The sequence below is a fragment of the Labrus mixtus genome, chromosome 5 (assembly GCF_963584025.1).
Source record: "Labrus mixtus chromosome 5, fLabMix1.1, whole genome shotgun sequence".
NCBI lineage: Eukaryota > Metazoa > Chordata > Actinopteri > Labriformes > Labridae > Labrus > Labrus mixtus.
The window spans coordinates 5,118,509-5,262,687 of NC_083616.1; the positions used below are offsets into that span (position 1 = coordinate 5,118,509).

The following is a 144,179-nucleotide window of genomic DNA, read 5'->3' on the forward strand; positions in this document are numbered from 1 at the left end:
TATACAAATCAATGATGCATTTCTTCATTTTCAGCACTTAGCATCCTAAGCGCACAAACTCCCTCGACATGAGCTATTTTACTTTTGGCACACCACTATGCTCGTGGAAGTCCTAACTGACCAATCAAAATCAAGAAGGGGCGGGACTTCCAATATAAAATTTAGTCAACAACAATAGGCGAGGAGAAACTTATCATACTCGACTTTTTGAGGTTTCAATCTCCAGGTCTGAAGCTGCTGCTAATATCAGGATACACTGTTTTTATTTTGTATGTTTTATCTTGTTGAAATTTCTTTGAATAAACGCAAACATTAAGCGTCCAGAGGAATCTAAAACAGACCTTACGGTCACTACAGAGGGAAGCGGAGGGTTACTTAAGAAAACTTTTGAAACCAACAGTAAGCATCGGTGAGAAGTGCTCTGAAATTCAGGTCTTGGGCACTTCCTGTGCAAAAAAAAAAAAAAAAGCTGTTAATTGACACTGGCCTGAATTCAGCAAAACCATGTCAATCATGATGTGCCTTATAGGTTAGTAGTAACACTGTGAGCTAACATGCTAATAATAAACTGCCCTTTTGGGAAAATCTTAAAGGAAGAATGTGCAAATTGTTTTGATCCAGTAGATGTCACCCTTAAGCACCAGCATGAAACCAAAACAAACTGCTGTTTGGTGACACCTCCGCTATTTTGAAGCTTCCACTCTCCTCCAGCTACACACCGCCAACCCCTCTCCACTCGCGTTCAAACGAAGGAGTTATCAAGTAGAACGCACCATAATTAAGCAGCATTTAGCGCAAGCAGCAGACAAAAATTGTGATTGGCTCGATCTGCAATCACCTGTGGGCTGCATTGTTGTGTTAGCATGCTAATAAGTTGATGCTATACAAATAAAAACTGATTGATTGATTGCTTGTAGCTTCAAATTGCAAATTAATTAACATAGAATGACCGTGATCTAAACACACTTACGTGACATCCAAATAAGCAGTGTTCTTCTGTTCTCTCGTCCTATATGTGAATACAAAACATGATTCATCTACAGGGTTACAAGTTGTTTAGCATTGATGGGAAAAAAAACACAGATTTTCTGATTTTGGGGATGAATACAAAGACTTGCAGATCAAATGTCTCAGCAGTAGTTTAAAGATCAGATTTCATTTTCCCACAATCACAGCTGTGACTCCAAAAGTTTCCCAGGACGAATACACACACACACACACACACACACACACACACACACACACACTGCTGCTGTGTTCAACTGTTTATCTGTTGTGAGCCGTCACCTCTGAGACAGGGGAGGTGTAGATACCAGGTGTGTGATCGAGAGGACCCTCCTCGGGGAACGTAAGGTGCCTGCTGTCATGGCCACCAGCACAGGTGTGTGTGTGAGTGTGTGAGTGTGTGGCCACCACCCCAGGGAGCTGGTCAGCTGTTGTTTCATGCAGGAGATTACACAGCTTAATCAGGCAGTTGGATCAGGTGCAGCTGATGCTGGAGAGTCTCAACCTGCACACACACAAACACACACACACACACACACACACACACACACACACACACACACACACACATACACACACACACACTCAAGCCAAAGCCTCTTATACACAGCCCTCCCATTACACCCAATTAGCCCTGTTACCGTGCCCTCCATGCCAAGGGACCGCAGACACACCCGCCATATACAGGTAAGCACAGCCCCACTCATGTGCAGGCCCATACATGTCGGATAATAGTCCCTACACTCACACACACAAACACACACAATGAAACACACACTGCAGAGTGTATAATAAATATCGACATGAAAATAAGATAAATATGTATTCAAAACAGATGAAAGTGATCAGTTTAATAGAAATATTATAGAGTAGAACATATACTTTATTAATCCAGCATGGTGAAATTCAGTTTTACACTCTGTTCTTGAACATGCTACACACACATTAATGGAGAGATGTCAGAGTGAGTGAGGGGGCTGCCCACAGCGAGCGCTCCTGAGCTGGTGGGGAGGTTTGGTGCCTTGCTCAAGGGCACCTCGGCCGTGCTCAGGAAGTGAACTGGCACCTCTTCTGATACCAGACCAGGGACCGGGACTTGGGCCGGCGACCCTCCGTTTCCCAACCCAAGTCACTGCAGACTGATATCACTGATTGTGTCCCTCTGTTCTCATCATATAAAACATGTGCGTAGCCTTAGTGACATCATCCATTGGTTTCTGACGAGGCTTTATGAAGCCTAAAGTGGTGTTAAAATGCTGTATCAAATAGTTATTATCTGTGTCTGTATGGGGATGGGAGACCGGAAGTGGGTGTGGTTTATACAGGAAGTGTATAAACCCCTTCTGTGTCAGTGTGTTAGAAGCCCAGGAGGTCTTGTCCCAGCAGCAGAGGCCGGGCTCTCGAGTAGACAGAGCTCTCCCAACCTTCAGCGTGGTGATCAGGCACTACTACCACCTGACGCCCAGCCACCACCATCGGACTTCGTTGTCCCCACAACCACCGTTATTCATGCACAGCCTGCTCTGACTTCCACCTCAGTGGCAAGGAAGTGTGGACAACAGGATCTTCCTCAGGGTCCTGCATCTTATCCCATTTTTCTTATAGAGTACGGTCTTTCACCTGAGCCTCGAGCCCCTTGCTTGATTTGTTCAAACTGCTGCAACTTTGCAGGTTATGGTAAAATGTTGCCCAAAGGAATTCATTACGTTTTTTTATCAAAAACATTGCAAATAATTAATGCAGCCTATTAATCCATAATTTTCACCTCAACTGACAAACATAGCAAAAATAATGATCCAGTATTGCTGAAAAAAGAAAATACCCTCATATTTTGGAAACCTTCAAAATGGCTCTTGAATGTTTTTGAAGTATTTTAAATTGTATCCTCATTCAAGCAAACATGAGCTACGGACATCAGTTGTCAGAGGAAATATACAACTCTCCAATTTTTTTGTGTGGAGAAGTGGCTTGGAGACACCAGAGTGTAATCTGTCCTCACATGCAGCTCGGCTTATTTTAGTCACAGTGTGAAGCCATCTGTGGTTTCTCACTTGGCAGGAAGCTCCACAAGACTTGCCCTTGGTGTGTAAGGTTGTGAGTTTGAGGGGTTGCAGGATAAATATGCTAATGCCCACTCACACATTGTGCTTAAATATATTTCAATATAAGAAAAGAACCTCATTGAACCTGTTGTATATGTTTGCCAATCAAAGTGCCATCCCTTACCTTTACCCTCTGCTCATTTAGCCTAATAATTAGCCTTAATGCACCTAAGTCTGGCCACACATTTTTAGTGCCATGCTTTGAGGCTTGTCACAACCGATTATCAGACCAAATAATCTTCAGGTGTGTGGTGCCAATACGATTTTACTGATCCTGATCGAACACCCGCAATAACCAATGAGAGCGAGCAGACATGGAAACATCATCAACCAGATGTTGCGTACTTTCACAGCTCACAGACACGGCAACATAAACACAACTGTACCCCGAGCCAGTTTTTGGCTGCTAAACAAAACGCATTCCAGGACCGTCAGCTGAAGACGTCGATTGTCCTCCATATTTGTTCTTCTGAAGTCACGTTTCATCCCGCAGTGTGAAATCGTTATTACAAACGACAGGTGTGTGGTCGAGCAGTCAGGCCAAATCGTCTAGTTTGTGCATTCAGAGGCTTTTAATGTTAAAAATCTGTGAAATTGTCCTCATGTCTGTGGTCTCCCACATTTTTAAATTGGCTAAGATATGAAAATAAACTAGTGTGTAACCAGCCTAATCATAATAATTATGCAGCCCCTCAAGGAACTCCCTGACTTCACAGTCAATTTTTCAATGAAAGTTGTGATGTTTTGAGGCTTTTTTTAATTTATTTGTGAAACACATTACACATCCGCATTTACAAAAATTACTCTGTGTTGTCCATAGTCAAGATGAACGGGCGAAACCGACCTGAGAAAGAGAATATGTTTACCGACGATGTATCCAAGTATAATTTACATGATGTTTTGATCACAGCAGCACATACAGCAACAGTACGGCAGCTTTCAGTAGCAGCTCCCTTGTGCAGCAGTCTTTGATGTAACATCCGATGTTTCCTCGGCAACGATAAACATTTCATGTCTGTCATGGCGGCTGCCGTGAAGAAACGGGCCGATACAACTATAAAATTATGGATTTCTCTGGCTATGATAGCTGTTGGAAATATTTGAGTTAATGTAAGTACTCATATAAAATAGACTTAGTCAATTTTTTTGACATTTGAATGTAAACTTTGTCATACAATTCTACATATTATACCTTTAATTGATCCTCAACTGCCTAAATCACTTAAGAGCTCTCTCTCTCTTAAAGTGACAGTAACCTACCTCACGGCTCTAACAGAAAGCTACATTAATGCTATAACTTACAGAACATCCTTCTTAAATCCACTTGAATTAAATCAAATTACTTTTAACATATTTTATGACTGAACTTATACAAAGAAATCCCCAAATTAAAGATACACTTTCAAACATAATTACAGACTGCGCTTACTTATTTACTTTAACATGTATAAATGTAACTTAGTTCCTACAGTATATCACTCCGAGAAAATGTCAAGAAACAAGTTAAACGTCAGAGAGGTTTCTGGGTGCAGATGCAGAAAACTGAGTTGGAAAAGAGGAAAAGCTGTCCTGTCAGTCTTATAGCTCTGATCAACACAATAAACACAATCAAGGAAAAAAAAATAGTGTAAATGTAAAATACTGTGGAAATCTGTGATGTTAATTCAACTATGGACCATCCAGCTCGCTGCACAAGCCATCCAGCTGCTCCTCAAACTTCAACCTATTCCTCCATATTCAATAAACCGACACCTGGGACAGTTCCACTGAGCCTGAGATGAGCCTGAGATTCGGCGTGTCGCTGGTTGTGGAGACTCCTGCAGTGAGTCTTCTGATGTGTCCTGGGGCCTGACAGAAAGACAGACACTGCCTTTGTGTGGCTGTCGCTGCTTCTGTCTCCATCTTTATTTTCCTTACTCTCCTTCTCTTTTTCTCTCTCTCTCTCTCTCTCTGATGCTGCTGTCTGTCTGGAGATTAATTAAACGGCTACCCAGCCAGCCTCCGCCACATCAGCCATCATCAGCCTCTCCTTGCCATCAGCTCGCTGCTACAGTGGCGCTAGAGAGAGTGCAAGTGTGGCCATGTGTGTGTAGCTATGAACACCATTAAAATGTATCACTTTAACTCTCTTTTGTGTGTGTGTGTGTGTGTGTGTTTTTGAGGTAGTTTTTTTCTTCTGTAAGTTGTGCAAAGCTGCACACAGTGACATTATTTCAGTGTGTTCATCGTTGCATGTTCTGTCTGTGTAATTGTGTGTACGTTTGTGCACATAGGACTGTGTATGTGAGCAGGAAATTAATTTAATTCTCCATCGTTGTGTGTCTGTGTGCAGAGCTGTACAGTGTGTGTGTTCAGCTGTGACTGCACAGAATGTGTGAGCCCAATTATATTTGGACTAATGCACTTGCTGTGTTTGGTGCTAATGTGTGTGTCCACAGTTTGCCTATATATTCTGTCTGTGTGTGTGTGTGTGTGTGTGTGTGTGTGTGTGTGTGTGTGTATGTTCCAGGTACTCTGGTGTGGGTTGTTTTTTCTTCCACATTTGTGTGCGTGTTTTCTGCAAAAAAAAAGACCTCGCTCCAGCAGAGAGTTGTGCCAGAGCAGCCGTCAGCCGTGCAGGGAGGCTGCGGTGGGATGTCGGATCTGAGTGTTTATTGTTTGCCATTATTGTTGTCATTACGGTTTGCACTGACATCAGTGCTCCAGCCGGTCTTTTCATTACGCCGCGGTTCTCCGGTTGTCAATTTACCAAACAGACTCCTCTCAAGAATTTCCCCCGCTGTCACGCCGCTGAAGGCTTCCTCTTTCCCCTTCCCTTCAGTTTCCTTCTTTCTTCTTTGTTCTTTTCAGTTCTTTGCTTTGCTTTAAGGAAGTGTGTGGACAAAATGTGTGTATGTGTGTATGTGTGTGTGTGTGTGGGGGGGGGGGGGGGGGGGGGGGGGGGTCAGTGAAGCTGGCAGCTCAGACCGGCTCTGCTCGGCTTTTCGGGCCTTAATTGAGACATACTGTCAGAGTGACAAACGTATTTGCATGCGGTGTGTTTTTCAGGGTGTGCTTTTTTTTTTTTTTTTTACAGCTGCTCACCACTCTGTTAATCAGCTCTCCGTCACTCACACATAGAAATGTGCAAACACACACACACACACAGTATATGTTCTTTATACTGTAAGCACACACATCCTGTACATAGAGATGTATAAGGAGCTGCTGAGATGTTTAGTTGCTCCTCACGCTGACAGTAAGTAGAAGAGGAAGGAGTTAAAGATAGAGAGCCTACAGACTTAAACATTAGGCTCACATGTTAAACTGAAATTTTCCTTTCTTCAACAAGACCAAAGACTTGTTTATAACACAGAGAAGCACATTGTTATGCTGCTTCATTACTGACAAACTGAGAGCAAATATGTGCGTGGACCAAAGTTAGATAGATGGACGAAACCTGAGTGACATCACCGATCTGTTAATGCAGTGGTTCTTGGGAAGCCTGTCGGTGGCGCTTGCCATGCCCAAAATGCTGACTCATCGTAACTTTCAGTCAGCTTAATGACAGGCTAAGAGCTGGAGGTTAGGCAGGTTTCAAGCCTCTCAAAGCTTATTTTGTATTTTCTTTATTAATCTGTACAAACCTTTAAAGTCAGCTGAGGAAGTACAGCATGTATAAGTATACCGTCTTCACCAGTAAAGAATATAAGAAGGCTTACAATTCCTTATTTGGTCGAAACACAAAGTTGAGACGTTGGATTTGATATTAGAAGTTTTTTGAAAGATACCAAATTTGAGCAAAGGATGGTATAAGGTTTTTATCAGGGCAATTTTCAGTAAAGCTTTATGTGCATGTGAAGGTTAAATACAAGACAGTGGCTTTTCAGCACACTCAGTGCTTTCACACAAATCTCCTGAAAAACTCATTACATTTTTAGGGTGAGCTGCATGTGTGAGTGCAAACAGCCTCATTTGTCATGCAGAGTTTCTCCTGCCAAAGCTTTAGAATCTTCCACAGAAAGTCTGAGTGAGAACTATAGACTGTAAATATTAATGGACGAAGTCTGAGTGACGTCACCGGTCTGTTGCGGGCAGGGGGCTCTGGAGGCTCATCGGCAGCAGCCGCCCTGCTGGAAATGCTTTCTCCCCCCCTAACTTTCAGTCAACCTAACGACAGGCTCAGAGCTGGAGCTGAGGCGGGATTTAAGCCTCCTGATGAACTGTCACTGTTTCCTACACATAGACGATACCAAAAAAGGTTTTAATGATCACAATGTTTCATCCAGAGGTCTTCTTCAGGTTATCATTTTTAACAGTTGAGTTGCATATCTGTACATCCAGATCCGGAGGATTTCAGGGGCAGTCCTCTTGAATGTTATATGAAGAAGTCACAGAGATTGTGCCTCAATCATTGTGCCTTTATCTTTTCTGAAGAATATTATTCAGCAGTAAATACAAATGTTCTCTTTCTTGAATAGTTTTTTGTAGTGAGGTGAGAGGTGTAAATGGACATTTTGAGTGCCATTTAAAAAAAGAAATAGAGTATTTATACAATATATAATCCTGCAAATGCTGAACATGATGGCTGTATGAGTCACTTCAAAGCAGCAGAGTCAGAGAACTGAACTGTGGAGCCTCTATTCACAACCTCCTCCTATGTGTGACCTTATCACTCTGCCCATTGACTAAAGCCTCTATGGTAACAAATGCATTTTGCCTCGAATGTAAAAGCACATTATCTATGGGTCAAACAGCTTTATTCCTTCCAAGGATAGTCTACATTCAGTCAGGTCCGAACTAACAGTGGGAGAATGTATCGTAATGAATTCCAAAGCTGAGCACTGAAAGGTATTTTGTTCTTGGTGCTCTTAAGGAATATGGATTATGAATGAGGGCAGGATCAGGCCTGCTGTGGTTTCAATATGTATGAATCTTTTCATATGCAGCGAGCCCACTCCTTTATCTGCCACAGCAAGTGAGGTTCAGGCAGCACCACCAGTGTCAGCAGACACTGGTCAATCAATCAATCAATCAACTTTTATTTGTATAGCGTCAACTCATAACAAGTGTTATCTCGAGACACTTTACAAGAAGCAGGTAAAATACCTTACTCTTTGTCTGTTAACATTACAAAAGAGCAGGTAAAAAGACCTTACTCATTGTTATGTTACAAAAAGCAGGTAAAAGATCTTACTCATTGTTATGTTACAAAAAGCAGGTAAAAGACCTTACTCATTACTATGTTACAAAGATCCGGCCTATCCATCATGAGCACTTTAGCAAAGCAGCAAAAGTTACAGTGGTAAGAAAAAAAAAAAGGTGAAAAGCCTTCCTCGTGTGCAAGGATTAGGGTCTGTGATCATCTTAAAATATGACATATCCTTATACTTTACTACGAATACTTTTACATGTTTAAGATATCCATTTTTATTATAGTTGTGATGCACTAATTAATCAAACATTATATCCATTTTCTATCACAAAGCTGGCAATGTTGATCAGTTTGCATCCATCTAGAAACCCCTTATCTAGAATAGGCATCTTATCCAGGTTCTTATTTCTATAATAGTTTGGATCTAAAAAGTATTTCAAAGAGTTTACAATCCAAATTTGACATATTGTCATTTACATTCCTCTTATCGTCTTATCTTTTCCTAATAGGGTTTTGTAAAAACAGTGTGTGTTTAACCTACTTTTGTTGGTTAAAGGAAGAATATGCAACTTTTTGATCCAGCAGATGTCGCCCTTGAGCACCTTGAGCAGATGTCGCGCATGAAACCAAAACAACACGTGTTGTATTGTTGTGTTAGCATGCTAATGCTAGCGCTCTTTATTTTGCTCGCGTCTTCACACTGCATGTTACGACGGAGGATTAGGGCCACATTAAACATTTTTTTAAATTTTATTTCGAGATTATAGTCGTAAATTTACGAGATTAAACTCGTAAATTTATCAGAATAATCTAGTAAATGAACAACTTTATTCTTGTAAATGTACAAATTTAATCTTGAAATAAAAAATAAAAAAACATTTTAACGTGGCCCTAATCCTCTGTCATGTTAATTTACACGAAATGACTGTGATCTAAAATCGCTTACGTGCCATTTAAATAAGCAGTGAGTACAGTATGTTATTCTTCTTCTCTCTAGTCCCTCAGTTAAACAACTTTTACACGCAAGGTGATGAGCCGGCCGGCCGCCCTGTCCATGTAAACACGGTGTAGATACGGCTCAGAAAACATCACAGACAGTGGGACTCGGGTGTCACACTCATTGTAGACAGTCATGACTCAGAGTTATTTTCAGAGGATATACTTGATTTCTACAACATTTAAGTGTGAAAAATTGCATATTCTTTCTTCCTTTAAGTGGTTCACAATCTGGGCACTAAGTGGGGTGCAGGGGTGGCTTGATGGTAGATACTGTAGGTATGTTTCAGGAGTAACATGAATCAAACCAATCAGAGTGTCAGCTCTCCATTCTTTTAAAGCAACAATATCAAACTTTTCCATCTTTAAAGAGCCCATATTATACCCTTTTTGGGGTTCTTATATTTAATCTATGTATCTACTAAAGTATGTTCACAATAGCTAAAGTTATAAAAAAGTGTCTGTTTTCATGTACTGCCGCTCCATGCACCGGCTCTCTTCTGACTCTCTCTAAGGTTCTGAAGTGCCCACGTTCAGAGTCCCCACGTGTACCAAGTCTGATCTGATTGGTCGGCCTGTCGGCTCTGCCGTAATTGGTCAGTCACTCAGCACGGTTCTTGGAAATGTCCCGCCTCTTTTACCATATTGGGAATGCAGCCACTCTGGCTCCGTCCGAGGGGAGTATAAACATTAGCACCTTAGCACTACTGTGCTACAGCAGGCTACGGCATATCGTGGGCGTGCTACAGAAGTTAATGGGCGTGCAACACGAGCTGCAGGGCTTGCCACAACGAGCCAATGGACTTAGATCAGTGATCTCACACTGACAAGACGTCACACTGGCAACATTTTTTCGAGGGGGGCTAGAACCGAGCGTTACATGCAGCTAATGCTACAGCTAACAGGAGGACGTAGGAGAAGCTGCGTTTCCGTAGATTTTGAATTTTTGCACATAGATGTGCCTGAACATGTACAGGACACTTGGAAAACACACTAAAGAGCATATAAAACCAGAAAAAGCATAATATGGGCCCTTGAAACAATAGTTTCAAAGGTCATTTAACAGCACAATAACTTTCAACAGGTGGGACAGGGTCTCTATCATGTCCACAGCACGACCCCACTGCCCGTTAACGGCTGTATGTAACTTTGGCAGCAGGAGGTCATCTCATGATAAGATGCATACAGCTTTATGGCACTAGTTCATGCACCAGCCCGTCTCTGTAGAATGGCTGAGGCTAAGAGGATGATGACGGAAGAAGACAGGAACAGAAAAAAAAGACAGAGTGACCGAGCAAGAAGCAGAGTGTGCATCTCTGCAGATATTATTAATACCAGATTTTGACATACAGTTGGGCTGTTTCCTAATCTGTGTCATGTTTAGCAGCTTCACGGTGTGCAGAATGTCATCTAACCCAAGTTATTTGTCAGGTTTAGATACAAATAAATAAAATTAATCTTACGCTAAGAAGTTGTCTCTTTCCTTGTTGATCTTTAGGTTTGCTTTATAACTTTGGACCCTTACAGAAATGTTAACTAGCATGTATTAAATGACCCAGCCCATAGATGTCATGGTAACAGTTTAATACAAATACACATACTCCAAACGCAAACAGTTGCAAACAACGGGCTAAATACACTTGCAGAGTCATAATTGGGCAAAATCCAGGAATTTAACCACCTTGTCAGTCAACTTGTTTGTTTAGCTTCTTGTAGCTGCTCGTAAACAACAGTGGAGTTGGACTCCAAGACCTTTGGTGGATGCCAAAGTACACCAAACTGAATTCCTACATATTGTTTTTTTAATGGATACATAAAATATACAGCTGATGACTCCTAGTGTCCCTCGCAAGGAAGTGCATCTCTTTACGGATGGATAGAAACCTGATAGAAGCTACCTGAAATCTTGGGGGAGAGGCACATTTTTTCATCAGACTCATAAAGATGATTGACAGTCCTTAATATCAAACCAAACAAATACGACTACATCTCATATCAAACTGATAAAGACTGTGTATAAAGTACAACCATAGTTTAGCAGATTAAAATTACTCTGATACACAATGAATTCAAACTAGGTAGAAAAGTTATTTTTAGTCATACAAAGTCAATTTATAATCAACATCAGCAACATAAGGAAGGAAGGAAAGGAGGAAACACCCTGTTAGCTAGTTAGCAGCTAAGCTAGCACGCTGTTTACATTTTTAAATATACTTGACGTTACAGACAGACATAGTATTGAGGGGAGGAGTTTTGCAGGCGTATTGGATATCACAGAGATCACCAAAGGAATGAATGGACTTCTGGTTGACTTGCTTCCATTCACATATTTAAATGGAAACCGGGCATGTGCCTGCAGGTTGTTATTATTTACACAATGGATTTAAATCTTTTTTTTTTTTTTTTATTTGTCACCCTCTGACTGATTTAACTTCTACCTCTGATTAAAGTTTTAGCTGCAACATCAGAATAGGTGAGTGCCTTTCAAATTAAGAGAGACTCTTTATTTATGCATGTGGCTCATGCAGTTTAACTTCAGGATTCAAATGTGACTAGCTGCCCGTGTGCTTAACATCATAGAAGTACGCTTTCAATATTGATTTACTTATTTTTGCTGCTGGATCAAATGTTGTTTATTTCTGTACTGTGTGCTTAATGAGCATGCACACGGGATAAAACCTGCATTTGAGTTTTTAGCAAGAAACTCCTTAAAGGGAAAAAGGCATCCAAGAGGTAGTGAAGGCGTTTTCTCATATTCTAACATCACTAGATTGGCCAGAGCACATGCTTTAAAGAGACAGACAAACAGTTTGTAACAGCTGGAGAACAATGATTCAATTGGAGCCTTTTAACAGAAAACTGATTGTGCAGCTGGCTGATGTGTTGGTTTATAATTTAATCCCTTATGATATTAAGTTTATTATTATGAGCAGAAACTTTCACATTGAATATAAAACATAGGGCCTGATTCTCATTCCACTCCCACATCAAATCCGTCACTAAATCTGCCTTCCTCCATGTGAAAAAACATCTCTCGACTCCGGCCGTCACTCTCTGACCACGTGGCAGAAACCCTCATCCACGCCTCCATAACCTCCCGTCAGGACCTCTGTAATGGACTCCTGTCTGGGGTATCCAGCAAAGCACTAGACAGGCTCCAACATGTCTAAAACTCCGCTGCCAGAGTCCTCACTCAGCACATCACCCCAACCCTCGTCCACCTCCACTGGCTCCCAATTAAATCAGGAATCAAATCAAATACTCCTCCTCACTTATAAACCCCTCCACGCCCCTCAGTACCTCTCCGACCTCCTACACCCACACACCACGTCCCCAAACCTCCGGTCCTCAGACACTGGCATGCGGTCCATACCACACACCAGACTCCGCACCTTTGGAGACAGGGCCTTCAGTGTCACGGCCTCTGGTACACCCTCCCCTCAGACATCCGCAATTCCCCGTCTTTGGACTCATTCAAATTAACTTCTCAAACACCATCTTGTTCTCCACAGCCTAAAAGCTCCGTTAACTCTTCCTCTCCATCCGTCTCCTAACCTTTTGCTACCTGTCAAAGTTTCCTTTTTGTTTTGTTCTTTTGGTCCCTTAAAAGGCGCTATATGAATCCAACCCATTGTCATTATTCACTATTGTGGCTGCTAACAGCTCCACAAATTGCACATCATTTGCTCTCTCTATCTGCTCGGACAAAAGGTCTAATTCACAAAGCATAGCGCTTATAATATCTAAGCACGGACACACCCAAAAAGTTATTTTGCTCTGTGTAGTTTGTGCCTGATTTCAGTTGAATGTGGAGAGAAACTACCTGCACCTCTATTCTCCGTGCAGAGCAGCACTCTCATCTCTGAGCACACAGCTGCAGCGTTTTCACATACGCACTCCGGAAAATTTCTAGAGAACGTTAGGAGGACTGCCACTGAAATCCTCCACATGCACCTCACTGCAGGAGACTAGTCCCTGTCAGACGAGAGGGGGGGTCTCTGAGGCAAGACATGACATAAGAAGAACGACGCAGAAGAGTCGGACAAAGCTCCAGGGTCCGCTATACAGTACAACGCTATAATGAGAATATTTGCCTTTATATGAAAGCGCTATGTAGTTCAACAGAATCACAATAATGTATCAAAAAAAGAGCGGAGAAGAACAAACTGGCGACCAGAAGTGCATCAGTTTTATTTTTCATCTTGCACAGAGGTCACACCGTGCAGACAGTCTATGCTTGTGCACCTAACACAGGGAATAATCACCCCACCCCACCTCCCACTCCCCTGTGGTGAATTCTTCTGATTATATCCTGCTGCGTTATCAAATCAGCTCACTCCGACTTTCTGCGGACGCTCAGACACAAGCAGATATTTGGCAAAGACATATAATTTACAGGACTGCTTAAAGATACATTCATGAATCATTTTAAGAAAAAATGATGGGTCTACTTCACAAAAGGGCTGTGTGGCTGCATGTGGAAATGAGTCAGATACAGACTTTCAGACTTCCACAAAACTGCTGAAAACTTCCTAAAGTTTAGAGGCTGAGCTCTATGTGTGAACACAAACTGCCAAATTAACACTCCACCTTTACCTGGATTTGTTTTCCTGCCAGCCCCCTTGTTCAGCATTCTGTCGGTGTGAACTGGTGTGAGAACACATCAGGAAATGGTGGTGGTGACATTCATATCCTGTGAACTGGGCCCGAAAACATAGACTTGTCGTATAGCAGACTCTGTTGCTTCTTCCGGGACACTTTCGCATGTTTCGCTCATTCAGTTTACCCTCCAAATTGGTTTGCATTTGATGGATCAGTTACTAAACATGTGATATTAAATAAAAGAGTGGAGCACCTGCTAACCAATAAAGGAGTGTAGCCGTGATGTGCCCCCTCTCTACCCCCCCACCCCCCGGCCTGGCTCGGAGCCACTTGGCTGGGCTCTGTCAGCTCCTCTTGACTAATTAGCTCTGTTGTTCTCCTTCTCCCATGATTCCCTCTGTTTCCAGTACAGACTCATGTTTACCTCCCCCTCATCTCTTTAATACAGCTGTGATCAAAGTCGGACTGAACGGGGGCCCCCACCTGAAACCGACGACCCCTCTGCTGGCTCTGAACTGTCCAGAGGACTTAACAGTGATTGTTCTTTAAATCTGAAATGACTGAACACATTTTGGTTCTGTTGAGACAGGCTGCCTTAAGTCGATACTGAGGGCAGCAACTTTTATAAACTGTGTGCTAACATTTTTACTTAAATTTAAATAATGTTAAAAGAAATTCACTCAGAACTGTCGACTGGCTTATTGATCCTTGAATAGAATAAATTATTAAACAGGACAGTATTGCCTGTGTGCATTTTATTCTAATGCAAGTGTGGCAGTTTTCTAGATGTGTACTTTCCAGGGACCGGCAGCACCATGTGCCCCCCTTCTGTACATTATAACAGCAAATATAAAAAATATTCAACTTCTGAATACATGTCCTAATTTATACCGACAATGAATAATCATATTTATTCCATTAAATATATTTTTTTCATACAGTCGTTTGTAATTTCTGACTTCATCAACAGAGCAGAATATGATAACATCATTTTAAATGTGATTTTTCACAAATTAGGTTGTAATTTTGCTCTTATTTTTGTTCCACTTCCCTCCAAGACCCCCAAGGGTGTCAGGAGCCCCACTTTAAAAAATACCAGTCTACAAAATAACATAAATGCAAATTACAATAAATAACAAAGATACAACAGGCAGGTCTCAAAGGGCAGTTAAAGATATAAAGCAATACAATTAAATAACATTAAATACAAGAGAAAAGTCAACACACTGATGACAACAAAATAAAAATAACAAAGAAATATTTGTTTTCTTTTTATCAATCAAATGTTACATCAAGTCTGTTCACTAGATTTAGAATGTGTAGCTGTTTCCAAAATGTGTAGGTCGTGACTTTTTTGTGTTCTGTCGGGAAATAATAATTATAAAAATATAATAATTTTAAATAGTAACACTACTTTTAAATAGTGGCAAATAAGACTGATAGGCACTGGAATTGTCTTTGTGTGTTTGCACTGATTAAGAACCGTTATTTATAATTATTGTTTTTTGACATTACTAAATAATGTTTATCTTTTTATGTGAATGATGTTGATCGTTGTATTTTTTTATGGCATGCAGCACAGATGAAGAGCCCAAGACACATTTCTCACTTTGTGAGACAATAAAGTTAATCTTGAATCTTGATCTTTTGTTTTTAACTTTCTTTCTGTTTTATTTTTGTATTTGTTCTTGTCTCTGAAAGCTGACCTTATGATGTGCACTCTAACAAACTCAGCACACAGGCAATACTGTCCTTGGTCAAAGAACTTGTGTAATCACAACCTCATAAGAGACAAAAAGTTGTGATAAAATAAAATAACCCAGAATCAAATCTTTACTTTTCATACAATGTACTGAATGTTTGATTTCCCTTCAAAATAAAACAAACATGGAGATTTTATTTTCAGGCATCTCAACAGTTCCATGTTTGAGAGTCTGATGCAAAGCTGCATTTTTAAAATTAGATCTGGATTAGGTTGTGTGTGTGTGTGTGCATGGTGTGTGTGTGTGTGTGTGTGTGTGTGTGTGTGTGTGTGTGTGTGTGTGTGTGTGTATGTGTGTGTGTGTGTGTGTGTGTGTGTGTGTATCTATTCCTGGGCCGGGGGATCCTCTCCTGCAGGTCTAATTACTTTAATGAGGAATGTCTCCCTCTCTATCAGCCCTACCCAAGGGTGCACATTAACATTCCCCCCACATACTCATACACACCAACACTCACAATTAACCACAAATTCATCAGCAAAGTAAACACTCTCCGCTGCCTCCGTGTGAAACTTACTCCGCTCTTAAACTCTTCCTTCCGTGAGAAAGCGACCCCTCCTCACTCCCCCCCTCGAGTCAGCCCAGACTAGACTTGATTCCTGGGGTACTTTTAGTCCGTCTGCCTTCACTTCCAGGAGACACTTAAAGGTGAGAAGACACCAGGGCTTTTTTTTTTTTTTTTTTTTTTTAATAGATCAGACGATATGCTATGGAGTCATTATTCAGCTGTGCCGTATCACTCTCGCTCTATCGTCCAATTTAGAATCCAAGGAAGTGGCTGACAGCTGGATTTCTAATGATGTTTCTGTTGTGACCCGCAACTATTACCCGAGCCTTTGCGCGTGTTTGTGGGTTTTCATGTGTGTGTGTGTGTGTGAGTGACTGTGTATTAAGCTTCAGAGAGCAGTCTAGCGTTGCCGAGAGACAGTGCAGGCAGCACTAAGGGCCACAGCTTTATTCATGAGAGAGCTGTGGAAGCGGGGAGGGTTAGTTATTTAAACTGATCTGATGAGCAAAGCCCAAGGATGTGAGATAAACACACTGGAAACTCACATCTTCTCCCTCCACTCGCCAGCTTGCTCCTAACCACAGCTTTTGTCTGCCCTCTAGTGGTCACAACAATGAACTGCAACACAAGGGCCCACTTCAAGCCTTTCTGTTTTCTCAAATCCTGCCCACTGTTTTAGGGAGAAGACCAGCCCTGGTTGATTATGTAAAATAGACATTTCTAGAGATCCACACATGAAAAAAAAAAAGTCAAAACTAGTTTATTTCTCACATATTTGGCACAAAACTTGGTATTATTTTCACCTTCCTCGTTAGTATAGTGGACAGTATCTCCGCCTGTCACGCGACGAAGACCGGGGTTCGATTCCCCGACGGGGAGTGGTTTTAGGGCGGCAGTAGCTCAGTCCAAGGGACTTGGGTTGGGAATCGGAGGGTCGCCGGTTCAAGTCCCGGCACGGACCAAGTCCAGAAATTGGTCTGGTAGCTGGAGAGGTGCCAGGCCACTTCCTGAGCACTGCCGAGGTGCCCTTGAGCAAGGCACCTAGCCCCTCCCCCCCCCCCCCCACAAACTTAGGAGCCCCCTCACTCTGACATCTCTCCATTAGTGCATGTCCATAGGATCCTGTTTGTGCATGTGTGTGTATTTCAGCCTATGTTTGTGTAGCATGTTAACTAGACAGAGTGTAAAAAACAAATTTCCCCTCGCGGGATCAATAAAGTATAAATTCTTCTTCTATAATAACTGACTGATTGGAAACTCCCTTCAAAAACTAAAAAACTGGAATTAAGATTATTGTGTAAAGTTAGAAGTATGCAGGAAGAATCTAAAGAAGAGATGTTGCATCATGGGAAATGTAGGAACCCATTGTTTAGACATTTGATTCATACTAGAAGTTTTAAGTTAGGATATTTATCCCCAAGCTGCTCATATTTTGTTCATTTTTCATCCTTGTTTTTATGCCTTGTACAATCAACATCTGTATTGAAGCAAAACATCATCGACTAGAGGGAGTGCATCCAGTGTATTTTCTATATCAGGGTCTCTGGGGTTTCTACATTGTCCCAACACTTGAAGAGACTATAGCAGCAGACCCTGAGTCTGTTCACTGAACCCAGGCCAGGTTTTATTTTATATTTTATTTTATTTATTGCCTTTATTCGTGATATAACTCAACAAGAGAAAAGAGTGACATAAAAGATAAAAAGACAAATATATTACAATCATACAAATAGTTAAAAGTTAAAGTAATGGGTTGGCTTAAGGATTTGTGAGATCTGTAAAGAGAAGGCTAACACAATGAAAGCGAAAGAAAAATAACTTAAAAAAAAAAAAACATTAAACATTTCAAAAGTAAAGCCTTTACACATACAGTACAGTAAACATGCCAACACCCACATCTTTGCACACACACACACACACACACAAACATATATCTATATTGTATAGGGATTATATTTTAGGGTACATAATTAGAAGTTAAAGAGACAAAGATGTTATAATCATTAGGTAACTCAGGCACATATACGGCTCACAACTTTTGTCTTTTAGCCTTTCTTATTCTTTTACTATTCTGATTCATGTCGATTTATTGCTTTTATCTCTTTTCATTGAATGTAGTTCCTTTTACTGCTTGCTTTAGCAGTTTTTATCATTTACTTAATTTTAGCTTATACCCCCTCTTATCGTTTTGGTCTCTTATTTTCTATTATTGTTATTATTTTATTATTTTTAACTTGTTAGCTCTTCTTAATATTTCTCTTATCTTCATTTCTAGCTTCTAGTGTTTTATTGTTTTTATCTCTTCTTGATGCTCGTACTTCTTTTAATCGCTCATTTATTTTCTTACATCCTCTGTCCTTTTGGTCTCAAGTTGCTTGTTTCCTGTGTTGCCTGATTTATGATGAGTTATTGTTGCTTGAACTATGATGTCGGGGTTCTGTTGTTGGTCTTATTGTTATTTGTTTTGTTTTTTTACTGTCGGGTTTTGTTGTTGTTGGTTGAGGTGTCTGTTCCGTGGGTTGAGTTGTCATCGTGATTTTCTGTTGTGATTTGGGTTCTTATGTCAAAGCACTTGTTTTTGTTTTTAAAAGTGCTATACAAATAAAATACAGAACAATGTTTGAAAAGCCTCAAATCTTTTGTACTGTCACATGCTGAAGAGACATTTTCAGCTGGTCAAATGAGGAGGAGATTAACTTCAGTGGAGTCCGTCTAGTGATGATTTAAAATGACCCGAGCCTTTTTAATTTAAACTTAAAGAAAACTTGTCTTCCCCTCCAAAAAAAGTATTTCATTTTAATTAATATCTAATTGTTTCTGGAGTGGGAGAGAGAGACCCCGCCCACTGAGGAGACAGGAAGTGATGAGAATCCTTGACTGAATATCTCACGTTGCTGTGGGTTGAATGTTTTTCTTTATTTTGGATGTGCGTGTTGTCAATGAACTTTTACAAATCGTGTGTCATTTTAAAAAACTCTAAGCCACCTACATCTTTTTTGTATTTATTAATGAAGACATCAAGAGTTTCTTTCTTTTATTTAAAGATACATCCTGATGGTAAGAACTCTGTGCCCTTGTGAACTTTGTTTAGTATTTCAATCCAGATCTTGTGATGTAAGCTTCTAAAAGAGTCCCTTCAGAGGAGACTCACAATTCAGAAATTAATATTTGATTTTTGATATTTGATTTCCCTCAACAAAACTTTCAAAATAATACATCTGATTCACATTCAACGGTGAAAACTCACAACGGGCCGTCTGGGTGCAGGTTTTTGTTTTTCACCTGATGCTTTTTGTTTCCTTACAGCGTCTTCACTCAGGATTCATGATGTCAGGAATATATATATAATACTTAATTTATGTTTTTATTCTGGTCCATGGACCAACCAGATGACCAACATTAGTCACAATTCCCGTTAAAAATGTGCAGATCCTCCCGTTTCAGGATCCAGATTTCCTGGAACGAGGAGGTTCCTCCGGCTTGTTGTTTTCTGCGCTTCCCCAAAAATGCTGGAAGTACCTCAAAAAACAGTCATGCTCAGAGTTGCAGGTCCCATTCAAGGTTCAAGTTCTTTTTTCATTACTAAACCCCAAGACAATGATTGGGTCGTGAATAATGTCTGGAACTTATTCTTGAAAACACAATGACTTCCCTTAAAAAATAAAAAATAGTCTCAGGAGGAAATTCCAGCAATTCCAGCAGGATCTTTACAAGTGGACTAATGTTGCAATCACAGGATGAATCTTTATGCCAATCTCACAAAGGGTAGCCCCCTGTTCATATTAAGATAAAAAGACGTCAAGTGACTTGAAGCGGGTGGAGGTGTGACCTCCCTGTCTTGATGATCGGTTTACCTTTTTTAAACCTTTCTCATTGAATTTATTTATAGAGTAATGCTTTATTATTTCTTCCGACTTTATGTGAATGAATATTCTCACTTTTGTATAGGCATAATTGACACAGATGTACCTTTGTTATAAACCTCGACAGAATGTATCATTCTTATTGTCAAGCTTATATTTGAATGTGAAAGATGATTTCAATAAAGTTTACTTAAAAAAATAACTGTCATGGAGGGGGAAATACTCAAGAGAGGAAATGTGCAACTGTCGTTCAAATCGTTTTTTTTCTTCCATTACAATAGCCTGTATAATAATCACAATACCTGTAACTACAAGAAAAAGCATTTTTTTTTAAATCTTGATTTTGAAAATGGTACTCTTTAGACCTCCAAATTCACAGCAAGAGACGATTTAAATGAAGCTGTTCAGTCAGGAAGACTTTGTTTATTTGCCTTCATGGTCGGGTCTGTCACTCATTCATCCCTCTCACGCACGCTCACTCACATTTCCGCTGTCATTGTCTCGAGCTGTCATTCTCTGTGGCTGTCATTGGCTAATCAGCTGTCTCATGAGCTGTCCTCGTCTAACCAATTGCATGGCGTTCTTCCCTCATTGTCAGCCTATCATCCATCTATCTGCCTTTAGTTGCTTCATGCTGATGTTTCCTGCGCCCTTCCATCTCCCCATCACCGCACGTCGCAGAATCATCATCCATCAATTCTTCACCCATCCGGTCTCAACAAGTCATCAGCTTCACCCCCACCAGGGTCTGGACTCCATGGGGGGGATTTATTCTGTCGACGCTCAGAGTTGACATTCTCCAAACACATCACCCACCCCACAGAGTCCAAGCAACCTTCTGTCGAGACACATTTCCATGTTTTCTATTGTAATAAATCATCTTTGTTCACCCTGCTGATTGAAGTTTTACATACAAATGTCTGAAAAAAGAACTTTGTACATTTTGTGAACTGTAATCCTTTATTTAAATTTATTTTAGTATTTTTGGAACTTGGAAAAACTGCATCCTGGATCTGGTTGTAATACCTTGTGATGTTGTTCAGGCTTAAAAGCTGCAGCCTGGGGCGCCAGTTGTGGTTGGTGCGAATTTGACCTTTTGCTTCTTGTCCTGCATGTCATTCCCTACTCTCTCTGTCCCTGATTTGCAACTGTATCCACTGTCCTTTCTCTAAATAAAGGCAGAAAAAAACATCTTAATAAAAAAGATGCAGTCTCCAATTCTTTAGAAACAGAAACCTGGTCAGTGTCTGTGACCCCATGACTCCAAATATGACGCTGTACAGTAGGTTCATTTCTGGATTCTCTTCTTGAGTTAGTTGTTTTGATGTTTGAAAGTCAGGCTTAAAATGAAGAGCACAAACGTCCTCTTGGAGTGGAGGTAAGGGTCAATGGATGGGTCAAGAAACATGAGGGTTTCATCCAGAGGAGCCAGGTTCAATTCTCCTCTGAAACTAACAGTCAAGGTTGACTTCTTTTTTAGTTGCACATACATTAGTAATGTTCATAAAATATGTAGGCCTACTGAATCCTGGACCATGATTTATTTCTAGCCTGCCTAGGTTTGGGGCCTAAATCTGACCAAACTGTGACTAAACAAAGTTCATGAAGTGCTAACAATTATGTTATGTCAAGAAATGTTTAATTTGCTAACTTGAGCCCAGATCTCTGCTGATACCGAAGGCTCATTTATGCTTCTTTAATGTATGAAAATTGATACGTAGGTTTTAAAGGATACAACCATCCACACTCCTACACATCCTTAAAATGGGATGTTGGAAATGGATCCACTAGAGGGAGCAGTCTCGCATGGACCTTCACTTCTCCTTCGCTGCCGTCTGACTGACATTCAGTTCCCACCAGATCTCCGCCCAGCTCTTCTGTTGTAGCTGCTTGTCCCTGTGCTCAGGTGAGGTAACTTCATCTTTATGTTTATAGTTCCTAACCAACTCACATGATCTTTCTACGGAAAGTTCCACCATTTTTCAAAGTATTATGTCTGGCTTGAACTGTTGGCGTCACCGCTCGACGATGCCCCAAAGATTTCAGGTGGTGTTGCAACGTAAACTTCCAGAAAAACTTGCAGATGAATTAAACACAGAGAACAGGCAGAAGTTTTCTGTCCGTATCCATATTTTTATAAGAAGTAGATGAATGAGCCTTTAGGGTTCAGTGGTGGCCCTCTCTAGGGGGGGTCACAGTTTCTCACAAATGGACCCTGATATATACTTTAGTTTTTAGCTTAATGCTAACACATATTGGACAATGTCATTAATTCGCTAACTGAATTAGTATTGTGATCATTTTAACTTAAAAAAATCTGTTTTTCTTAACATTCTCAACAAACAACTCCATATGCATACATACTTAGAGGCATATGTTTCATAAACTCGGTGAAGATGAAAAACTGCTGACTTATGCTAATCTGGTCTGCTTCTCTGTTCGATCTCCATAAACAGTCATGGCTCTGATCCAGTGACACTGCATGACTCGCTCGTTATGCCTCAGTTCATTTGGGTGCTGGTGTGTAATGTGTTCATGGACGCAATTTCCTGTGACCATCCTAGCTCCTGTCTCTTGTATTGAAGAGGAGCAAATGTGCAACTTATAACGAGAGTCTAAGGAGGCCTGGAGCGCTGGATTCTAGGGCACAAGACCGTAAGACGTCACCAATCACTAACTTTGGACACCTAGGATGTATGGCCTATGTTATATTTTAATAATTTATAAACAAATTGAATCACTAGCGCCCTCTATGGACCAGCAGCCACTGCTTTAGGGTTACCTCGGTTATCACATTTTAAAGTAGGACCACTGACCAAGCTGCCATATTTGATGAGTCGACAAAATATGATGTGATAAGAAATGACTGAGAGTTAGAGAAATAAAAACCTGCTTGGCTTAATGCATGACCCACAACAAAACCGTGTCACCATTGTAATGGTGCATCTTCTTAAAGAAAGGCTTTCACAGTACCCTAAATAAATGCACAAGCAGACATTAAGAGCAAAAAAAAAAAAAACGGTAGAATATCAAGTGCTCCCTGATCCAGCCTTTGTCAGGCAGAGCTGAAATCGGGGACTTTACGGAGAAGCCCACCTGGCTAAATGAATAGGCAGCGTTGTCAGGGTTTAGAGGAGTCAGTCGGCTGTGAGGCTGCGGTATAATACAGCGGCTGTCAGCGCTGACAAGTCTCAGAAACACACACACCTCTAATCTCAACCCCCCTCTTCCTTCTCCACCTCAACCATAACACGCAGAAAAAATGACACCCTGCGCAAATATTAAACATCTTCCAAGGCCTATTCCATTATCTTCTTTTCTCGAACACTGTTTTACCCCTCCCTCCCCCTCCCTGCACTCTCTCTCCCTCTCCATATCTCTCTCCCATCTTGTCTTGTCCTTGTCTCCTCAGAAGCCCTGGCAGCCGGATCATCTCTGTCTCTTAGTGTCAATTAAAAGTGAAATATCTGCATTTGTCAACATATCATTTGTGCCGGGCCCGTGATGCACTGCTGATTTGTCGGCCCATTCCTGACACCGGGGAGGGAATGCCGAGGCGGCAGTCTCCCTCATTAGACCTGGAGCTGGCACCATGATGGCTGACACCGCCGGGAGGCTTCGCTCCCCGCCGACATGATACTAACCCAGGAACAGGCCTCGTCTGTCAGTCCTGTCACTTGCCAGCCAGCCATCCAGTCAGGGAGAGCGAGGGGCAGATGGGTGGAGGAGGAGGTGCATGGTGGGGGGTGGGGGCTGCCCCCTTACTCTGAGGACTGGGGAGGGACTGACAATAATGAAGTTTATTTGTTAGCAAAATGTCAATATGTCACACTGCCTGTGGGATATGTGAGAGAGAGACCTGTTTGACATATTAGTATGCTGACAGAAACTCAGTTAATCTAAAAATTACTCATTTTTTTAAACTATATTTTAACGTGTGACTTTTCAATTCCAAACAAACCTCAAATACTTTATATAATAGCCAGTCTGTCAGCTATGGTTTACAATCAAACTAAAACGAAAGACTAGCTTAAAGAGTAACAGTAAAGAGAAATCTAGAAAATAACTTCAACTTCTTCTGTTTCCAACCGTTTCCCCACCCTGCCTCCATCTCTGTCTTTAATATTAATAAACATTAAAGCATGAATTAAATTAAAATAAATTAAATCCCTTCTTTCTATGTCAAAATTGTGATTAATCCTGAATATATTGTCTCGTACTTGGTTCGTTTATCTACTTTTTTTAGCCAACAGCCTCTTAGCTCGTTAGAGACACTGTAGTCATAAGGCTCAAACATACTTGCTTTTGAACAACGCATACGCGTAGATAACCTGCTACGTCGTGAAAGTCATTGATCACATACGAGGCGTGTTACTGGAGGCTTCCTCTAGAGGGAGCACCACATAAATCAGACAGCGTAAAACACAGAAGTAGAGATGATCTGTCGCCAGCTATTTTGGCAGGCATGTTTGTTGCTATGCAACGGCAATAACACATCATAGTGCGGGTATTTGCAGACTTGATTTATTAACTTTTCCTGAAAACCTCCAGCCATTGTTGTAGCGGCTCTCTGGCTCTCTGATGTTGTCATTTCCGGTCTCTTCAGCATACAACTCTACACTGCTCCTTTAGCGGTTATATGCACACTGTATCTCACGTGTAACGTTAACCAACGCTTTAAACCACCGCAGGATACGCAAGGCTGATGTCATGCGTTTTTCTTTGGTTTATTTGGCAGGGACAGATACAGTATACATCTAGAAATGAACAACAATTGTACAATGCACGGCACCACAGCATTTATAGCTAATGCTAATTTCCAATGCCTGTCCCTGAAAAGGCCTTCAATATAAATTACATAATGTATTAAGCTGATCTACCCACTCACATATAGCCTACAGTATACATCTATACACAAACCTTCCACCCCCCACCCCCCTCCCCTCCCACTAACACAATACACATGACATGATTGGTTGTTTTTAAGGAATTCTTTCAATTTTCATTTTAAAATATTGGCAACTGGTTTATCTTAAGTTCGGTAGGAAGTGTATTCCATAAGTTGGCTCCATTTTTAGCAAAGGCTGTCTGGCCAAAGGAGGTACTTCGGTATGGTACTTTACAGTTTCCTGCTGTCGTATTTCTGGTTGAGAATCCAAGGGCCTTTAAGGGTCGCACCATGTCACAGAGAACCAGAGGGTCCTGACCATGTAAACACTTGCGAATGAGGTTGGCGTTTGCAAATATGATGTAGTTGTTTTAACGTAGCATGTTTAGGTTTTTCAAGACATAACAATGGTGAGACCTAATGGGCTGTTGGACTTGCCTGTGACCATGGGGTGTCACAGTAGCTGAGGTGTGAGAGAATCATGGCGTGCATAAATGTTTTAGCTGCATCTACGTTTGCATACGTGAAGTTAAAAGCAAGTTTACTCAGCGCTTTTTAGTGCACGATAAGTCTTGTGATAATTAATATAATAATAATAATAATTTCCTGGTTCAATACCCAGAATGCACAACAACAGATCTTCTGGTTTGTGATGAAGAACCTCGTCCTACAAAGAGTACAATAACAAAGGATGAACTTTTAAACTGTTTTTCTTAGTAATAATAGAGAATTGTTTTAAATGTTAACTATAAAAACCTGTAAAATAAACTACCTGAAAAAGAGTCTTTAAAAATAATAACGTTTCGACAGTAGGTTAAAATAAAATCCATTGGCTCAAAAAATAACTTTTCTAACATCCAAAAAGGTAAAAAAAAATGGCCCTGAAAAGACCAGTATGTTTGTCATTCTTTTTTACAGGGTCTGTGGCACTCAGCTTCCATTTATTCCTGTGGAGGACATCAATCTTTAAAAGCTTGGTTTAAAAGAAATCTCAGCAGGAGCCTAAAACAGGAAACAGTGCATTTGTTGGGGATTACTTTCAGCAGTGGATTAATCCATGTCTGGGGCTCTGCTGAGTATTTGGGCTAGCAGGATGATGTTTGTTGTCTTTAGTAAAAAATCAAAAAATTACTAGAGTTTTGGCCATGCACAGAGAAAAGGGTTTATCACATTTTTGGTTACACAGACCAAACATTTGTTTCTGCATTCGGTAGTTGTTGTCAAAAAAGGTAAATGTGATATCTAAAAAGTCATGCAATAACACAGATATCGTTGGTATGAAGTGTGCATATAGTAAATCTGTTGCTTGATGCATAATGCAACTTGCCGTTAATTGGCTAACAGAATTAGCATTATGATCATGGTAGTTTCCACTTAAGAATCGATTTATTTAACTTTATGTTTAGTAAAACAGATTGGTTCTTCAGTTGAGAGGTACTAAGTTAGTTTCTTAGAATCTTTTCAGACTATAACACCAGTTGTGTCATTGGTGAAAAGGTCGATGGCCTGGGGGCTGAAGGAATATAGCCCAAATGATCAGCATTTCACCTAGTGGTGTGGAGGGGTCGTCACAGGAAGTAGATCGAATGATGTAATGAGCTATGTTTTGTTTTCTTTATGCAAAAACTTCAAACCACCAGTGAAAAAAGCCGTTCACATATGAAATAATGTAATTGTGAAAATATGAATTTACTATCGGAACATAAACATTCATGTGAAATAGCCGATCACTTGTGAAAATCTCTAGTTCACACGGGACAATGTTTTCTTTTGAAAAATGTCCCTTTTTATTCCCACATTGTCGTGATTGGTTAATCAAAATTAAAAGTGCTGATTTGAACCAACAGGAAGTAGAAGACGGTGAGAGTGGACATTAGATCAGAGAGGGGATGAGAAGGTTGGAGTGACAGATTGTTTTTTAGCCATGAAGATGAAGATTTTTTTTATGAGCACATGTACTAGATCCTGCCTTCACGTCAACACAATGGATGTGAATTGCAAAAAGTTTAATGTCTAAAAACAAATAAGTCATGAGTCTTTGAGTCTTTGCAACAAAGGATACTGTGACAATGCCATTTGTGGTCAGTTTGCAGCATCGTCTTTAAGTTTCCAACATTTCAGACATGTCAATGAAACAAAACTGACTGAGGTAGCATGATGAGTTCACATGCCAGTGTTCTCCTCTGCCCCCTCACTGTGAGATCAGGGAGGAGGAGGAGGAGGAGGATGCTTGTCCTGCTTCACTTGCCATCATTAGGGAGGAGATGCACTGACCGAGCCAGCGGCCAGGGGCTGGGTGGGAGTCAGTCAGAGTCACAAAGGAATGTACCATTAAGGCTTCAAAGAAAGGGGGGGGGGGGGGGGTGGTTGCACTGCACTGCGAGCGATTAGGAGGGGGGGCGTTAGTTTCAGCCTTTACTTCTGCTGGAAGTATGTTTCATCTTGTTGAGTGAAATCCTTAGTTTAGTGCTCTCATACTGGTCTTTTTCTGTCCAACAAACCTTTTTTATCTCTCTTACAGTTTATTCATTCATTTTTAATGACTTCAACCTCACTTTTTATGTATTTATCTTTTATTTATTGTTTTTGTCATACCGTAAAACCTCTGTTGATAGCCCAGGCTTTTATTTACTTCAGTCTATGAACTGACCCTGTCTTTTGGACAGGCGTCTATATAAGACATGACTTTTAATTATTTTCAAACAACACTCAAAATAGTAACTTAACACAAAATTAGGGATTGACAGATTTTAATAAGAAATCACCAATTTGATCTTGCTTTGTGAAGACAGCCTATCTCTGCCACCCTGCTGCACTGTGGGGGAGGTAGAGAGAGAGACCTCTGTTAATACAATCACTAACAAGTGCTGTGCTGGACTATGTGGAGCTGCATGAACATACCAGAATGTCTTCAGTTATAGATTTACAATTTCACATGAAAGATGTTCTTATCGTTTCAACATTTACCTTAAAACTTCAGATAAAAGCTCATCCCAATTTAAGGCCCAGTCCCTTTTCGTAGCCTGGTGTAGATGCATGTTTTGACAAATAAAGTCTTAGAGGCCCTGATAAATTTAGTGTTGATTAGTTTGCAGATTAAAAATATGGAGAAAAGCAAGAGACAAACACAAGATAAACTTCAACATCTGTCCAAAAAAGACATAATGATGCTTGTAACCAGCCGTGCAGCAGGCCAACTCTTGATTCCTAACTAAATGTGTTTATTGATATCCTAATTGTGTGCAAAGTTAAATATTATTTCAGGGGTAAATTCAAAATTATAATCTTTACTAGCTGTGGTTCAGTGGTAGAGTCTGTCGTTTTCTAATCGGAAGGTTAGGGGGGTTCGATCTCCAGCTCCTGCAGCCACATGTCCGATGTGTCCTTGGGCAAGACACTTAACCCCAAGTTGCTCCCGCTGCTTCATCAGCGGTGAATGAATGTGTATAAATGGGATTAGTTACTTCTGATGGTCACTTTAAATAGCAGCCTCTACCATCAGTGTGTGAATGTGTAGGTGTGACCTGCAGTGTAAAAGTGCTTTGGTTAGTTAGAAGACTAGAAAAGCATTATACAAGCTCAAGTCCATCTACCATCTTTGCCGTGCACAAGTTTTGTTAAAGAATAATTAAAAGGCTTGTCTCGTATTGATACCTGTCCCAAATAAAAGTAGGCTCATTTTATAGATAATAAAAGCCGAGCTATTATGAGAAGATTTATGGTATTTTCATCTCTTAAGACTGCACAAGTTCATCTTCATTTTGTGTGTCTTGTTGCTTTTTCTCCTTATTTTTGATCAACAGAACTAAACGCACTGAATGCATTTGTCCTTCTAAATGAGATCAGATTTTTTTGTTTTTGTCAAAACGTGCAGCAACACCAGGCTATTTAAAAGGGACCACACCCTTACATTGGGATGGGCCTTTATTTGAAGTTTTATGATATTTTGACTGTTGGTTGTAAGGAGAAGAAAATAATAAAGTGAGTTCAAACAAAATGAAAACCTTACTTCCTGGTTATCATGTCCTTTAACTTTATTTATCCTCCCACACACACACACACACACACACACACACACACAGTTGAGGACATGTTTGATAACAGCCACCTTTTATTTCCAGTTGAAGCACCACTTTTCCCTCTATATTTACATAACAGTGTCACTATCCACTTGGATTAAAAGTATGCACATCTCACTTTACAGACAGCTCATCAAATGCAGTCATCATAAAAGACATTGTTGGGAGAACACAGGTGACAACTGAGATCTCACTGAGAGTCCAGAAACAGCCAAAAGCCACTCTGGTGTGTCACATTAGTGCTTTATAGTGGAGTCCAGTATTGGCTACGAACCACAAACAGTGAATGAACAAATCCTCCTCTTCATGTACTGGGCTACAGAGTGCTGTACATGGTACAACTCCAGTGTCAAATCATTACATTCCTGTACATAGCTGGGCTACGTATGTATGCTGTAGATGTTTTTTTAATGAAGTCTAAGCGCTGTGTAACAATCTGACTGTACAATACTATAATGTTGCACATACAGACTTCTCACAGCGAGGTTTCTGTCACTGACCTCTCATCATGAAGGCTTTAATCTGTACTAACATGTGAAAAAAAAAAAACAGACAATAGGAGTCTTGTGTTTTATGGATGCAGGAGAACATGAAGGCGCATGAGATAATCTCATCATGTTCATACCTGTACAACCCTTGAAGTCATTTTAAAGGAGCATGTGGTCATTTCTGACCTCTATGAGGGGTAAGTAGGAGGGGTGACAACAGTTCTTTATCCTATAATTAGTAGTGGTATGCTGGGAGGTCGGGTTTATATTTTCTGGATATCTATTTGTTCCACGTTCTCACATGAAAGTGGTAAAATATGGCAAAGGCCCAACACGAGACAGAAGCGTCCATCTTGCATCAGTTGTGTGGTGCTGAGCTGTGGGTCAAGTTAGCTTTGCCACATCCACTTATAGCTTTATGTCAACGATACTACAGCAGCAACGCCTGGCTAGACTTTCAGAAATAAGCATTGCTGAGGAAAGAATTACATTTTCGATGCAAGTCCTTCGTTGGTTGGACTCACATCGCATCAGTCCCGATTCTAGGAGGACTTTCGCTCCCATCACAAGCAGTCATGTGATCCCGACAGCACATCCAACCAATAAGCTTGAAGACAAGAATACATAAATGACAATAGGTGGAAACCTGAAGTATCACACTTTGAAACCTTGGCTTTTCAACGCTTTGGGAGTGAGGGTGAGTTGACATTGTAGGCTTTAAAATGTGAAATAATATCCCAGACCAAGTGTCCACGTTGTGTTGTTTATAAGGTTTATCCGGGAGTCCTTGATGTGAGGAATATTTGGCCAATTGAGCTGGTAGCATGTACAGAAACAAAGCCAAACTAAACTTTACAATCTGTAAAGTGTCATCACTCAGTAGTACATCCAGACCTAAAACTGCACAGATTAATATCAGAATCCTACTCATAACCTCTTTCAAAAGATATTTAGTACAATACTCAGTAATACCAGTGTCTCTCTACGTCCCTTTCACAAACTGTTTGGATTGACATGAAACTTGAACACTATATTTGTCGAAGTTTATATCACATCAGCACCTATAGTTTTCCTGTAATAGCATCCTGTTCATGAGGTTTATGAAGTATCTCGACCTGGCGAGAACGAAGTGAAAGGCGCATGAGTGGTGTAACTTCCTGAAGTTCTAATGTGAGTTCAGTGGAGATGATTTCATTACATTTGATTCACGAGCTAGTGGTGTGGTCAATAGTTATGAAACGTTATGCCTCGGCTGGAACGATGGTTTTGTGGAGCAGCATCTGGGAAAATACACTTTTTTTTGCTTTCTTTATGAGAAAAAACTGCCTGCAGTGCTGCATGTACAAGTGAAAAACATGTGGGGGTTTCTGGGGAACATCCTCAAATTGACAGGGGATAATCCGTCAAACATTTCCTATACGTTTCAGATTGTTGACAACAGTCTGACAAGCAGCCATTTAAGAATGAAGCTGGAGTTGACTCACCAGAATATTATTATCTATCTCATATTCCAACATTTGTTATAGAGATGAATAAAAGGCCAAATTGTTAACTCCCGTTGTCCAATGGGTTTAGAGATTCCCTATTTTCTTGCGCACATGGACTGTTTTTCTCTTTATAACTAAAGCCTACATTTGAATGGTTAGTAATACTTTGACAACCTGGGAAAGGGAAACCAGAACACTTTGAAACTTGTTGCACTTTCGTTTGTATTTATTTGATTAATCAGAAGATATCTGTTAATTGGGATAAAAGAAGCCTCTATAAGAGCACAAAGGCACTTCTTCCAGCCCCAAAAACATTTCCAACATGCAGCATGAAGGAGATGTATACTCAGAAACTGCAAGCTTTTGCACTTCTGAATAGGCTTCATTTTCAAAAACCAGAGGTTGCTGCTTGGGGGAGTCCTAAGCAGCATGATGGAACAGTACGAGGTATCATTGACATTGGTCGCAACATTTAGCCATCTTGGGTTTATACAACCCGAGAAAGAGCTCTGTCTAAACCTTCACTTTTTCACAAGCTTATGTATTCTTTGTGATAACCATGGCTGTGTTTTTAGGGGGAAGCCAGTCCTTCACAGCTCTTTGCAGATGATGTTGTAATGTTTGCATCACAAGACCTACTACAGTGATTGGTAGTTTAATATAAACTGGTCAGAACTAGAGACGGCACAATCAAATTCTGGGCCAATGTTTTCTCTCTCCACAGGTTGGGAGTTGCCAACCGGACTTAAAGAGTTTGAATATCTTGGGGTCTTGTTCACTATTGAAGGACAAAGTGAGACTCGCCATTGCATTGGTTTGGCATCAACAATGACTTAGACTCACAGTTGATCTGCGCGCCAACCCAATAGTCATGAGCCTTGGGTAGTTACCAAGCTGTTTCCCCTTGCTTCCAGTCCTTATGCTAAGCTACGTCTCATATTTATTTACCTTCTCATCTCATTGTTGTAAAGAAAGCAAATGAATGTATTGTCCAGTATGTTGCATTATTGCTTGAAATCAGTCCGAATACGAGCAGACATTCTTTGCTAAATGTAATTGTTTGTTTTTCCTTCTGTCTTTGTTTCCAAATCTCAAATATTGTTTTTTTTTTTTCATAAATACTGATTTGACCACCTTAGTTCACAACATTCTTACAATTAAATACTGTTCTCATTGAAAATAAAGAAAATACAACAAAAAAAATACAGTGACTTGACTTAGCAAACTATACACAACACAAAAAAAGAAAACACTTAGAGCAAAATAAACAATAACAAAAAAAACAGAAACAGTGGTTAGCCTCTTGAGCCATACAGTGCACATGGACAATATTATACAGCAGTTATATACACAACAGTTTTTAGAAGCTTGCCACTCTGAGGTCAAAGGTGATTACCATCAAGGACAAAAAAAAACAGGATTGGACATCATGATTAGTATCTGTTTTTAAGAAATGACCAACTAGCACCCCTTGTGCGTGTAATATAATACGACTACAGCGGGTTCGTTGATGAAGAAATAATTCTTCGTTGCAATTTATACTCATGCTGAATTAAACTCAATTCAACAGAATCCCTCACCTTCTACACATTCCTCCATTTTTCTTTGATTAATCATAAATGATCAGATCCTTTGTTTTACATGACCGCATAGAGGGCGATAATTTCAGGAATTGTCAGTCTGTGTGAAACATTTCTTTGTAACTTCACTCTGTCTTTAGTCATGTTTTAGTCGAGTAGGATATCTTGACATTTAAGCTTGAAAAAGTCCTCAAGACTCCACATTTCCAGGGCACATCCAGGGTCAGAGCATCCTTAACCACAGCAGGACAGCATGAGCAATCAGGACTGTCTCTCTCAGCCTTTGCTCTTTACTCGTCCATCTCTGAGGCCTCTGTGTCAGTAGTTTTCCCATGTGGATAATTTGTCATTGATTTATCCTCCATCACTTCCTTGTAAGGAAGGAAAGGGCCAGCAATATGACCCTGCAGAGCATACGTTCTCCCCACCCTTTGCAGAGCATGTGTTATCTCCCCCCCTTACATGTTTGGAGGGCTGCAGACCTCAGATCAGCCTCTCCTCTGGTGGCACTTTGAGGACGCTGCCCATCTCCAGCCTGGCACCGGCCACCTCCTGCGAGCTGGGGCTGTACGTGCCCTCTGACTGACGCTTCTTCCGTGCCGTCATGATGAGGAAAAACACCACCAGGATAGCCAGCAGCACACACAGTGTGATCAGTGGGATGGTCACCACCAGCCAGGGGACTCGCTCCCTCTGCTGGTCTTTCTGCAAGCGGACAGGACAGAACATGGTTCGGTTCAAATTCCAAAATTTGAATGTTGTTGTTGTTTCTCGTAGCTCCTGTAATTCTGATCACGTGGATATGCTGCTTCTATCAATAATTTGCATCCTGAAAGCAGGAAGGGTGTTTCTAACGGCACACAGATTTTGATCTGTGACCTTTTTTCAACGTTAGCATGCACGTTTTAATGATTTTTGGAAGAATTTCAAGACATCATGAAACTACAGATTGTTAGTTTTCAAACAAGATCTCACTTGTGCTGGTAGTCTAAAATGTTCAAGAAACCATGTTCAATTTCCTCGAGGTATACGTGGACAGGCGTTTTAGGCTATTTTATCAGGATCCGTATAGTAATTGCATATTTATCCCATGTTTTATAGATCATTTATAAGCAATAATGTGGTAACTTAGTTTTGTTTTCTCCTTCAGCTAAAGCTTAATTCTCAGTTAAATTTGGGTACAAGTGTATAGTTTGTCACCAAAAACTAGCTCTTCATTGATGCATCTAAAACCTCATATCTTCTCTTTTGTCTTTAAAATGTCATCTGTAAGACACTACATACTGAAATACTGCTTCGATATGATAGATATATAGATACAGTATGCATTTCTATAGTGGATCACTGCATCCACGGCAGGTACAGGAAACCAGAATCTGGCCATTCAAAGCTATAATCCAGATATGAGTTCAAATTAAGAACATGTGCTGTGAAAGTGAACAAACTCACATCCAGAGCCAATAAAAAACATCTCTGTCACTTACGTTTCTCTCACACAGTTTGCCGCTGAAGCCCGGCATGCACACACACTGGAAGTGGTTGAGCCTGTCCAGACAGGTGGCACCGTTCAGACAAGGGCTGGACTCACACTCGTCTATTTCTGTCTCACACCTGAAACACATCAATAGGGTTTTAACACAACGCTGCCTGACAGAGCTGCACACACACTCTCCTGACCTTTCCTCTTGGAAGTGGTTCAGACATACTTTTTTCCTGAGCAGCAGGTTGGTGTGTGTGTGTGTGTGCGTGTGTGTGTGTGTGTGTGTGTGTGTGTGTGTGTGTGTGTGTGTGTGTGTGTGTGTGTGTGTGTGTGTGTGTGAGAGGAATGTGCAGTGTGCAGCTCTCACCTGTCGCCGCTGTATCCTGGCTTGCAAGTGCAGTTTCCTCCAGTGTCTCCTCCTATACAAACCCCTCCGTTAAGACACTCTCTGTATGCATCACAGGCTGCTGGAGGGTATCGCCACCTGTTAAACACATACAAAATAATCACAACCGTATGTATAAGAATTGTTTGTAGTAATAGCTATATTGCTTCCCAAATAACCCAAAACCTTTGGTTCCAGAAACTTACTATTGTTGTCTGCATTTCCAACAGTCTAACAATATTCATCACAAATTCAAAAACTGATTCACACATTTTGCATTTGACTATACAACAAAATGTCTGAAATATAATCCTGCCAGTTTGTTGTTCATTTTTAAGCAATGATAAACACAGTAAGCCTAAGAGTTCCTGAGTTGGATTGATGATGACATTTAACAGAGTTAAATCAGAGAAATCTGTTTGTCCAAATATAGAAAAACAGCTTCCATGCATGATGCTTCTAGTTACTCTGTCACTGTCTCGTCTTTGAACGTTTCTACGAAGAGCTTCAGGGTCGAGATTGTCGATAAAAAAAATAAGAAAATATAAATGCATAAAGCTCTCAAAACTAAGAAGGTTGTATCTTTCTTTGTATGTGGAAGTGATGCCACCGGAAAGTTTTTTTACCCCGTTATTTTCAGGGTCTTCTTGTTTAAGGATAAAGGTTTCTGATGATAGAGGGTGAAGCTTGAGCGCATACTGTCATACCATATGAGAAATCTAATTAATCTAAACCAATTGAGGGTTAGTGCTTTTGGATATTACTAGCCGCCGAGCAGGGACTTTTTAGGGGTAAAATCATATATTATGTGAAACCAAGTATTGCAAAATGAACCCAACAATCCTTAAATAAAGATTTTGTAAACTTGAACACTTGTGATTTCATGCTTTATTCAAACAGTGGTTTGTAATACGGTACTTAAAATAAAGAACTCCACTTTCAAGTCTTAACTGTCTGACCAATTATTCAAAAATTACTTGAACTGGCAATTTCAATTGTTCAAATAAATGGTAACTTTTGTGTTTAGTGTTTGCAAAAAGACTAAGCTCAAATCCACCAAGAGTGAAAGGTTCAAAAGGATCAGATGATTGAAAAGTGGTTAATTGTTAGAAGACTAAAAAAAATAACATCAGGAAGTTATGTCAGTAAAGAAGCAGTGACTTCATAATTATGTCTGATACCCTACTATTCAATGATTTGCGAAACTGGAGCAGGAAAGGCTTTTTGAGTATACAAATATGGCATCTTCAGGCTACTTATGATGATTTCTATATGTTTAAGCTAGAACTTTAAAGTCTTAAATGTGCTGTAGAGAAAGAGAGAAGTCTGTACTTACTGGCAGCGCTTGCCCATGTAGCCTGGAGGACATGAACATGTGTTCGCTCCCATTGTTTCCAAGCAGGTTCCTCCATTCACACAGTTGAACTCCAGACAGTCATCCACCTCGTCCTGACAGTTTGTGCCCGTGTATCCAGGCTCACAGTCACAACGGTAGTCTGCCAGAAGGTCTTTACATGAACCATAGACACAGGGACTTGGGGAGCACTCGTTTATCTCCGCCTCACACAGTTTCCCCTCCCATCCTGCGCTGCAGCTGCAGTTAAACTCATTGAACTGGTCCTGACATACACCTTGGTTTAGGCATGGCTGGGAATCGCAAATTGGTGCACCTTTGCATCCAATGATTGGCTCATGCCCACCCAGTCTGGAGAACCAGCTCATCTGAGGAGGATTTTGTACTTTAACGAGTGGCAGGTAGACTCCGCCCACTCTCACCTCCCCTAAACATCCAGTGTATTTCTCAGCCAGCCAAATCTTGGTGTCATTGAGGAAGTTAAGGTTGCCACCCTCATGATAGGTGCTGCCAACTCTCTGCCCGTCCACGGTGAGGTGCCACCGGGATGCTGACTGCGTGGGGTCCACCATGGAAAGCTGGATTTGGTGCCATGCTCCGTCTGCGATGGCGCTGTCACTTGTGAAGGCCAGCAGATCTGAATCCTCCCCGCTGTCCAGTTTAACCAGCAGAGAGGAGTTGAGCAGACCCAAGCAGAAGACTTCAGCTCTGCTCTCTGCCCGCAGTAGGATCCCATCTGTGTCACGTGTCCGCATCTCAAGGGTGATGCTGGTTACAGGGCTCAACAAGGAGCTGTTGGCGATAAACTGGAGAGCGTTGTCCTGAAAAACGGCCTCAGTTAAACCTGTGTGAGGAGAAAATAGTGCAAGTCAGAAAACATACTGAGACAAAGACATGTGTAGAGCCATGCTAGCGTTGTGAGACGATTTTTAATTTGTCAAAAATCTATTTCAAAATCTTCCTTGTGACAGGGTCAGATATGTTTTTTTATTGTAGACTGACTTTTTTAAGTGAGTTGTACAACAGTTAGAAAAAGCTCACATTTAAAATCCATCAAATCAAACATACTGTACATGTTCATGAACAAAAAACCCCCATCTAGGTTGGTTTTTATAAGTTGGTAAAAGCAAGCTAACACGGAAGAGATTGCTTAGTTTGCATACAAGTGTCTTGCTCTTGCTTTTGGTGCGGTTCATTTTGCAGACTCAGTTCAAGGCGGCTGTTGCAGCTGACAAAATGTTAGCCAAGGATATAAAATGTCAGCAGAATATTCATAATATGCCACATCTGGACTGCCACACCCTGTGAAGCAGCAACGAATAACAGCAGAATTTATTCTTCTCATCTGTCAGACTCTGAGAGCACAAGAAATGAGACCGAGGCTACAGGTCAACATGGTTATTTCAGGGCATCGTAGAAGGTCTATACAATCCTTTAAAAAGCCCCCTTCAGTATGACACTTTCCTTTTTCCACTTAGACATACAATCCTGACTTATTTCAGCCTCGATGAGGGATTTTATATCTCGTGCCAGCATTCCTAAAGAAGAAGAGGCGTTACATGACACATGTTAACATCTGGTGTGAGATAAAAACACAGGTATTGAACAGCTACGTTGCTTTCTTTACAATAAAAAGGTCCTTTACTGTAAGGAATCTCTCATCCTGCGTTTGGAGGGTATGAAGCTCCCAGACATGATTCGCATTTCTTTTTCTTATTAAATTTTCTTGAGATTCTGAATATTAGACAAACCAAATGGTCTCAGTGTTGTGAGGATAATCATTTGTACATTGTTTAAAAAATGACAACACCAGAACAGTAGCTGGTAGATGAGCATCTATACCACTATGATACTATTGTGTCAAAGCAGGTCTTGTTGGAGTTACAGCAGATAAGTGTTTAACACAGTTATTTTTAGTGAAATCCCTGCAACACATTCAATTGGCAGTCACAACAAGCATTGAGACATTAAGACTGAGTTAAAGCTTCATGTGGGAGCCAGCAGGCTTTGGCGCGATCTACAAAGCTGACCAATCCCAGATTCTACATTTTTGGATGACTCCACTCACTTGTAGAGGCCAGATTTTATAAGTAGAGGAAGATAACAGAACAAACGCAGTGGCAAAACAAACCCCACCGTGATCAGTGTGAAGCACTACACAGCACAAGCATAAAGGCTCATAACAGCATTGACCACTAATTAAGACTACTGGAAGCTCCCCCAACCTTCAGCACCTGGCATTACTATCACCCGATGTTCCTGATGCCCAGCGACCACCATTGGACTGAGTCGTCCGTACAACCACCGCCTGAAGCCCAGCCTTTACCATCGGACTATGTCGTCCCCGACCTCCACCTCAGTGGCAAGGAAGTGTGGACAACAGGAATGCGAGGAACACAAAGGGGAAAGTCCTGCACATTGTCCCATATGCTCTTTTGTAATGTGTCTCGAGATAACACTTGTTATGAATCGGCGCTATACAAATAATGATTGATTGATTGATGGAAGGCTCCACTTTGATTCATTAAGTGTAAAGTATAAATACAAAAAAAGTCTACTCCTGTTGAGTTAAACACATAAACAACGTCAAACGTCACAGCCCCGACTGTCTTGAGGCAGACTTGGTTCTGTTACTACAGAACCAATCCAGTTTGTACCTTTTTGATTGGACAGAGATGGTTCCCATTTTAAACATGCTGTGTATGAGAGTTATTGTTATTACCATGAAGACAGGTGAATGATGTCCTGTGGCCCTAAAAACAGTTAGTCAAGTCTGATACGTTAACCCCTAATGATGGCACAGTCTCATCTACAATCTTGTGCCATAAACTTTGTAGTACGTTTGATGTTTACTGGGTACATTTCAAATGAAAGGACCGTCAAGTTGCATTATGGAAGTTTGAAAGTATTTTATTAGCTTGGCCTTACCTAGGGAGTACAAGTTGCTATATGCAGAACAAATTGAGTCCTCGTTTAATCTTTAAATCTTTTTCCATCAATTAAACATAAAGTGCCATTCTAAAAACCTGAAGTGTTGCTGAATAAGACAACAAGAGATACCTCTCTTTATCTTCTAGAGAGTATGACACCTCGACTTAGAGTGAGGAATAGTGTCTTTAAGATACTGTTTGACCAATAATATCACACAATATTTTGCAGATAGTATTGGTCAAACAAACACAATATATTGTTGTATATGTGATTTGCAGCGATAAAACATAAACAATGCTTGAAATATTGGCATCACAACACTCTCTGCAGTACATGCAGTAAGGCTTCATCGCTGAGCAGATGTGGGTCTGCACTAGAAATTATTGATGACCTATAATAATATTTAATATTTACAAATAAAGTTAGTTTTAAGATCAGCCTTCTGAGAACCTTGGCATAGTCACATTGGTGCTAAATCATTTTAAACCAAGCTCAACGTTCAAAATATTGACTGCCACATTGGAAACCAGTGATGTTTTTCTATTTTGAATGTTTATCCATTTCGGTATATTTTTAAAATGACTGACCCCTCTTCAATAGTGTTACCTCTGTGTGATTAATGATAACAATTAAGGCATGCTTAATATGACTGGTACCATCTATTTTCACTTTGTGTTGTAGAATCACATTTTCTAATCTTTCTTCTTAGCACATCCTGCTTTAATTTGTCTCTCGCTCTCAGGAGGTTTTTCAGATGTCAGCGAGGGTTTTAAATCTCGTCCTCACCAGCTCATGTTAAATAGTTCTTTGGAAACTTTCCAAGACTGTACAGTAAATCAGATTAAGAAATTATAAACCAAACAAATATACTTGTCTTGAACTGACTTGACTTCCACTGCCTCGATGAAAAGAGATCATGATAATCATAATCGACACCATGGACTACTTACACTCGTAACCGTCCTGTAGGTCCACACAGTGCACTCCGTCAATACAAGGCTTGTCGACACACCACAAACGTGTCTCACAGAGACGGCCTGAGTACTTCACGGAGCAGATGCACTTGAAGTCATTCCAGGTGACCTGGCACTGGCCGCCATTGAAGCAGGGCCCGTCCTGTGCAGACAAACACAGATGGCAGGATTAGATGGCGGTTTGTAAAATCCCTTACCTGATTCGACTGCAGGTATACGAGCTGCAGAGTAGATTGAGTTGTATTTTACAAATCAGGGATTAAAAACCAGATCAATGTTATCAATGTTATGTTGCAGGAAGAACTGCAGGGCGCTAACACAATTAGCATTGGTACAATGTTAGCGGCAAACAATGGCAAAACACAGTATTTATCATCTGCACAGAAGTCCATCGTTAGGATCAAACTGAAGCAGACCTGTGGTCTGATCTGATGGGGCAGGGTTTTTTGCAGGTCTTTGGACAGACTGGAACAGACTTAAATACCATTAAAAAATGTTTTAATGATAAAGTTAATGTTCCTTATTGCACTACTATCAGTCTCACTTTCAGACAACTTTTTTGTGACAATTAAACTGGTTCATCGAGTTTTTAAGTTAAACAAGTTCAGTGAGATGTGTGTGGACATTAGCACATGGGATATTCCTTAATAACTTATTTCCTAAATTATAGCCCAAAGGTAAGAATACTCAGTCCAAATTGACTACAATTTATTTTAAATTGTCTGTGTGTAACCAGTGTAATTTGTTTTGTCAAGTGTGGCTACTGATAGCAGTGCTAGGTTTGCCTTGGTTTTGTCCATCAGCAGCAGACAGATATAATTATCTTTACCTTGCATGTATCATCACTCTTGCATCCTTGCAGCACATTCTCCTTGTTGCTCTCCTGGTAAATTTCCACTCCACCTGGATGATCCCCAGCTGTCATGTGTTTGTGGTCCAGCCGAATGTCCTGCAAGCAGCCCTTGAAGTTTCCACCCCAGGCGTTCATGCTCTCGCCTGCAGGGAGCCCTCCAACATACGCAACATCCCCTGCCTCTACGCTCACATTCCCTAAGGCACGATGATTCCCCGCTTTGGGGAACACCACATTGCCATAGCGCACTTTTACAGTCACCAAATTATTGATGCCATCAGTGATTAACTGGGCCTCGGACAGCAGTGTGGTATGAGGGCTGTAAATAGCCACAGTGCCCTCCTTCAGATAGATCGTCATGTAAGGCTTTCCTTCTCGATGGAGCTGCAGGAGCAGGCCGTTGTGTTTGAGGGAGCGCATTAAGAATGAGATGGTGAAGTTTTCTCCGTGGGTTTCTGAGATGTTGAAGGCAGCGTAGCTGGTGGTGTTCTCATGACCAAAGGTCCAGGATGGATACTCTGAAGAGGGGATGGGAGGTACACATTTGTCAATCTTTCTCTCCAACACAATGTATCTCCAACACAAGGGATCTCTTCAATTAAAAAAAAACGTTTCCTAGTCATGGATGGGACCACGTTTGGGTTATCTTTATGTTTGTTTCTGCACTCTTTTTGCATGTTAGGGTTGGAGTACCAAAACAGCAGGAAGACCAAAAGCCATTAGGTTGAGGACACAAAGAAGATCAGCCTTTGATACACACATTAAAGTTCAACTATTTTTTAGACTAAATGTGTTGGTTGAGTTCTCTGGAGGAACTGCTCCAATCATGCATTCTGCAAAGTCATAGCCCCAGGTGTAGAATTTCAGCAGTTTCACCTTCATATACTCATAGTGATCCTATTTTTAATACGCCTTAAAGTGATTTATTTACTGCAGAAAAAATAAATGAGCAGAAAAAGTAAAGAAAACTCCTGCAAACGTATAATCTATCCTTTAAGTACTCTTACCTCTCTCACAGCTTTCTCCATAGTAAGGCCGATGACAGTCACAGCTGGCACGAACCCACATGTCCACACACTGCCCACGCTGCATGCATGGGTCTTCCTGACACCAGTCCATTTTGCTGCATCCTATTTCCAAACCCTGGTTCTCCTCTCTGATGAGGTCCTGGGGCAGAAGTGGTTTGTGGTCCACCCGAAGGTCTTCCATGCAGCCAATGAACCCCCGTCCACTGTAGGTGTGGGCTAAATATTCCTGCGGTGCCCCTCCTATATACAGCTGTTGAAAGGAACTGGGCTGGAGGAAGATCAGATGGTTGTAGCCCTCGTTCTTCACCTGGCACTCCTCCTCACATCCGGGTCCTTTTAAAACCAGAACCAGCCTCTCGTCCATGGTCACAGTGACCTGGCGCCATTCTCCGTCATTGACTGGTCCAGGGTGAATAGCCTGTAGTAACTTCCCTGACTTAACCCTGGCCTGAAGGGAGCCTCCGACAAGCTCCAGGGAGACAAACCGCTCCATGGTGCCCCTGTAGTATAACACCATGTCAGGCAAGGTGCTCTTAAACCGGAGCTGCATGTGGAGTCCATGATTGTAGTCATGTGTCGATCGTTTGATCTTCTTTTTGGACTCTGGCAACTGAACAAAGACGTAGCCCTCCGAGTTGAAGGAGAATGTGGTGGAAGTGTTGCAGCGTTCTCCCGACCAGCCCGGCGGACACAAACAGGTGTAGTTGTGCCTCCCATCATCCATCAGCAAGGGAACGCAGCCTGCTCCGTGTTGACACTGGTGCTGTTGGCAACCGACGAGTCGGACGTCACAGTCTGGCCCACCCCAGGGCTCAAGGCCGGGCTCCGGCGCAGGGCAGTGGCACCTATAGTGGTTGGCAGCATCTTCACACGTGGCGCCATTCTTGCAGGGATCGCTGTCACACTCGTTGATGTCCACCTCACAGTGTATGCCTGAATGGAGAGAGACTCTGTTTTAATACAACTTTATAAGACACTCCTTGGATTGCTAAAACACATATCTTGCATGGATCACAAAATAAGTCATAGTTAATTTAGTAACTTTAATACTATACATCTGTTTAAATAATTAAAGAGTGCCTGCACTGGAACACAAAGGTTAGCCCGCACACATAAAGATGAACAGGCAGGGTATGAATTTTCCCATCAGTGTCATTTGCAAATGAGGAAATGACTGCAGGAAATTAGAAGTTAATCAGCCATAAATTAGAGGGTGATTAGCTTCAAACAGATTTCCCTTAACAAAATTAAACTCGGTTCTGTCTTACTTATTGTATCAAGTTGACATCGAAATATCGCTCGTCAGACAAAGTAGTGCCACACACACACACACACACACACACACACACAAACCGTGCCAGAACTACAGTCTGTCTGCCTGGTTTCAGTTGTCAGTAAGCCCTGGCAGCAGTCAACCTGCATTAACAAAGTCCTTTAAAATACTCTACACCCAAGGAACCCAGAAGCTGTTTGTCCTTTCCTTGCCAAGACTCAACCCTGGTACATAAGCAAGCAACTTTTAGTAAATGTAGCATTAAAGCGCTGAACCATACTGTACCTGTCAGCCACCAGGGCCCACAGCAGCAGCACAGCAGCAGCAGCATCAATATGTTCCCCCTCATGATCCACAAAGTGAACAGCCAACACACTCCTCACGCTGCCAGATGACACAACCAGGTCCCCTCTCTCTCTCTCTCTCTCTCTCTCTCTCACTCGCTCTCTCTCTAGCCTACAGAGCAGAGGTACCTTCACTCCTCCACCCTGTACCAGGCAGACAGGCAGGAGTGATAACAAGTCAGCCCTGCCCACCTTCTCTCTTCCTCCCTCCTATCCTCCCATTCCTCCCAGAATCCCGCCCTCTTCCCTCACACCCCTCTGCCCCTCTCGTGTCTGCAGCCCAGCCCTCGCAGAGCAGTAAGCCTCCAGCCTCCAGCTGGCTCCTGTCACTGTTTGACAAGAGGAATGCAATGCTGCAGTCCACTCTGCTCCCTGTGCTGGCCTGTTGATGCCCACTAGCGGCAGGAGCTGCTGCAGTAAACCTGCAGGAGGTGCTGCAGGTTCAGGCCTGAGCATGACCCCTCTGATCTATGGATCCCATGTGGATCTCGTTGTACAGTTTGCACATCTGCTTTTCAGTCTGTACCGGATCATATTTCATTCGATTTATTGCCTTTGAAAATTTACAAATATGTCACAGTCTGCTCTGGAATAAGTAGTAAATATGAAAGATGACTTTGTCTACATCCTTTCTTCACAATACATTTTAATTTTAAGTAAGGGAGAGCAACTTCCAAAAAAAGCACAACAGAATTACTAGCGTCTGCGTGTCTGTGTGATAAATAACTATATTTATAGTTTTTTAATGGTTTTAAATTGTCTTTATTTTATTGTGCATCACTACGTGTAAATACAACTGATAATAAAATATGACTTTGATTCAATTAGAGGGGAGAGTATTCGACTGTTTTCAAACTCATTTGCTTTGTTCTGATTCAGATGATAAAATGATGCATAGTTGAATTTTTTCCTTTTAGTCGTTTGGTGTTTACATTAAAATATGGCAAAGCGAGCCAGAGCACACACCAACTCAGAGCTGTATATAAGCTATTACGTCACAGCATCCTTTTCCCACTGTGTAGGTAAACACATGCTGTACTGGTCACACTTTGCATTGTGGGATAGCTCAAAGATGCTAACCATTATTAGCTGGTTACCCTACCAACAACATGAGTCGTAGCATTGACTTTTCCCAAATTATGGCAAGTGTGAAAACACGATAACAGAAGCCCTAAGAGGCCAAATGTGAAAAATAAAAATCGGGTGTACAACACACTCATCTAGAGGACCCATGTTGAGAGTCTCTGCCCCAGACTGCAACATACTTCTTACACAGACTGAGAGTCTTTGGAGTTCAGCAGAAATCTATGTTACTTTTTTTTACACTGCTGTTTGTGAAAGCATTATCAGATACATGATAACAGCCTAGTATGGTCACTTGTCCAGCGGAAATCACAGATAACTCATTTTGTGCAGACTGCTATCATAGGTGTTAAAAAACACCCCTCTCTCCAAACACTCGGTGTGTTTTTGGACAGGAACAGAGAATAGTGTCTGATCCGACGACCCACATTCTTCAGTCTCAGTTTCAGCGACTGTATACCTCTGGGAGAAGATTCAGGGTCCCTCAGACCAGGATGCATCACTAAAACGTTAATTCGTACCTATGTTAATATTCTGAATAAGAGGTAATGTAGGATGTGCCAAGGGGCCGTGCAATGTGTCAATATGTCAATATGTCACAAAATCCCCTCCAGGGACAATAAACTATATCTTATCTCATTTAAATCAATCTGATGAAAGCTGTTTTTTTTGTTTATCTCTTGGAAACAGGTAAGACAAAAATCTTTTGAAAAGGTTGGAGCAACAGTTCTTCCAGGTAAAAGTTTTCAGACTTGTTTTCCCGTGTTAGTCAGTGTAATCCTTATTTTGGCCACAAGAGGCTGAAGTGCACCACTACTATCCCTTGAAGATAAGATTTTCTCCAAATGCTTGCGATCTTAACAATGTACACAATGTATTCTGGTTGTCAAAATAATTTCAATAATCTATCTTAAACATACGGTATGTTCATAGACCAAGTGAAGTACTTGATTCAAGAAAAATCTTCTGGATCAATTTTTAAATGTATTTTTCACCCACAGATCTGTGAATGATATTTGACTAAAATAACGACCCCAAAGTGTGCGCCGCTCTCAAACCCATTCATTGTCTATGTGTTGCAAGAGCTCTCTGCAGTGGGGAGCAGATGTCCTTGCCCTCTGCGCAGATGTTTAAACATTGTCAACTCGGGCGCAGTCCTCTGTTACATCACGTCTGTGCATCCAATAGGAGAGTAGGAGGGTAGATCAGATCACTAGTTTAAAGACCTACCGGTACATTGGAGAGAAATCCCTAGTTTGAAAAGAAATGCCCAACAGTTTGGGCCGGCCAGGTGAGTTTAAAAAAGCAGCAGAAGTGTGTGTCGTACTCGTGAAGCGGTCTTTGTAGAGCCTAAACTCCCCCAAATCCTGTCGTGCCCTGAGGATTTAATGAACACGCATCCTCTTCCTCTTCTGCTGCTCGTCTTCTCCTCCTCAGCAGAAGCTACTCAATTGTGGATACTGTGGAAGAAGCTACTTTCCCAAGCTTTCCCAACTAACTCGTCTAGCAACTTTACAATTTGACATTTTCAATCCAAACATGACTTGCATCAGCCTTAAAAAACACAATCAAACTGTTGTTTTGTAACTCCAGAGGCACAGTGCAATGAGGAGGGGTTCATCTCTATCGGATTAACCCCCAGGTATACTGACGACCACTTCTCGCACGTGCAAAGTCATCCTCGGTCACGCGTGCCATATGAAGGTAATAGGATCATATGTAGAGCGGAATATCCTCTTTTAGTGTCTTTCACACCAGCGTGATATGTTTACATCAAAGAAAAAACAGAAGAATAACGAGCAGATTATTCTGTTTTTTTTTGTTTTACTTAAAGTGTTTTATATCCTGTTTTTTTGTTTGTTTTTTGTTCATCAGGCTTTAATTAGGCCCCTAAGAAGCTTTGCTGTAATCTCCCCTCCCCCTGATAAATTTCTTGGGAGACCCCCGTTTAATGCCCACCGTGGACGCCTGACATATGGCACCTTTGATTGGCTTTGTTGTTTTCTATGCTCCTCCAAACCATATGCCCTCTCATCCCCTCCCATCCCCTGCCCTGCTGCGTCCTCACATTTTGTGGCTTTAATAAGCTGAGTGTTGGCAAATTAGCCTCTCGTTTTGTTGACGAGAGCGCTTGGCTGAATTCCTCGCTTCTAAATCCAGATTGAGTGTTTGGAGGTCGGCTTTTGGTGCGTTTCCTCCTGTTTTGAGTGATGCAGTGACAAATCTCCTCTAATGAGGAATTAATACCTTGGCTGGCCATGAGGAATGATCAGCAGGAGGAAGATTAACCCTTTATTGTTTGGCCGAGGAGATTCTGAGACCCTCTGTAAAGGTTATCGCTCTTCACTGGTTTCTACTGAGGATGTTCAGATCGGTTCACTTCAGATCTTTTTACACAACAGAGAAGTGTTTTTTTAGAGAGGCAACCCAAAAGAGAATTAACGAGATGATGTTAACTTTTGCAGCCTTAGAGCAACATGCTTTATTCACATGTCACTTAAAATCCACAACCCAGCATTGCAGAAGATCAGAGGCTCTGGGGATCAAGTCCTTCGGGTTGAGAGTCAACCGAGTCCACTACTGAGCCACAGCCGCTTTAGTGTTTGATAACAATAATAACCTCATACGGAAGTACTTTAGTTCAAGTTTGTTCCAGCTTCCCATGTGAGAACCGTCGTGTGAAGTTAAGGAAGTGGCTGCTCTGTTCTGTCTAATGAGCAATAACCCTGTGAGGTGTCTCTGGAGGAAGAGCAGATGAGTTTTGTTTTGTTAGGAGATAAGAGCAGATAAGAGGTTTCTCCTACCTGTGAAGCCGTCTGGACAAACACATTGATAAGAATTGATCAGATCCTGACAGCTCCCACCATGCTGACACGGAGCAGACTCACACTCGTCCACATTGATCGAGCAGTTATCTCCTGCAAAGAGAAAAGAAAAATGAGATTCATATCACTTTAAGGTGAGTCATTAAACCAGGACACTTAAGAGGGTTTGGTGTATCTAACCGGTGAATCCTGGCAGACAGTGGCAGATGAAGCCAGCGGCCTCATCATAGCTGAAATTGGCCTTGCTGAGTTCAGGGAGCTTCCAGTAGTTCAGGACATCTGAGCGCTGGAAACATTCGCCTCCATTCTCACATGGGTTCTGCTCACACTCGTCTATATCCACCTGGCAGTTCTCTCCTTCGTAACCTGGACACATAAACACAGATGTGGAAATTAACAAATATACACGTTTGAAGAGAAGAGTTGGTCTTCACTTGTTGGTCATCTTAATCATGTCTTTTGTTTATATGAAGGGGTGAAAGCAGGCCGGTAAGTTGCGGTATGCAGTAATGGAAGAGATAAGAGCAGCCGCCTGCCAGAACCCATATTCAATAGTGTTGTAGTACTATAATCTTGGTCTCAAGACCACTTTTTGAAGGTCTCTGTCTTGCCTCGGAATCGAAACCATTTTTAGTCAGTCTTGTCTCTGTCTCAGCCTTGGTGGATTCAGGATTTTCAATCAAGACCACCACTGATGAATTATTTGTCCAGGTCATTACTGTCATTAGAAGTAAAACTCCCCTTTCTAAAAGAACAAATATTTTCAATTAATTCTTATTTGGATTTTTATCCACCAGTTAACACATCTATTAAGTCTGTAAAACCATGTGACATATGCACAAGGACATGCACAAAACTACACACCATGACAAACATCAAGATCTCATTGTGATGATGACACCATGAATCACATGCAGACTGTTGACGTCTGCATCTCTCTGTCGCAATGTGCTCGTGCATCACTCTTCATAATTCATTACAGCCCTGAAGGATTTAAACGGAGCAACATGGCTGGTTTTATATCTTTACCAAAATGTTGAAGGTTTACCGCTCCCCTAAACCTGAGGGTCACATCATCCAGCTCCTTTGTTCAGTTTGACCTCTGACTGTTCTGTTTCTTCTATGATCTCTGTTTAGTGACCAAGTGACCAATATCTAAGAACTATTCACACTAGGACTGTGTTTTCATTAAGTGTTATAGATATTTGAGGGATTGATTTTTGTGATCTTTGTGCAGTGCTGAGGAGGAGTTTGTGAACAGAGTTGGGGTGTACCTGGCCAACAGAGACACTTGTATTCATTGATCCCCTCCAAACAAGTGGCTCCATGCTGACAGGGGTCAGAGGCACATTCGGGAATATCCTCCTCACAGTGGTCGCCCAAGAAGCCCGTCCCCTCACAGTCACACATATAGCTAAAAAAAGTGAACAGAATAAAAATCATTAAAAAAAAACATGGTTTATAATGAAATCATCAAGAAGAGTAAAGGGGTAATTGTGTTTTTTGCAAAAGCAGCAACCTCCAGTGTTGAAAAATAAAGCTGATGCAGAAGTGAAAAAATCTTGCAGTTTGTGCACTGCACAAGCACCGGAAGTACACATACACATACACATACACACCCCATTCAAAAAAGCCAGCTTCTACAGTGGCCTATTATGCTTTACTAAGTATAGCCCTTATAAGGTAGAAGTAAGCAAAAGCATATTACCATCACCACAATTCATGTTTAACAACTTCCTAACTTACATTCAATAAGCAGTAATTAGGAGGTATTGTGGGCAACCTCTTGGCTAATGACCTATTAGCTAGAAACGATGGGCATGTAGAATAAGGTACTAATAAGTTCTTAATTATGACTGACGCTGTTTCCTAACTGCAAGCAAGCATTAAAAGTCTTGAGGCTGTCCACACTGCATCTGCTAAAAATGCAATTCTTTGAAGCAATGGTGTGTTTGTCACTCCAAATGTATCAGTATGTGACTCATGAGGTTGTATTTAATCCGGGGGGGGGGGGGGGGGGGGGGGGAATAAATTGTAACTGTATATTGAACATGTAGTCCAGTTGATATGTATGACTAAAATTCACTTTTAATGCTAGCGTAAAGCTTGGTACACTTTGACGGTTTTGGGGCCTGAACATTGTCAGATATGAAGCTGTTGTGGAATCCATTTAATTATACACAATGACAAAAAAGTGTATGTAGCATCACATTAGCTAAACCTCAGTTTGACTCTTGTTGAGAAGAGTTTCTTAATTCATATTGAAAATTTTACATTGCAAAATACACTTGACCATGTTTTTCTTACACTAATATGTGTCCCTAGTCTGTCTACAAACCTCCCAATTACGAGAAAAGTGCATCCTCTCCGTCTTTTACCTGCTCCACTTTTCATAAAATGTGTGCTCAAACAGGGTGTTAAGAGATTTTCCCTTAATGACATCACAAAGGGCAGTAACTCCTCCCAGAGGTTGGTGACACTCTCAAACAGCTAGGGTGACACTCTCAAACAGCTAGCTTGTTCTGCCCTCTCAGTCTGCCTTTCCACCATAATTAATAAGGCATGGTGCGAGAAATCCCGAACCACCCAAGGCCTTTTAGAAAGGGCCATGGTCACAGCTCATTTGCATTTAAAGGTACAGACACAGAAACAGCCTGTTCTGAGGGCATAATAAAATACAGGAATCGGAGTGGAATTTTTGGAAACTTCCCGGACATGGTTTAGGGAGCTGTCACACATTTAAACTTGTTGAAAAGATATATAATATGTGACCTTTAAAATAGCAAAAATATGCATCTATCATGTCTGAGTGTTATTTTTTAAGTCACATTTGCAGAGGCTTATTCTGAACAGTTTATGATGTTGTTCATTTCCTCGCAAACTTTGACCACCAAAATTCAGATATAGACGTCACTTTTTCTGCATAATAATCTTTTGAATGAAATTATGCTAAATGCATTGTTTGCATTTGGTTATGGGGAAACATTGTGCCTATTGCCTCCATCAGGTACTTTTGGAAAAACTCTACTGAAATGTTAGGGCCAGTCAAAGTGTCATGCTCTATCAAAAGAAGTGAAAATGTCCTAAAATCTGGCATGTAAAGCCTCAATTAGCTGGTATAAATATGTGCATGTGTGTGTGGTGTGTTTTCCTGTGTCCGTGTGTATAATCCTACCTGTTGACCCCGTCGATGCACCTGCCCTCATTCAGACAGGGCATGCTGGCACATTCATCGATGTTGACCTCACAGTCTGGGCCCTGGAAGCCGGCCATGCACTCACAGGTGTACGCTGCTACGTGGTCCCGACAGGTGGCGCCGTTCTGACAGGGCTGCACCTCACACTCATCGATCTCCGCCTCACAGTTAATCCCTGCAGGAGACGGAGGAAGGATGGCAGAGGGCCGAGTTGTTAGATTGTCCACACAGCTAATTATCTTATCACACGTACGGATGTAACCTATAACATCGCAGCTGCCAGGAGCTCAGCTGTGGATGGACAACAGCAACACGGACTAAAGCTAATTAAACACAGCCCTGCAGCCTCTTCTTACACAGTTGATGAAATAAAAGGGCACAAATAGAGCAATACAATATACAAAATACAATACTCACACAATTATCTAATACTACCCCCATAGTGGAAATTAATCCGATTTAAAATCCTTGAATGCCAGAAGATACTTCTAATCAAACCTACTATAAAGAACATCAGACGTTTATGCAGGGCTTGTTTTACCATTTTGAGCCAAGGTTTTTAAATATTTTAGACCAATTTTCCTTCATTTAGGCTTCCTTTAGGTTTCTATGTTGTTCATTTTACGGCCTGAAATAACTGCTGCTGTAGGTGTCAGACGAGGTGATTAACAGCCGGCTGCAGAAACAGCCTTTGTTAGTGAATGATACATTCGACAGCTCAATAAAAAACAGGATGAGATTTTTTTATAATAACCCTTTGTGCATGGTTAAACTATGATGGAACGTTAACTGTCTGTTGCCCATTATGGTCCTTGTACATTCTCACCAGGTAAAACAGTCTACACAATGTGGAACATCCTTATATTATGATTTATATAATATTCCTTCCTTTTGTAGACATGAAATAGTTTGTAGTTCCAGTTAGCATGTAGAATTAGCGGCTTGCAGCTTGCTCTCTCTTTCTCTCTCTCTCTCTCTCTCTCACTATCTCATTAACTGTCTCTTCCCTTTACTGAAAAAAACATGAAAAGCAAAAAGGCTAAGAATATTTATTCCTCATATTTTAAAAGCAAATATACTTTAAAAAAATATATATGGTGTAATAATAAATCTTATGAAAAGACCTTTTTCTGCATTACAAGATAATTATCTCAGAATTACAAGTTACAAGGGGCATGTGCTTCTGGGAATAACATCCATGCCTCAGTTTTACCCCATGGGGATCCAGTATTTTGAGCCATTTCCTTATTGTCTCTTGAGTCACCACGCAGTCAGCATGAATGCATTTCAGATGCTTCACTCGTGAAACATGCTTTACATAGGCACCACTTATCCTTACGGATCAGAGCAGGGGTTTAAGTCTGAACTGCAAAGATCTAAGTTGACTGTGCAATCTCAACAAACTTATAACAATACCATCTACACAGTATGTCACTTAAAGACATGAATATCTCCACATGGGTCAACCCCAAACCAAAATGAAACTGGATTAAGCTAAACAGTCTGGGAATGTTAGCTACTTTAACTGCTCTGAATGGGAGCTTCTGTAGGGATTTAGAGGTACTGGTATCTCATTTATTCAGAAAAACAAAGCAGGTTTTTATTTTTTCATGAAAACATAACTTGTTTATTTTAATTATTCTGAAACAAATCAGTGCAAATTTTATTTTATCATGTAAATGCAATACACTTCTGTAACTACAAGATCAGCAAATAGAAAAAAAAATGTGTGCATTGTCTATGATGGGGTCGCCAACATCCACACAAACCCTGGCTTCCTCTGAGGAGCTTTACGGAGCAATTCAATGGATATACCATGTTTTACCATTTTTGTATTGACTGAGGAAATCTTACTTATTATCTAATTTTACACACCAGTTTGTTACTTAAACCCCCAAATGTATGGCCTGGGTTTAAAGATATTCCCTACTATCCTCTATGAGCTGTGTCACTGCAACATCTGTAGAACAGACCACTGACAGCACTGCTGATCAACGTCTCCAGAACGTCCACCTGAACCTTCCTTGACACCTCAAGCAGCATCCAAATCCTGAGGGCAAAACTCAACCTGATGCCTTCAAGCAGTGGCGATTCTAGAGTCTGTTGGGGCCCTATTCAAAAGACAATTGGGGGGGCCTGCCAACTTTTTTCCTGTTTCTGTGTTCTCTTTTATAGACATAGGGGCACTGGTGGTGCAGTGGTGCAGTGGTTAGAGCGCGCGTCCCATGTATGGAGGATTTGCTCCTCCAAGCGGGTGGCCCAGGTTCGACTCCGACCTGTGGCTCCTTTCCCGCATGTCATTCCCTACTCTCTCTCTCTCCCTGATTTCCAACTATCCACTGGACTATCTCTCCAATAAAGGCACAAAAGCCCAAAAATAAATCTTTAAAATTGAAAAAAAAAAAAAACTTAACTTAACTTAAAGTTTTCTGAAGTGATTTTCACTGACAAACTTTGGCATTAACGGTAATGATGCATGCGACACCTAAAAATTTGTCGAGTTTGTAAGCCCTCAGGGGCCCCCGACTGGTCTGAGGCCCCAAGCAGGTAAGCCACTGTAGTATTCAGCGTGGTTATAGTGATGGAAAAGAACAACCAAAGCTCTTGGACAGCCGGGTTGACAAATCCATAGTAAAAAAATCCTTGTGACATCAAACATTTTTCTTTTTACCGTTCCTTTTAGCTGCTTTCATTTACTTTTCAATCCGTAACGAGTTCCCTTTTTCCGTGGTTAAGTTACAAGTCATAACCTTCGACCCTTTTATTTCAAGATAAGAGCAGATTTCTATCCAAACAGGAAGTAAAGTACTCAAAGCTTAGAACAGTATAAAAATAAAAATAAAAGAATGTCCAAAATTGTTTTGAAATGTAAAATAATGAAATTTGAAACGTGATTAAAATGCAATTAATCACAACTAACTGTTGAAATTCAGCAATTATCACAATAAAATCTTTGACAGCTCCATTTTTTAAATATATTTTACAATTTCAATGTATTAAGGTCTCTAGACTAACATAACATGTTAGCTTCAGTTGTACAGATTCAAGTAGTCTGAAGGATTTGAAAAACAAAAATTATATAATTTGCAACAATTCAGGTAATGGCAGAATTGTTTTTCCTGCAAAGTACTAAGTGTTGAGTGGAGACCTATTATCTTTTTTTTATAATTTATTTTAGTTTCGAAAAGAAAAAGGTTCATGTAGAACCAGGTGTCAAATTCATATCTAATGTCAGCCGTTTAACCCCAGATTCTCCCATAAAAAAAAATGCTTTCTATTTTCTAAAAACCCATCACGTCTTAACCCTGACATATCTCTTGTGTCTTACCTTTGAAGCCAGGAGCGCAGTCACAGCTGTAGTGGTCCACCTCATCCAGACAGGTGCCGTTGTTCTGACAGGGTCGAGAGGCACACTCGTTGATGTCCAGGTCACAGTGGTAGCCCTGAAATCCAGGCACACAGAAACACTGATAGGCGTTTACCCCGTCTTTACAGATGGCTCCGTTCTGACACGGCTCAGATTGACACTCATCGATGTCCTCCTCACAGTTCGTCCCCTGGTACCCAGCAGCGCACTGACACTGGTACCCAACATCAGGGATGTCCATACAGGTTCCCCCATTCTGGCATGTGTCCTCTGAACAAACAGTGACATTATCCTGACAGTTCTCTCCTCCCAACCCAAGGGGGCAATGACAGGAATATTCATTGACTCTGTTGACGCAGAGGGAGCGGAGGCCTATGCAGGGGCTGCTCTGACATTCGTCTACATCCTGAGTGCAGTTGAGTCCTGTGAAGCCGTCGGGGCAGTGGCAGGTGAACTTGTCGGTTCCTGGTGTGCTTGTACAGTTTTTGCACGGATTTGAAAAGATGCAGGCGTCGTACAGCTCACTGCAGTTATTTCCCATGAACCACACTGGTCCTTTGGGGCACACACACACATAGTCGCCCATGTGGTCTATACAGGTGGCTCCATTGTTGCAGGGAGACGATAAACACTTATCTGCTGCTGCTGTGCACAGAAAGCCTGGAATGGAAGACAACAATACTATTTTAATAAATATACCAGGAGGTTATATATTCTTATCTTATTGTTGTGTCAAGTACAGATAAAACAGGGATGTCTGGTATACAGTGAATGGGCTAGCAGGACTTAACCGTCACGCCCCTAATTTAGCATAACACATATCCTTTGTGAAATCAAAACAAAAATCATCCCCAGTACAGTGTGTGCCAATAGAGACTATTACGAACCAGACCAAAATCGGTTTTGTACCAGGATGTAAACATTGTAAAGGGGTGTGTATGGGACTTCTAGGAATTGTGGAGCCAGCCTCAAGTGAACACTTGAGGAACTGAGGAACTGTTTTTTTGCAGATTGCTGCTTGGTCAACCCCAACTCCCTCTTTCCTACATTTCTTATCATTCTTCACCGTCCTATCCAATATAGACAAAGGCCAAAAACATTATTTAAAGATAATCATTGGAGTAATAAAATATGTGACCAAAAAAACATGGCAGACCACTGGAAGTGAAGTGTTGTCTGCTTAAAGATCCTTCTGGCTGATTTAAGTCTTTTCCCATCTTACCAAACAAATCTGTTTGAGATGGACTAATCCAGGAGGAAGAGGATGGTGGGACAGGCATTAAAGATAAGAAGGTTAGTTATCATCACCACAAGCATTAAGACATTTGCAAAACTGTATAAAATAACTCCCATCCATGATGTGTATGTAACAGATGTGATTAGCTGACCAGCATAGCGTCCCTTTTCTCTGACTTTATCCAGTTTACCGTTGGACTATTGCAGATGTAATTTCATGTACTGTACATTTTGTTTGTTTTCTATATATCTTTCTATCCAATTAACTAACTGTATTATTCAAAACAATAATGCTGATTTAACCATTGACTCCACATGTGGGTGTCACGATTTGCATTAGTATTGCCACTGAAACCAGTCCAGGCAATGCAAAGACTGATTGCAGTAACTAAACTTTAAAATGCCAAAAGTTGAAGCTGTCAGCTATAATGGTTTTGTGACGTAAGAATACCTAATTTCTCATTAGTGCAGGGTCCCTTGCATACTTTTCCACCATTGGGGCAGCTAGCTAAAATAGCTTAAGGTCATTCCTTGTCAGCCTTAACCACAGCATTTTATGTGCAGTTGACTTCTTAGGTCAACAGAACACCTTAAACCCCAATAACACAAAGGTGGAGTTCATCCCGTATCAACCATTAACATCTGTTGAAGCAGATTGAAGACTTTAAACAGTCCAGCACTTATTTTGATATGCTAATAAATATAAGAACTGTGAGTGATTGTAAAGAAGTTCACAAGCCTACAGAGAATTATCACAAGGTCCAGAGCTCTATGAACCTATCATATGGTCATACACTGATTATGTTTTGCTAAAAGCCTGAAATGAAGCTACAAAACTGTGAAAGAACAACTTTTAAGGCTGGAGGTGTTGAGAAAATCTGTGGGCTAACAACACAGTTTACTGTCTCTCCCCTCTAAGCTTTAGCTGCATTACCGTCAGGGTCGTACAATGGGCATTCCTATAACTCTGACCTTTAGAGGTGCTTAGAAAGCAATCTGGAGATGAAGACCCTCTGGACATAAGGTCACGGCAGATGGTGTTAAAAGTAAACTTATTACACGGCCAAGCTATAGCAGCTGTCAGGGTTGCCAATGAAAGTGTCACCCACCGGTTGTACAAAGTGCAGTGCTTGTAACTTAGTGGGACGGGGCTCTGTGGAACAGTAATGACATTATGGAAAACAGGAACAGCGTAGTTTCTTATTTTAATGTGTAAATCTGTCAGAGTAAGACAGTTTAGTAACCTTTAGTTTTATGGCAAAAAAAGAGGTTGTGGATGTTTTGGTCTCAAACATTATTACAACCACATCTCTTGGTGTTAACTTATTACAAGTTTTTTTTTTTACTTTCTTGTTGACCTAACCTCTCCCCAAAGTGTCAACTTTCATTATTACCATCCCCATCACCCTAAGGATATCTTTTGTTTCAAAACTCAAAATGTTGGCTAATGTCCACCATACGCTGTTGTTTTCGCACCCCTAACTGAGACCTTTGAAAGCGCTGCAGACCCTCATTAAGTTCAAACATCTTTTTGTCTTTTGGTGTGTATGGGGCCAAAACAGAGACTTTTAGGTAGTCCCATTCATTTTCTGGTCAAGTCTTGTCAAACACAACCGCAGACTGTACTGGCTTGTTGATTGCTTTAAATCTTGATTTTCTTTAGTAAGAAGTATCATCTTTTGACAAGAGGGTGCATGTATTGTTACCTCTCTATCCTGGTTGCTGGTCTCTGTGGCAGCAACTTGTCAATCACAGGTAGCCACAGTGATGCCAAAGACATTGTATCACCTATTGCTGTGTGGGCTTTTTGTTGGAGCTTTAAGTTGGTGTTTTGTCCATCCTCATCTTGTTTATTACAAACCATAATTAACCATTTTGGACATGAAGTATATATGAGGATTGAATGTAAATGAGTAGTAGGCTAAATTTCTCACTCATGGTTTTGCAACCAAACTTTGTTCTGTATTCCTGCTGATTATTAGACACAATGTTGTTTAGACACTTCTGCATTGGTTTCACTTTTGAACCCAATACCTAGATGGGCGGCAGTAGCTCAGTCTGTAGGGACTTGGGTTGGGAATCGGAAGGTTGCCGGTTCAAGTCCCAGCACGGACCAAGTCCAGAAATTGGTCTGGTAGCTGGAGAGGTGCCAGGCCACTTCCTGAGCACTGCCGAGGTGCCCTCGAGCAAGGCACCTAACCCCCCCCCCCCCCCACAAGCTCAGGAGCGCCCGCCGTAGGGCAGCCCCCTCACTCTGAGACCTCTCCATTAGTGCATGTCCACAGGATCCTGTTTGTGCATGTGTGTGTACTTCAGTTCATGTTTGTGTAGCATGTTTACTAGACAGAGTGTAAAAACGAATTTCCCCTCGCGGGATCAATAAAGTATAAATTCTTCTAGATCCAGTGGTGTAGTGCCAGACATACGCAGGTATAAGTATACCCGATTATTTTAAAGTTTCCATAGGGTGCACTCACTTCTTTATACCCTCTGTTCCACACCATTGATTGACAACATTCATTAGGATGCTGTCATTTTCTTCCTAGGATGGTGAAGGGATAATCCTCTGTCTCTGATTGGCTAGTACGTACTGACTATGCAAGGGTAGTCTTACATGTCCCTGTTTATAACAGAGGCTGTTTATAGTCTGCATGACGGTAAACTTAAAAAAACATTTGGGCTAAAAATGAAGAGTATACCCATTTCTTCAGGCACCACTACACCACTAGCTAGATACACTTCTTAAATACAGTTTATGGTCACAAAAGTCTTGGTCAGACTTGCACAAAACTCCTCAAGTTTTTTGAGGTGAGCTGCATGTGTGAACACAAACAGAGTTTATCCTGTAAGCCCCCTAGTGAACTGATATGAGAACACAGCAAGATGTGATCCGGAGAATTCACCTTGAGCGAGGGGAGGGGAGGGGGTGGTGACGTTTATTCCCTGCGTTAGATGCACGTCCGTAGACTGTATGCACACGACTGTGGTGAACTTCATGCACTTAATTAAACTGCTGCATTTAGTTTTTTGTTATCCAGTATTGTGGTTCTGTTGAACTACACATAGCAATAATATAGAGGCAAATATTCTCATCATGGTGGACTGCTTTGTTTGCCACTTTTGTGTCATTCTTTTCATTATCATGTCTGGCCTCAGTTAGTCCCCCGCCCCTCCTCCCATCTGGCTCGGATAGTCTCCCGCTGTGAGGTGCATGTCCACCAGATCAGGAGGATTTCAGGGCCAGTCCTCCTGAAATGTTCAAGAAACTTCCAGGAATGCATAAGATGGATAAAGTGTCCTGTCTTTATTCTTCGTGCTACTATGTGACTATGTTCAGAAAAAAAGCCTTTAATGCCAGCAGTTCATTTACAGTGGGATATGTTTTTTTCAGGTGTAAATGGAGGGAGATTATTTCTGTTTGGATTGAGATTTTGTTTTAAATGCTTATCAAAAAATACATCTCCATTGGTGTGGTTTAAGATTGAATTGATATTTTGCTGCCATGCTCCAAAGAGGAAGGATGTTTTAAAATTTGTACCTTAAATCACCTGTGGTGCCTTTTATATGGTCCACCTTAAAAGTTCAGCTTCACTTGTTTTTTAGCTGTTATTTTTATACAGTAACATTGAATTTTGAGACTACATTGACTCAAGCAAGGATGCATTTCATAGCTTATTCATTAAGCTTTGCAGTTGTAGGAGAAAGACTATCGAACCATTGTACTGTTGGGTACTTTGGATAATAGAATATGGAAACTTTACTCCTCTGCCAGGAGATCATCATCAACATCATCTCAGCAACAATGTGTTTATTTCTTCCCCATAACACCTCCTTCATTTCCCCTCTGCATCCTCTTTAACATCCTCAGTTCCTCTGACAAGCAGCTGCTATTATCACTTCCTTTATCTCCTCTAACACAGAGCATCAGCCTCTCACTCCTCCTCCTCCCACCGCCTCCCTGCTCTCCATACCTGAGATATCCTGAGAGGTGCTGTTTCGTTTGTTGTTCCTCTGTTTAAATTTAAACACTGGTAACAAGTCCCAGTGCACTGGGTGATCTTTACACTGTCAGAGTGAGGTGCAATGAAGTGAATTTATAATGACTGGAAATCTTTAATGCTTTTTGGCCTTTGTCTATACTTCTCATTTTGGAATAACTTTATAGACCATTGGACTAAACAATTACTTTTTTTCCACTCTGTAAAGTTTAAAAATGTTCAGTAAATCAAAATTAATTTGTTATTGCTGCCCTAAGCAAATGTGCACAGATTATTTATCCGCTGCTGAAAAGTTACTGATCTGAACTTCTGGCGGTATTTGCCAAGATTAGTTTTGTTTTCAGGAGAAAACAGCAAGGTTTAAGAAATAAATTCCAAGTCTCTTTTCAAAATGTGGCTCACTCCTTGTGATGAGTAAGTCCAAGTGAATGTCATAACCATATCAAACTATACCCTTCTCTTTGTTGTAGTGGGCGGAGTTGCCAAGTTGGTGGAAAGCTTATTAAGTGCAGGATGTTGGAGAAAAGGACATTGCAATGTTTTTTTTATTTCTGCTCAATATATTGTGATTAAAAAATGATTCAGCGTCTAACAATCATCTTTTTTATCATTTGTGTCTTTAAGTCATTTTCTAATTTCAAGTCTAAACCTCCTCCTTTCTTCTTCTTCACACACTGAGTGCAGCCCTCTGACAGCGGCACTGACACACACACGCGCACACACACACACAAACAGAAGTAGAGACGTGTGGAGAGAGAACAGGAGGAGTGACAGGTTTCATTATAAACTAGAAAATAAACATTTCGCTCGTGTTACTTATCCATGAACCATTTCCAACGATGTTCAAAGTTATGTTGAATTTGCACAACCAGCCCAGTGAAAGTAACTTCTGATTTAACAAAAGCTCACCGTCTCACCGTCAAGAAAAGTTTTTCATTTGCATCAAACAACAGAAAAGTGGCACCATGAAGTGCTTCAGGTCACATGATTGGCATTGCACGGCCTGCATGATGACATTATGTTAAAATGATATGTCATTCAACCCTAGCTGTCGGACATAGTCAAAAAATGCTTCTAAAAAGAATTGCCTAAAAATCCTACAAATGCATCCTGAGAATGGATTTATTCTCTCCTGCCTCTTCGAGCTTCTATAGAGCGGGGCTTTTTTTTTTTTTAAACAGAACACCGATCCAAGTTATTAAATTACTGCTGTAAACTCTTTCTCAACAGATCACACATAATTATGCCTGCTGCAAGCATATTCTGACCATTTAATCTAAGCTGTAACATGTGATGCTTCTGCACAGAAAAGGTTCGAGACTATTCAATATGAATTCCTGAATTTGCTTTTCTGAGCTTTTTTCTGAGGACCTTGGGGGTTAATGTTCCGTGAAGGATGTTTCCTGCAGTGTGCCAAATGTTAAAGAATGTGTTGATTAACCCAGATTTGATGGTACAGTGAATGTTTTCCATGTTTCTTCCTCCTTATCTCAGCTGTGATTCCTCACCAGAGGTGTCATTTCCTCCATCGTGCATCATGTCTTCATCCCTCCCTCCCTTGGCTCTCACATGTGCTGACATCATCTTTTCTTCTTTTTCACTCTTTCTTATTTATTTGCCCCCCCCTTGTGAAAGAGATCTTACCCAGGTTGGGCCTCACTCAGTCAGAACAGTACATGTTAACCAGCACTACATACAATCTGACTCCTTGAAGAAGAGAGGGAACAGAGACAACGGGGGTCTCTTCACTCCTCACCCCTCCATCTAAACCCCATCAACCCCTCACACATTCCAGCGGGCTGATAACAGCCCCTCCTACACACAGCACACCCTCATGCTCATCGCTGAGCACTTCATAGATCACGGTTATGGCCTGACAGAGTGGACACCCTGGCACCGCCTGGTACCAGCAGTAACACTGAGCAGAGCTGATCACTGTTAGCAGGTAGAGGGATGTCAGGATCAAACTAACGGGGGTCCTCAGAGGGGGTTTGGTTTCACGTAAACATTCACTGATCCCTCGGATGGGAAGCAGGGAGTGCATGCTGTTGGTTTGTCGCTCTGTGATACTTTTTAAGATGATGTTTCTGCCAGTTTTCCCAAAATCAAAAGCCTCAAATGTGTCTTGCAGCGAATAAAGAAAACATTGAAGTTGTCATATGAAGCAGCTCTGTCAGAGGCCAGATCTTTCCAAATATGTCGCAGTTAGTTCACCACTAGTGACCTTCCTGGATGTTGCCCTCTATCATGTCGCTCTGATGCACTGATGAGTTGGTAAATTGTGTGAAGAGCACCTAAATTCACTGAGGTTGTTTGTCGAAGACAATGGATGGGTCTAGTTATTAAGATTTCAGTAAAGTCAAATACACTACATCTGTAAAGTGAAGTACTTTAGTTGGAGATTAACTTTTTTTATGTATGTCTTTATTCAAAACTAAACCATTATTATTGCATGTCCAAAACTGTGAAAATGTGGAATCTTGAGTGCAAGCTTTATGTTTTAGTCTGATCAGACACTGCTAAAGCCTGGCCCACACTAAACATTAGTTAAAATCTTAACAGGTGTGAGAAAAAGTGAAAGACCTCAAGATAAACAAAAGTGTTGTTCCTAAAGTGTGTTGTGAGCAACGTTATGTTCAAAGCAGCACAGTCCTGACTGAAAACGGGAAATACAACAAAATCTTGCTGAATCTCTCACAACTTTTGAGCAGGAGGAGTTGGCTATAATGCAGAGTTTTTGGACTACTTGTGACTGAAAATTCACAAAGAAAAAAAACTGTAGATAAAGTCTTTTGAGGTGACGCAAACATGGGCTGTACATGTTACATTACGAGCTGGAGGTGAGTAAAAATGGATCTTGCTGCGTTTGTGGGGCTTCCTTCTCCAGTTAGCTCACTCCTCAGTTGGCCATTGTTTTGGTATCATGTGAAAATCGACACAGTATACATGCTCAGCTGTCCTACACAAGAGTATCAGTGTGGCCCGGTGTTATGTCAAGATGTGCTGCCTTGTTGTTAAATGCTGTCATAGAGCCGATCTGTATCCCTTATTTATTAATGATATCAGAAGTCTATAATTTTATATTCATTCAATACTCACTTCATATTCTGTCTGAGTATGGGGAGCAAGTTTTGGTACTCTAGTATCGGACAATTATTATTTGTACAAATATCTCCTTTCAAATATAGAATCCCTTGTAGTCACCATTACTCGCTGCATTTGCAGGAATCGGTAAGCATATGTTGATACTCTATAATCAAACCGTTATTAAAGATTTGAGAGTAAGCATATCTCAATAGATGAACAGCCCATATCAAATCATGCTCCCTTACCGACCCACACAGGAACACTATTCGACAGAACACCTGACGTTCATCGAAGATTGGATCACTCTTAACACACCTCACACATGACATGTAAAAATCAGACAGGATAATCTTTATAACCATCAAAAAATCCTGACTTTTATTCTGAGGGGGGAAATCAGGGCCCAAAATCAGCCTGATTATCTGTATACTCTGCTGTATTTAACATCCATTACTTTTTACACACCAACACTCTAGTCAAACATTTCATATTTATTATCAATAACTGAAACATGAAAGTGAAATGCCAGAATGTTTTTGTCAAGCTAGGAAAACATTTTGAATTGAACTGAGTAGAGCAATCAGTTAACCATGTTTAAGAGCACTGGCTCAAAGTTTATTTGTTATTTAAAGGAGCAATATGTAACTCTGACACCTAGTGTTTAAAATGGGTACTGCAGTCCAAATTCAAAAAAATTGTAGAGAGCTGTCTCCCCCCCACCACCTCCTCCCTAGAGACGATGCTCACTCAGGTTACCATGTCGTGGACACTGAAGCTTCAGTGTTTAGCTTCAGTCTGTAACCTCTCTCCATTTTTCAAAAGCATCTCCAATATTGATCCTAGTTTGAGCACGTTTCTGCTCGTGGAGCTTATTAGAAACATGCAGAGGCTTTTTAGGTCGGGTACAATCACTTCTATCTGAACCACTTCTCTTGCTGCTTCCATCACTGCAACGCCTGTTGGTTTGCAGTATGCGTTTCAAACCGAGGGGCGTCAAAAACGGTTGGTGGGGGTGCCTTAAAAACGCTTCTCTGGTCAAAACAAAAACAGACCATTCAGGTCCAGGATGTAAAGTTAGAAGGAGGACATACTGGCCGCTGTTGTCAGTACTTCAACATAGCATGTTTCCTTAATGTTTGATGATATAGTAAGGTAATTTTACAATTTAACTCAGTAGATATCTTACAGATTGGACCTTTACATTTCATTTTATCACACAACTTCAAACCATCAGTTCATTTTTATTCGTGGCAAACATTGTGACCAGTGTTTAGAAGTGTTTGGTTTCCCAATCAGCTGCAGATGAGTGTATTTTAAAGATGACACACTGATAAAAGTCTCTCTAGTGTGTCTCTCTTTAGTGTATTTTTCACTCTTGGCAGGTGCAAAAGGCTGGGAGGGGAGTGAGACCAAAGTGTTTGCTCTGAGTCACGCAAACAGCCTCACAGAGTCACCACAGAGACACGCTGCAGGGCAGAGGAAGCAGCAGCAGGACTATGAATCACAGAAGAAAGGGAAGCCCCTGGCTAACGCACAAGTCGAGCTCAGAGGAATTTTATTGAATCACCACGAGAGTCTGGCAGCCCTACCCGGGTTCAGCTTTGTGCTCCGAGGGCTCCACAGCAGGTGCCTGCTCGGCTTTATACGAAAAAATGCAGAAATCCTCCCTGAATCAGTCACAGTTACACACTGAGTCAAAGACGCACATCCTTTTGTCTCCTGTGTGAGCCGCTGCACAGGCTGCATCGCTTTCAGGAACAAGTGTCTGACTGGTTCGGGGGGGGGAATAGAGTTCTGTTTTGGAATGAAAAAGGCACCTTTACAGAGGCCCCAAGAAGCAAAGGAAACAAACAAGCAAGGTTTCTGTTGTTTTTATGACTAAGATGCAGGTGGAAAAGTTATGCCAGCATGATAGTTTCCCTTCTTTTTATTGATAATATCTAAAACAGGTGTAACAACATTGTTTACATGGCAGGTTAACTTGGATTGTTTGTCTGAGTTTTTCCTCTGTGAAAACCGATGGGGGGGAATGTGTGAGCGGATATAAAATTATAAATCATTTTTCAACAACTATCATCATTCTGATTTCTATGACTTCTGCTGTTAAGTTCAGGCAGAAAACAAATCAGTTGTTTTTAAGAATTGAAAAACATATGAACGTAGAAAAAGTGTGCTGGCAAAACTTTTGTCCCTACAGCCGCTAAAGCCCTAAAAGCAAGAAGTAAATATGTAGCTCCGACTAAGATCAAATAGATTCTCTACCACTTGGTTTAGGGAACTACATTTTTTTTTTTTTTTTACTGATCAGTTAGGAATCATTTCTGAAACTGGAGCATCCAGAGATTTTAAAAACTTAAAATATGAAGTAATGAATTATCAGTGTTAACTTTTACATATATATTTACTGTGGACCCTAATAATCAACCATATTTGTAACTTTTCTGGGTTGTTATCAGAACATATCCTCCTGGGCTGAGGTAGCTTTACACTGAGAGCCTCATGTCCTGTGTGTATCATCTGGAGATGGCAGTCCTTTAGAGCTCTACAGAGGATGTTTTCTCTTTTCTGAAGCTGCTGTTGTTCCAGCTTCATTTTACTGAAGCTCACAGTCTGCATCGTTTTGGGTCCCCTTCCAATTAAATCCCTCCCCTCATCAACTTTTTTTAAGCTTTCCCTCTGAGTAGATTGGAAGTAAAATGCAGAATTCTCCAGTCTTGTGGTTTTTCTTTGAAATAAAGTTTTTGGAAGTGTTCACATTAATTAAATGATGTCACATTTGTCTTCATTATCACATGCTCTCTGCTCTCGGTTTGTGTTTTGGTCCTCCGTTTTTTTCTTTATACCCTCAAGAACTCAGTGTGCCAGGTCTCTTGCCATGCTCCTTCTTCTTAATACCCCCCCACCCCCCTGCCCCTCCAATCTCCATTCAAAGCCCAGACAAAAAAAGCTGTGCAGCAGTGCAGCCGGACGCTCAGCTCGTTACCATGGAGACCCTTTACAATGCCAACCTCAGCCAATCCCTGCCTCCGCTCGGCCTCCGTTTAAACGAGCTTCAGACGCTCCACACAAACGAAGGTCGCGGGAAAAATGGGTCAACTGGGTTTTGTAAGGTGCAGGGGTCGACCAAGAAACACACATACACATACATACACACACACACACACACACACATACACACACCAGGACTAGTGCAGCACATGAGCGAGTCCAAGCAGTGACTTAGATCCTCTTTAATTAGTTCATTATCTGAGGGGAACCAGGGAGACATAGAAACTAAAGTCAGATTCTCAAATGAGGTGGTAACTTGTACATAAACACAGATAAATCAATCAAATGAATACTCAATTCATTTAATCACTTCGGTCAAAGTTACTGAAACTATCATCATCACAAACTTTGATGCTTTTAATTAATAAATCCGTGACACTTTAAATCCTGGGTGTTTCTTTGTAATTTGGATCGGATAACACGTTGAATTAATATGTCATAGTTAATTTGTGATTGGGCACCAAATGTACCATGTGGTTGCTCATGAAGTCATTTTAATGTATGTTTGGCTGGTTTTCAATGCATTGACTAAAACGTCTCACGGAGCAAAATAGAGAGATCTGTGTATTCTTAAGTACACTTTTCTATTTTTTGCCTGAAAGTTACCAAAAATGTCTTTGTTTTTTTGTTTTTTGCCAGGAAATGTCTTAGCAATTCCTTGTAAATTCCTCCAAAAGTAAAAAAAAAAATTCACTTCCACTGTGTTGATCTGTGTTGCTTCTAAACAGACATATCAAGACGTGATCATGATGCACACACATTTTGTAAACAAGCAGGGTTACACACACACAAGCAACCACTGCTAATGCAATTGTGAATATTTTTCTAACTGATAAAGTTAAAACAGGTTTCTAATGTGATGTTTGGCATGAATCTATAAATAAATGTGTTTCTGTGTTTAGTTTAGTAAAGTGCACATGCTGCTCTCTTACCCAGTTTGAACATCATCATCATGAGCAACAGCGTCCTCTGATGTCTGGACCAAACTCTTCCTAACTCCATGTTTAAAAGGTCTGCAGAGTTTTTCCCCGTCAGTGAAAATCAAAGCTTGTCAGTCCATCCAGCAGCACGCAGCGCTCCATCCACGCTGCTCCAACTCATCCACTCTCAGGGAGCAGCAGCACCTCCATGCCCGACCCCTGGGACTCTGGGACTGAGTGTGTGTGAGCATGTGTTTTGGAGTGTGTGTGTGTGTGTGTGTGTGTGTGTGAGGCTCTCTGGGGACCAAACTGAGTAAAGCAGAGTAATCACCCCAGCAGAGAGCGAGGGGGGGAAAACACGAGGTGGAGTGCAGCTGGAGCGGACTCATTCGGGATACTCACTGACGGTATCTCACCCACTCTTCACTGATATTGTTTGTTTGCCTATATGTTTTTTGATTTTTTTTTTTTTTTTAGGAACTTCTAATAAGCACAAATCTCTTTAATACAGGATGACTCAATATTACTGATATTCAGATTAAAGTCACAGTCTGTAGATCCCGCCACCAGGGGGCTCTCAATCAATACAATAACAAAAGATGAAGTCGAGGCTGGCAGGGAATCATGGGAGTTCTCTCTGCTAACCCCTGATGAAATTGAACTGAGCGTTGATGTAGTAAAGGTGAACGGGTGAAATTGACCTGAGAATGAGAATATGTTTACTGACGATATATCCAAGTATCATTTACATGAGGTTTTTATCAAAGCAGCACATACAGCAATAGTATGGCAGCTTTAAGTTCCGGCTTCATTATCTAGTGGTCTTTGACGTCACATCTGGTGTTTCCACGGCAACAATAAACATGTCGTGTCTCTCATGGCGGCACTGTCATGGTGGTTGCCGCAACAGGAAACGTCTCGTTACAACTATAAAATTAAGGATTTCTCTGGCTTGGATAACTGTTGGAGATATTTGAGGTAATGTAAGAACTAGGTTTAGTGATTTTTTTATTACTTTAGATATTTGAATGCAAACGTTAGTACATATAGTATGTTTGAATATTTCACAAGTATCATTTTCAAGGCTGCAACAAACTTACAACTATTCATAACTTAGTTTAAGCTGACGATGATTTTCTGATTTATTGTATGAAATATAATAATCTGTGTATGATTTCTGTAATGTCCATAAAATTACAGATTTACAGAAAGTCCATTGATTAAAACCAAAAGGTCCGTTTATGATCAATTTAGAAAAAAAGCAAATAATCCTCAGAATTAACTAGAGATACATATCAGAAGTTTTGATCAAAGAGTTGATCAGCTACTCACCTTATAATCAAATGAAGGATCAATTTCAAAAGGAGAAATAAAACTAATATAGACATTACCCTGCATTACTCACTAAAGTTGTTTATTGTGATTTTGTTGTTTTTAATGTTGATTAATTAAGAAATGTCTCGTTAATTGCATTTAATGAATAAAGAAACAGATGTGTTACTTAACATGTCTTTGCTTCTTGATAATATCGAAACAAAACATGTGTAGAAATTATAACATATCCGGAGAACTCTTGAAATAGGAACGAGTAAACGTTCTTCAAACTTGAGCAGTTTAGGTCTTAACCTGATGAAACTTCATTTGAATGTGTTTTGGACATTCTTGATCTAATTCAAGGTTCCTCTTCTCATGACTAAATCAGATCCACCTTTTTCTCCTTGTGATTCCTGACGTTGTCTTTGTCAAACACAATAACACAGACGAGAGCCTGAACGGTTTGACACACAGGACAAGAATTGTTCAAACCTCTGGACATTATCCTTAAAGTCTTCCTATGAGACTTTCAGAGCAGATTTTCAGATCAAAACAAACCATCTCTTCCAAACTACCCCCTCCCTGCATGTCTACACACTTCCCCCCGGCTGTCCCGTCCTGTTTCAGGGACAGAGACAGCAGCAGACGAGAGCTAATAAACAACTAAAAACACGATTCTGCTATCCATTTCAAAGTAAATTTGCTTGTTGTGTTTGTTCTTTTTAGGCCATAGAAAGTCTTATTATGAAGTTGTATTTTGCGACGACACTCTGTCTTGATACACCTAGTGGGCAGGGGCGTCACTCTGAACCCACATGGTGACAGGGCTATAGAGCTCAACAGTGTGGTGCCGGAAGTAAAAATCCTGTTCATTTTCTCCATAGCAGATTTGATTATTACCCACAATGTCATAATGTCTGATAAAAAGTTAAAAATGGCACTAGCAGCCCTTGGTCTTTTATTAGTGGGGGGCAACCGCTCACCAACAGACCGACGGTCTCCTTGGAGAGTCAGGGCCTTTACAGTTGAACAGGGAGGTGTTCACGTGAGAAAAAAAAACACATCTTGATATATGTTCAAGCCGCTGAGTGAGACAAACATGTTCCATCTAGTCCGTGTGATCACAGAGACAAGAACAACAAATCCAGAAGGAGTCAGACTTCACATTATTTTTTTTAGGAAGTCTTTACTCCACAATACATTTTCAGTCGTTGACAGTTTAAAGTTATAGAAGCACTCAAGGTTCCACCAATCAGGGCATAAGTGAAAGAGAAGTCTCCACCGATAAGATCGATTAAAACACAAATAAATAATCTCCCCAGGCAGGCTACAAATACGTTTTGGCCATAAATAAATGAATATATAAGGTGTATGTGCAAACATGGCTACAGCTTGTTCCGTGCAGTGATAGCAGCAGGAACAAATCTGTCAATAACTAGACTTTCCTAACTACATGTAAACACACCGAGAGTGTGTGCTTGCATGTGTTTGTGTGTAAAGCTGCTTGTCTCGCTAGACACAGCTGACAAAAATGCAGAATCAGCACTGGATTAGACAAACACAATCCAAAAAGAGTTATATTGATTTTATTAGACAAAGTTAATGGCAGATTGTGACAAAATGATTCTCAGTACTTCTTTTCATCCTCTTTTCAGGACTATAAACTGACAGAACTGTTGTCATGGTGAAGGGGAAACAGTGCTGAAGGGGGAAAGCATTTCATTGGATGCTGGATGCATAGTGAAAGTCCCTGAGAGAAAGATGAGTCATCAACATTTTTTATGTTTTTTCCAGGAAATGACCAACTCACCAACAACAACAGAGTATAAAGAAGACCTGCAAAAAGTTAACATTGTTGAGCTTAAACCAATAAACAACAGAGGATTAATGCAACTCTGAGATTTACAACGTGCACAGAAAAACAACAACATCTATTTTGTTTTTACAGAAACAATAAGAGATAGTGTTGTACCACCTTTTTGACCTTCTAGACAGATCCATAGCTGTAGCAGTCAGTATTTTTCAGGGATTGCTTGTTTTAGAGGGAGTGGACCAAAATTAAATTAAGTTTTCAATAAATGAAACCAAAGAAGGTAAAGTGAGCATAGTTCTGCTGAAACGCATCATAGGACTCGCTATTTAAACCTTTGTTCACAGAAAAGGTATTTAGAAAATAAAACAGTTTACCCAGGGTCATTTGAGAAAGTATTCAGTAATAAAGCAACATCACTTTTTAATAAGTTAAATAAATAGTTCACACACAAGGCGCTTCACAAAAGCGGTTTCACTCAGGCACTCGTTGCTCAGGTTGATCTCAGGAGAAAACACCTGACATGAAGACAATGTGAAAGAGGTAGAGGAAGCATATACTGCTGACGCTATAGTGAGAATTTTTGCCTGTAAATCAATGCTATGTGTAATTCGACACATAAACATTATCTACTAAAGAGAAGAACATACTGGCAAACACAGAGAAGTGGTTTCATGACATGTTCTGGCTGCACGTAAGTTCGTAGTGAAAAACCCAACTCCAACACTGAAAATGTTGGGGAGGTTTTGTCAGGTGTGAAAAGCACAAAAAGAAAAGAGCAGGCAAAACAATAAATCAAGACAAAGTATTATAATACTAGGCCAAAATGTTGGACCATAAAAACTTTATTTTGTTAAGTTCATGTGGAAAAAAACGCACTTGCAATCTAAAACATAAACTCTCAGCGGCCCCCCTCTGACAGTTTTTGTTTTGTCTGAAGTCCAGTCCAGGATTAGTGGAGGTTTTGGATCAATGGATTGCTGCCCCCCCAGTCCCCTCAACTTCCACCCCCACCTTTGGGAGCAGAGCTTATCCAGCACCTATCTGGTTGGCGGAGGCCTCAGTGGCAGCTAGACGAATGCCTCGCTCACCCCCACTCCCACACACACACACACCCAACCCCCGGCCCTGCACCCAGTATCAGGCTTAAGTCCAACCTGCTGCGCTCATGACAACAAAAAAGTTTAATTAAACACTTGGCGAGGGAGGCAGTGTGGGAGTGGGAGTGGGAGGGGGAGGGGGAGGGGGAGTGGGAGGGGGGAGGGGGACGTTAAGGAGAGACAGACCTCCTCACTTCAGCACCCTCAACAAGCAGCATGCAAATGTGTAAAGAAGAGAGTCACAGCTCCACAGCCTCACATTCCTCAGTGACAGGCCGCTGCTTTCATTAAAGCTGAAACACAAAAGAGGAGAAAGACGACAGGTCGACGCGTCTCGGGCGAGCCGGCCTCACAGAGAGCCGAGGATGCTGACTGTCCTGTTTGTCTGTACTGTAGGTCTGTCTGTCAATTAGACATGAGAAACACATTTATTTGAGACACGCTGTGATGATGCTTTCACAGAAATTAAGAAAAGTCAGTCGTATAGAAGAATCGACAAATCATTGTAAGTTATCAGGCCACCATTACTGCTTTGGCTTCTCACTCAACGTGTATGGGTTATACTCCAAGCTGTCCTAAGAAGTGAACATTTCATTTTAACCGTTACCTGCTATGTAACTTTACTTTGACAACAATGTGAAGGACATTTGGAGAACCTGTGGAGTTCTCAGCTGCTCTGATGGTCGTGACAAACATTAACCGTGGAATCCACAACACACAAGCTTTTACTTCATGGAGAGTCCCCCCCCCCCCCCCCCCCCCCCATGAGACCGGACTCTTTACATATATTCGCTGGCAGTGGAGGACTAGTAAGTGGAAGAAGAAGAATAGATTCATAAATCTTGGCCCTCTTGTGCAGGGGCGTGTCCCGACTTTTGGCTGAACTGGGGCGCTGACTTGTGCAGGGGTGGCCTGAAGTTTGTGCGCACACACATGAATGAGGAGCTTTTATTTACCCCTTCACAAATCACATCACCTTTTAAATAACATGAGATAATGGTAACATATCTTCTAAGCTTCATTCTTTAAGGACTCGAAAAATATGAGCTGTCTGTTGCAACACAGTTTGAATAGTTGATTTTAACATGTGTCCCGCCTCTGACGAGGTAAATAGCCAATTATAGTTAAGGATTTTGGGGTGGGGGTCCTCCATTGTTGCCCTTTGTTTACTGTGTTGCATACTTCTTCTTCGTTCATTTATTAGCTGGATACCAGTGTCACCCTGCCATGATGTCACACTATTAGGTATAGGCAGTTTACACTCCGCTTACAGAGTAAGGCTATACGCTGGGCTGTGGAAACGCAAACAAGATCAGGGTTTACCACACCGGACTGTACCAAACTGTACTGAATCCAACTGGACCACTTGGTGGAAATGGGGGCTTAATACATCCATGAAAGAATCACAAAGTGAAAACTGAAAGAGCTAAAGTGAAATGGTAAGGAGGCTGGGCTTCATGTTAGTTTCCTCCCTCTGCACTCACATTCATTCCCTGCTTCTCTTAGTTCTCAACATTATTGTGCAGTTTATGGAAGGTGAAAACTAGCCACACTCTCTGTGTGGGCAGAGGCGATTTATAGTGAGGAGCCACACACAGACGACACAGCAGCACAATACAGAAACACTGGAATTCACCACGGAGACAAAAGAAACTCTTACTTTATGAATGGGAGACATCTTAAAACTTGTCTTGTCTTTATATCACTACAGTGACACCGAATCAACCATTGCTTCACTCAAGAAAATATACATTAGTGGCCAGCTGGAGCAAAGAGCTATAAGTTGTGTCATTGCATCGGGCAAAACACAAAATGGTTTTCTTTTGTTTATATTGCTTAGCTCACAACTTTATTGACGGACATTTTTTACAACATCTGATTTAAGAGAGTGAACATAAGAAAGGGGCATTTAAAACCAGAGTAGTGTTTAAGATACAGGTTACAGTTGATCACAGTTTTAAAGAGGATAACATAAAGTTTGGTATTCTTGTCAATTCACCTCTTGCATGACAGATCTAGCCTTGCTGTATTTCTCTCAGAGCGATTGGATTGATTAATCCAGCTTCATCCAGGGTGTGGGCAAACAATGACAGAGGATCATCATCACATGAAACTGTTTAAGATGAACCGACTGTCTCTCTGGGTCATCCTTTGAAGCTCTGTCCTCCACACAGAGCAGTGAGTAAACAAGCATGCTAACAGTACACAATACAGTCACAGGTAACTATAAACTTCACACCTGGTCATTTTCAGCAAACAGGATGCTAATAACCATGTCCTCCTTCACACCTCCACTGTATGCAACTACAGAAAGCAACAGGAAGATTTAGTTTACAACTTCACATGTGTCAAACTGTTTAATCCTCTCATCAGTTCATATACTGTATATATTTTTTATTTATGTGCTTTTATGCCTTTATTGGAGAGACAGGACAGTGGATAGAATCAGTGAGAAATAGAGAGAGAAAGTGGGGACAGGTCAGATTTGATTTAATATATTCCAGGGTAAATTGCTTCCAGGAAATGATTTACCACTGTTCTTTCTTTCTTTCTTCTTAAAGAAGTCTCAGAGCTCCCCAAAACATGTCTTTGGAAATTTCTTACCAAAGATTTCCTCTGATCCTGTATTTGATCATGCCTATAAACTCCTCTATTTCAGCTCTACTCAGAACAGGCTGTTTCTGTGTCTGTAGCTTTAAATGTAAATGAGCTGTGTCTGACCACGCCCCCTCTCTGGAAGGGCTTGGGTGGCTCGGGCCGTCTTGCTCCGTTACCGATTGTTTACGTTGAGAAGGCAGACTCAGAGGACAGAACAAACACCTAGCTGTGGGAGTGTCACCCACCTGGGGGAGGGGTTACTGCCCTTTGTGATGTCATGAAGGGAAAATCTTGAAAAGACGAAGAGGAAGGACATTTCTCATGATTGGGCGGTTTGTAAACAGACTAGGGACACATATTAGTGTTCAGAAAAACATGGTGAAGTGTATTTTGCACAATATGTGACCTTTAAGATTTATTTGTGTACTTGTATGCCTTTCTTTTTCACCCCTTCATCTTCACTGCGGTCAACTCAGATTTCGTTTTCACCCGGGGGGTCGGAAGAAGCAAAGAGAACTCCCATGATTCCTTGGCAGCCTCGACATCATCTTTCTGTTATTGTTTTGATTGAGCCCCCTGGCGTCTGAATCTACATACTGTACGTTTAATGTCAACACTAAACAACCAAACGGAAAAATGTAACAATAGCATGACCATTATTTTTTTTACCTGAAATTCAACAAATACTTTTTGAACATGAACGTACACAACTTTCATCAAAGAGGTGACGGATCAGAAAACACGACTGTAAATTATTTTGTTACCGTTCATTTCGGCAGAAAAGCGCACCCTTGAAAAAGAGGAAGGTGCACATGAGCATATTTGTTAAGGAGTTGTAGCTTCTCTGGGAACCAATCAGCGTGCAGGTGAGAGACACAGATATGAGTGAGGAACATTAGAGGACTTACACGTTGTTGGATTTAGTATTTTTATGGGCACTGTAAGTAAAACTAAATCCAACATTATCTAAAACAACCTTTTTTTCTTTTCTTAAAAACTGAGAACGATTTTGTGCACCTAACACTTTGGGCCTTAAGGGGCTTAAGTGCACAAATCTGACGGTTGTAAGGTATACATAAACGTTTATTTCATCATAATGAAGTCAAATTAAAGGGTAAGGCATTTTGCACTACAATAAAACTTTAAGCCTGTGTAACCTCTGAGGTGAACAATGCACTTGCTCCTGTGGCTGTCTGTTCAGATCTCTTCCGGCAGGGAGCAGTAAAAGAGGAAACACTGTTGGTGGTATTTTACGAGCCGTGAGAAAAGCTGCAGCTGTCTGCTAATGGGCAGTGAATGATAATCCTGCTATTGAAAGGTAATGGAGGTTTATAACAGTCCATCATTGCACACTGAGGTGGATCCATTAACACTCAGACCACAACAGTCAGAAAAACACTCTGGTTTGTAAGTAATATCAGACATTGGCAGGATTAACACACCTGGCATTAAAGGTCAGTGGTTCAGAGGGTTTTTTAAGGAGAGTGTTTCAAAAGTGCAATGCTTCTCGCTTTGTTTACTTCAAGAGAAACCCCATCTAGTGTGTCCCAACTCTCCTTGAGAGAGGAGGGGGCTGTTTATAATTTATGGGCTTCCTTATAAAGTTTCAGACGGCAGATTTGCAGTGCATGCTCCATCTCATCCTCGCTCTCTCTCCCTGTCGCTCCCCCGCACGCACACACACACATTTGCCTCCCTTGCACATCTTAACATCCAGTCCTGTCTGGCCCTCCACAACAATGCAATCTCAAAAGAGCCTCAATTGCCTTGTGACCCTTAACTTCACCCCCCCCCCCCCCCCTTTTTTTAAACTCTGCCAACAAAGAATGCCGCTTGAGCTCCGATGGAGAGGCTTTTAACGTGTATTTAACAGCCAAGCCGCCATCACTCACATCATGTTTACATGTCACTGCTCAGCTTTGTATTGGTCCAGATGCAAGTGTTTGTTTTGATGCATTCGGGAGAGTTGCCAAGTTGAACGCCCCGGACCAAAATGGGAAGAAAAGAGAAACGTGCTGATCAGAGATGTGGAAAATAAAAGTGTTATAAACATCACTTAGCCTATCTTTGAAAAAATGTTTCCACCAGTAAAAAAAGAAACAATATGAAACCCATGGAGCCCGGGAGGTGACATGAACATAATTTTTTTACGCTTTAGTAAGCTGCACGAGCGCCTTTGTTATGTGACGCCCCCAAGAGGGGTCTGGCTGCAGACCTCCATTGTCAGGACTGGAAGTACATGCATAAAGTCGGGTTGCATTTCTGGTTTGACGTTTCATTCATTTATAAACTCTTTTACTGGAATGCACGTCAAATATTCAATATAAAATAGGGAAGTAATTCTGTTTTAAACGCTTTAGTCATTTTTTATATGAATATAAATACATTTAACGGATTACTCAACATGCTATCTTATTTACAATCACTGTTGATGTATTCAGTAAAGACGAGGGATGAACAGGAGAGTGAATTAAATGCATTGAAAAATAATGCTAATTGTAGTAAAGGCTATCTTCTTAAAAAAACATATCTCATTCAAAATGTCCTCTTTAAATATCACAGTGCAGCATATACGTGCAATTAGCCTTCTTTCATATTTTAGGACCAAATAAGTTTATATGTCTACTTGCATTCCAAAACTGAAAGAGATTAATGCCAACAAATAATTACAGCAATGTTTGCATATATGGAATGAGTTTTATAAAAAAATGTGTTCATGTCACCTCTTGGGCTCCGTAAAAGCTAAGCATTGATGATAAAAAAAACTTCTCTTAGGTAGTAATTATGAGATTTAAAAAATGATGAGATACAAATGTTATTATAACATTACAATTATGAGATAATAAACTGAAATAATGAGATATAATGTCAACATTAGGAGACTGAAATGTCGAAATGTTATGAAAAAATTGGTCTGAAATTTGGTGTGATAAGTTAAAGTTATAACTTTAACGACGGAGTATTATGGCCATGTTTAAAACATATTTTTTCAAAATCTTTGAGATTAAAGTTGTACATTTACAAGAATAACCCCATTATGTAACTGTATGAAATTCGTAAATCAATTAAAATTTGGCTATGGTTGACATCATTATTCTGAAAATTTGTATCAGAAGAGCAGCCTGAGTAAAAATGATGAAAGAGGAAACCTCAAAGACATTTCCTCTGACACAAAAGAGACAACTTCCTCCAAGTCAGTGTGGTTCTTTCTTATCAAAGCCCCAGTTTGTTACAGTATGTTTTCAGGGTGCTGATACTGATGACACAGTGATGCTGATGTGCTAAAATAATGTGTAGTTTTATATCTGCATACGTAAAGCTCCAACAAAACTAATCAGATATTTAGAGACCTCGTCAAACTGCTGTTTCAGGTCAGTTAATAATCAGTCAATCTGTGTTACAGACTACACATAGCCTACTAAAGTATAACTTCACAGGATGCCCACATTCCTCATTGTCATACAGACGGCTGCTTCTCTTCTGATTTAACTGTAGACTAACATTATGACTTTTTATCGTAAATGTATTCCTTTAAACAAAAAATCTAAAAACAAATTCTCCTTACTGGGGCCCTAATACTCCTTCATAATAACTAAATAAGTTAAAAGTCAAATAATGAAATTAAAGTCAAAATTATGATTTCAAAAGTTAAAATCATGAGAAGAAAACACTTCCTGTTTCTGTTTGTTTACTCATGATGCAAAACTTGAGTTTGTTCAAACATCAGATCAGTAAAGTTTGTAAAATGTCATTAATGATTTCATGAACAGATTCATTTCATCCACACAATCAGTCTGTTTGATCAAAATCTCTGATATAAAAAGAAAATAATAACAATCTCATTGATTTCATACTTCAGAGAACAATTTAAGTTTAAACAACAAAAATCATTCTGCAAAAAGAAATCATTCTATACATTTAATTTGAGATTTTTCTAAATAAAATGCAGAAAGTGGTGAAAACATAACATCTACATGAAAGAAAATGCCTTTTGCTTTCTCTCTTAAGACCCTTTAATTGGAACAAAAACAATCAGTACTCATTGTAAACACATTTAAAGTGAAGAAAAGTTGAAATGTTCATGCAGAGAAAACGTCAGTTCAGCTGAACAAAAATCCTCATGAGCAGTAAAGCCTCTGTGACTAAACAGAAACAGCTAAAGAGAGTTATTTAAAGAGACTCAAACATTTACAGAACAAGTGAGATGTCAAAGTACCGCCCATAAAGTTTGATTGACAGGTGAACAATGTAACCACAATCAGCTCTCAGCAACAAACATGAATAATGATCAAGTTGAAGGATTAAAGTTTAAAATGACTTCTGTCTATTTCAGTTTACACAACTCAGCACTAGATCCTATGTTAATCCAAAGTCCAGCATATAGAGGCTGAGTGAATGTGGTCTGGACTCTGTGGAGGAGAGTCATGGTTTCAGAGATGCTGTAGAAGGACAGAATACCTGCTTTGTGATCCAGGTACACTCCTATTCTGGAGGACTGAGGACATGAGACATGAGTGCCAACACTGCAGTGATAAAAGATATATCTGTATTTGTAACAATATAATGCCCAAGATTTGTCATTGTATCCAAATTCACTTTCAGTCCCGTTTCCAACTCTGCTGATATTCTTGTATGCGACGGCTGCAAAAACTCCTCTTCCTCTCCACTCCACCTCCCAGTAACAACGTCCAGTCAGACTCTCTGGACTCAGTACCTGACACCAATCAGTGAATCTGTCTGGGTGACTAGAATAAGACTGTTGTTGAGCCGTGTTTGTTACTTTTCTGTTTCCATCAGATAATAACAGCTCTTTGTGTGCTGTGTTTGGATCCAGTGTGATGTCACATGAATATTGTAAGAAGTCAGCTCTGGTCATGTTCTCTGGTTGTGACAGTAAAACATCCACTTCAGTCACTCTCTGTGAGATGTTTGTCCATTTCTCTCTCAGGACGTCCTCTAGTTTATCTCTGAATTCTGACACAGCTGCTGTCACATCCTCAAAGAACCTCAGAGGACGGATATTGATGCTGGATGAGTGTGTAGATTCACAGAGTGGTGACAGTGAGGGGTAGTCATGTAGAAACTGGTTGTGGTCCTGTGTGTGTGAGAGCTTCTCCAGTTCAGCGTCTCTCCTCTTCAGCTCAGTGATCTCCTGCTCCAGCTTCTCCTGAAGCTCTCTGACTCGACTCACTTCAGTTTGCTGCTGGGATCTGACCTGCTGCTTCACATCAGAGCGTCTTTTCTCCATGAGACGGATCATCTCTGTGAAGATCTTCTCACTGCCCTCCACTGCTTTATCAGCGGAGCCATTGATATCCTCCACCTCCCGTTGAAGCAGCTTCACATCTTTCTCTCTGTCCTGGATTCTCTGCTGGATGTTTTGTCGACTCACCTCCAGCTCTCTCTGCTTCTCGGTCCTCTCTGCTGCAGCTGAGACTGTGTCGTGGCCTTTATGTTCATCCACAGAGCAGAGATAACAGATAGACTGCTGATCAGTACGACAGAACATCTTCATCACCTCATCATGACGAGAGCAGACGTTCTCCTGGAGCTTCTTGGAGGGCTCCACCAGCTTGTGTTTTTCAAAGGCAGGTGAATCATAATGAAGCTGAAGGTGTTTTTTGCAATAAGAAATCAGACATTGTAGACAGGACTTACAGGCTTTCAGTTTTCTCTCAGTGCAGACATCACAGGCCACATCTTCAGGTCCAGCATAGCAGTGATCAGCAGGAGCAGCTTGGAGTCCTGTCTTCTTCAGCTCCTCCACTAAAACTGCTAACATGGTGCTTTTCAAAAGGACAGGCCTCGCTGGGAAGGTCTGCCTACACTGAGGGCAGCTGTAGATTTTCTTCTCCTCCTCTTTATCCCAGTGGGTTTTAATACAGTTCATACAGTAGCTGTGTCCACAGGGAATAGTCACCGGATCCTTCAGTAGATCCAGACAGATCGAACAAGAGAAGGTTTCCCGGTCCAGTTGAACTCCTTTCTGCGCCATTTCTCCTCTCAGTGACAACGACTGTCTGAGTTTCACTTCCTGAGAACTGAAACTATTTCACCACTGATCTACAAATCATGTGTTTGTGCTTCAGCTGGTGTTGGTTACACCCATCTGTAAACTGTAGATCTAAAGGGGAGGGAACCAGGAAATACTGGGTCAGAGTGGAGCTGGCTGTGTTTGAGAGCAGACAGGAGAGGGAGGGGTTATCAAGCTCTTTGAACCAGGAAGAGGAGCAGCACTGTTAATGTTTAACTCTGTTTCCTCATTCCTATGAAGCCTCGGTTAAATCCTGCTCCACATCTGAAACATTTGAAGCGTTAAGTTGTTAAATACTTCTTGACTCTAAAGGGTCTTCAGTGATGACTTCATATTTGGAAAAGAAAACGACTGTGCAATCGTCCAAGCAAAATGCATACAGGTGCAGGACAAAAATGTACTGCAGAAAAAAGAGAGAGAGGTCTGCACACTGTTCAGCTCCCAATGAGCAACTGTATTAAGGGCAGCGTTTGGATCCTTGCCCTTAATACAGTTGCTCACTGGGAGCTGAACAGTGTGCGGACCTCTCTCTCTTTTTTATGATGACTTCATATTTCTCAAATATTTTCTGAATTCTGCTCAAATTTATTGAAATGCTTAAAAACAGTTGACTGAGAATAAAGTTAAGTTAAGTCTCAAAAAATGTACTTCATTAATTATTTATTTCCCTGAAGTTTTTTTGCACACACTTAATGAAAAGAGATCAAACTAAATATTTAATATTTTCATCAAACCATTAAAATATGTGTTAAGAAAAATGTTGATGCTGAAGGTTCACCTGAAAATAAAATCTTAACCCTCTGACGAGCTGAGCCTCATCTCATATTGTGCAATCCCTCACAAACTGGGTTGAGCGTATGCCTTTTGCTTTCTTACTGTTTGTCACCAATGTAATGTTTGTAGACACTTTTATCATACGTCCTCATTTTCCATAGAATAGATAATGTATTTCACGTGTGTTTATAACATGTTTAATCTTTCTGATTTGACATTAAACCGCACTGAAAAAGCATGAGGTGAAGCAGCCAGTACCTCTGCCTCAACTGAAGGGGGCGTGTGTCTCATTGCGTGAGGCTCATAAGGCCAAGAGTTTATGCTTGGTTTGATGTTGTTCCTCTTCTACGTAGAATTAAGTTCACTATAGAAGGCTGAGTCAGTTTATTTTTTAATTTTGCTCTGATTGTTTACAAGTAAAGGTAAGACCATGAATACACCGCAAAATATACTTTTATTTTTATTGAATGAGTATGAATGGTGGAATTGCAATGGCAGATTAAGAAAACACGGCGGGTGCAGTTCAAATGCGCTCTTTCTCTGAGGCACTGTAAATTTAATGTTCTTCCTTGGCCAAATATGTACCTTACCTCTGTGTGTTTGTGTATATAATGCTGATATGAGATATGAAACCAACCATAACCAGTAGTCAAACTGCAAGCTGCCAATGGAATGGTGAATTTAAGCTACTCTATAAATGGGTCACTAACCTAGAGGGACATATCACACCTGTGGATGGTCAGGGAATGTGAAATTGGTCAATCTGTGGTGAGATTTGACATGTCTTGTAACATGCACTTTTACATAAGGAGACCAGGCGTTAGGGAAAATGCTTTAGACCTCAGAGGGTTAAACCCACGTCAATCAACCTGAAGTTCAGCAGTTTGAAGCATGAAGTCAAGTGAGTCTAAAAGAAAGCAGAACATTTATGTAAAACATGGCTGATGTGAAGTTGAAATAAGAAGAACTAACTCAAGTTAAAACCCTCCTGTTAATGAGAACTATGAGCTAAAAAACACAAAGACAATAATTTCAGCTTTACATATTTAGACAGTGTGTAAAAGGTGAGAACTCACAGATGAGGGCTCTAAACATTAAGGTGACATTTGATCACTATCTCGATGTTTTATGTGAACTAATGAATGACACATATCGTTCTGATGACATGGCGCTGCATAGTCAACCTGCTGTGTGAGGGCAGCTCTGCAAAACATCACACATATAAGTTATGATAAGACGTGTTTTTTACAGCAATAATGCATACGACGCTTAGCAGGGCAACAAGAGCCAGTGCCATCAGATGGGGACCCCTTAGGGAGGTTTCCTACTGTCATTGCAAAATTTGCACATTTTGAGCCACTGCTGTAGTGTGTAGTGTGTCAGCCCTCAGGGGCCCCCTACTGGTCTGGGGCCCCAAGCAGTTGCCTTCCTTGCCTGTTGACAAGCAGCACCTCTGATTATAAGTGACATGCAGTGATAACAATGTGTCTGTCCACTCAAATTCTAATAAAAAAATGTTGCCTAATGTCAAATTCATGAGTGCAAAGTTAAAAACGAGTACACTAGTCCATCCCATTAACCAAACCCTGCAAGAAAACCACCACACAGCTGTCTTCACCTTCATTAAACTGTCTTTCCTCTGAGCCACAATTAATACAGACTCAGGGACTACATTGATAGGAATGCATCAGCTTCCTGTTGTTTCGCTTTCCCCCCAGACCTGCACGAGGTATTATAACGTCGTGTTATGAAGTTGTGATTTTGCACACAATGTCACGGCAGAGGTGTCTTCTGTTACATGGTCTGATAATCATAGATTCACTGCCTTGTCTCTCTCTCCCTCCCGTCTATAATAAAGCTGTTTAATGCCCTCCACAGGCCTGGAGCACTCATGATGTGAAGCCTGACTTTACGTTTTCTCCTACTTGTATTTTCTGTGATTTCATTTTTTATGGTGTACTTGTATCCCTTTTTAGTGTTATGTGGTTACTTTTTCGCACCCTGGGAGAGGCTGTACAGTATAAGGGTGACGTAATCAAGCTCTCATACCTGTGTGCAGAACAAGGAAGTGCAGCGTGAGGTAAACTGATCACAAACATTTGCTTGTGGTAAGCGATCGAATTAACTTAAAACGTAACTCTATCCACACAGTATGAAAGAACATGCAAGAAAATTGCTAAAGTTAAATGTATTAATTCTTGTAGATCGCGGATAACAGCAAGTAGGAGGACGACTGGACGCTGTAGTGACACTTTGTTTTACCGCTGAATTAATCTCTGTTGGGTTTTAATAATTAGGATGTGTTTTATTGTAGCTCTTAATCATCAGCATCAGCGACAGGAGTAAACTTGCTGTTAGGTTTTGATTATTATATGCAGTGATCATCACATGAGTTTGATATTTGGTTCCAGACTTGGTCTGAGGACAGATCAACAGCTGTGCATCTCTTTACAAGGGGAACCCATCGAGCAGGTTAAAGAGGCCAAACTGTTGGGGGTAACAATTGATGAGAAACTTTCATGGACAAATCACATAAACAATATAGTTGCAAAAATGAGCAGAGGAATTTTTATTATAAGGAAGAATGCCTATTTCCTAACAGAAAACACAATAAAACAAGTAATACAATCTTTAGTTTTATCTCACCTCGATTACTGCCCAACAGTTTGGTCTAATGCTTCGAAATGAGAGCTAAATAAGATCCAGCTGGCTCAGAACAGAGCTGCCCGTCTGGTTCTGCACTGCTCGATGGGTGACAGCGTGGAATGGATGCATGCAACGCTGTCTCGGATCAGGGTGGAAGAGAGACTTGCATGTAGCCTGGTCCAGTTTTTAAGAAACATTTATACATCAAGAAAACAACATACTTATAATCCCAGCTTACATACACAAATGTTAGGCATAATTATGACACAAGACAAGCTTTATTTGGGCGCTTCACATTACCTCTGCCTAAATCCAATGCTTTAAAGAGAACTGTTATGTATAGGGCAATGTCGAACTGGAATAAATTGCCACTTGATTTAACAGAGATCACTAACAAGATGAGTTTTAAAAAGAGATTAACACGAGAAAGACCAAGGCAGTCATTTTGACTGTTTTTTTAATGTATAACTTATTTAAAATAAAACCTATGTAACTACAGGACCGTGACTTTTCCTAAATGTGTCTATATTTTATTCTAGCATTGTTATTTTATCAAAAACACAAAAGAGTTTTGAGTATTTCTACCTTGAAAGTCCATAGCGGTCATATTGACTGCATGCATTATAGCCAGTGTATCATTTCAGTATTCATTACTTTTTCCCGCTCTTGAAGGTAGAGGTGGGCGATATGGGAAAAATATCATATCACGATTTTCTTTTTGGCAAAATCACGATCACGATTTTATCACGATTTTTTTCATACTGTTCTTTAGACAAATTTGTAAGTTTCTGACCAGTTCAACCAAACTTATTTCCCTGTATAATGTTTTTAAATGCATAAAAACTGCGCTGACAAGTTTAATCTATTTGAAAAACATCTTTGTAGGAGGTCTGGAGGTCTCTCACCCAGAACATCTTTAGCAACAGAAATGTCTTTCCGTTATCACAACAGGTGAGCTTCGGGTGGAGAGGCTTGATAAGTAACTTTTAAAAACTGAGAGAGAGCAGAAAACACAGACAGCAACATTTGAAACACCGGGGTTATATCTCCACTGACTGTCTGAGCTCCGCTCTGTCTGTCTCTGACTGTTAATGTCTCTCCGTGTCGCTATCTGAGATGTAGACTAATCTTAACTGTGCACACTATGCAGATACGTTAACTGTTGCTCACAACGTGTCGGTTTGGAAAAATATCAGAACAGTTGCATATAACCGAGATGGAGTTGTTTTTGCGGACTTTACTTTTAAGTTTCGTTTTCACCGCTGCGGAGGGGGGGGGGGGGGGGGTGTCTGTGTAGGAGCATAAACTGCAGCATGATAAAATAAACACATTAGCCCGGTTCTACTATCTCTCTGCTTTGGCAGATCATCAGCAAGTTAAAATCCTTCACGATCTAAGATCGTTATATCGCCCACCACTACTTGAAGGTGCGCATCGCTGTTGCCTAGCAACTATTGTTGTTATAACGCTCGAGCCAAGGAGAAAAGAAAGCTTACCTGCCTAAAACCATATAGAAAGAATAGGAGACATACATTTGAATTAATCAACATTGAAAAGGCAGAATAGAGTAAATTAGGATCTGATTTAGAACAGAATAGAAATGTCAGGAAGGAGGAGGATTGCTGCCACAGAGGCTTTAGCCATGCTCCAGAGCCTTGATGAGGCAGAGTCTGATGGAGGCGCAGGATCGGATACGGAAAGTGATGTCTCCTGGTCTCTCGAAACTTCATCTGACACTGGCTCTGAGATTGAACCTGAGAATGATATAAAGATCATTCCCATTCGCTAAGAACGCCGGCTGCTGTTCCCGTGGTTGTTTTGTGAATTTGATTAATCATGATTTTGTGTTGTTGTTTTGCTTTTATGGACCCCAGGAAGAATAGTTGTTACTGCGGTAAGAACTAATTGGGATCCAATGTAAATAAATACAATTATTCTGTAAATGAATGTATCAAATTATGTGACATTACGTGTAATTCTTTTTCTATATATTTTCTTAGTATGGCTCATCACAACATTAAAGCACACTGCTGGTCCGGGTGCTAGGTTGAGGAATTAAAGGTATGCTATGTTGGGTTGACACTTTTAAGAAATGTAATGTTTGATATTTATTTAAAGTTTTGTTTATTTCTTTAGGATTTTTGAATTAATGCTAAACTGTCACTGTTTTCCCCACTTTAGTATTTACTTTTGTTTATTTTTAGAAGTTGTTTTAAATTAATTAAATATTTTGATAGGCGACATGCAATAGACTTTTTACGGGCAAAGTGCAATCCTTGAATTCATGGTTAAGTTATATGGGGGGGGGGGGGGGGGGTAGTAGCTCTGAAAGCCTTGATCCATTTTGCTGATTTTATTATGAATTATTTGCTGTGCGATCATTTGAAGTTCGTGATTTTTAGCAGAGGTGTAAAAAGTACTAATATATTCTACTCAAGTAAAAGTACTGTTACTTAAATAAAATTTTACTTAAGCAGAAGTAAAAGTACCAGTTTAAAAATGTACTCAAGTAAAAGTAAAAAGTAACTTGTTTAAAATGTACTTTAAGTAAAAGTTACTTAGTTACTTTTTTTAACAACGCATCTCTTGTGTGTCGTGAAAAAAGGACGAGAGGATTTTAATCTCAAAGTTTTTTCTAATTAAAGGCAAATCTTTACAAAGATTTCAGATAAACATTTTCTTATACCCAATGACAAAAACAAAATATAAATATTGATGGATAATTTAATAATCAAGGCTTACATGTTCAATCATGTTCAGCTGTTTTATGAAGGGAAATATTTAAACTAAAAAGGGTCTTTGTCTCAATCATGAACAGTGTCAAAATAATTCTAGTGTTTTTAGTTTTATTATTCTGAGGCTGCTTAGTCTCAAATGCAGCCTCAAAGGCTGATTTAGCTGCAACTAAACCTGAGATGAAAGATAATCCATTTATTGTTTTAAAATGAGCCTTTATGAGTTTATATTAGATGTTATGTCATTGTTTGTTTACCTATTAGCTACTGAAGCTTCTAACTGAATCTGTTTGGGTTGAAGTATTTATTTTCACACATTTGAGATGTGTTAAGCTGTTGCAGCTTATAACACCCAACTTCCTGATACATCTGCTTCACAATAAAAGCACATTACAGAGATGACAATAAGGGACTTTTATTGTGAAAAAGTTTCCGGAAGTAAATGTGTTTATTGCTCGGAGCTGCAGCTGAGCTGCAGTGGCAATTCTCTATATAACGCTGTAGCGAGAAACCGCATTCACATCTCCTTCCTTGCCCAATAGTAGGAGCCACAGCCAACTTATTTGAATCATGTTGGACTTAAGACAATGAGACATCAGTTTATAAACACCTTCAGCAGGTAGACCTGCTGTAGTGGAGGTGTTATCCTCATGAGCAGTAAAGCCTCTGTGACTAAACAGAAACAGCTAAAGAGAGTTATTTAAAGAGACTCAAACATTTACAGAACAAGTGAGAAGATGTCAAAGTACCACCCATAAAGTTTGATTGACAGGTGAACAATGTAACCACAATCAGCTCTCAGCAACAAACATGAATAATGATCAAGTTGAAGGATTAAAGTTTAACCCACTGTTCCTTTAAATGACTCACAGACGACTGGGAGTGGTAACAACTCTAGGCGAAACCATGTTAACGAATAGAGACTTATAAAGACTTATAGACAGGTATGTTGATGGTGACCTTCTTCATATGAGCTGTTGAGTCTGTTGCCTTTAGAGAATTGGTGTAATCACTGTGAATTGAAAATTACATTATTTGAAGTGTGCAAGTTGTCACAGCTCAATTCTGTCTCAGCAACCAAAGATTGCAGCTTTCCCAAGAAACTAGTTAATAAAGCTATAACTCTGCTAATAACTCAGTTACTTTTTGATAGTAGAAACTAGTTACTCATTTTCAGTAACTTGCCCAACAAATCATACACTACATTCACACATCATACCTGTCACTGTTGCACTGAGCTCCAAACTACAAGCAACAAATTAGGGACAAAAGATTTTTTGTCCCTAATTTGTTGCTGAAAAAGTTGGCAACCCATAGCAGTGGGAGTCCCATCAAGAGGACTGTGGCGTGTTGAAGCCCCTTAAAGAGCAGCAGCAGTCGATACATGACCAGATCCCTGAGTTTTCTCACTGTTGTTGCCTCGCCAAAACAAATCTCCGCTGTGACTTCACTAATTACTCTGGCTGTGTCTAATACCTGATTAGTACAATCAAGTGATTTACGAGGCCAACTGGAATCTTTTCTGGATTCCTGTCTTTGTGTGGGTCTTTGTTTTCTCCTGACTTCTGTTAAGATGGCAGCTATAGTGTGCTTCTTTGTTCCCAATAACCTGGGTGGAAATGGAGTTTGAGCGATTCTGCAGTTCAGAAAACAGCTGACCTCGTCTCTAATGATATTTTCTCTGTACAGCATAAAGAGATTGTCAGGCCTCAATCTGTCGTCCTGTCCTGTGGCCTCCTGTCTGCTCTAATCTTGATGAGGGGATAATAAGCTGGAGAGACAGCGACTCCCCAGTGGGCCCCCCTCGACCTTCCAAAACATCCCCCATTAACTCTTCATCCCCCGACCCATGTCTGAAGTATGCCGGCTCAAATGCTCCAGTAATGAAAGGGATTTAAACAAAGCTGAGAGGGACCAAAGCAAACTTCCTCCAGTCATATTTGAAAGTCAATACACAGGTAAAACAATGCATTCCATCTCGCTCTGGAGACTGTGTCTGTCCATCAGCTTAGCTCGGACTTTACCGAGAGGAATTCACAGCAGGGGAGGAAGGAGCAGACAGACGTGTTGTCCTTGTTCTGCTGCGGCAGCTTGTTGTTTCATAATGCTCTGGCTATAAGGGAATATGATTTATAATACTCTGAATATAAGGGAATATGTTTTAGACCCCTCATATGTAAAGACTACAAAGCAGAAATAAATACTTTTTTTAAACTTTGCTTGAGTAGAGGTTTCATCTACAGTGTATATGTACTTATAAATCTTTTTACTTTGAGCCCAAACATGATAACAGAAGTCGTTTTAACCACTTATGAATGTCTGGAAAGACTGCAGACTGCCTCTCATATATTCCTGAGCTGCTTGTTCACATTTACACATGCGACATGAGACTTGGGTTTGTCTCCCGCTGTGAAAAGAATGACACAGATGTATAACTCCTCATAATTTCAACAAAAAAGTGGAGAAGAAACACAGCAGCCAGAGGTGCTGCTTGTCAACAGGCAAGGCAGGCAACTGCTTGTGGCCCCAGACCAGTAGGGGGCCCCTGAGGGCTCAAAAACTGTAAACCACAACAGAGGCCCAAAATGTGCAAATTTTGCAATGACTGTAGGAAACGTAGGTATCTGACAGTATTCACTCTAAAACCAAAGTAAGTAAATGAAAGTCAACCAAAAAATTAAGAGGAATGATTCGTCCATAGGAGAGAAAACAGAAACAGGAAAAAAAAGAGGAGTATGCATCAGGACATTGGCAGACATAATTGTGATAAATGCGGGTTGAAGGGCCCCCAATTATTTCTTGGAGACTCTAGAAACGCCACTGAAAGCAACAAACCAGAGGATCAAATCATACCATGACCATGTGAATGCGCTCTTTTTTCTGTATCTTAATGTTTTTGGTCAGGTGTCATGTGTGCAGTAATTTCTTTAAAACAGGTTACTATCAAATTGATTGCCATACTTTAAACCCACTGTGAGGATTTTTCAACCAGTAATGAAAATCAGTTTAATTCCTGATGCCTCTTTATGATCCACAGAATCAGGACTGATATGACACTGGTATGTCATAGCAGTCGACAAAGCTCTTTATATCACAGAAGGAAGTGTCTTACATTACTTTTTCCAGGATTGATTTTACAGGTATACTGGTATTAAAACAAGTTGTGACTTTCTTTTATTCGTTCCAAAACGCACGGAAATGTATCAGTGATTGCTCAGCTCTGAGTTTGCACGGCTCTGGATTGACCAGTTCTCTATGACGTTACTGCACATAACTGTCATCACTGTTGTTGCACATTTACACCTCTTACCTCCAGCATAGTATGTTTACATTCAGTTAGACATGCTTGACAAATGTGTGTATTTAATTGTTCATATTTTAGACTTTTGAAGTAATGTTAATTTTAATCCTGGATGTATATATTAGTGATTATTTTTATATATTTTTAGGGCTTATTTACTTGTATTTATACTCATATTGTTTCATTTGCTTTGACAACCTGCTGCTGTAACACCACAATTTCCCAGTTTGGGATCAATAAAATAAATCTATCGTCCCAAACATCTTTTGTCCACATGGGGGCGCCAAACGGGAACAAAATGTGACAGAAAGTTCCTCACCTCTGCCTTAATGTTTTGTTTTTGTTTATCTATCTATCTATCTATCTATCTATCTATCTATCTATCTATCTATCTATCTATCTATCTGTCTCTCTGTCTGTCTGTCTGTCTGTCTGTCTGTCTGTGTCTGTGTCTGTGTCTGTGTCTGTCTGTCTGTCTGTCTGCTTGTCTGTCTGTCTGTCTGTCTATCTATCTGTCTGTCTATCTATCTATCTTGTGATGTCGTGCCCTCTGTCTTCATGTGTTTGGTTTGTTTGGCTGCCTGGCTTGGCAGACAGTAGGCAGAGTCAGGAAGGCCAATAGTAATTGTCGTTAAAATATGTCAGTGAAAATAATATTCAGAAAAGAAAGCAAAGGGTAGAGCAAACACCTCCATGAGAAGAAAGAAAATGATTTACTCAGGTCAGACATTTTTTAATAGATAATAATAAAACACAACGCTTGTAAACTCATAAGCTAAACTAAACTAATCTGCAAAGCCTGCGAGTGTAAGAAATCTCTTTCAGGATTGATATGAAAGGAATCTGACATAAATCGTGGAGGTTTTTAATTGAACTAAATTGAAGTTTTTATTTTTGAACGTGTAAAAAAAGAGAAGAAAAGAAAACTAACAAATAAGCACACATGAAAAGTAAAAAGTACAAACAATGCAACAGCTTCTAAAAGGGCTTTCTTGTAAATTCAATTTACATGTCAGAAACGGAGTGGGAAGAAGTATACATTTATTTAATCTCATCCCTCCTCCATTTTTATATAATCGTCCTGTCATTTTCTTTTATTATTTGGATACATCAGAAATGTAGTTCTATGCTTTCATCAAACATACAATGGGTGGGTATGTAAAATACCGATACACTAAAGCACTGACTTAATAAAATCCTAACATGACAAAGTCTCCTCATTCACAGTATCTGATCTCCATGAGTCAAGAGAGAAGGTTCCAGATGTTTGAGCTCTCCTCCCATCAGGTGCAGAGCACAGAGACCTGACCCTCCTCTGTCAGCCTGAATGGGGCTCAGTAGACCGAGGAGGGACAGGCTGCAGCTGCTTTCTCTGTCCAATCCACTAGAGGGCGCTGAAGAAGAAGAAGGGGAACACCAGGCTGCAACTCACAGAGCCGAACACCAGATGGCGATGTTGGTGATTTTATGTTTTGTGGTGCATTCAGGGTCTGCCACCTTCTCTGGTTTTCTCTGCAGTTACACACACACGCGCACGCACGCACGCACGCACACACACACACACATACACACACACACACACACACACACACACACACACTGCTTCTGTTGTGAGCTGGTAAAAAAAAACAGGAGCACAGGAAGAGCAACAAAAACTAGCAGACATTCTTTAATTAGGTAGAGAAACGTTGACATCTGTTTGCGATCGAATATTTGAAGTTGAATATTTTCTTTCAAAGAGTTTTTTTTATTATACATTATATTTTTTATTTGATCTGATCTTGACAGTTGTCTTGTTCAACACCAGATCACGTTTAAATCACTAAAGCTGTTTTCAGACATGCACTCCTGAGAATATCTAGAACATTTCAGGACAGGATTTTCAACTCTGAGAAGGAGAATTCACAGCTGCAGAAACTGACCTCAGACTTCCTGTCTTTCTGTGCAGGATTTATGTTTATTACTTACTTGAAATGTTCTCTCAAAATGTATTGTACCCATTGTGGTGTTTGTTTGTCTCTTTACATGCTGTTGCACATTGTGAACATTTTGCAATGGCTAAATCTCCTCACCATGAGCTCCTCGGCTCAGTGCTGCAGGACTCTCAGGGGTCAGGTTTTTGTCTGACGGTGAATGCAGGGACACCTAGCCCTGTTATTTTTTTTTTATGTTTTCTTAGGTTCTAAGGTTTTCGTTTTGTGAGTGTCTGATACTTTAAATGACTTTTCAAAGATAAATATAGAGTGACTTCAAACAGAACTTCTGTCCCATGGGCCCCCTCACCCCTCAGGCCCCTGTGCCTGTACATATAGTGTTCAGTAATCCTTCTCCATCTGCACCATATGTGTCTGTTGATACTATAGAAAACCTACTGCAGCACCTACACATGACAAACAACAACTAAATTATACAGTATGTGTTGTAAATAGCAGGGTGTTTTTTTTTACTGCAGTCTGAGAATGCTTTTAAAATTTAAGTGCTTCTGCAAAAAGCTGAGAAACAAACTGGTAGATTGGGTCAAAGGTGTTTTTTTATCACGTTGAAAAAGTGACGTTAAACAAGCCCATCAGCCAGGCTTAAAAGCCCGGTTTGCATCATTTTTTATCATATTACACTTGTTGTAAGATTGATTAGGTTGTTTTTATTCCATTCATACAAACGGGAAAATGTATCATCCATAACTATTAGTTAAAGAGTCGTCCTCCTAGTTTTTTAAAAAAGAAATCAAAGCATTCAAGACAAAACCCATAGAGAGGACCAACACATGAAATACACTGAGCCAATGTTTGCTCTGTGATTCAGACGGTTTACAGATTTACCTGTCTTACTTATAACTTTCAGATCTTATGAATACGACCAATCTTTTTTTTTTTAATCTTCAAAGCCACCACATCACATATTGGGGGGGGGTCATTGCATTTAAAGAGACACACACACCAAAACGGAGCGTTCTGAGAGAGCTGGTTTATACAGGGTCACAAACCTCCTCTGGTGCTTGATTCATGTTATATTTTCACCAAAGCACAGCACATATGTTTCATTAGACCACAGGAGACTGTTTGAAAAGGTGGAAAAGGGGGATAATATGTCCTCTTTAATAGACAATAACAATAACACTAGAAAACTGTAGCGTTATTATAAACCTGAGATGCCACATTGAAATAGCATCCAATTCATGTTAATATATTCCCCAACACAGTGTTTATTAACCATATGCAAAGAATAATAAACATTTGTTGTATCTTTCTGATAAGAATCAGAATAATGTTTATAGATCATTTACAAAACAGTTTTTAAAGGCATACTGTGCGGCTTTCAGAGCAAATTTTCAGATCAAAACAAATGCTCTCTTCTAAGCCCCCACCCTCCTCCCCTTTCTGTCTTCAAACGTCCCCCGCCCCTCCCGTCCTGTTTCACTATAGCAGGGACAGAGATACCCTTTTTCCACCAAGCCAGTTCCAGGGTTGGTTTCAGAGCCAGTGTCTAATCATGCACCAGTTCTGTGTGTTTCGACAGCCAAAGAACTGGCTCTGGGCCTGAAAAAAAGGGTTCCTAAGTATAGCACCAATTTCTTGCTGGAAATCTACAAGACAGAACCGCTCACGTCAGGGGCAGGGGGCGGGGTTATCGTGACCAAAATAGAAGCACGCAAAACTTGTCCCACCCTCTGCTGTCACAGACCAGTTAACAGTTATTAAGTATAAACTCCAAAAACGGTGTCATCACAGATCTGCACCCGGAAAATAGGGGTTATACCGTCTTGAAACACAATTCGTGGCAGGAATACATTTCTCTACATTACACTGGTAGGCCAGTTGACTGAGACCTTGAACTCTGCAACGGCGACAGATGTGTTGAAAGCGGTGATGGAAGAGAACGCCACTCAAGAAGACATATTCACTCCACATTTTCTTTTGGCATCATTTCTGTGATGTCTTTCCCGATTGTATTACCTTACAGTAATTGCTGCCACCACATAATGTGGAGTTACGTTGTGATCATTTTAATCAAGAGAAATAAGTGGATGAAGAAAATATTCTTTCTTTTTTTTACTAACAATATATAATTTGATGATATGGCTTGATATGAGCATTACAGCAGCAAGAAGGGCCTAAAGGCAGAAGAGACTCATGCTTAACCTTTTACATCACAGGGAAACTTGTATATAATGTTTTAATATCTGTATATTGTTCTATGTCTTTCTTCTCTCTTATGAAATGTGTGTGTGGGTGTGTGTGAGTGTGTGTGCATGTGTGTGCGTGCGTGTGTGTGTGTGTGTGTGCGCATGACTGGTTGATTTGTATTTTACCGTTGCCATCATCTGACCAGGGACAACAGATGGAAATTAGCTAGCTAGCTAAATCTGGTACAAAGCATCTCTTCTCTTCTGAGACTATTGTTTTTTTTTGTACACTGTCCCTGATTCAAATAAACGAATAAACTAGAGGGAAACACTCATTGGATAGATGAGACCATCTGATGAGACAATGGATTTCCTGATGACACCAGCGCCAGACGATGACCGCAGGAAGTGTGAGTGACCAAGCAAGAAAGGGATGAATGCCTTTGAGGGATGAGAGCTTCAAATGCCAGCGGATGAAAATAGTCCTCTTCTTGTTCCTCTTTTTTTTCTAACACACACCACCTGGCTGTGTAGGAAACTTTTTTTTTTCAAAGACACAGGTTGAGGAAGTGGTAGGCAAGTCGTAAAATGTGTTTCCTTTTTAAAATGAATCATAATGAGTATAATTGCTGAGTTTAATGCCCAACTTTTGCAGTAAAAACACTGAGCAATTAGTTAGTGGGATCATACTTAAAGGTATAATGAGTAGGATCTTGTAAAATAATGCTTGTTAGGTTGGCTTAACACTAAGACGATTTTCTAAATCTTAACTGGAAACCACATACACCAAGCTTTCTAAAATCTTAACCAGAAACCACATACATCAGGTTTCACAGATAGAATACACATAGAGTACACATAGAATTCCGATCAGACCTCGAGACCACACACCTGCTGTTTGTGGTAACGGACAAATTCCAATTGGTAATGGACAAATTCTAATAAGTTTTCTGCTTGACACATTGCACAGACACAGCTCTTTTAGAGTCACCAATGACATCACAATGACATCTGATGCAGGTAAATGCTCGGTTTTGGTTTTCCTTGATCTCAGCTTTACATTTGTTGATCACGGTTTTCTGACTGATAGACTCAGGCAGTGGATGGGTGTCACTGGGAGCACCCTTAAATTGTTCTCCATCTACCTCTCAGATAGGTGTTTTTCTGTGTCACTGGGTCCTTACATGTCAGAAAACAGCAACTCTGTCCTGTGGTGTGCCTCAAGGATCCGTCTTGGTCCCTTTTTTTTAATTTTTCTCTCTATATGCTTCCCATAGGCCATGTAATTAGCATTTTCAAGGTATATCTTACAAATGTTATGTCATGTATCTTTGAAGCCTGATGACACTGACAAACTTTCAACTTTGCTGAACTGGATGAGCGACAACTTCCTACAGATAAACTAATCAAAAATAAATTGTAGTTGATCAGGCAACGCTTTTTGATCCTGAGAACAAACCCATCCTTACTAATGACTTCCTTATTAGTCTGGATTTCAGTATCAGCTCTGAAAAGGAGAATCACAGAAGAAATAACAGCTGTAGAGACTGACACCTCAAACCTTTAGGTCTTTTTTTTGACACAGTCCTTCTGTGCAGGATTCGTTCATGTTTCTGTCAAGAAATATTTCCGAATTGAAACCAGTTGTCTCACAAGCTGAATTGGAGATGCTGATGCTGATGCTTTTGTTTCGTCCAGGTGAGACAACTGTAATTCCCTTTTCAGCTGCCTCAATGAATCCTCCCTCAGCCCACTTACAAATTATTCAAAATGCAGCTGCAAGACTGTTAGCATGGTCCAGCAGGTCCTCTCATATTACTCCTGTTTTATTCTCCTTGAATTGGTGTCCAACAAAAGCCAGAATTCATTTTAAAATCCTTGTTTTTGTTTATTAAGCCCAGCATGATCAGGCACCTGTTTCTATCTCTGACCTCCTCCATCCCTACATCCCCAGTAGACCCCTCAGGTCTTCTGACCATGCAGGGTCTACGTGTTATCCCTCGTGTCAGACTGAAAACAAAAGGTGATCGTGCTTTTTGAATTTATGGCTCCATCACTTTCGAACTCTCTTCCCCTGCACTTACGCTCTGCAACTTCGATTCATGTTTAAGGCTCATCTTTTCCATTTGGCTTTTGACCACATTTAATCTGGCTGTTGTTATGTGATGTAATTTTTTACAAGTGTTGTTTTTCCGTTATGGTAATATTCTGCAAAGAACTTTGTGACTTCGCTTTTTGAAAGGTTCTGTACCAAATAAACGTATTATTATAATAATAATTATTATTCTTATTCACACTTTCACAGTGGCAAATCCACAGACACGACATCTCACAGAAGCTTGCGTGATCAAACAGGACGTCAGAAGAAAACATAAACAAAACATCAGTCGGCTGTGTGGTTTGTCTTAGCATGAGACATTTTAGAGGCACTCGTGTTGTTTCCATAATTCCACAAGCTGATCTTCTTTTTTAATATTCCACTTGGCTGAGGGGACAGTTGTGTTCAGGTTTGCTGCAATGTTTGCGAGCTATGAAAGTATGCAACACATGGTTGGTGACGCCTCCCAGTCTGCTCGCTCTAATTGGCTACTGTAATTATTCAGTCGGAAGCAGCCTGACTTGGAGTCAGATCAGGGAGCTCCAACTCGATCAGTAGCATTTAAGTCCTCGTAGTGACACCACACAGAAAGAGGGTGTGTGTTCATGAAATCATCAGAGCATGTCAGGATGTGGGATAGTTTAGGCTCGTCCAGGAGCTGCAGCGCTAAAACGACCGCTTTACGAGCATGACACACATCACTGCTCTGTTTTAAACACACCTGATACGCCCAAACTGTTGGAAATATCTTTCAAAACAAGAGCTTCATGTCCCAGTAGTGTCTTTACACTAGAGCTCAGAAAAGTGAGACACCATTTGTTGTGATCTGATCTTCCTTCCTATTGGACCCCGCGCTGCGCTCAACTCAGCAGCAAGGAGATGCACGCTTGCGTGGAGCAACCCAATACGCAATGACTGGGCTTGACAGCAGCACGCACCGGCTGCGTCCTATCTAAAGGGCCCTTAAAGGAGAACATCATGACTGGGACTTTTCACAATTTGTGTCACTTCGCCTCAGCCAGGATGTATGAATAGTTATAATTTCCATTTACAGCTGACAGTGTTTTTCTTTATCCATCATCTCAAACCTCAGAATCACACAACAGACACTAATTTCACTGGTTTCATGATCAAATGTATTTATTTTAACATACAAGTAAAGGTTCATACTACAAAGTTTCTGAGGTAACCATGGACACCAACAGAGTAACAAGAATGCAGTAGAATGGAATGTTGGGGTTGCTTGGTAACAGTCTAGTTCCAGTTTCAGGAACTAGTTGAGTTGATGAAGTTGAAAAATAATTTGTTGTGGATTTTTACTTTTTATGACTATCTGCTGCTTTCATAACTGTTGTATTAAAGCAATATCACATCTGAGAGTATGGCTATCTAGAATGATTTTATATTAATTGTATCCTGTAAACAGATCTACAGCTATGTCTGTGAGTAGTAAATTCAAAATAATGTTGGCAAATAGAAAACAGACACAAACTAATTTCATATGCAACATGTTTGTTATGCAAATTTTCTCAAAATATTGATTTAACAATAAACAATCCATGACACTCTGAATTTCTCTTTTAAGCTTCAAATAAATAAGCTCCATGAATAGTATGAAAAGTATTTTTGGGCATCTGATAAATAATTAAATTGTTGTTTTCTTTTCAAATCAATGTTACATTTCAGATATCATTTCATGTCTCATGAGAGCATATCGCTTGTGTTTTCTTTTTCTCTCCTGGGTTCCCCCACATCCCTGATCAGCAGGAACCACAAGATAAAAACTATGAAATAACCACACTCTCTTTTCTTCCCGTGCTGGGTATTTTACAGCTACATGCAGGTGTGCCTCCTTTCTGTGTCCACCTCTAAGAGCTGTGTTTTGAAAATGCACACAAAACACTAAATGACATTTTTACAGAATGTGACCACTCTGGGGTATTTGTCAGCATTGTTTTTACGAGGCTGTTAACTGTCAGAAGTCTTGTGCAAATAATATTTTGTGTGCTGAAAACAATGAGTGAAACCTGATAAGCCGGTTTGAGTACCACTGAGAGTTAAAAGCTTCCCTTTGAAAAGAAACTCAGGTATTTGTATTTGACGCAGATCTATCTGCATGATTAAAAACATAATTTTTCATCACTTTAAAACATTTTGGTATCTGTTCCAGCTTGCATAACACTTTGATGGCTCCTTATGTGTCCAATTTCCCTACATTGTGTGGTCGCTTTTTGAAAGAAAAGTCTTTTTTTCCCACCTCTTTGTGAAAAACGAGTCATCTACCGCAAAGATTCACAAACAGAGATGTTTCTTTGTTTGAGGCCTCTGACTAAACTTGTAAAAATGTATTTTAAATGGGGGACATATGGATGTAGTGACACGACCGAGTGATCTGCACACAAAATCTTACTGTCAGGAAATTTGAACTTTGAGGTAAAAAAAAAAAAAACTGTAAAGAAAATTTTCCACTGAATGATTGTGAAACTCTTTGTTATCGCTCTGTTGGAGGTGGAGCATGTTCAATGGAAGACAGTGAGTCTCCATTCACTCCCACATACCCCATTAAAAAAAACATACCTGATCCATTATTGATGAATCCGATTTTTTCCACCTCCACAATGAGGCAGAAGAAGAAGCAGCAACATTTTGTTTCTATACTTTTTGTCCATTTTGCTCCCTAAGAAAGGAAATCTGATCAAGCCGACAGCAGCAGTGTCATCCATTAAAATATGTTTTTTTCTCTAAATTTGGTTAACAATCAAATACCCACAAATTAACTGCAGCCAATAATGTTAGGATGTTATACGTTGTATAAGTAGAGAGTTGGGGATGACATGCAGCAAAGGCCCGAGGTCGGATTTGTACCCATGGCTGCTGCTATGAGGACTATAGCCTCTGTACATAAGGAACGCAACATATCCACTAATACACCGGCACCCTGTTACCTTTCTATGTCTGTAGGAATAAGTACTTAAAACTTAATGAGAACTGCATCATTTTATTGATACTGTTGATTGAACATAAATCCAGTTTGTGGGAGTTGTGTTGGTTTCCTTGCCTTTGGATATTACCTTCATGTGCATGCACCTGTCTACGATAAACTGAAGACAAGGCACAAGCACAGACTAGTATGAAAATGTTGCATTTATCTCTTTGAGGGCGTTGAAATGATCTTTTAACACCATTTTTTGTCTGGCTTTTCTCTGCTGTTGTCGATTATGAAATCTGGGATTTCTTTGGTTTTACTGCTTCAGCCTCCTGGATTAGATATTCTGCTTAACCTGAAGTTGGTTTTATGAGTAAATCCCGATCAGGGATTATTAACTAACTGCCAATGAGGCCTGTTGATGAGTCAGAAAAGAGCTTTAGAGTTCTTTTCATCTACATTTGACGTTTGATTAGTAAGAATTGAGTAATTGAGGGTTCACACAGGGGCGTGTCCAGACTTTTTTTAACTGGGGTGGCCCACCTGGGGCACTGATTTATGCAGGGGTGGAATGACGCACGTACACAGAAATGAATTTAAGTTTTTTGCCCTTTTTATCCCCACTAATGATATGTTCTAAGAAGTAACACACTTTGGCAACTCTCTTAGCTTGATTCTTTAGGGACTTGAAAACAAAGATGTGTGTTAAAAAGCCACTATTTTAAGAACATAGAAATTTGCTACAAACTCCTGTACGCTGTCTAACTTGCAAAAATACATTTATTGGCAATTAAGTCAATTTTAAGTTAGACCGTGTGCATGAGATTTTTCTTTTTACATTTTTATTGAAAGAACTGAAAATCCTTCCATTAGCCTGATGTGAATAGCAAGAATAGATGATTTGTACTTAAGTCACGCCTCTGATTAGGCGGATATAGCCAATCATAGTTTGGGATTTTATGGTGGCACCTGGGGTGGCCAATCAGATATCAAGGGGGGCCCATGCCACCCCTGGCAAACCCATCCGGACATGCCCCTGCTCAATCTGTTTAATCTGCCCAAAGACATGCAAACCATAAAAATGAGACATCAATCAATGAATTTCAAGTTCAATATGAACTTCATGTTGTGTTTCCTCCTCTGATATATGATTTTGAGACTTTTCCAGTGGGGGGCCCAGTCAGGACTTAGGTTAAGCACTGATTTATGGGTCAGTAAAGGCTGAAGAAAAGGTAGGACCACTAAACCAACAATACTTTCTGAGAGCGGTAGACATAAAGTGACAGCTCACAGCTCCCTTTAGGCCCCTTCCTCCTATAGAGCAGCTCTAACCTTTACATGCTTTGACTGTTGTTCATAATGATAGGATCCACATACCAGGAATCTGTATTTTGCATACTGTTACTTATGGGTGACATTTAAAGTCATGTGAAAACATGCTCCTCTCAGTGGTCTCGATGCAAATCAGATCCCCCAACTGTCTGACCAGCAAAGCAAATGGCTTAATACCGGTAACAATAACTGAACGATACACTGACACTGTAACACACAGGGTCAAGTAAGTCAATGAGAGGATGAATAATTCATACGATCTCCTCAAGATAAGGTGTATTTCACTCTCATCCATGATTAGATGATGAGTTTCAGGAGCTTCAAACGTCCAACTGAAACTTTAAAACTGTCTTATTATGTTTTAGCTTCTGTTTTTGCTTTTTTTTATTTGATTTTATCTTCTCTTTTGTTTGAATGGTTTGTTTTAAACATCCTCTAATGATGTGTTTCTCTGATGATATGACAAAAAGTAACTGGAGGAGTCAAAGAGATACATACATTGCAAACACAGTTTCATAGATCTTATTTAAACCCAAACTTTGATCTGTTTCCTAAAGCTGCTGCGATGAACTTTAATTTGGGTCAATTTTGGCAAAGAGTGGTACGTCTTTGCTGATCCTGTCCTGTACATGGTTAAGTATTTTGCAATAAAAATCATCCTCATGCTATTTTTGACATTCAAGGATATCACATACCTTGAATGTTTGCTGTTGAATATGCAGTAGAAAGGGAAGTTCAAGGTTTATTATATTATTGTGTCATACACATTTTTATCCCCAGCCTTCATGGGTTTACATGCCAACAGGAATTTAAAATTGTCTAGGATCAGAGTTGTTGTGGATTTTTCTGTTGGTAATAAAAGATCTCAAGTCAAAGTCTTTTGTCTTTGTGTATTTTATTGCATATAATAAAAAGTTATTTTGCAAAAGGGGTAATCAGCTGCAAAAGTAACATCAGTCACAAGTGCATCAAAGATTCCCGGGGCAGTCCAGGTTGCAGAGCATATTTATACTTTCACAGGGTGTAGGTATTTTGCATATACATGAGTGATACATCGTCATTGGTTTCAGCTTGCCCTAGTGACTACGCCTTCTGCTAGTTTGCCTGGTGATTTATCTATGCAAGCTTCTTTCTATAAGGTACCTGGTACGGAGGAACACCAACAGAAAGTCCTTTGTCAGGAGGGCACTGATTTAGGGTCATGCTGTACCCAGATCCTGAGGAGTGTTCCTGTTGGAGATGCAGACCAAGGCCATACAGAGAAACAGTTTCTAATTGCTAAATGACGCACAGACATCCTAATCTTTTAAGGTCAAACGAAGGCAACAGACAGATAGTATTTTTCCAATACAGAGTTCATATAGGTCTATTCATTTTCATGGAACAGAAGAAGAGAATAAAAAAGGATGAGTCTTTTCCAGGCTTTTAAAACAACATTTGCAAGCTTTCTTTGTTGTTTGTTTTTTCCATTCCAGTTTTTGCTCATCTGGCCACCACAATATTTTTCGTGCTATGTCATAAAACATTTCATTTCTTTGGTAATCATATTTTGTGCAGGGCAAAAGAAAATGGGGCTTCATCCAAATCACAAAGTCTTGTTTCTCCTGGAATATTTTTGAATCAACCACCCTCAACGTCCAGACTACAAGATCTTATCTGCAGACAAGGGATCTTTGGCTTGTGGATGAAGGATATGTTACGATATATCATTCAGGTATACATTTTGTTTAATCAGCAGAGATGTCGTTCATTTTGGTTTGGACAAATCATTTCTTATCCTTTTTTCTTCAAACTAAGAAAAAGCTTATCAATCAGGAGGGCTGTTTCAGCAGCGTGCTGTTAATCTCCTCACCTGACATGAGTTTCAAAGGTTACAGGGATTAAAAGTAACTGGGAAAAAATCTTTTTATGGTCCCCTTTATAAGTGGTAGTCTGTTTCCTAACAAGATAAAAACTATAAAAATAAAACAATAGTTTTAATACCCGAAGAAACGCAAACTGCAAGGCAGTAATGTGTAAGTCATATTTTAATGTGATATACCCATAAAATATTAAATGTTTCTAAGACAGTTTATGAAAGTCTAACTAGTCGTTGCTTTTTTGTTATGGCTGACTTACCTGCTTTATTTTAAAAGGCTAATCAACCATGTGTCCCAAACATAACAAGTTTAGACTGGTTTATCATACTTTGTAGTCTGAGGCCACAGACCGGACTGGTAGTACTATTTTAAAAGCTGAAACATGTTGGTATTGTCCGAATGAAGGTGATACAAATCACCCTGATAACAACTAATTAAGAAATCCAGTGGGAGCATGTACTGTACCGGGAGAAAAGAAGAGGTCCACGGATTGAGTCCTGGGTTACACCACAAGTCAACTAAGCAGATGAGGAGACACAACGATCTATAGCCTCAGAAAATCGGAACAATCTGTCAACTATGAGGAAGTCCTGTTACAACCACCAGTTGCTGACGACTAAGAAAGAGAAGTATACAGCTGTAGAAAGCTGCACTTAGGTCAAGCAACAAAAGAACAAACTATTATCACGCAAATATTTTAGTTGAGCAGTTTATGTTTGCTGTCATGAGTTCTGAAAAGGAAGTGTGGTTAAGGTTTTGATACGTTGTCAAAAAGCTGCTGGTCTATAAGGACTTACTTCCTGCAGCACCAGACCACAAACACATAACAGGTTTATATCGCGTGTGCTGCAGGTGGTTAAGAAACAGTGCTGTTGTGATATTCAGAGTCTGCAGTGAAGCTTTTGGGTAAGTGGCTCTTCATTTCACTTTCATTAGGAAACTTTTAAGGGATATGTGGTCCACACAAGCATGTGTTAAGGTACAAGAAGTGCAGTGTTTTATAGTTAGCTAATGAGGTCCATGTGCTTTTGAAGTCTTCTGCTTGTCTGTGTTAAATATGGGCCTTGACTCGTTAAAAACCAGCAATTGCAAACGAAGGCTGCAGATTGGCATGAAGGAATCCGTCTTGTACTGCAGGAGTTAACCACAAACTGTTTGACATTGCCTTCACTCATCGCCTCTCTGTTTACATGATTTTTTGGTGGCAAAAATTAAGTCTGCTCTGTAATTGCATTATTAACCACTTTTAGTAAAAAGGTCCAGGGTTGTAACCCCGGCCAAACAGCAAACCTGTTCATAATCTGTGGATTTACTCAGATATATGAGCAAACCCTAAGCAAATCAATACCAAGAAACCCGAAGAATGCACTAACTATGTCAGTCTTGAAAACTTTTAGAAAAATATTTTTATGCCTGTTGAATCGGGGAAATCAGTGATACTGTAGATAAAGATAAAAAAAGACAACAACTCGCTGCACAAGAATTTAACAGGGCGCATAAAAAATGTGGAATATCCTGCAAATGACAACACTATGACTCATTTTCAAAAGCCATAAGTGGCAGAAATAATTACAGGCAAGGCATGTCAGTGGGATGGGTGTCAGTCTCCTCCTTCATGCGGATGAGGCGGGAGAGCTCAGGCTGCTGTACATAAATACATGACTCCTGATAGGAGCCCTGTGCTGTACACATCACTTAAGACTTTGAGAAAACAACCACAAGGTAAGACGGGCGATTATTACTGTCACAGGAGGGCATTTGTGTTTCCTGCTACTATAGCTAAGACCTGTATTTGTTTGTTTAATGTATTTTTCTTATTGAATTTCAGCCTTCCTCACCACAGACAGAATGGCAGGTGAGTGCATGTTTATTTCACACAGGGCAGGATTCATCCTCCTCCATTAACTTGCAGACTCAGTGCTCACACAGGATATGTTTCCTCTGAGCTCATAGATTTATGATAATGTTTTTATAATCGGCAGATGCGAGCTTCATGCAGGAGTTCCTGGAAACGCACAACGCCTACAGAAAGAAGCACAACGCACCGCTGATTAAATACAACAGCGACATGAACGAGACAGCTCAGAAATGGGCCAACCACCTGCTGGCTGAAGGCGTCTTTGAGCACAGTCAAACTAATGATGGAGAGAACATCTACAACATGTTCAGCTCAGCAACCATCAAACTGACAGGTTGGATGTACTTTTTTAACATCTAATATCAAACTTTTTTCCAGTTCTGTACTTCAGCTGTTAACTTTGTAAATCAGAACTTTTGAAGCTGCACCATAAACTAAAGATGTTTACCATAGCAACAAAAAAAAACAGCCATTTACTCTTGACTCACTTCTCTGGATGCATGGCTCTTCTTTATCAACAATAATAATAATTCTGCAATATGTTTGAGATTATAAAACCCACCTTTTATTTTAACGTACATTTCTTAAGCAAAATAAAAAGTAATTGCAAGATTTTTGTGTGTGTAAGAATCCTACTGTTGCTATGCAATTTGCACGTAAACTAAACTGTTACTTTCTGACTTTTCTCACTGAGATTGAAATAAAAGAATAGATCATATGTGCGTCCACATGTCCGTTTGATTGTTTTGAGCAGTTTCTCCTCCTTCACATTGTAGGTAAAGAAGCCGTGGATTCATGGTACAGTGAGATCAAAGATTACAACTGGAGCAGCCCTGGATTCAGCGGAAATACTGGTAAACTCAAGCCCCCTCATTGACTCCACAATCAATTAAATATTTGTAGATGAGTGTAAAAGCATTTATACCTGCTTTTCTTGAATTCATCATTACTTAATGACTGAAACATAAAAAATAATCAATATATATTTTTTTTATTGCTATGAATTGTTGTAAAATTAAGTGGAACAAATTATAAATTCACAAGTTTATTAGTTTAAGATAATGTAATACATTTATGCATTAATATGTATCTATAGAAGAAGTCACACAGCACCACCCTTCAGCCTGTGTTTCCTGCCGCAGGTCATTTCACTCAGGTGGTGTGGAAGGCGAGCACTGAGCTGGGCGTGGGCGTGGCCACTGACGGCAACAAGGTGTTTGTGGTCGGGCAGTACCGGCCGGCTGGAAACATGAACATGAGCGGGTACTTTGAGGAAAACGTCCTCCGAGGAGGTAACATTTGACCAGGATTGTGCCTGTTTTACTCTCTTGATATGAGATTAACGTTCATCCTACCTAACATGCAAGGATTAAGAACTAAAAAAACGACTGTAAATGATTTATTTGAAACCATAAGATATGTATTTGATTCTATCTGGAGAGATTTTATTGAAATCATAAAGCAGCAGTCCGGTATGACTAGAAGTGAGCACCTCGGTATGATTTGGATAAAACTGAACACATGGTGCAGGAGAGAAATTAACAAAGTTCAGTTAACTTTGATGAGTTTCTTGCAGAGGAGCTGCTTGTCAACATGCAAGGCAGGAAACTGCTTTGGGCTCCAGACCAGTAGGGGGTCCCTGAGGGCTGACAAACTCTAAACCACAGCAGCGGCCCAAAATGGGCAAATTTTGCAATGACTGTAGGAAATGTCCCTAAGGGGGCCCCATCTGACAGCACTCACTCTAAAACCAAAGTTAGTCAACCAAAAGAATGAAGAGGAATTATCCGTCCAGTAGAGAAAACAGAAACAGGGGAAAAAAAGAGGTAATGGAGTAAGCATCGGGACGCTGGCAGACTTGTAGGGCCCCCAAATATTTCTTGCCTGGGGTCCCAACTGACTCTAGAATCGCACACACACAAAATCAGATTTAAAAGAAACTAAGAACTGCAACAAACTTAAGGACTTATACAATATTTGGAGGTATTGAATCACATGCATGCCTGCTTTTTATATTCAAATATGTAAATATCAGAGAGGAGAATGCTGCAGGAGCTGTAGATGTTAAACCTCTTTTGCACTTTTCACAGAGAGCTGAAAGTATGACATATTTGCTCTGCTGTTTGTGATAAAACTCATCATGTTACACTATATGCACCATCTACTGTAACTAGATATGGTTCTTATCATGTCGTAGGTGTGAAGAATATTCTCCTTAGTGTTTCTGCAGCAGCTTCTCCTTCTTTAGTTTTATCATTTACGAGCCTCACCAGCGCTCACTGTCGTCTTCCAGAGTAAAGGCTGTGCATTTTACAGCTGGCGGAGAGCCGGGTGGAGCAGACAAACCCAACAGTGAAGGAGGAGGAGCGAGCCCGAAGAAAACATGCACACTTCTGTAAAAGACCCTGCAGCGTCCCTGCTGACCCCAACATCTCACTGCTGGATCCTCAGTGATGTAAATACGTTTTAATAAATACAATAAAAACCCTCATTGTCTTAAAAAAACGTCTGGACTCAGAGTGCTTTAAACGGAGGTTATGTTCATAATCCCTGAAAGGCCAAAAAAATTCAAATAATTATCAGAAAATTCAAATTTGTTGAATCTGAACTCGTTATATAGAACCTTATAAAAGAAAATCAGGAGAATATGAATGGAATAACACATTACATGTATGAGTTTTGTTGTGTATCACATTTGATATATCAGGTGTTTTTTTCTTCAACATGCTGATTCAAACACATTTTACTAAAAAATAAAAACATACACTGAACATTTTATCTGAACACTGGAAGTTCAAACCTTTGATAGAGACTCTCTCCTTTTCACTTTGAGCTTCAATGACTGTTGTTGTTGTTGTTGTTGTTTACATCTTGTGTTCTGTACATATTTGCTATCTCAAAATGTACTGTTTAGATCATTTCTAAATTGATCTGATTTTAGTAAAGATAAGTTGGGACAAGAAAATAATGAGCAAGTGACCCAAACAAACAAACAATTACTCGTCCATTTAACTGGGTTACAACAGATTGCATATAAAAAACACAATATAGGCCATAAACATCCCCGTCTCCACGCTAAATATAGCAAATGGTGCCATTCACAATAGAATAGAATTGACCTTTATTGTCATTGCTTAGTCTTTAGTTAGTTTACTTTAATGTGCAAAAGAGAAAACATTGATTTATGTAATACATTGTGCATAAAGTGCAAAAAACAATGATTGATCTAATCACCTTTAATACCAGATTTAGCAAATATGATATGCACATTTTCGTGTGAAAATATCCATGAAAACATCACGTTTGTGTCACTTTTTTTATTTCTCATGTGCTGTATAAAACAGGTTGTGTGCAGCTGTCTGTCCATGTATATGGATTATCCAGATGTGTTGTATTTTTTATACTTTTTTGGTGGGATTTTGGTGTAAAACTGAGATTCAGAAATTCAATCCATTATTTTATACTAACGAAAATCAACAATTAACCGTTATGTAAAAGTGTCTTTCTCTCCAGATGAAACAACTGAAGAACCTGTCCATGTGAATTTAGTTCCAAAGAGATCCACCAGGTGGCGACATAATGCATCAGAACCACAGACTGCATTAAAAGAACATGTTTATATCATTCAATGGTCAGAAGAGGTTTCCTCTCTGCATGATGCCAGTGTGAGAGATTATTTTTATACACGTATGATTTATTAATTATTTTAAGTATCATTATAATTTATTTCATTATCAACACTTCTTACCATAATCACTTCTTTTTCATGTTTATGTCTTCTTCAAATTTACTAACTGCAGTTAATGTGTTGACATTTTGACTGATTGATTAATGTATTGATTCATTGGTTGATACATTTGTCAATTACTGGATTGATTAATATATTAGTTGATAAATTGCCCGATTTGTTGATTGATTGATTGTTTAGGTTTGTTGCTGGTGACCAAGCGGCTTGTGCGGCGCAGACAGTAGTCCTGAAAGCGTGCGGCCTGGTTTCACACTTGGGGCTGCAGTAGCTCATTCTATACGGACAAACCTATAAAACCTGCTCAGACAGAGTTTCACTATTTTAAAACAAAATAAATATTTTCTTATAAACTTTATTCTTTTAGCCTGTATAAGCTTAGTGATACCAGTAGGGTCATACAGGTAATGTTGTCATTGTGATTGTCTTGGAGGTGTGTCTAACCTGTGATCTCGTTGCAGCACTAATTGGAATAACTCATCACACCTGGGTCTGGACCTGCTGAGAATACTTTAAAGCTCCTGCTGTCTCACACACACTCTCTCCCTGCTCAGACCTTCTCCACAGGTACACTGCATTTTGTTTGAGAATTTGGTATAATTGGAATTAAATAGAGTTGAACTAATTTGATCTAATCTGGTTAAATAATAATTGCTTGGATATTTAATATGGTCTAATCTGGGTTAATAAAGAATTACTTAGACTTTAAATTGGTGTTGTTTTCCATTTTTGTTGTGACTTCCTGAGCCGGGTCATGACATATGATGATTCATGTTAATGATTTACTAATATTTATTTAATTACATTTTCTTTTCTAATTGCAGAATACAGCTCTACCTAAAGTCAGTTTACAGATATAACAGAGGGTGACCAAGTTTCTCTGTACTTCAGTGGGAGACAGAAAAGCAATTTAACAAAGTTTTATTCATAGAAATTTATTTATTATTTGTAGTATTCTCAACTTTGTCTTGTGGAAGTCGGTAACATAATGATTAGAAGTTTGAATCTTTTCAGAGATTTGCTGTGTAATCCTGAATTCTTATTCCTATAACCTGCTGCTGCTCCTATAATACTGACAAACTGCAGCCCATCATCATCATCATCATCATCATCATCCTCACTGCCCTATACCAGTCTTTTTATCAAAGGCGTGTTTGGAGAGCAGGTAACCACACAGTTCACTTCTGTAAAGTTATGCAAACATGCAGCTTGTCAGGAGGACGATTACAGATACACATGAATGCTCTGTCTGATGGTATAATGTGCTTCTGTCCACATATGAAAAGCAGGACGATATGCTTGGAAGACAGTTACATCATCATCAAACAGGTCAAAAGCATTCTTGAAATATTTGCCTGACCTCCCATTCAACTCAGTGTTCAGTTGACACAGAGTGCCCCCTTGTGGCCGTCGGAAATATACCTTTCATTCATCTGCAGGCCCTGTAGACATGACAGAAACCAGAACTGTTCTTTCTTTGAGGTTAATCTTAATACATCTGTTGTTGCTGATTAAAGGATTGATATAATGAATCCAGTGTGTAGTTACCGGTACATGTAGTTTATTCTCTGTTGTGGATCTCAAGAGTTTTGAAAGAATATCTGATGGTAGGATCAAATCAAGATGTAATTTTATTTTCACAGAAAGAGGAAAATATCTCAGTGGCAATAGTATGAAATGTAGAAAACTTGAAATGAATGATAAAAGTCTCTAAAATGAAACGACTGACCAATGCATTTTCATTTGACATTTCGTTGCATTTTGCAGAATTGAAGTTGGCAGGCTTTTCAGCTGTACTGACTTACAATCATCTGCCTGTGGAGGACTAAGTTCAAGATGTAAACGGCATGACCAAGTAGTATGTCAAAATTGTGTGCATACTGCATGCAAACAAGGTGCTGTAAAAGCAGCAACAGTGCATGCAAGACAGAATTACTGCATGTCACTATCTGTAAATCGTTACTAACCAAATATTACCCTGGGAGCTCCTGAGCTCTCATGTCCGAGAAGTGGCGGTTCTAGACCACTTTTACTGAGGCTGGGGCCAGTTGTTTTGTCAAAGGGGCACATTCTACCGAGGACAAAAAGAGACAAAGATATTCATGCTTTAATGATGTTTAATGGCATCTTAACAAAAGATAGCGGACAACATAAAATACCATGAATGGTATTTGTTTCAGTGTTTCCATAACAGTATTTAATACTGCATTACATTCCTACTAGGGAAATATTAAACTTTTTTTTACAACTAGTTACAGTTACTTTGCAGATTAAGATTCACATAAATAATATACAGTACAAAAAAACATGTTCAGAGTTTACAAATTACAATATTGAAAATAATAAAATATCCGTGTTAGGATATTCTTTGCAGTGATCAATGAACAATGAACTAAGCTCTACTTTACTAGTGTCTCTAGAATTTCACATTAAAGCAACTGTATTCTGCGGTTTTTGTGATTTTTGGGAAACCGATCAACGAATAAATCAAGATTCAAAGCCTTTGCCCTTGTAGACTCAATACTTAATACACCCAGATTGCTCAATCTCTCATCCGTTATGGTGGACCTGAGGCAAGTTTTCACCAGTTTCAGCGTAGAAAAACTACGCTCACAAAAAGCAGTACTCACTGATGGCGACTGCAATTTTGCAGAGTCTGAAAAGCTCAAAAAACACTTCTTTATAGGGCTCAATGAACAGCACCAGCTCTACTGTACTAGAGGGTCTCTGCATTCCAGACTGTATTTTCCTTTCTAGAATTTGTCTGAATTGATGTAGTTCATTCCCCAAGTCATCAATGTTTGAATCATACAATCGAGCAAATGCAAATAGAGCTGTATCTTGCAGGAATGCATCACTTTTGGGGTTTAGAGCTTGGATGCTATTCATTAATTCACAGTTAGTCTTTGAAAACCTTCTGTCAAGCTCATTGAGCATGTTATCAATGACAGGGTAGAAAAAGGCTGTACGAAACCTGTCTTTATCTGGTTCTGATGCTCTCTGACCAACAGTACTCGGTACACAGTGTTCAATGAGTTTGTGGCAGCTGGCTGTGTTGGCTGCTGACCGTGGCTGTGTGTCTGTTGCAGTATCACATTGCTCAGAAATGTTCAACACATCATCCCACAAGTTATTAAAAAATGACTCCTGCCTAAAGTCATTCAATGTCTGAACCAAAGCTTCAACTAAATCAACAGCTTTTGAAATGTCAAGTGATGAACACTGTAGCATATCAGAGAGAAGTTTTGTTTCTCCAAACACTTTACGGAGTGTAACAAGATGCACAATGAATTCAAGATCTATCTGTGCCAGCAGACCTCGAGCCTCAACAGATCTTTCACCTTTGTGTTCTTGGGCTATCTCTTGCAGTACTCCCTTAAGGGCAGGCAATCTATCCATGATGTTACGTAGAGCTACAAATCCACATGCCCATCGAGTGTCACTCAATCGTGGTAGTTCTCTTGGTGCACCTTCATACATCTCTTTTTGTATAGTTAGCCATTTAGGATGGACATGTGAGCCAGATGTGAACACATATAGTTTTTCTAGTAAGGAGAAGAACTCCTCTGCCGCTGGGACAGCTTTGACTGTATCCACTAAAACTAAGTTTAGACAGTGGGCATTGCAATGGATGTAAAAGGCATATTTTGCTTGCTCTTTGATTCTAGCTTGGACCCCGGTATGCTTACCACTCATGACTGCAGCACTGTCATATGCTTGGCCTACAAGCTTGTTTTTGTATTCTAGACCATGAACATCCAAAATGTGGATTATTTTAGCTACTCGGCAGATTCAAAATGAAGAAAACTCTCCTTAATAGCTCCATTGAAATAGTACCTTAGTACTAGAGAAATCTGTTCTTTTTTTTTTTTTTTACATCTTTCGTTTCATCTGCCATGATGCTGAAGACTTCACTTTGTTTCACTTCTTCTGTAATTTCAGTTCGAACCATTTCTGCCAAACAATCCAGAACCTCATCCTGAATGATTTTGCTCGTGTACTTCGCATTATGAATGGAAGTTAGTCTTTTTTTAACAGTTTTGTCATGGTTACCAATTGTCTCTAGAATTGCCCTGAAGTTCCCTTTATTATCTGAGACTGCAGACTCATCATGTCCTCTTTGAGCAATGTTTTGTGTGGCAGTAAGTAGTAGCACTTCCCCTATGGTTTTTATGTATTCCTGATTTTCTGTAACCAGTCTGTTATGTTCCTTGTTTAGGACATTTGGCAGTGTTGAATTATTTGCTACAGATCTCTTTCTCCATGTAATCATTGAATGTTTATGCCTCTCAGACTTGGCATGGATTGCAAAATCCCCCCTCTCTGTAGGTTGCTTTCTTCCAGTTTTTGAATCTGGATGGTGAGTCAAAAACTGAGTCTGTGCTATTAGGGGGGCTAAAATGTCTACAGGCGTAACAACATGCAGAGTCTGATTGTTTGGAGTACTCAAGCCAGGGGTGTATGCTGTACCAGGAGGCCTTGACGCTCCTTCTCCTGTCCCCCGTCAAGGTCCGTGGAAACAAGGTCATGTTGGGCTGCATCGGTGGGTCTTCTTTACCCCTGCTGATATCTGTGGAGAAAGTCAAATCATATGGCACATAATTCACTAGCAATCAAGAAACACCAATTATAGGCTATCTATAATTATAAATCAATGACATGAAGGAGAATTTGACTTGATTTCTTCTCAATCATAAGACAACACACATTCTAAACTTCAATTCAATATCACACACCTGATGGTCCAGTGCTTGTGGATGCACCTGTACCCTCTTGTGTCTCACTCTCTGGACCTTCATCTGCGTCATCTTCCTTCTCTGTATCCTCACTGTCATCTGTCAAGTCCCCTAGCTTTCCCTCTCTGACTCTCTCCACTCCCTGTGCTCCCTCAACACCTGGATCATCTGTGTCTGTTTCTATGTCTGCCTCATCATTGTCTCTACTTTTGGGGATGAAATAGGACATAATGTCCTGGTTTCTCTTCATCTTGATAACCTCTATAAACAAAAACAACGGGGAGGAATGCACAACACTTAAGTAACCCAGAATAGTGAACTAACGTTACTGTTACAGACTTGGATGTACGTTGTGGCAGCCCATTTCTTTCCAACATCAGCTATCGCAAAACTTAACGTTACGCTACTTGCAACAAGTATTAATGCAAGCAAACTTTTAACTGTTCGGCCTGGTGTGGCTGCTAATGTACTAACTAGTCAACAACATTTCCTGACCAGTCTTACCTTGTAACAATTAAGCTACACGAATAAAAATGTTTTGCTCACCTTTCGTGTCAACATTATTGGTCCGTAGCATTAGACTCTTGATCGCTTGCTTCCAATAAGATTTGGCAGTGGCGGGTAACGTCGTCAGCGGATGCAGCGTCAGTGTACCGCTCTAAAGGGTCCGACGAGAATCTTGAGCCCACAGAATTAGAATGACTAGTTCCATTCATGGTTGTTGATTTGACGGGGATGACCATTCTTTTAATTTAAACTCTGTGGTTGAGCCACAATTGTTCGGCTTTTCGCTTTCGCATCAGCGCAATATCATCGAAATTAATTACTGTTTTATTAATATGCTCTTTGTTTGGAGGGGGGGTCCAAGCTCAGTGTTACAGGAGCACTGGCCCCTGTTGGCCCCTCCCCAGAACCGCCAGTGTGTCCGAGCCTGCTGCTATGGACCCCCCTTGTCCCTATCCTTCTTCCTGCATCTTATCCCATCGAAGGTCAAAGCCAGGTATCTTTATTGTTCTCACAGGGAAATTTGTTTGCAGCCAGAAACATACAAATACATAAACAACACTTAAGAATAATCCAACTAACATTAGGTGCATAAATACATTAAACATGAAAGCCCAGATGCTCCAGACGATAAAAGTGATAACAGTGAAAGTGCAGTGTGCAATGAGCAGGAAATTAAAATTGAACTATTTAAATTCGCAGTTGGATTTTAATTTCTGACCCTATCCCATTTTTCAAGCCCCGCACAGTTTCGGCAGAGGGCTGTTCATCATGAGCCTGGTTTTACCCAAGATTTCTGCCTCTTAAAAGGACGTTTTGCCACTGTAACTTTACTGATGAATAACCTTGAGACTTTGTAAAATAAAAAAGAGTAGGGTCTTCTATATATACAAATAAAGATTGATTGATTGATTGATTGATTGATTGATTGATTGATTGATTGATTGAAAATGCTTCAGATTAAGAATCAGATGTATGTATACAAATACAAGGAATCTAACCCCAGTTTTTTATGCTTCCAATAAAGTACACACAAGAAGATTTTCCAGGATAAAAAAACACTTCAGGTAAAAAACAATATTCAACTAAGATCATATACATAGTAAAAGTATTCATGTTCATATGCATCATAAGAACATGAAGCATTAACACTCCAAGACAGTATGAAAAAAATACAATAAAGCAACGTTGAGGAGTGCAAGGGTGATGCATAAAATGACATAACATTTACAAGTGTGCATAGGTCTGCATTTGATGCAGTTGTGAAGTTTACAATTTGTAAACAGGGTCCATTAAACAATAATATATAAAATGTGAATCTACATCAAATCTTCTGGCACAGTAGTTGTTTGTGTAACAGAGTTATTGCACATAAATTGTTCCTGACTCACGAGGACTGAGTGAATTAATCATCGTTGTTCTTTTGTCTGATGTTTTGGTGTGCATGCTCTCTATCGCCCCCTAGAGGGGAGGAGTTAGAGGAGTTTTGGTTTAAGGAGGGTCATGCCGTTATGTTAACTGGACCGGTATATTACTGCTTCGTTATAAATGAACTGCACTCTTCCTCTGGTTTGGTTGAGCCACAGCAAAGGTGATGACGTTGATGTTTTCACTGTTTATATGTTTTTTTAATCGATAAAATGTTGCTCTTCTTTTGATGAGACTTTAAAAGCTTCCTTACACTGACTGTACTGCAGAGACAGTGACTAAGCATGAATACATTTCCCACAAGCCCTGCTGCTTCCTGGTCCCTCCCCTTTTGGCATCCTAACATGATGGAATGGATTTTATTATCCTCCAGCTGCCTGCAGTGCGGTCATAAAGCCATTAAAGGAGGATGTCCTTTTTGCTGATATTTGAGCCTGGATATATGATGTATGAATGTTATCATGCAGTAAATGTGAGGTCATCATCTGTGTGATAAAGTACACAGATCCTTGAAGACACACAGTAAAGAGTGTCAGTATACCATTGGACAGTATAAGACCCTCCCCCGCTGCAGCCAGCTGCAGCAACACCCCACAATATGACTGTTGTTTGTGTGAGCAGATATTCTGTGCAGGGTGGGCAGATTCATTGTGGACTTCCCCTGGACCACGTTGACCATCATTCTGAGTGCATTGTGGGGCTGTGGCTCGGCATTGCCTGCTGGTGACTGTCTGACTGTATTAGCATCAAATGGACTTCCTGACTCAATCCTCTGGAGAGCAGCCAGACAGACACAGGACTCTTAAAGACACATGACGCACAGTAAAGGAAAGGGGAAAATCAATGTTGGAATGCTTTTTAAAACGCTTCAAATAGGATATATGTATCTGGCTAATGGCTCCATAGGCCAAATAATGAATTTATTCTTCCTCCACTTGAGGGATGTTACTTCAGAAATTGCATTAGGGAAAAGGGAAATGCAGTATAATTCAAAGTGTTCTTTTAGCTTTTTGATCTACCTTTACTCCCCTCAATCGACAACTCATGACAGAAATCTTGGTATGGACTCTGACCCACATTTTCCCAGCCACAGTAAAACAGCCTCTTACCATATTAAAAATATAGCTTTGAACTAAAGCTCTATGATTCTGTATAAATAAACTTGCCTTTCATGTTTGATTATTCACAGCCCATATTTAAGCAGCTAGCCCTGCTGTTTTGTTGCATTTCTGACTGATTATACCTCAGTATTAATATTTATATTAACATCAATATGATACAAAAATATAAAATTATAAATACAGTGATTTAACGTTATTTTAAACATGATGCAGTCCAATTTTTCACAAGGGACAGAGGTTGAGATGGTAGTCACTCTGCTAAGCTAGCTCTGCTAAGCTAGACATACTTAGCCGCAATTTGGTTGTATGCCTATTGTTTCCCTCTCCCTCGCTATCATTAACATTAAGTAGGGCCTAATATAGTAATTTAGAAACTCTAAATGATAAATAAACGTGTTGATTTCCCGGATTTGTTTTTTATTAGGCTACAGCCAAAAATAAATAGGCAACATTTTATTTTAGCTATTGAGGAAGTTAGCAGCTAGCTTATGCAGGCCTGTTGCTTTAGCTGTCAAACTGGTTGCCTCTGTATTTGGGAGAACGTGTTTTAAGAGCAAACAATAGTCTATAATTATCATAAAAAGCTGTAAATCCTATTTTAAGGGAGAATAGCCCAACATTTTAATGTCATAAGACTTGTTACTCAGTCACTGTGAGAATGAGGCCAACATCTAATTTCTACGCCAGCTAACAGCGCTTCTTGTGTAATAGACGTTTGAAGGACTTCCATTTGCTTCTCCATGCAGGTGAAGAGTTTTATCAAGTGATTATTTTAGCATGTGGGATACATTTCTTGTCATCTTTCGATCTCTGGAGTAAATGGTTGCAAGATGTTCAGCAATTTCCTCAAGGAAATCATTAGCTCGTCGCCTTCTGTAAGAATGTTGTTCCTAACCAGAACTCAAATCTAAGCAAGTGATTTTTGTCCAATTTCTGATGCCAAAAATGTCTCATTTACACCTTTTATAAACCACATATAACTTGACAAGTCCAGATAAACATCTGATCTCAAGATAAGCAGAACATAAGGCCTGAATTGCTTCTAACCAGTCAAAAAAAATCTGCCAATGGGGCAAGTCATTTTTGTATCTGGAATTTGTATTGACTAATTTAGAAAAATCATCTAATATTAATACTTACCAATTACAGTACAATTTTCTTGTCCCATTGTCAGATATTTTTACAATCAGTTCAGGCCTTATTAATTGCTCCTTATGAACCCCAAATACGATGTTTATCTGCGCCATACTGTGCATGCATGTGCTGAATATGGCTTACATGGAGTTATGAGACATTTTCAACCAGAAATTAGATGAACACACTTAAATTTGAGTTTTTGCAGTGTAAAGTTAACGTAGTCATGTCTTTAGTCTCACTCACAATCAAACGTGTTCACTCTGGCATGATATGTCTTTTTGTGTTATTAGGGTTAGATTCCTGACTTAACTCCATTAAGATGTTATTGTGTCTTTTTATATTAGTAGTGCATTATTTACACTGTGTTTCTTTGGTATTATTTTATTGTAAGTATAACTAAACGGTGTTTCATGTCAGGCATCAGTGGCCACCTAAACCACCCTCATCTAGCGTATTTGAAACATCTCTGTTTAAGTGTATTCATTGTGTTTCTTTCCCAGCTAACCTGTTGTATCTCACTGTGTCTTCAACAAAGCCAGCTCAGGGTGTAACCTGCAGGTCAAACAAACAGCATGCCTGACACAATATGATCATGTCTGATGTGGGTCTGTGGCCTGGAACTGTTGGGACTGGCTGAATGCTGGAGACTCAGTAACCTGATATGAGAGTGAATCAGTGTTTCTCTCTGCAGACGTACGTTACATGAGCCCAGCTGTTCCTGCCTAACACCTGTCCATTCCGATTAACCCACAATATCCACATTACAGGACCAGGCCCACAGTGGAAGACTACTCCCACAGTTAGCGAGTTATTGTTCTCAATATAATACAAGTTATAGCTGGGTTTTTGGCTCCCATGATCTCAATCATTTAGAGTAAGTTGGTCATATTTAGTCTGTGCTCTCTTATGTCTGTATCTGCCGTGTTCAATAAAACATGCTAAAAATGATCTGATTTTGTTGTATTTTTTCATGCAAATAGTACATTTCAATAAAGAGACACCTACAGTATGAAAGCTAAAGATTCTCCTGATTCTGCTCCATTGTTTGATTTCTTCTTGACCTTGGCAAACACCCTTTGCAAAAATATCAGTCTTTTATAGACTATATATATATATATATATATACAAGTAAGAGTCCATGCCTGCATATTTGTTATGCTATTTGTGCTATTCCTCAGAATCTGTACAACCATAGAGAAAAACGCACATCCAAACCAAAGAGGGCAGGTGCTGAGTCGAGCAAGAAGGCCTCTTAAAACAAAGGAAAAGACGGCTCGCACACTACAGGGCTCCAATATTCCTGATAATTTAATTCACCAGGGTAATGACATTTGTAGCAGAGCTGCTGTTCATCCCACTAAAGTAACATTGAACTGTGTCATCTTAAATTTGAGTATTATAGTACATACTTTATTGTCACCCAGGGTAAATTTGTTGTCACAGCTGTGGTCACAGTTGGTACACAGGTTTACATATATGATAACATAGCCAACAAGCTATTGTACTATTGTTGTTTCGGTACATGTGTTTTCATAGTATGCTCTTGTTGGTCTGCATTGAGCTGGCTCTCAATTTGTGAAACGACAGTGTGATGATAATTATTATAATCTTAAGATCTATGGAGACGTGCTGATAGCTCAAGCATAATGTTGCGGATATATGAGATTCTTTAAAACATTAAAAATAGACAATAACAAATGAATATCCAAGATTTGTAGAAAATATGGTGTACTTGATATGTTTACTTTGGTGCCTGTCACTCAAACTACAGAAACAAATACATCAATAAATCATACAAAGCCATGCAAGTTTCTTATTTTGTTCCCAAATCTTTGGATAGTATGTCTCAGAGGCATCGGTCTAACATAATGTTTTTCACTCACAGCATTGGCAAACAACAAAAGCAACAACACTTTTACAAGAAACAATATCCCACAAACAATGAGCACAATCTACAAATAAACCATCCTTACTTTCTTTAAAACTATAGACTTATTCCTTTTGAAATGATTAAATATTCAGTGATTTTGTTGGAGGCAACATCTTTTTATTTAATTCATTCCAAAGATGTTCTGCACCACATATTCTCTGTGTTATCTCTTTGTTAAAAAGAGAGTATTTCTGCAACAGTCTTCCTATGTGGTCGTATCTTATGATGTCATCTTGTTAAAGCATTACAGTCGCTGGGCAGGATGGATTTGGGTGTGGCTCTCCCAGCAGCATCTGTTTCCTCTCTGTTATATTGATCTGGCTGCTGGAGGCTGAGTGCTGAATGCTGCAGTATCCTGAGAGATGCTGAGTCATGAGGCAGCACTGTTTCTTTCTTCACAGAGACGCAGATGTATGCTACTGTTCTGTGAGCACACTGTGAGAAATGCTTTATTGTGATGTGTACTGTACACATACAAAAGCATTAAACAGCAACCCAGTGTGTGCTGAAAGGTTTTTTTTAATGCATCCCGCTCCAGCTGACCTGCTCAAGCTGTCACCACAAACCACTCAAAGCATCCTCCCAAAGAAAGACATCAATGAATAATTAATCAGTTACAGCACAAAGGAGGAGACTGAAGAGGAACAAAACTGACGGAGATCATAGAGCATCCAAAGTCCTGAGGCTGTCTGTAAGCAACACAATGGTTGTTGTTACTGCTTTTTATGCTCTTTATTCAAATCATTGAGAACAAATATGTGCAGAGCTCGTCCAGGACTTTAGAAAAACAGAGGTAAATGGCCCAAATTCCCTATAAATTTCAATCAGCAAGACTGAGAGTCTCATGGTATAGCCAAATGCTAATGTAGGCATGCTCAAAAAAACACCATCGCACCCCCATGGGCGTGGTTTTGCACACTCTCATGGCTGTCAGAGGAGACCACTGGAGAAACCTCAATACAACATTAACATGTCATCTTGCCTTAACCATAATTAGCAAAGTAGTCACAAAAAAAAATCTGCAAAGCATGATGTAATGCACGACTTCCAGGAGAAACAAGAGGGAGCACTGCAGGAGAGCAATGTTGAGCTACATGCTAAAGTCAGCATGCTAAAATGCCAACACCCACAATGAAGGGCAGGTTTTATATGAACCATCTTATTTAAGTTGATTTCATGGAAAAAATAATCTACTATTGCAGGTATTCTGTCATAAAGCAAACTGGAGATATTACTTCATAATCAATTTGAAAGTGAAATCTACTGAGGGTGATATATTTGTGTAAAGAATATCAATGTTCTGATAGTTAATTGAAAAAAATTAAATGCCAGCCTAGTATTGCTCTGGTGGAAAATGTAAAAGAAAAAGAAAAGACTAAATAATTCAAATGTAATCCTCTGTGACCAGAAACATTACCTGTAAGACCAATTATTGGCTGCTAGACAGTAGCCAATGTTAGCATTAAACCAATCCCATCTTTACATAACTGTTAACAAGGAGTCCACTACCCCTCACCACTTTGTTCATTATACTGTCCTACCAGGAATAAACAATAGGATTTAACATAATTGAATAACCTTGCAAAACCTTAGACTGACCTCAGCTCCATCAGACACCTTTTGGATGAGCAGTCGGATGTGAATAAGACAACTTTATTCACATAAATTATCATTGAGTTTAAATTAAAAATATAACAGATTTATCCTGGTCTGCTTATATCCTCTTTATGAATGCTGTACAGTTTTGGGATCTGTCTTTGATGTAGATGTTTTATAAGATTACATTTTTTCCCTGGTGTTGTATTTGAAAGATGATTGTTATGGACGTGTTTCACCTGACATTTTGAATGTTAGACAGAACCTCAGTTCATGCCTAACAGCCCATTGGTGTGTAAATATGGGTGTGGCCCCCATTTTTCAAAAATGATCCCCTGAAGAAAGCCTCTATAGTCGAAACATTTTGAGGCATTTGAGCAAGTGTGTGGGCATATCTCCTTCTTGTATCGCCCTGCACCTACAGTATGTGATGTATGTATAACTAGCCCTTTGAATGGAGTGAGATTTTCACATTTAAATATGTGTAATATTTGGATGTGTATACACTAACAATGCTGGCCATGTTGTATATATCAGGATGAGAAAACTAAATTGACTAAATATGTAGGCTATAATGCATATTAAATGTAATTCAGTCAACTTTATTAAGTACAGAGAAGAGCTCCAATACAAACAAAAAATATCCAAATCAAATGCTTGAGCAGCTGAAATACCTTAGAGAAATGGACCAGCTGAGAGGCATCTGTAGAGGATTTGTTTTTAGCAATTGTTAGAGCTGGCACTGCATGTTTGTCCCCAATCAACTTCTGCAGACTTTCTGAAAAATAGCCGCACGTTCTCTTGTAACAAACCAAAAAATAATGAGCCTCAAAGACTGTTTCATTATATTCGTCCATATCATCCGCCATGCAGAGAATGGGATTTGCAGCATTCATCAATCACATAGCCTATATACCCTCCAAGACCCTGAGGAGTAACAGCTGCAATCTGAGCAAGTTTGCTTTGCATGTTAACTTACACATTTCTTCAAAAAATTAAGCATCCAAAAACAAAAGGAACCACTGTTAAGAAAGATGTAGCATGATTATCCTGACTCATCTCGTCTCTCTGTGACAAAGCTCTGACATGGAGCGAAAAAAAGGAGGCCTTTGTGTGTCAGATTACAATACACACACACAGAGGAGACTATGAGCATGACCTACATACTGTACAATATGATAAGCATAGCCATGATGTACCAGAACCAGGCTAAGTGAATACAATTGCATTACTATATTCAGATTTGATGAGACTATTGCTGTTTATGCACCCCTGGAAAGCCTTGGTGCGTGTGTGCTAAAGGACTAATCTACATAGAAATGTATGGTATGTAAAGATACTGTTCTAAAGGCTGTTATATCCATGGAAAGAAATGTTAAGCCCTGTACAAGTAGCCTAAACATACCGGTAAGTCTAATCGTCATGGCGACAAGAACCTGGGAGGGATGCCCCTGCCCCCCTCCAAGTGTCTGGAGACATGATGGCAACTGGCAACACAGACGCAGGAGTGCTGGCATTACAGCCACACACTCGCCTGGCATTCAGATTAACTATTAATAAGCCCATCCGCCCTCATTCCCCAAGTTTACATTTTACAATACAGGACAGACTAATATATCAGGCCTAATACCTAATACCTAAATCTTTATTGTTTAGCAAACAGTATCAGGCCAAGGTCTTCTGTACACTGTGTTTAAACCCTTAAATCTTAATGTTCCTCAATATGGTGTAGGCCTATGCTTTCTGAGCTGTCATGCTTATGCCTATTCACTGAAACTCTTTTATGATATTATGCTTTTGCCTACTGGTTTCAATTTTGCCCCTTCAAGGCAAACAATGCAGGTTTTCATTCAATAGGCTGCATAGCAAATAACTACAAACCGAACAGGAAAGGGGGACACTAATAAGTTAAAATTGCCGCAGTTTAGCTGAGCTGTACTGAAAAGCATTTTTTCCAAAGAGGAACAGAAATCTGTGCTTTGCAGCCACATCACAATCATGAGCAGCTTCCGCTCCTTGTCCAGTTTCTGCCAAACTGGTTCATTGTGTACCGTTACCAAGCCACGTGGACCGTGGATAACTGTTATTAACATTGACTCGACGTTTTATAACTACATACAGTCAACATAGTTTATTAAGATTAGCTGATAAATGAGTTTCATTTTCTTTTTACACGCTTGCATGCGGCTGTGAAATTAATTAAATCTGTTGTCGGTGTCGCATTTCTTTTCCGCCATCATGAGGGAAGTAGGCCAACGTCGACAGATTAGACGGCAGTCATACGTTTGACACGAATGTGATTGACAGACACACTGGACCAATAGTGGAGAAGACAGGGACGAGTCCATTGGTCTAAATCTGTTCGTGTACATCAAGCGTAAAGAAATGAGCGAACCAACGTTCGAGTTGAGGGGTAGAGGGCGGGGCTCAGTCGTAGTATAAAACAGATGGTTGCGCCTTGGAGCACGCATACAGACACGTTAAGTCATTCATCGAAGGAGCCAGGCTACCTCCAGAAAAAACAAAATGAGGGAAATTGTGCATCTCCAGGCCGGTCAGTGCGGAAACCAGATTGGTGCCAAGGTTAGTACAGCTTTTTATGTTTTTTGTGTGGTTGAAATCGATGTATTTTAGAGAAGAAACGCCGCGTCCTGTGTGCTGGTGGGCCGCTGCTTTGTGTCGGTGAAGCCACACCCTGTGAACACTGCTGTGTCCTACATATGAAAATGTTACTTTAACGTGGAATACAAACATAAAACCTCAAGAGCTGCCCTTATGGGTTGAGATGCGTCGAATTGTAACGAATATTAATCTATTTTTACTTAATTTATAAATCAGATAAATTGTGTTATTCATGATTTTTGTACGCCGGTTGTTTGAATAACTCAACCGTAAGATATCACTTAAACACCGTTGAGTAGTTAAAATCATTATTTTATATCATTAACGACGTGATCCGTCCCGCAATGCGAAATAGAGGAAGTGAGTGTTTTGGCCCGTCTTGACCTGTAACGTTATGAATGAAATAGAAATATTAAATAAATTAATAAACATAAATGTCCGCAGAACCATCCGTTGTCTTGGTAACGGTCACCGGCTCTTGTTGGCGGTTAGTGACGTAGCTTGGAATGTTCGAATTCATAACCAGCCAATCGGCGATGAGGCCGCGCGCGCGTTCTGCTGAACGGCGGGAAGTTGTAGTTGAACAATTATCTAATCAACCTCTATAGACCTGCTACGTCAGCTTTAAAATGAAAGAAATAAGATACATAATGACCTGCAGCCACTTGAACATTACTGCCTACTCATTCCCCTGTCACTTGTTTGTTTTATCAGCCAACAATGTCTCAATGAATTTTATTATATTACAGTTTTGGGAGGTGATCAGTGATGAGCACGGCATTGACCCAACTGGCACATACCACGGTGACAGTGACCTGCAGCTTGACAGGATCAATGTCTACTACAATGAAGCCACAGGTAAGGTCGAATTAGATACTTTATTGATCCCACCGGAAATTCAAAGCATCCAGTAGCAGGTTACAAAGACCTACATGACATGAAACATTTGTTACAAATGAAACCACAAAACCTACGCCCCCCCTCCCATACATGCATATTAATCTGAAAAAAATATTTAAAGAATACTCCTAGATGAATCAAACTGCAATTAAAAATAGACTTATACAAGAAATGTACATAACCCGTGCAGGGATAAAAACATGTGTAATTTAAACAAGAACCTATAAATGGTTGAGGAAAAAAATCTAATTGGACCTGAAGATGAAGAAAAAAGTGTTGACCTTCTGAAGTTGTGAATTGGATGTTCTAATAGGCATAAATATTATGGCTTTTTTTGTGAACATTACCCTCACTTCCTATATGCTTCTTGAAGGTGGTAAATATGTTCCCCGTGCTGTGCTGGTGGATCTGGAGCCAGGAACCATGGACTCTGTGAGATCCGGACCCTTCGGCCAGGTCTTCAGGCCAGACAACTTTGTTTTCGGTAATTGTTAATTTGTCCTTACGTTCCTAGCTACTTATTTTGCGTTTAAGTACTGTTAAGCTTAATTCCCTTTTTTCTTCTAGGCCAGAGTGGTGCTGGCAACAACTGGGCCAAAGGTCACTACACAGAGGGCGCAGAGCTGGTGGACTCCGTCCTGGATGTAGTGAGGAAGGAGGCAGAGAGCTGTGACTGCCTGCAGGGCTTCCAGCTCACACACTCTCTTGGTGGTGGTACTGGCTCTGGGATGGGCACACTGCTCATCAGCAAAATCCGTGAAGAGTACCCCGACCGTATTATGAACACCTTCAGCGTGGTGCCCTCACCCAAAGTATCAGACACAGTCGTTGAGCCCTACAACGCCACACTGTCAGTCCACCAGCTTGTAGAAAACACAGACGAAACCTACTGTATTGACAACGAGGCTCTGTATGACATCTGTTTCCGCACCCTTAAACTTACAACCCCATCATATGGTGACCTCAACCACCTCGTCTCTGCCACCATGAGCGGCGTTACCACCTGCCTCAGGTTCCCCGGACAGCTCAATGCTGACCTGAGGAAGCTGGCTGTAAACATGGTGCCATTCCCTCGTCTGCACTTCTTCATGCCAGGCTTCGCTCCCCTCACAAGCCGAGGCAGCCAGCAGTACAGGTCCCTCACTGTACCAGAGCTCACCCAGCAGATGTTCGACGCAAAGAACATGATGGCTGCCTGCGACCCACGTCACGGCCGCTACCTGACAGTGGCTGCTATCTTCCGTGGCCGCATGTCCATGAAGGAGGTGGACGAACAGATGCTGAATGTGCAGAACAAAAACAGCAGCTACTTCGTTGAATGGATCCCCAACAACGTGAAGACCGCTGTCTGTGACATTCCTCCCCGTGGCCTCAAGATGGCTGCCACATTCATCGGCAACAGCACAGCCATCCAGGAGCTGTTCAAGCGCATCTCTGAGCAGTTCACAGCTATGTTCAGGCGCAAAGCTTTCCTCCATTGGTACACCGGAGAGGGTATGGATGAGATGGAGTTCACCGAAGCTGAGAGCAACATGAACGACCTGGTGTCTGAGTACCAGCAGTACCAGGACGCCACCGCCGAGGAGGAGGGAGAGTTTGAGGAGGAAGGCGAGGAGGACCTTGCCTAAACCTTAAATTGTCCAAAGCTTTGCTGTCAAATCTGCCATGAAAACGTAACGTTCCAACCAAGTCTTTTCCAGTTTTCAGTGTTCTGTCTGCTGTTCATGTGAATAAAAGTTTCTTCTGCATTTTTGAAGTCTTACTGTGTTTAATAGTATTCACAGGCTACCTTCAAATTAATGAGATGTATTTATTAGAGTAGAGGCTCTACACTGTAGATAAAGTGTAGTTGCATGGCTGGTGTTTTGCCAGAAATACAGAAGTAAACAATCATTTAACTCTGTTATGTGACTTATCTGAAAAGTAGTGAAATCATGATGGAGATTCTGGCTATGAATGTTGTACATTCAATGTTTTGTTGTTTTTATTCATTGTAGATAAAGGTGCTGCAAAAATTTAGACAAAGAGCACATGTATACACAGATTACACTAAACTGCACAAATATTACTGTACATTAATGTTGATTAAATTACAAGCTGAAAGGAAAGTGTTCATATATCACATGCAGTGTTTGGTGTTTGAATTCTACTGATAGTTTCTAGGTAACATACTGATAACAAAATGATGCATCTTAAACCACCTGCAGACATTTCCATACTGTCGCTCAGTCTCTGACAGTTCCTGGTTGTGGTCGGTAGATGGCAGTGTTGGCTAAACCACTCTCTTCCAAACGCAGTAGGTGAGGATGCTCACAGCCAAGGCCAGCAGAGTCCAACAGCACACCTTCTTCACCTGGCTCTCCAAGCCCTGCTTCGCTCCAAAGCGGGACACAAAGCCACTCTGTCAACAACAAACAAGTAGATTGAACTCTCAATGAACACAGACATGTACTGTAATCATTCAGAGTTCTAAGGAACACATTTTAACTTGAATTCTTACTTTAAATCAGAAAGATTGTTGATACAACTCAGATTAAAAAGTCTTAAGAAACCTGTATTTTACAGTTATGATTTTACCCAATTAGTTTGTAGATCTCTAAACACAATTAGGACAGCTGTTCGTGTTGTTACTGAATATACTAAACACTTAATAAAATAATCTGAATGTTCTCTTCATGTACAATAGCTCTTGCAGCAGCAGCTCAACAGATATGACTGATTAACATTTTTATCAAAAATAAATCATTGTGGGAAAAAGCAGATTCAAGTTACATGAAAAAAACATGCAGACATTCTCTGGGGCGCCATTAAACCTTCTGGTCTCTAAAGCTAAAGCTAATGTTCCTGAATGTACCTATACACAACATCCTTGCCTTTTGGGTTATACTTTTTTTACAAAGGTTTATTTCTTTATGTCTTTATTTGAGAGACAGGGGCAGTGGGAGATCGAGTAAGAAATCAGGGCGAGAGAGTGGGGAACAACACGCCGCAGGTCGGATTCAAGCCTGGGCCATCGCTTGGAGGACTCTACATGGGGTGTGTGTATGAACCACTGTGCACCGCGCCCCTCTTTTGGTTATTCATAGACCTCTACTCTTCTTTATGAGACAGTAAGCTTGTGTTTTTGTTTTACACCTTATAACAACAGACCATTTTCTCTGTACATGAGAATCATTTTACTCCCAATCTCAAAAAAATCCCAGTGTAGCCTATTTTGAAAAATGAATGACAGACGATTAAAAAAATAAAATTAAACTCATTGGCCCAGGGATGACAATGAAAAGTATCCCAAATAAATATATTTATAGTAAGCCTCTGATCAGACATCTTCTCAAGCCTATTCCTATGCCGGAGTATTTTGAAATGTGTGTCTGAGGTTAGATGTGGAGTGTGCACTCAATGAACAACTTTGGTTTGAAGCCAAAAATAAGCTTTTTGTTTTGTCGAGTAATGTAGGTAGGTAGGTTGCTTTTCTCAGAGTTTAGAAAAGGATATCTGAGACATTGAAAAACTGTAGTGTGCAGTCTTCAGGTTTCACGGCTCAGATTATTTCAGATGCTCTAAAGGCCTGGAGATACCAGTAAGCCATGTCATCATTTCTGAACTGATTTTTTTTAATTGTATTATTTAAAAATATATAAAATGAGTCTAATGCAGCCATCTACCCGATCTTTAATGGGACCCAATGTCTCATCAAGTGAATAAGTGACATGATTATTCTATGTAGGATGTAGTGGTACATAGTAGGTCTGAACATTCAGCCTGTGCTGCTTTGATTGAAAAAGGTGTTAAAATAGCCTCTTATATGTCACCAATGTTTATGAAAGTGCACTGCAGTATAGGTTCTCACCTTGTTTGACAAACTGCATTTCAAACTTGAGCTTATTTACTTTCTTAGTGTTATTTCTTTATTCCTTTAAGATCTTATTTGTCATCATATTTTCATATTGAATCTTCTCTTCTGATTGTTGTGGTTGTTTCAGTGAATTTAAAATAGTCTATTTTAGTCTCTCCTTTTCCCTTTGTCGTGATGCTTTTGATGCTGAAATGTGCTCTATAAATAAACTTCACTTGCAGCATGTCGCAGGGATTTGAGTGAGTTTTATACAAATGAAAGTGGTTTTGTATTAAATGGAGAATCAGGTTGTGTGATCTCCTCTGTAGATGTAGATATTCCCTCATGAACACTCACCCATCCTCCCTTCTCCCGTATGTCAGGGCAGATGACCCTCTCCACATACGCCCCTATGCTCTCCTTCAGCTGAGGCAGGACCCCCAGCATGCCCCTCTCGTGGCAGTGCAGAGCCATCTGTCCGGCCAGCACATACACAGACAGCACCGCGCTCCAGGCCAGCTCCCTATTGCGCCCCCTAGGGACCGGAGGGAAGAAGTGCTCATCCAGGATGCCTGTGAGCATGGAGCAGGCCGAGTTCTCGGTCACGTCCTGGAAGATACGAGGCCAGCGACGGAAGAAGATGGGGAAGCGGTTGAGGAGCTCGTCCCCGGCGTGGCGCAGGGCGGCGGTGCAGGCTGTCGGGGCAGGACCCATCGTGCCATCTGCCCCCCCTGTGGTCACGTAGTCTATATAGTCATGGACCATCAGGAAAGCCTCTCTCACCACTGGGTCAGGACTGTTCAGGCCCAGTCTGGCTTCTGGCTCCTCCAACTGGCACATGGACGCCTCCAAATGCGACTTCTCCAAGCTGTAGTCTCAGTCAGCCACAGAGCATGGGAGCATTTCCAAGCAGAAAAGCCATTCCCTAAGTCACACCAGGCTGTCATGGGGGAGTGAGGGATGTAGTATATGAAGAAAAAAAAAGAAATTACCAAAAAAGAGAAGAGTGGTATTAACATGCAGCAAATAAAGAATTTACAACTCACCTTCTGTCCAAATACAAACTCAAGAGAACACAGATAAACAAACAGTAGGCAGGTGAAAGAGAGTCGGGGTCCCAGGGAGTGTGACTTGTTGCAGTCGGACTTAGTCACCCACTACCCCCAACAGCTAAATATAGAGCCCTTGTTGCAAACTGATCTCCTACCTCACATGCAAAGTCGTGTCCGTACTGAAACATATCCCCATTCCAACACAGGAGGAGTCAGGGCTAAAAAAATACTACAGAGGACCTGCAGCACTGTAACAACAGCAAACAAAGATCATGCATTACATATGCATGGGTTAGATACTACAGTTAGGATTTTCACATCATGAATTTATTTCTGTTGAAAAATTGTCTAAAAAGTTTACCGGTAATTGTTGAATTTTTAAATGAACCTTTGTACCACATTGATTGACAATTCATGTTTACAGTATTTTTTCGACAGGACTTGCTATAGTGAAAAGTTTTGTGCTCTAAAACACATGGGGGGACATTTTTTTCGTTCTTTGTACCAGGCTATAAAAATGTTAATTTCTGTTGTAAAAACTGGCTTTTTTTGAATATGGTGTGTATGTGACTTCCTGTGCTTCTGCAGCCAGCCTCTAGTGGACACTTGACGAACTGCAGGATTTTTCACTTCCACATCGGCTTCATTTTTCAACAGAGGATGTTGCCGCTTGATCATGTTACTGTGGTATGTGCGGCTCTGTCTCCGATCCCCTGCAGTGTGTGGGTGTGCTTCTGTGAGAGTGTGTGTCTGTGTCTGTGGGTGTCATTCAGGTGCTGATGCAGGTGCTGCGTTTGATTGATCAGTTCAACCGAATTTGCTGCTTCCTGATTGGATCAAGCCTGACATCACAGCTTGTAAATCTCAGATGCTGCAGCCTGCTCTGTCCGTCACCTCACTAAGTTACATTCTTATAGAGTTATTCTGTTAGTTTGTAAATAACCTTTGCAAACAGATGAATCGTAAAACTGAACACTCTTTTTGGCTCCTGTTTATTTTTAAGGAGCTCATGTAAGATAATGTCTTTTGTTGGATGTTTTGTTGTCAGGAAGGAATGATTAGGGATTGATTAGATAACTTTTTGTTTGTTTACTCAACTCTGAAGCTTATAATACTGAATTGGACTTGTGCTGCTGAATTATGGGAGAGGGAAGAGTGGGGGTCACTCATCATGTTGTGTCTTTAGGATCACCTGGGGACATAACGGCACACGCACAAACAAATTACCAGCACTTAAAAGGGATTGTGACAACTATTTAAAATAAACTCAAACATGGGCAATAAACAAACCAGTCATAATCTTTAATCATAATATCGGTCTCCTCATCTGATGCTCCTGTCTGTTATTTGTAATTTAAGATATTTGTTTTGTTTGTAAAAGTGTTTGACTTTTATTTTGAGTGCTGTCTTGTAGGCTGTCCTGAAGTTGTACATTCATTTTATAGTATACAGTACAGTATAGTACCTGCCCAGTGTTTCCGAGTGCATACATAATAATAATAATAATAATAATAGAATGTACATAAGATCGGGGTATTAGTTTTGTTTATTCAAATATAACATAAATAAATATCCAAAATAATACTTAAAATAAATAATAAATCCAAATAATAGCATAACATGTTTCCCCTTTGGTATCTTACCTTTGACTGTGACAGCCTGACAGAAAGCCAGTTGTGTCGTACTTTCAAATTATATACAGAGTGCTCATTTGACTGTTCCACAGCCTACTTGTTGCAAAGTTTGCAAGATGTGTTTGAGCATTTTATTTTACGGGGCTTTATGAAAAAATATTCCAATGACCTATTACATGGGAAGGCCTCAGGATGGGGTCCGTTTATAGAGATCCTCAGGCAGGCAGCCAGGTGTTCTCCTTGAAGCTGGTTTCAGGTCTGATTTTGACCTGAGGATAAAGCAAAGAAAATACCACAAACTGCACTAATATAAAGAAAATGCATGATTATTTGTTGTCCTGTTCAAGGTCATGCTCTTACCCTGTTCACCGTTGAGAAATCACGTTGTAATTGACACAGGAAACGGGAAAAACAAGTGCAATGCCTGCAAGGAGGCTCAGGCAGGGGTAGAGGTTGGTCCACTCATCAAACTCGCTTGCCATCAGACTCATGATCTCCTGGTTATTGTTCTTGAAACAACATTTGGTTTACCATGGCATTAGTGTATGTGTGTGTATTGTGAACTGTAGTTGATTGTAGTCAGAATCCCTAGCAAGGACATGATTTTTGAACGAGGACCACCCCTGCAGGACCTCATTCTCATGTTGAAGGCAAAATTTCCTAACAAGAGTCCGCAGATGAGAGATGTTGATTGTATCATCTTGTAGAGTGGTTGACTGCGGTGCGGGTCCCAAGATACTGAAGGCCCCAAGAATGTCCAGATCATGAAACCTCCTCTCCAGGTGTTTTTCCAGGCCAGTTATGTAAGGAGTGGATGACCTGCAATGAATAAATCAACATCTTTTCAGAAAGAGCTTACACCCACCGTTACCTCCGTCATTAAGGGCCAGGCCATAGTCTGTTCAGGACAGAATGATTAGTTATGAATAGACAGAAGATAACTACAATGGTATCAAATAACTATTACCTTTATTTTCAGATCACTGACACCCAGGGTAGCCGATGCTGCCCCGAGTGTTGCAGTACGATTTGCACTGTTTCTGAAAAAGAACAAGCATGGGATACAACAGACAAAACAACCTCACATAGGCATTAAATATTTACCTGTCATAACGGCTGCCCCATCAGTGTTGGGAGGCCCTTCCTCAAGATTACATCCTTGATCCTAATAGATCAAGGACATCGTCAATAGAGACGAGGTCCAGGAATTGATTGAACACATGTCCCTCTTTATCCAGGTATCTGAGGCTTGAGAGAAAGCATAGGCAAGTATTTAGTAGTAACAGTTCATAAGGACAAAGGAAGTATGCGATTCTAAAATCAGACAAAATAAATGGTCCCATACCAGACATGCTAATGAAGCAGTCTGGACATAGAGACACCAGTGCTCTCATCGACTTCCAGGCTACATGCTTGTGATGATTTGATCTCAGTGAGAATCGGCTCCTCGATGACTCCTGCTAAGATCTCAAGCATTCCGTCAATGATACAATGAGATCTATAATTATTCCTCTGGTCAATCTGACGTTGAGAAAAGTAAAATATAAAATACTTAAAAAATGTATTCATTAATGTTAAGATTGAATTAAATTTGAAATAATGGCTAGGGGACCTTTACCTTTAATCTCTTGAAATAGTTACATCCTAGAAGCTCAGCCAGGCTCAAAAGCTTTGGGTCGTTTGTGTGGGGGGCCAGTTCCTTTTTTAATGAGCCAGTAAAGGCCATTGAACCCACCAATGATTGCCTCATGCTCTAAAACAACAGTTGGCTCAAAGGAATCCATCATTGAGATGCCTGTAAATGACAAAGTTATTAGAAAATGATTTGAATATACTGAAGTTATTACAAAACGTCTGTTGAAATCAGAACCCACCAGATGAAACAAGAGGCCTGACATCTGATGCTCTCCTGGTGGTGCTTCAGTGACGTGCCGTTCCAAGTAATCTTTTCTGTATATAGTCGCTCCGACCTCAAGAAAAGCTCTCTTTGCCCTGCCTTTCTTATTTGCAGGCATGTGGTGGAGATAAAAATGTAATTTACCATGCTGTGTGTGGTACAGCTAAGTCTTAAATTGAGGCATTCTCAGCCACTCTGGATCAGTGCCTCTGTGCTTGCTGCCGGCTGATGTCCTGTCTACAAAGCACAGAAGAATAGAAATGAGGCCTATTTCTAAGAAAATGTGCTTTTCTGACCTGACCTGCTTCTGCATCTGTGTTTGCTATCAACCTCACATGTTGGCTGTTGTCCTCCTCTCCTATTTCTCTCTCTCCATTACCCACATTATATCCCATCCTGACTCTCCCTAGCAGTGCTTTTAGCTCTCACAGCAATAATGGTTGAAGCCTGGAAATATTCTAAACAAATAAATTGGATTGCTTCTCACACTGGTCGGACTGTTCAACTTTCCCACATGTGTTTTTAAAAAAAGTTATATACCTCTTATACCTCTGGTCCAGACTGTCTTTGCGCCTCCTCAGTACGCGCCCTTTTGAGTTTGGGGAAAAACTTTTCAATGTTCATCTAGATTGAGGGAACATATCAGCGTCAGATTTAAAAAAGTAACATTAACGTGATCCTTGCACGAGCATGCAGTCGATATGTAACCATAGTATGTAACCCCTCAATTCTGGTTCTGTCTCAGCAGACTGTAAAGATCCTGTGACAACTTCTCTCAGGTTCATAGCATTTATTTATCAGTACACAGCTGTCACTCAGGCAAACACAAAATGATGATTGGTGATGATGGTAAAACATACAGCACAGGTCCAGCCCCGTTATTGAGATCGTCAGCCATCAAAGGGAGCACAATACTTTTACAATCTGATCGTTTAGTTTAGTTATAAAAATACATTTGTATTACAAATAAAAAGTTCACTAATACAAGTGTTTACTCCGCTTCTGCATGTATGATCTGGTTTTGTAACATAAACTGCCATGAATCAATGATAAAATTAGCAAACTACAACATTTCCCCAAACAGAAAATGCAAAACATACCTGTCAGGCAAACACAAAATGATGATTGGTGATGATGGTAAAACATACAGCACAGCTCCAGTCCCCATACATTGAAATAGGAATACAATTAACACATCGGAGCCGACGCCTTAGCCGTTGGAATGTGAAGACAAGTGCACATGACAGTACAGCTAGCTACTACTTAAACACACTTAGCAGGTAAACTTTACTCAGCAGAACAATATTAAACACAAATGACAACCCAGCAACATAACAGCAAGACTATTTATGTCACTTTATATGCATTTTAATTTGGTTAAAGTTACTTTTATGGCTTAGTATTTACAACGTGTCACGGAGCTGTTTTCAATACGTAGGCTACCGCTATTGAGATCGTCAGCCAGCAAAAGGGACGAGCAGACGATTAGATCTCTATAACTCCTACCACCACCGCACGAGGTTGCTGTTTTCAAATAAATAGAAGGAGCCTGGCATAGATAGAGATAAAAGATGTTACTGTCTATTAAATCTATATCTCAGAGGAATAAGATCACAAGATAACGTAACAGAAAATGAAAGGAACACTGAGTGAACACAGAAATACATTTTAATGAACTTCAATTATCTACAATAACCCTGTTACAGATATGCCTTACAGTTATGTTCATCGTGCTAAAATCCAACCCAGCTGTAGGCTATTCTATGCTAATTAATAACTTTAGTTATCCTTACTAGTGTAACCAAGCTTTCTGGGTTAGTCGGACCTGTACACTCAAGAAGAAAACAATAAACGGCTAGCAGCTACGATAACTCTCAAAGGACACCTCACTCTAAAAGCGAGTAGATATACAGTACCTATAACAAACACACAACAGTCTGTTACACACGTCTCTCCCCCCCCCCCCCCCCCCCCAACTAGAAACAACCCTGTTTCACTATAAACAGTCCAGACACACGAGACAACAGGAAACCTTTTGAAATAGTCCCTGAGCAGAATTTAACCTCAGAATTAAAAAAAAACCTGTGCATAACACTGTCAACACCCAAATGGACATGAACAGCAAAATACATGAAAAAAACATCCCAGAAAGAGGGAAACAAACACTATGCATCAAACTCAGAACCTCACAAAATCCTGAAGACATGAAGGTGGTCTCAGGACACGCCCCCTGCATGACTGTACTAGTTCAGACTCTGAAAACTCCCCGTACAGACTCATGTCCACACCCCCAGTCAGTTGTTGCTCAACCATTTGCTGTGACAACGGGAGTGGCGAAACCCCCAAAAGAGGAGATGATTGAAGGGTAGGAGGGAAGCCACCAACAGTCCCTGAAGGCACTGGCAAAGTATAATGTTTCAGTCTGTCATGGTGAACCACCTGAGTTCTCTCCAGAGAGTCCAGAGGGTTGCTGATGCAGTAAGTCAGTGCAGCCTCACCTCCAGACGCCAACGCCTCCATGACCCGGTATGGGCCCTTCCAATGTGGCGCCAGCTTCGTACGGCTCTCAGTGGGGTTATTCAACCACACCATCTCTCCCAGTGTCATAATACAGTTTTTGTCTCTCATGAGCCTCTGCAGCATTGAGCCTGGCGGCTGAGAAAGCAGCCTCCAGTCCTTCCACCATGGATGACACATACCATGGCAGAGATCCAGCCATCTGAGAGTCTGAAACAACACCAGGTACAAGCACATCAGCAGGGACACGTGCCTCACAACCATGCATGAGGTAAAGGGGGTGAACCGGGTGCTGGCGTGTCTAGAGGTGTTTAATGCGACCTGTTTTACATAACTGTCCCATTCTCCCCCATGAGAGAGCAACATTTTAGCAAGCTGGTCAATCAGAGTCCGATTATGGCGCGCCACCATTACGTCCGACTTTTGTATTGTAGGCAGTGGTGCACGTTTTCTTGATCCCCAACATCTGACAGAGACCCTGAATCACATTGGCCTCAAACTGGTGGCCTTGGTCGGTGTGCAGGACCTCAGGGACCCCATGCACAAAAACATATTCCTCAAAAAGACAACGACAACTTAGTAAAATGATTCTCCACAACCAACACGTACCTATTCCCCCGAGATGTCACAGGCAGTTCCAGAATATCTGCGGCCACCCGTTGCAGAGGGCGGTCAACCAGAGATCCCCCCATGGGAGCCTTCTGCTTGGGGACCAGGGACCTGCGAGTCTGACAGGCTTTGCACTGCTCACACCACACCCTAATGTCTCTCAGCATGAAAGGCCAATAGCAGGATTGTCTGGCCTTCTCCCACACACGTTCTGCTGAAAAGTGCACAGCGGAGACCCCATGCTGATGCTGAAGCAGTTCGGGCACCACAGATGTAGGGATTACAACCTGAACTTGCTGCGTTCCAGTGGATGATGAGAGTACAGTCCTACACAACAGTCCATCAATGACCGACAAGCGGCCAAATTCAGTCCAAAGCCTTTTAAGGCAACCTGAGGCTCCCCCCAGGCGCCTGTGAGGTGGTCGTGCTGCGTTATGCTCCAGCCAGGCCAGCACCACACTAATGTCAGAGTCTTCACGCTTCTGAGTAAGTGCAGCAGAGAGAGTAGGCAGCCAGTAGGTCCGATCGTGTCCCTGGAGAGATTGGAGAGCAGTCCACTGAGCCCACAACATGGTTTGTAGTCACCCCAGCAGAGCCAGCGGAAACGGGCCTGCGGGAAAGAGTGTCTGCATTTTTATGGCTAGGGCTGTGCACAATGGTCCAGTTGAAAGGGTCCAGATCCAGCTGTGGGGTCATTATCGATGGCCATGTTCCTGAGCCCCAGCAGTGGGCGATGATCAGTCACAATGGTAAAGGCAGACAGTCCCACATAATGTCTAAACTCACGCACGGCCCACACCACGGCCCTCAGCTCCCTGTCAAAGATGGACCAGCGCTTCTGTGCATGCGTGAGAGCCTGGCTGGCATAGACAATGACCCTTTCCAATCTGTCCACATCCTGTGCCAACACCGCCCCAACAGAATCCTTAGACCAGGGATGGGCAACTTTGGTCACGGCAAGGGCCACATTCAATTAATTCTCCCTGCCAAAGGGCCAAATTGTAGTATACAAAAACGATCAATTATGAATCAATTATAAAAAAAATCAATTATGTCTCAAATTTAACTCAACATATGCCAGTGATCAAATATTATTATGGATGTATTTCTGGTTTTCATGATTTCATGGCAGATTTTGTCACATTTTCTTCATGTTTCCAATTCATTGATATGTAAAAAATTTACCTGAGGGCCACATTGAGGGTTGATGGGGGCCGCCAGTTGCCCACCCCTGCCTTAGACGCATCTATATAGACTTTGAACGGGAGTGCAAAGCTTGGCAATGTGACCACTGGAGAAGATGTGAGCACCCGTTTAAGATATGTGAAAGCTGCCTCACACTCAGCAGTCCATTCAAAAGGCACATTTTTCCCAACAATTTGGTTAAGTTGGGCTGCAAATGATGATAAATTCTTCACAAATCACCTGAACAGAGACCCACGAAAGCCCTAAACTCAGAAGGAGAGCGGGGAGTGTCCCAGGAGCTCACCTTTTCGGTGTTCTGGGGGTCAGGTTGGAGGCCCTGTCTGGAGACCACATGGCCCAGGAACACCACGTGATCCCTGGCAAAGTGGCACTTGCCAGGATTTAGCTTCGGCAAGTGGTGTCACATCAGACTCCTGAACCGGGTAGAATTCACCCAAAAATTAAGTTTTGCCATAAGCATACATTTGGAAAGAGCTGTCTATAAATCGACAGATACAATTATTTTAGGTACATCTACTTCAAATACAAACCCTTAAATAACCGTCTTTGAAATAATTACTATTATTGCTTTATATGGGCCCAGTAACACAGAGGATCCAGGTACTTTTAACCGTGGAAGTTCAACTTTTTTTGCTTCATGCGCCACTGAGCAGCTTTTGTAGGAATGAACGAAGTCCGCCTCCAAAGCTGTAGCCACTTCAATAATACATCCATGGCATACATCCAACGATATGTGCACTGTCCCAAATAAAAACAACACTCACGTACACATGAAGGAGTTATCAATAATCAAGCACCATTAAGTGGGGACAAAATTGTCCCTTGGTTGCGCTGCAATTGCCTGTGTTCTCCACTGTTGTGTTGGCAGGCTAATGTAAGCACACTTTGGTTAACTCATATTTTCATAATGCACATAAATTGACACAGAATGACAATAATCTAAAGACACTAACGTGACATCCAAATAAGAAGTGGGTATGTTCTTCTTTTATCTAGTCCTTGTCTAAATCAGCTTAATACACAGGACTCACACTTCACACTCATTGGAAACAGTCATGACTCAGAGAGACATTTACAGAGGAGATACTTGATTTCTGCTGTATTTATGTGTAAAATATTGCACATTCTTCGTTTAAGGTCTTTTTCACAGACGACGGCCAACCTTACTAAGAAGATGACTCTCTGGAGGAGAGCGAAGGCTTCAGTATGGCGGAGGTGTGGCCAGATAGTTTTTTACCAATTTTTATTTGGGTGGTTATTTGTCAGTCTGGCATGCTTTTTGGACGGTGGTCATTCTCTGACGCTGAATCCAGGTGTAATAATCAATCCCTTGTCTTAAAGGGATAAAGGCTTAAACTGAGAAAGGCTGAATTCAAATTCAGTTTGAGAGACTTGGTGTGGAGTTCATTTTTGCTTTTATTTTTACTATTATAACAGAAAAACAGAACAGAGTCATGGTTGATGTAACTAACACTGGTGCTGATAATCAAAAGTAGGCAAAAATACCCGCTGTGAAAAAAAACCCTTTTTCTATTCCACTTATCGTTCGGGCAAGGGTATTCTTTCTACACACTGGAGTTCCCCTCTTCCATTTTGTTGTCAAATCAAGTCATCTGAAACTCCAAAAGAAAATAGCCCCTTTATTTCTAGAAATTTCCTGATTATAGAATAAAGAAACATAAACTATGAGGACTGTGGTTCTGTATGAACAACTTGCTGTTTTTTATTTAAAAAAAAAACAATTCTTTGCACGTCACAAGCAAAATGCCATTTGCTTAAATTGTATATCCTAATCACAAATATCTCAAAGCCTGTAAATAAAACCAAATTTAATTATTTTTAAATCATTGATGCACATTCAATGAGAAACCATTTTCTTCTTTTATTAGGTTTAAACAACCCTTCAAAAGTGCAGCCAGTCTTCTTTCCACCACAAGAGAGCAGTAATGTACTACTAGAGAGATACTACCTCTCACAGTGTGTGTGTGTGCGTGTGTGCGTGCGTGTGCCTGTGTGCCTGTGTGTGTGTGTGTCACATAGAAATCTCTTGTGCATTTGAACGCATAACCACTTGTTTACAATGAACTTCAAAATAAAAGCTCCCTACATCGTCATTTATTCTGGCCATTAACTCTTCCCACATGTTCATCAGCAATCACACCTCTATAAGCTAAAATGTATGTAAATGCAAACATGAAGAGCCATTCTAATAACATTCAAGGGAATGTATTTAAATTGTGGATAATTCCTGTAAGATCTCTTCCTTGGACTAACACTCAGGCACGCATGGCTAAATCTACATTGTCCTTTAAGTGTTTCCTCTCCTTTATGAAAAGGTTTTATGCGTCACATGGGGATCAATCAAATACTCTGTGTATGGCATTTATGTACGTTGTTAATATACTGATTTATAGCGCAGCGAAGACATGATCAAGTGGTACCATTAGCAGCTCTGTGTTCTCTGGCCATCTGGTGCAGCATATATTGTGAATGTGCATGGGAGGGGAGATAAGGCCAACCATCCAGAAAGAGCCCTAATCCACCTCCTGCACATACACACACACACACACACACACACACACACACACACACACACAGACACACACACACATACACACACACACACACACATACACACACACACACACACACACACACACACACACACACACACACACACACACAGACACACACACACAGACACACACACAGACACACACACACACACACACACACACACACACACACACACACACACACAGACACACACACACAGACACACACACACACACACACACACAAACTGCTTCAGATGTAGTATATGAGAGAGAATGTGTATAGTTATTGCTCATTGCTGAACAAAGGAACAGGGGAAGTGACATGGTTGATACTGACTCCTATCAGGCCTCTCATATGTTCATGTGGCAACATGTGCAAGCACAGGAAACTTCCTGTCTCCTGTAGAGAGGTTTCGCATGTGCAGACGGTTGCATTAGAGAGGAAGGTGCAAGAGGAAGGTGTTGAGCATTTATCTTCAACAAGACAGAACCTATATGCAGGCTACGAGCTGTGCGTTGCTGAAGCTACATACTTAACATCAGCATGCAATATAAATTCTAACATCCTAACTATAGCATCACAGTTAAAGAAACTAGATGTCACTTTTCCACCTTAAAATAGAAGTTTCAAAGTGGATCTAACAGCACAATAACTTTCAACAGGGAGAATGTCGTATGTCCCATGTTCACAGATCAACTCTGTCAGATAAAATGGAAGAGGACGATGACGGATGAAGCTAAGAAGAGCAAAAGAGAAAGTGACCAAGAGAGTGTATATCCCTGCAGATATTATTTATAACAGATTGCTATGTTTGGCTGACAAAATAAACACGTTTACAGCATGGTCCAAAAAACAATTTTGTCGGAGTAGATGTCATGTCTTTATCGGCACACTGTACAAGGGGTGGATTTTTTTAAATTTAGAAACTCTACCTCTTTACCCGTTTCTAGTTTGACTAAGATACTATTTCCAATATGGCAACCCCCATCGTTGGTCTTCAAAACTCTACTACGGAAACCAATGGGCAACGTCACTGATGCTACATCCATGCTTTATACAGTCTATAATAAGACTGTTCACAATTGGAATTCTTACAATCTGTTACATTCTCACCACCATGCTAGAAAACCTTAGCCAATTAAATTATTTAAAGGAATTCACAAAAGAGCTTAGCTAGCTAGCTTTATTGCAAAAACTAGGCTTGACGCAAACGTCACAACTCAGAAACTTGAGTATCATCAAATTTTCCCAATGTCCTACTCATCACTGCGACTTTGGAGCTCATACTTAGTAAATATGGATATTTCTTAGGAGCACATGAACGCGGTTCTAAAATACTGATGTTTAGCATAAAAGTAAATTAGCATAATGAAATTACCTCCTGGTAATTAGACTCAAAAATACTTACTAAAGAGCCCTAGCCAAATCCTATAGCATTTAGTTCAGGCTATGCTATGCCAGCATGCTAACATTGATCATGCTAACTTTTAGCATATAACCTATATATAACATTAAACATGTTTACAATGTTCAATGTTTTAGTTATTGTGCTAAAGTTTGAGCACTCAACACAGCTGACGGGGCTGTCTTAAACTTGTTGAGAAAGAACCAAGTATTAGGACTACTAAAGACTGATTTTTCTCAAGTTTGTAATGTGTATTTTACAGAAATGCTCCAATTCACATAATGGCAAGAAAGGAACGTCAAGCCATGTTTTAAAGCTAAACATGTCTAATAATCAACAGCCTAATGTCAGATATCAGCTAATATAGCCCTACTCCACTCTCTGTTTTCCAGTTAGTATCAGATTTATTGAATAGCTTTTATATAAAACGTTATTTTGTATGTGGGGAAAAGTTGACACATCTCATCTAAAATCACATTGAATTCAATGAAGAGTAAATTTCAGGGAATTATTAAAAAACAGCTCGCTATTCCTGATTGCAGAGCCAGCAAATTAGCAAATTAAGAATTCAAAAGTAGGTTGCAGCCCTGCAGTTTTGTAATGTCTATATCATTTATAAACTTTGAATTATTTGATGAGACAATTTTGTAAATTTAAGGGCCCCCGAGCAGAAACCTGACCTGACATGTCCAAGAGTTTATTAGCTTACTTTTATTGTTTTGAGCTCTTTATGTCCTCCTCATGTTGAATTTGCCTTTTTTCTGTTTTATTTAATTTTTATTTTACAAGAAGAAACTTTATTACACAGAATATGTTGATAAGTGCAGGTCAAGCCTGGATGGATGGATGCTATTATCACGATGCCCCCCCCCCCCCCCCCCCCACCCCCCCTCCTTCTGATGAACACAATGGATCCATTTCTGTCATTTTCTGACCCGCTGAGGTGATTTTGTCTGCTCCAGACACCACACACACAAAGCACCTGCTGTAATTCAATCCAGAGCATTACAAACCTGCTAACAGAGGAGCACAATGCAGGTGACAAAAGAGTTTTAACTGAAGGCGATCGTGATCAGTGAGATGAAGCATGCATCACCACGGAGCAAATTTAACCACTTTGCAAAGCAAAAACAGTGTGTTTTTTTTTTTTTTTTGCTGAATGTAACATTGTGTGTAAGTGTGCGTGTGTGTGTTGGTTAGCCGGTTATCTTTCAGCAGCATAAGAGTATCTCTCGCTTTCAGGAAGTGCCTTATCAACATCTACACAGAAGTTGAAATGCACTTTGAAGCTCCTACCCTTTGCACAAAAAAAGAAGAAAAAAAGAAAGGCTGATAAAAGCTGCAAGGTGACAGAGAAAGGTTGAACAAGGCAGACAGATGAAAACCGACCTCCTCCTGCTCCTCCCCACCAACCCGCAGTCAAACAATTGCGATCTCCCCGCCTCTTTGTTCAGGACTCCCATCAGCCTCGCAGTGGGAGGTGTGGTCAGAAAGAGGAGGAAATTGCTGTGAATTTGTGTGTAATTGAAAACACCTATATCCCCCTGTGTCTCCATCTCTACCTGCTTTAAAAACCTTCACACCCCTTCTTCCTCCCAACGCCCACCTTCTGTACCAATACACTCCTAATGGCACCCCTTCCCCATCCTGTCCTCTGTCTCCCACCGGACTGAATTGATGCAAACGATTGTGCACCCATTTGCTGTCTGGAGGAGAGGTGACCCACTTGTGCGGTTTGCTCGCTTGCTCCTGCCCCACCTTCTCCCAATTGCTGGTATTGATGCCCCGCCATTGTTTCCCCCCTGCCCAGGGGGTGGAGTGGTTTGTGGGAAAATTGGGGGACCCCTCAGGTGTTTGATGGCTTTTATCGATTCACGGCGGTCTCTGCAGCTCCCATTTACCCTCTGCTATGCTGTACAAGCTTTTGAAATAGCAGCATCTGTATCTGCTGCTATTGTTAAGTGGTATTCTTTTTTTCTACCATTACTTAAGCACACTTTTATTTTTCATGTGTGGCTGATCAATGCAGGCAAAAGGAAATGATGTGGTGTTTCTGCATCTGAAGTTGGTGCTGCTCTCCTTTCATTTTATCTCTTGTTAACTGCAGCATCTGTTATAATAGAAAATACTCAGATACACTCTGCCATTCAGCAGATAGAGCAACATTTTGCAGAAACATAAAGCCACAGGATCACAAAACTATACTGTCATAATGGTCGATACAAAAATTCATCAAAATATTTAACTTATCATGAAAAGGAACCTCGAGAATATCTAACTGCCGTGTCGTGTTGCATTTACTGCCGAAACAGGATAGAACCAATCTCAAGATAGGAGGCGGGACATAACTTTGGGATGAACTTAATTGAATCGTTGACTTCGACAAAGCTTTTTAATTGCTTGAAAAATGTGTAAATGCTGGATGCGTGCAGGATGAGTCATCAGACGTTTGAAACATTGTGCAGGAATAGAAAATACAGTTAACAGATAATGCTTCATTCAAATAGATTTGGCAGATAAATGAATGTTTAACACAGGGACTCTGGAGTAAAAACATGTATTACATGTACATGTAGAGGACTTTCATAATGTTATAAGCATAAAGAATGTCCTGATGACGATTAAAGCTTCAAGAATCTAGACGCCTAATCATTAAAACTTTCAAATGTCAACATCATTATAGGTGGTTTCACAATAGGGACCCGGGCCCTGATCAAGTACTCTTTACCCCAGAGTCCGGTTCGTTTGATAAGTGTGAACACAAACGTGCCGTACTGTGCCCGACTTCACTTGAAGAGCCGGACTCATGGGGCACAATTCATGAGTATGGTCGGCGGGAGATTTGAACGCAACTGTGCTGAAACAAGGAAGTGGACCACTTAATACATCTCCAGTTTAAAGTTAAGGAAAAGGAGTGTCATGGTAGCCAACTTATGAGTGTCTTTTTTATTTTCCATCTAGTGTATCTCTTCTCTTAAAGCAGTAAAGGAAATAAATGCAGTAATATTTGATATGCATTTCGGAAAAAGGGCAGAGTTGGACTAAGGTTTTGATAGCTTTGCCACACTTTTAGCAACTCAATGCTGAGGTCTAATTATTTCATTTTTATCTACCTGCAGAATCCTATTATCTTACCTTCACACTTGTCTGTTTAATAACGTTTTGCTGGGTTGTACTTCTTAAATAATTCCCACCGTCACAGCATGGAACTCTGACTTGCTGCATTTTTACACTTTTCCTCACACTTTCCAACTTTGTGCTCCGTCTGAAACACAAATTAGAGAGAGCAGCAATAGCCACACAGCTGAAGACACAAAAAAGCTCTCGACACTTACAGAAACTCAAACTTCAAAAATCCATAGAAAAAAAAAAAAAAAGGGCGTTGGAGTACCAGACAGGTTGATTGATCTCTGCGATGTGCAGCGCAAAACTGCAGTAATGAGCGCTTAGCATCAAACACGGAGACAAAGTAAAAAAAAAGGGGAAATAACAAGGAATTCTCAGATTACCACTTTAACAGCCTATTGAGATGTAGAACAATCAGCAGCAGCGTGATCCAATTGGAGCGTACAGAAATAGAGCTTTAGAGGCTGTTGTGTTCATTGTTGTGAAGGAGATGCGAGGTGAGAATTGACTCTCTGGTGCAGAGAGCAGGCTCTCCATGCCAATAACCACCTCTTCATCCGCACCCCTTTGACACCCACTGGAATATATATCACTTTCAAAAGCATGCCGCCTTCTCACCAAATATTTAATTTTCAACTTGAGGTGTACCTCTTGTTTATATAACAAAAGCCTCCTCTCAATTAGAGCACCTGGGGGTGGGAGGAAGCGAGGGTGCATATCTGTACACCCATACCCCCTCCCGCTCTCTCTCCCTCCCTTCTCTCTCTTCTCTCCCTCTCAAACACACTCACTTATGAATAGACACACACACACACACACACACACTCCAGCTCTGCTTCTCACACACGCTTTCTCTTGCCGCCGAGCTGTTTTGGAGATAATGAGATTAAAAATCTATTTTTGTCACTCTGTTACCTGCAAGTGATGCATTAGTGGAAACCTTCTGCAACACCACGGCTATTACTAAAATGAACGAGAATTCAATTGCTTTTCCTGATTTCCCACTTTAACGCCTGCCACACTCACAGAGTTGTTAGCTGGAGCTTGTCTCACTCACCTGGCCTCATTTGCTTTTACATTAGTCCAGGAAGAGCTGTGACCTTAGTGACTCGGGAGGGGTCTCATGGTTGGGATAATACAAGTTAGAAGCTGTAACACTACAGTATACTGAAATATTTAAATGCATTTAGACATACAGGAAGCGGATTATCTGAAAACACACTGCCGTGCTAAACTCTCACCCAATCAGATGAACCAAACACAGCATCCATAGGTAGTGGCATTAGATGGACTGAAACAACATTCCCAATTGGTCAATATGATGCAATAATCTGTTCCAAGGCATACTTCAGAGACTGTTTTAAGGTACCCTTAGACATCTGTTTCAAGGAAACCCTTTCCATCACTCTAAAGGGAGGCTTTAGCATCTGCTGACTGTCCGTCGTTAGGTACGTGTGGGGTATCTTTATGATTACTGAAAGTAGGTGTTGTTGCAGTTATTTGAGTTAAACAGATTTTAAATGATGGTGTGCTTTAGGATGGCTGTGGGTCATTTGTCGGTCAATCTCTCAACTGGAAGGTCGAGGGTTTGATCCCCAGCTCCTGCAGCCACATGTCCGATGTGCCCTTGGGTAAGACTCTTAACCCCAAGTTGCTCCTGCTGCTTCATCAGCGTCGATGAATGTGTATGAATGGGATTAGTTACTTCTGATGGTCACTGTACACAGCAGCCTCTGACATCAGTGTGTCAATGTGTAGGTGTAACCTGAGGTGTAAAAGAGCTTTGAGGAGTCAGACGACTAGAAAAGCTCTTTGCAAGCCCAAATCCATTTACGACTGCAAATTATCGCCACTGTCACATTAGAGGAAGAATATGCAATTTTTTTATCCAGTAGATGTCGCCCTTGCGCACCAGCATGTGCTGCATTGTTGTGTTAGCATGCTAATGCTAGCGATCTTTATTATGCTCATATCTTCACACTGCATGTAAATTTACCCGAAATGAGCCTGATCTAGAAACACAGTTAAGCAGTGAGTACAGTATGTTATTCTTCTTTTCTCTAGTCCCTCAATTAAACAACTTTTATACACGAGGGGAGGAGCCTGCCTGCCGTCCTGGCGATGTAAACATGCTATAGATACGGCTCGGAAAGCATCACAGACAGTGGGACTCGGGTGTCGCACTCATTGTAGACAGTCATGACTCACAGAGTTATTTTCAGAGGATATACTTGATTT

General features: G+C 40.5%; 5 protein-coding genes across 7 annotated transcripts; 2 read left to right on the plus strand and 3 right to left on the minus strand.

The window, feature by feature from the left end:
* Positions 1-31,602: 31,602 nt before the first annotated feature.
* Positions 31,603-66,104, minus strand: LOC132973799 (protein crumbs homolog 1-like). Its single transcript, XM_061037408.1, has 13 exons — positions 65,887-66,104; positions 53,547-54,245; positions 50,198-50,393; positions 48,297-48,436; positions 47,203-47,388; positions 47,002-47,115; positions 41,477-42,430; positions 40,446-40,987; positions 39,593-39,758; positions 35,694-36,555; positions 34,340-34,456; positions 33,977-34,103; positions 31,603-33,197 (listed from the first exon to the last, which is right to left on the minus strand). Exons 1-13 carry the CDS (start codon positions 65,954-65,956, stop codon positions 32,976-32,978), a joined length of 4,395 nt encoding a protein of 1,464 aa, XP_060893391.1. The 5' UTR covers positions 65,957-66,104; the 3' UTR covers positions 31,603-32,975.
* A 10,595-nt stretch (positions 66,105-76,699) lies between these two features.
* On the minus strand, positions 76,700-78,832 carry LOC132973800 (tripartite motif-containing protein 16-like). The gene has a single exon (XM_061037409.1). The coding sequence runs from the start codon at positions 78,689-78,691 to the stop codon at positions 77,021-77,023; it is 1,671 nt and encodes a 556-aa protein (XP_060893392.1). The 5' UTR covers positions 78,692-78,832; the 3' UTR covers positions 76,700-77,020.
* Positions 78,833-101,317: 22,485 nt separating this feature from the next.
* On the plus strand, positions 101,318-104,887 carry LOC132973802 (Golgi-associated plant pathogenesis-related protein 1-like). 3 transcript variants are annotated; one of them, XM_061037414.1, is made up of 6 exons: positions 101,318-101,430; positions 102,353-102,379; positions 102,507-102,716; positions 103,159-103,236; positions 103,525-103,674; positions 104,699-104,887. In XM_061037414.1, the coding sequence occupies exons 2-6, from the start codon at positions 102,373-102,375 to the stop codon at positions 104,779-104,781; spliced, it is 528 nt and encodes a 175-aa protein (XP_060893397.1). In that variant the 5' UTR covers positions 101,318-101,430; positions 102,353-102,372; the 3' UTR covers positions 104,782-104,887. The 3 variants fall into 3 exon arrangements, with proteins under 3 accessions (XP_060893397.1, XP_060893396.1, XP_060893395.1); XM_061037413.1 differs by lacking the exon at positions 101,318-101,430 and adding an exon at positions 102,126-102,246 and having other exon boundaries at positions 104,676-104,887; XM_061037412.1 differs by lacking the exon at positions 101,318-101,430 and adding an exon at positions 102,126-102,246.
* A 16,118-nt stretch (positions 104,888-121,005) lies between these two features.
* LOC132973803 (tubulin beta-1 chain) lies at positions 121,006-123,849 on the plus strand. The gene is made up of 4 exons (XM_061037415.1): positions 121,006-121,162; positions 121,951-122,059; positions 122,475-122,585; positions 122,669-123,849. Exons 1-4 carry the CDS (start codon positions 121,106-121,108, stop codon positions 123,727-123,729), a joined length of 1,338 nt encoding a protein of 445 aa, XP_060893398.1. The 5' UTR covers positions 121,006-121,105; the 3' UTR covers positions 123,730-123,849.
* Positions 123,850-124,361: 512 nt separating this feature from the next.
* Positions 124,362-126,737, minus strand: bcl2l16 (BCL2 like 16; the record flags this gene model as incomplete). The annotated part of the gene is made up of 2 exons (XM_061037416.1): positions 124,362-124,502; positions 126,294-126,737. Coding segments are annotated over 2 exons (573 nt in total), but the record flags the coding sequence as incomplete, so codon positions are not given.
* Between the last annotated feature and the right edge of the window lie 17,442 nt (positions 126,738-144,179).

Coding starts and splice junctions, on each gene's coding strand:
- LOC132973799 (XM_061037408.1), bottom strand. CDS start 65,956: ATGGAGTTAGGAAGAGTTTGGTCCAGACATCAGAGGACGCTGTTGCTC. Junction 50,394..53,546: donor CTGCGCTCCTGGCTTCAAAG/GTAAGACACAAG, acceptor CGTCTCCTGCAG/GGATTAACTGTGAGGCGGAG. Junction 39,759..40,445: donor AGAGTGATGATACATGCAAG/GTAAAGATAATT, acceptor TTGTCTGCACAG/GACGGGCCCTGCTTCAATGG.
- LOC132973800 (XM_061037409.1), bottom strand. CDS start 78,691: ATGGCGCAGAAAGGAGTTCAACTGGACCGGGAAACCTTCTCTTGTTCG.
- LOC132973802 (XM_061037412.1), top strand. CDS start 102,183: ATGACTCCTGATAGGAGCCCTGTGCTGTACACATCACTTAAGACTTTG. Junction 102,247..102,352: donor TTTGAGAAAACAACCACAAG/GTAAGACGGGCG, acceptor ATTGAATTTCAG/CCTTCCTCACCACAGACAGA. Junction 103,675..104,698: donor GGAAAACGTCCTCCGAGGAG/GTAACATTTGAC, acceptor TGCATTTTACAG/CTGGCGGAGAGCCGGGTGGA.
- LOC132973803 (XM_061037415.1), top strand. CDS start 121,106: ATGAGGGAAATTGTGCATCTCCAGGCCGGTCAGTGCGGAAACCAGATT. Junction 121,163..121,950: donor GAAACCAGATTGGTGCCAAG/GTTAGTACAGCT, acceptor ATTATATTACAG/TTTTGGGAGGTGATCAGTGA. Junction 122,586..122,668: donor GCCAGACAACTTTGTTTTCG/GTAATTGTTAAT, acceptor TTTTTCTTCTAG/GCCAGAGTGGTGCTGGCAAC.